The following is a 144,179-nucleotide window of genomic DNA, read 5'->3' as shown; positions in this document are numbered from 1 at the left end:
AAGTCAGTCCCTTAATGCTGAGGATCGTGATCACCATGAACACTTCTGATTAGTCTTTTCTACTCCAGTCTGTCCTCAGCCCGACGAATTGACTCATCAAATTTTAGCCCCGTAGCCACCTTTATTTGATAATTCCATCTATATAGGATTCTACCCCGGCTTCTCCTACATTCAACTCGGCCAGACATAGTATTATATAATATAGCATTGCGAATTAATTCAAATTTACAATGTTACAATACAAAATATTTTTTTTCTATCTGTTTTAGAATATCTCAGTTATTGTAAGGTGTAAGAGTATACCGATGTTTTTCAATATGGAAAACAATTGAATATTTCTTACAAACGTTTACAAAATTCCCGTAAAAAAAAAATGTTTTTGAATTTTGGGATATTTTTTTTAAAATTGAACGTAGTTATTCAGAAAGCAGCCAGTCCACAATTTTGAAAAACAAATTAGATATTGATGTTTTCATGTGCAGAAAGGTCAATTCTATATTCAGTTAAAAAAACTGTATTATTCACCTTCTGAAAATGGTGTCTATCAAGAAAACGGCATTTCTCAATTTGCCGAAAACACCACATCACTAGAAAAATCTTACGGTACTTTAAAAATCATTATTTTTTAATTTTTTTGTTTTTTTTTTACATTATACATAAGAGGTAAAACAGAGTTTAAAAAAATGATAATAAACAAGAGAGTCCCACAAAGGCATGGCCTGTTCGTGGGTATACTAGAAATGTTTATGATTTTTTTTAACTAGTCAAATACCTACATAATTAGGTTCTTGTTTGTAATATTTAAAAAAATGTATTTATTGTTTGTCATTTGTCAAAGCCAAAAACATTCCAACTGTTGAGTAGATTTGATTCCTCACTCTTTTCACAGAGGTGCTATTATCTCAGTTTCACTTTTCAATAGCTGGCTGCTTTCTGCATAACAGTGCGCAGCGTTCAATGAGGAACTTCAGCCCTACGGGGAATTGGATACAAAAAATGTTTTCTTACGCGGGGTAAAAATTAGAGCATTAAATTGTACGGCAAAGTTTCTTGTAAATGTACAGAAAAAATAATAATAAATATTTTGATAAAAATTCACTACTTTAAATGACGTCACTGGTTCATGTGAATCAACCTATAATCTAAGAGCTATGGAAGATTTCCGGTCTGCTTGTCGCTTCTGGACCAATGGGAAGAACTGAATGAGAATAAGCGGAAATGAACCTCTGACGTTACACGCGGAGTTATTTCAGAAATACAAAACTTTGAAAAATCGTAGCGCCGATAATACGATATATAAAAATTAAAAAAAAAAAAATTTGACTTATTTTAACAGACTATTAACAAATAAAAATTTTAAAAAAAACCACTGAACTTCCTCATTGAACATACCGGTAAATTTTCTGTCTTACCTTTCCGTTGAAATTACAGAGGGCCCGATTTTGAGATGGCTAGGAAGAGATAATTCCTTAACATTTTGGCATTGAAGAATCTTAATATTAAGCTCGAAATAATACATACATTATTATGCAACATTTAATACACCTATAAATATATTTTTTAAACGTCTAGAGATGTATAAGTTATTTATTTGAAGAATTCAATTTTTTAAAGTTTTTTTTTAATCTGTCTATTTTTCCGATTTGTAATATTATTAATTTTGTAAAATATAACAACATTATTTTCAAAAAAAATAATATTTTAAAAATACAGTCAGTAAGTGCAGTTTGGAAAAAATGCCCACTGAGCGTGGGCCATTATTTTTTAAATTATTTAATGTGAAATTATAGCACACATACATATACTATATTTATAGAAGCTTACGTAGGAACGAATAAATTAAAGGGATACATACATTATTGCAGTTGATAAGCAAAAAAGAGAAACATTATCGGTAATGCATCCAAAATAAAAACATATTATTGGATTCTATTCACATTTTTAAAAATATTATACAAGAGTAGGTATATACTATGTGACGAGTCTCGTCTTATTAGAACATTATCAAGCTGTATTTAACAATAACAAAAATGGGTTGTATATTTTAACAATAAAAAACATTTGAAAATAAGCATGATTTTATACGTCGTCATAAGAATGGTAGCTAGGTTTATATAGTTTGTGATCACTAATTTTTATTTTTTACCGACCGGTTTCAAAGCAAACAAGCTTCTTTGTCGAGGTTTACGTAACTAATGAATTGATAATGAAATTAGTGGTTAAAAACAAAGTTGTTTCATTTATTTTATTATAATGAATAACCACAAAGTTAGTGCTTCAAATACAAACTTTATATTATATAGTTTGGTTCAAAATATTATTTTATTTCAACAGGAAATGTACTTTATATTTATTTTTGTGTTCATTTGAATATTTCTATGGTTTTAAATAAATAAATGTTATATTATTGTTATCAAAAATATTTTTCACTTTGTGGAATGACATTTTACACTTATATGTTTATACATTTGTATAAACCACTTTAATTTTGAATTACGCTTCGACCGGTTTCAAGGTTACTACCTCATTGTCAGGAATTAAGCCTAAATTACAGTTTGTTTCATGACGATGGGGTAGTAACCTCGAAACCGGTTGAAGTGTAACTCAAAATTAAAGTGGTTTACGTAAATATATAAAAATATAAATGAATATTACTTTACTTATTCTATTTTTTCCACCAATCTTTTTCGAGCATTTATTTGTACAAAACTCAGGAACCAACCCATACCAATATTTTTAATGCGAAGTGTGTTTTTATGTTTACTTTGCAACGGAGCAGCATATCGACGTGATTTGCATAGAGATAGCCGGGGAGTTGACAAATGTCAAAAGCTACTTTTCACCCCGAAAAAATATCACCCTCTCTGGAAAAATCCTAATGGAGAAATTAATTCGTAATGGAAAAATGATTTGAAATTAAAACAGAATAAAAATGCTACGTCTCAGTAGACTAAAGCTAGGGTTTCCTAGGACAGCGGTGCCCGTATCTTAGCGGCCGTAGTGAACGGTCATACGGTGGACAGCCGTCGTAACAGTGACTAGAGAGTGTTTTTATTTTTTAACCATGTTATCGACATCGTTTTCCTAGGAAACCACTCTCTAGTCACCGTTACGACGGCCGTCCACCGCATCACCGTTCACTACGGCCGTTAAAATACGGGCGCCGCTGTCCTAGGAAACCCTAGCTTAACGGATCATCGTTTTTTGTGCAAAGTAATAGTTGGAGGACCGGCAATCGATACAGGCTACATTTTATCCCAAAAAAATATATCATTCTATCGGGAAAATTCTTATAATGGTAAAACTTATTCATAATCTATTTTCTCCTTAACACAGCGCCAGCGTTAAAATAATAATAATAATATAAAATGAAGTGAAATTAATAGTTCTGATTTTAAATATTTTTTATGTACTCGGATTATCGATTAATTTGAAAAAACGTTTATTTCTGTCTTCATTTGTTAAAATATGAAAATGAATTAACTAATGATATAAATAACAAATAAAAGGCAAGTACATATCAAATACGGGTACAAGTCCAAAAAGTCAACAAATTTTTACTACATGCTATTGTTTTTTTATTGTGTCATTAATTTATTCAGTATACTCACTTGTGTAACTTAAAGATTATTCTTTAAGTAAACAATATTCCAGAATGAAAAATATAAATGTGTGTCAACTTACTACAGTAAATCAATGAATAATAATATGACGGTGTTTGCTTCTTGTAATTATTCGCCATTCAATGCCTATTTATAAGGGATGGCGATTAAAAAATTGTTATTTAATGCTAAGCAATTAATATTGCTTAATTTATTAGCACGGAAAAGGTTATTAAAAAAAAAAAAAACTTATACAAAACGGTAAAATTACAGTTTAGTATAAAGACGATTCAGATTTGTGGACATAATATATGAATTATTGACTGAATTAGTCCAGGTAACTAGAAAATTCATATTAAGATGAAGAACTTTGTCCTCGTTGCTAAAATTGAAAAACATCTGATGAAATCAAGGGAATTAATAAGTTGAGATTCTTCAAGCCTTTCGAAATTTAGATTTTTAAGGACACATTTTTCATGTTTTCTCTAAATTACACGGCAAATGCCTTAATTTTTTTTCTATGATAATAAAAACGATTCAGTCTTTTCAGGAACTTTTCATGGAAATTTTCTTCAGCTTCGAATTACCATTTTTCAAAATAAAGAATTGCTGTTTTCTGGATGTTTAGCATACTGTAGCCCCCTTCTTGATGATTACATCAAGGGGGCTACAGTTTCTCAGTTACTATTTCTCCAGAGAATGTCCTCAGGGACATTCTCTGAAATAACAAGAAATAACAAGCTCCCGCTTATAAAGCCGCCTACACGCACAAAAATTATTACACTATGACAACTGATATATTTTATATTATTAATATTAAAAGCTTTAACTTTGTGGTCAAACATTTGAAGAAATGTTATTAAATATTTGCATATAATAACATTTATTGAGGACATTCTCTGAAGAAATAACGCGCTCCCGCTTATAAAGCCGCCCACACGCACAAAAATTATGACAGTACGTCAACTGATATATTTTATATTCTTAATATTTAAAGTATTAACTTTGCGGTCAAACATTTTAATGAATGTTATTAAATGTTTGCATATAATAACATTTTTAAAATGGTAATCGGTAAGTGGTTTTGTACAAATATTTAATAACATTAATTGATTTATTTTAATGTAATAATGTAATGATAAACGGTTATTTCTCAAAAGAGTTGACTAAAAAGGTTTTTTGTAATCAATGTGAACACGGATAAAACTAGAAATAAAAATGAAGTAAGGCTGCCATTTCGTAAGAAAACAAAAACACAGAACTCGTTGATGCACCGAGCTGTTCAGTTATATTATAAGGAAATACCATTAGAAATAAGAAAACCACATTTTTTTATATTATTTAAATACATGCTAAAAAAAAGTGTATAAAAGTAAGCTCTTAAAAAATAATTGTATTCGAGTTGGCTTTAAAAAAGTTTTTTTTAAATGTACGGATATTGTGAGGAAATGTTAATAATTAGTGTGTAGTAATGAGGCATTAGTTAATATTCATACATTATGTTTGTACTATTTTAAGACTAAATTAAAAAAAAAAAAAAATCATCTAGGATTATTAATCATAAAGTTAGCTGCAGTTTGTAGCAAAACTAATCTGCTAAACAAAATGGATTTTTTACCCTTGAAAATAGACGAACTATATATTTGAATTATGCGACTCTTTTAACCTACTCCCCATAAATTATTCTTAATGTCCCCTTTCGTGTGACAAAACATAAGTATTTATTCCATCTGCCAGTCTCTTGTACTATGTAAAACACTCTTTCCTCTATCGTTCTTGCTCAAACAATAATGCTTTTTCTTCATCTATTGATATATTTAACATGCTCCTTAATTTATTTAAAAATAAATTAATACTCATTTTTTCTGGCTGCGATACACTCCCACTTGCCATTTAATGATACTCAAACTTACACACCTGAAAACTTTCTCTCACACAAATACACCTGTACACTTACTCTCATACTAATACACACAAACACCCCTTTTCGTTGTACCACAATTTAATATGTATGATTTTTATTTAGAAACTTCGCTGGTCTGTCTTGAAACCATATCTTTTTTATGCTATTATATCATTGTCAACTGTTTGTTTCTGTATAGTTAATAAATGAAACAATCGTAGGTACTCAGGCCGAGAATTTCCAAATCGATATTAATTTGCACTGTGGTTACTTTTTAATAAATTATCAATCTTTATCATCATCGTTCACCTAACCCAGTACTCGGAAATTGCGGCTCGCGAGACAAATGTTGCTCTTAGGCAACTTGGATGCGGCTCTGCGACGAATGATGTTTTTAAAATTAAATTGAGAAAAAATATATATGTACTGATAATAATTGAATTCTGTATTTATTTATCCATCAACGGTTCATAGAACCTCTTACAACAAAATAATAATTAACAGAAATAATCACAGCAGTGCACAATAATCATGTAGTAAATAGTATGAAATAATAGAATAATTAAAACCAAAAAAAAATAGTGAACATAATACAAAAAACAAAAAAGTAAAAAAGAAACATAACATCTTATATCTAAATGACACAGGTGTATTTTTTTTATTTATTAAAACAAACAAAATTATTTTTATTTTATGTATTCTTTTTTGACCCAGATATGCCCAATGACTTACTGTATATATATATATAATATAATACGTCCGTAAATAAATAAATAATAAATCGTTATATAATTTTTCACAATCAATTTAGTACGTAGTAGTATTTTATATGCCCATTGCAGTGGCGAGCTGTGATTTATTTTATAGGTAATCTACAAAAAAATGATAATTTGTACTTACAAATAAGTACATAAAATGTAAGTAATATAATTATAAATGACTATTTTTTTTATGGTTCTGTGAAAACCAACTCAAACAACAATTATTATTAACCAAACCGATAAACGTAGCTTTACGTAACTTGTAAAAAACTTTATTAAAAAATACCACAATGATATTCAGCAGTAACTGTCAACACAGAGCACTGGCCGATTCTTTTTAAAATAAAATAAAATACCAAAAGCGGTCACTGCAATCGCCAAATTTCCTATGTGATACATAATATGTCAACGGTATCCTATCAAATAAAAATAGTCCTTCGGAAATAATGTTCGAAATACTAGTTTCCAAATAGAGAATCTTCAAATAATATTTGTAATCTGCAAATTGTTTTAGTGCTAAAAAAACGCGACTGGGTTAAAGACGGAAATTATAGTGTACTTTTTTGTATGGAGAAATAAGCTGAGGTAATCGGCTAGTTTCATCATTCACCGAGAACGGGCTGGACGGACTTTATGGATTTTTTTTAGGTAGATATAAACGATAGTGGTAATTTATAATAAATAACAATTATTTAATTTATTTTCCCATAAACATAGTTACTATAAAACATTATTATAGAAAGTAAAATATAATGGTAAGCTGTGCATAATCGCTTACTTAGACAATTCGCCCCTGGCCTATTGTCCTATACGTATTACAGCTTGAAAAACCGTTAATTTAAAAATGATTTGAAAATTTTAAACGTGGTTTTGTTTTATTTGTAGATTTATAATTGAAAAACAAAAATAGATTTCAAAATTTCACCGAGAAACGAATGAACATATATGGCATATCAAATAATGACATTTTCGTTAACAGATATTGGAATTGGGTCAAAATTTAAAAGATAAGAATTGTCTGCATGGTTTAAAAAAATATTTTTTTATCTATGTTTATACTAATTTTAAAGAATACGTTCGACATTTCCATTAATTGAGCAGGTGCAATGAGTAAATGCAAATGCAATAGTTGTGAGTTTGATCAAGTCGACATGCACAAATTTAATATACCTAGGTACCTATCAACAATGCTAAATACATGAGATGTTGCAGTGTTGGTAGGTATATAATTTGCTTGAATAAATAATCTAACCTTGATATTAATTTAGACCGTGTTTTCTTTTGTATTAGATTTTAATAACCGAACATTATCATTTACTTCGGAATATTCGAACAGTACGAATAATTATACTAAAATATAAATAATTCACAAAGCAAGAGTAATTTAATAAAACATTTTAATTTTATTTAAAATTTCGATTTGAATTTAATCGAAAATTATCGATAACGATAAAATGGCGTTATAAAGATTAACGTATTATAAATTAGATAGATTACATTTCAGAGAAACGAATATGAAAGTCTTGACATTTACAGGGCGTATGACCTGTCATTGGCTGGTTTGAGTGACCACTGTGTAAAATTTACCATTCTGCCTTTGTTTAAACAACCACATTTTTTCAATTCTCACATTTGTTGATTTATTAATTTATCTAGCAAAAAAAACAAATGTGTAAAGAAAGAAAATTATAAAAATAATAGCGTGGCTGACAGAGATTCCCCCAGGGGCTGCTATTCCAAACGCTTTTATAGCGTACTATAGCGCGTATTAACGTACTAAATACGCGCTATACCGCGCTGTCAAAGCTATCAGAATAGCAGCCCAGAACAGCTGCTGGTCGAGGTAGGTTTTCTCTATCAAAGTTGATTTATTAAGAAGTTTTATTACACTCTTTTAGCTGAAACTTAAGAAATTAATCACAAATAAAAATACTATGAAAACCGACCAAGTAAAATTTTTGCGATTTCCAGATTTTTTCCGCAAGTTTTAGTGCTGGATGGTATAATTTACTGAAAAAAAATCAAGTCCAATTATATTTTAAAGTATTTATACTAAATTGATAATTGTTAATTGATCAAGTAAGTCTATAAACGTCTGCTACAGGTAATATAGACAAAATCAAAACTCTTGCATGCTAACACAATACATTGCTAATGCTTTGTCTATATAAACCAAAGAAACTTAAAATCAAAGGTGTACTAAATAGCAAAACGATTAGTTTGTCTGTACAACTAAAATCTTGATTTAACAACAATCAAATTGTGGTTTGGTCAATTTTCCTTATATGCGACATATTTATTTGTCAAAGGCAGACGGCGGCGGAGTTTACAAATTTATTTACTCAACATGGCAGCTTATTCTGACAAATTGTTAGAAATAGGTATTTAGTATTGATTTTAATGCATCTATATATACACTTATTTATATGGATTACGAAATTGATTCTGTTTATCACTAATAAAGTTTTTAATACCCAGATTCAATAGTAGACTTACTCATCTTTTTTCACCATCTCTTCAACAATTGAATCTGGGTAAAATAAAATACATTAATAGAGATGCTCGTCATTCGTTATACAATAAAAATTTAAGCTAGATAAATCTTTCCAACGAAACAAAATATTGTTAAAAAAATGACAAAATTGTGATGGAGACGTTACAAGACTAACATTTTAAATTGTTATTTGTTATTTTACTTATTAGTTTACTTTCTTTTTTATCACTCATATTTATTTATTTTATTTATTAGTGTGTACACTGCACAAATGCCTTTTAAAAACATAAACATAAATACATTTAACATAACAGTGTTCTATTACAAAATTATGAAATAGCATAATAACAATATATTTAAACATATTAAACAGTTGTTTTATACGTTGTTCTATATAATAACTTTGGGATTTTATTACTAAACACACTTAGGTAAAAAAATAATAAGAAAAATGTAATAATAATAAAAATAAAGATACCTCGGTATATTCAAAATAGCAAAAATCATAAATCATTGATTTGTTGGTATTGTTGCAGTGTATATCGAATGCCCTAGGTATGATACTAACCGTATATATACATATTATGTATGCGTATGTTTGCATGTATGTGTATTTGTTTATGTTTATGTGTGTACATGTATGTATATATATAATATATCAGTGTGTTTGTATATATATGTATGTATGTATATATGTATTTGTATATTAATATTTATTTTTAAATCTCTTTGCTTTGCTTTATATTTACTTATTTTTTCCTTTTTCTCTTCCTTCCCTGTTTTTCTATTCCACTTTCTTTACCCCTAGCAAACTGTGCGTTTTGTTTTTTTATATTTTCGTTCCTATGTGAAACCTGAAATTGGTCTTGTAATTTGTTGTCTATATGTATTGTTTATTAATATGACTGTTTCATGAAATTAAATAAATAAATAAAGTAAAATGCGTGCTATATTGCTAGATACCCCCCCCCCTTCCCGTTTAACATTGAAAACAGGTTATATAAAAAGTAACATTTAATTTATTTTCGACTTCCGTGCATCCGTAATTTCGGAACTGATAAAACATAAAAATTAGGTCATAAATTGTTATACTAAGTGTGCCAATGAGATTTTTTTATATTTTTATTTATTTATGACAAAATACAAGGTTTTTAAAATTTACATATTACATTTTTTATTTGTACGAAATATTCCCAATCAGCAAAAGTACTGGTATGAGGGGATATTACATATAATAACAAAATAGTTTAAATAAAAATTCGTTAAAATAACATCACATATCATTCGTCACACGGGCTGTAAGAACTGTTTTATTTAGGTGTTTTTTTAAGTACGTACATGTTTTGTATATTTTTTAGATCATTAGAAAGTAAATTGTAAAAATTTATTGCTATATACAAGAAACTGTTTCTTTTTCTATTGGTTAGGTTGTTCGCAAGTCAAATTATTTGATGTTCTTGTATTTTTTTATGTATGTTGTAGTTAAAATTAAATTTAATATTTGTCTTTATATTATTCTTTTTCATCTAAAATATCATTTTTATTTTTTCTGTGTAGATCAATTCCTCTAGATTGAGCATTTTTGTTATCCTAAATAAATCTGTGGTTTTAGTATATTTATTAAAATTAAATGTTAATTTAAGTGCTTTATTCATTGTTCTTCGTATTGATTCTTGCATCTGTTTACTACATTGCGACCATATTATTAATCCATATACAAAGTGTGGAAGTATAAAAGTATTGTATATCAGTATATTAATACGAATAAATTAAAACCGCAATAACGAAGTTCAGTGGTTTATTAGTTAATATTCAACGATTCAATTTAATCAAGAATCGGGTTGTGGTCCCGTGGCTAGTGTCTCGGACTCATGGCTCAAAGGTCCGTGATTCGAATCCCACTCCCACTCTACCCCAACTTGATTCCCATTTTCTAATAGTGAGTTATTTACAACTCGTTGAAAATGGCCCTCAAAATGAAATATTTGCGTAAATCGTAAGAAAGCAAATATTTCTTTTACTTGAAAAAAAAAAAACTAAGCCAAATGTAAGAACAAAAGATTTAAGGATGCTCTGATTAACGTTTTGTAATTTTAAAATGACTCCGAGGTCACTAGTTCTCGTTGGTGAGTTCTGCTGATTAGTGAGTTGGCTTCCTGAAAACCGAAAATCTATCACAATACTCTTTCATCAATTGATTTGGAGGAACTAGCTACGTTGTTCATTTTGATGATTTTTTTCATACATTTTCGAGAAAGTTCGCCGCACAATTAAATCCTCTGATTTTTACCGTGCGTAAGAAAACATTTTATGCATCAAATTTCCCGTAGTACTGAACTTCCTCATTATTCATCATAGTGGTATTAAATATTTCATGAGCCTAGACTATTATTTTATCATTGAGTAAATCAAACAAAGGAAAGTAAATAGCTTCATACGTCTGTTAGCAAAATAAATAATTACTGTCAAGACGAAAAACTGTTAACACTGACGTTGATAATAATGAAACTACCTATATAAAGCAACGTTTGTAGTAAAAAAGCATTCAGACGGATTCGAACCACTTAATCAAACACTCACCTTACCACCACAACTACAAATATGAAGACCATCATTCTACTAACACTCTCGGTAAGTATTTATAAAGAATTATCATAAATCCACAGGTATTAATTACTTAAATAAAATAAACATGTCTTAAATGTATTTATATTTCCAGCTTTTCAAATCAAATTTAATGATCATTATTTACAATTATCTATAAATACACTTTTCTCTGTGTCCAGGCGGATGACGAATAAAGTTCTGTATATGAAATAGAACCGGGACCCTGGTGCTTAATTATTTTTATTGCGTCGGTAATTACCGAATAGTGCGGCTATTGTGATTGAGTTGCTGAACGAGTGTTTTCGACTCGATAGCTTTCAGGTAAAAATCCTGTATAAAGAAATCAAATGGAGATAATTCCGCCTCGTTGTGTACTGGTTGGCGCGTTCCATCACCATTCTTAAGGTCCTGGGTTCGATTCCTAACGGGGTAAACATTTAATATTGTTTAAAAAAGTTGTTGAATTACCAATCTATAAAAAATGCATGCCGTGTACCGTAACATTGATTGAGGAATATTTTTTTAAAAAATCAGAATTTCTTTGAAAATCCTAAAAATATTAATTTGAGTACCCCCTAGAGGAAAAATTTCAGTATTCAAGTACCAATTACAAAAAAAACACATTTCTTTTCTTTTGCTTAGATAAAGAGTAAATGTACGTTGTGCTTTGGAATATATAATAAGAAAAAAAAATCCACTTAGGTAAAGATTGCGTGTGGGAATAGTAATTGTTGAAAGTTAGCACAAACGTATGTACAATATAAATATCACATCTGCCAATAAATATTTTTGAACATAAAACAAAAAGAAACCCATTTTACTATTAATTTAGCTGAGACAACAGGCAAATTTCATTCCATAACCCTCTTTTTCGCTCATTTTTTAATTGTGTGGTTAGATAAACTTGTCATGTCAATCATACAATTAATAAATACATTGAACTCGTATAATCTAGGAGCGAAAAAAATGGTGTGTTTCTGTCGTAATTTGTCTTAATCTTAAGACATCTCTAATAAAAAATATGCTATAATTTTTTTTTTTTTTTTAAAGAAGACGAAGAAGCATAGACAGTGTCTAATATGTTTGCTTATATTTTGATTCAACTTATTTGTATCTTTTTTAGCTTCTTCAGTGTTTTGCAAACAATATTTTTATAATTAATTATATTTTTTAAATTTCTAAATGTTCAACTAAATCGTTTCAAAATTCATTCGTAAATAGAACCTGCCATATGTGTAATCAGAAATTAAATTGTATTGATATTAATAACATATCTTTAACTTCCTTTAAAAGTGAAATTTCCAAAAATAATTCAAGTTATGATGTTGCGCCTTGAATCCGCAGCCTATATTATGCGGGTTATGTGCAGTTCTGTATGTAGGCACATAATAAATGAACACTGTATGGTCAACTATAGTTGTATTATTTATTGTAATGTGCAACTGTGTGACCAATATTCATTTACATTTCTAGGAATATTATAAGTTTTGTATGATTAGTTATTTTATGTTATGTATAATTTTTATGTGACAACATTTACAATAACAATATTATGTGGAAGCCTCTAATTTGACTTCATGATATGTATTTATGGTATAACTGATTCTTATAAATGTATAAATGTCTGTTGGCTTTCCAATGAAATAAAATTTAAAAATATATATAAAAAAAAAAAAAATAATACTAGGCTTTACTTATAATAAACGCCGATTTTCGGCACTGAACTGAGCTAAATTTAGTTTTACAGACGGGTCTCGGCATTTAAGTTTGCCTACGCTCGTAAGGTGTCATATATACCAAATTTAAATAATGATGTATTCATTAGGCGCATTTTTAATTCGTTGAAAAAATTCCCCTTTTAGGCTTTGTTTGATTTTGATTATGTCACAATTAAAATAGCGCTTATGTGATTTCAAATATTCCTATGTTCTTTTTCATATTTTTCGGTTTACTATAAAAATTATTTAGATGTGAAATAATCTATGTTGACTGAAGTCATTACACATATTCTTAAAGTATTAATACATTTGATTGTCAATTTTATATTTGCTTTATTGGAAGATGAAAAATAAATGCCACTGTAAAATAAAATAGAGTGTGTGTAAAAGCTACTGAGTTCACGAATAAAGGTAGAAATTAGTAACTAAAACTAGTTTTGTTGACATGGTTGACAATTAAAACAGGGAAATATCACATACTACGAATACCAATAAAAATACATGAAATGGATAAAGAATAATTAATTGTACTTTCAAAATCAATATAGATATTGTGGAGAAATGTTTTCATGCATAAATGTTAAAAAAATCAATATAAATACCTTGCTAAATAGTTTGGCCTTGGCAGTTGTGACGTCAAACTCGTGACAATATTCTAAACAAGTTTGAATAGGCAGAAACAAATAAACATGAATCGTGACGTATATGGGGCGTAGCCAATGGAATGACCGTTTTTGCGGGAATTAAAAATATTTTTTATGCTACTAATAATCAGCAAAATTTTTTATTTTTACTGGACAGTATTTCATAGACTTTTATTACTTAAAAAATGTAAAAAAAAACGTTATTTTTCGCTATTCTTAACATAGAAAATGCTGTGAAATTTTAAGTATACGGTAGATATCGTAAATCTTACATACAGCTGAGATTTTATGTGTAGATTGGCTTAATATCATATTTTTTATTTTTAAATGTATTCTAACTTATTTAAAAAATAATATATAAGAGAAGGCAGAATGGCGAGTATTATAATGTATGTAAAGGGATCATTTACTTTAATCCACCCAATGGCAGGTCATAAGTAGTGTTAACGTGGCTACCATATTTTTTCTTGTGTCATGATGAATCTATGAATACTTTTAGTATTTTTTATAATATCTCACAATCATCATCTTGTATATTCTAGGTTTTGCTCGTGGTGCAATTGGTCAATTCTAGTGGAATAAACTGCAATGGAAAAGGCTTCATCTGCGCTGATGATTCTCGCTTCCGGATCTGTGTGGACGACGGAGAAGGAAACACACAAACAGCTGACAACCTTATGCAGAAATGTCCTCCAGGCACTTCTTGCAAAAACAACAATAAACTCGAGTGTTCTCCAAATTAAATTAAATTAAAAAAAAACAAGTCATGTTGCCTCGATGATGTCAGAAATTGGCCAAAAAGAGTATTAAAACACAATCAAATTAATTATGGAAATGTATTCCCGTTAAATTAATTTCTTTATCATGATAAATCAGCATTGGCATTGTTATACGTCTAGTCTCAATTGAAAAATATATAAGTTAATTTTCATCTGTATCTTGGTGATATTTTTTATGTTAGTATATATTTATATTATGTTTTGCTTCCAATCAATTGATAAACACCTGTTTAAACCGGTAGGTATGTTATATAATATTTATATATATTATGTATTCCCAATAAATTTTTAGAAATTTTCGTGTGTTATTAAAGTTAATATTATAATTTTAGAGGAGGTAAATAATTCAATTATATGCGGGATAAGATAAATGGTGTATTTTTTAAATGAAAAATGATACTATTCTGAATTTTCTCTACTCCCTAGAGAGTGGTTAATTTGTAGATTTTTTTTGCATGCTACTACACTTTGCTTCATATATGGCCAGACTGATGATTAAACGTCGAACAAATACCAGAAACCAAACATAATTATTGTCATTAAGAACATTATTGCGACCTTAAGTATTAAACATATGATGAAGAACATTTTAAAGAAAGTAATATAGAAGTCTAGGCATCTACAGGTAATCGATTGATATGGTGTTTATTTTGTAGAACTCCATATTTATACTTATAATATTAAAAATCAAACACTGATTTGAGTCTACTGAACACTTTATTTTATTTTTACAAATATAAAAAATATAAAAACAAAAATTTCGTGACAATTGTTTCGCCTTGTTAAGGCATTTTCAAACGAATGTGAAGATTAGATTGATTGAATGTCCTTATATAGTTATATAATTCAAGGTACTTAAGAAGAAATAAAAAATAATCTTATGAACTATAGTATGTACATTAATCATAATTGAGGGAAAAACCAATGGTTAAGGGCAAGGCTAAGTGTTTAATAGGTAATGGGGAGTTTAGGTACTCATGTTTGAATTTCGGAAAAAATATAACAAAGTAAGTATTTATTGACATACATGTTTGTATTGTGAGATAATTAATGAAGCTTTATAGTTTTATACATTGAATAATTGTTGTCAAAAATATATCAGTAATATTAAAATAGGTTGCTGTTCATTTTAATTTTAAAACATGTTTGAAATATTATGAAGAAATTTATATAAACATAAATTTTGTTTAAATTTATTTCAACACAGAGGAAAAACATTTTTGAGAAGGGAATATGGAAGTCCAGGCATGTTATAGCTATATTTCATAAGATGCTATAGTTCATAGGATTATTTTTACTTTCTACTTAAGTACCTTGAATTATATAACTATATAAGTACATTCAATCCATCTAATCTTCACATTCGTTTAAAAATGCCCTAACAAGGCGAAACAATTGTCACAAAATTTTTGTTTTTATTTATTTATTTTATTTTATTTTATTTGGGAAAATAACAGTTCTACATACATATTTTTAGTAAACAAACAGATATAGTGAATAAACTCAGAACTAATAACAGATTTCCACATAGTATACAAAGTTAGTAAAGAAAATATATTACATATCAAATAAATACATACAGTTTATACATATGAAATGTTATTTTCATGTACTCAATAATCGATTTTTTAAATATTTATTTTAAGAACATTAAGTTAATGTAAATTGGGCGGGAAAAGGACAAGAATGCTTAAAGAGAGGATAAGGAGGGGAGGGGAGATGTACATATTTATTATTATAATGTCTACTAAGTTACATAATGCATTTTTAGTGTAAATTTTAAATCTGACAGAGTGATGTTTGTGTAATCTATATTTTTAAATATTGTATTGTACATTGAAAAAGTCCTACGAAAAAAAGCATTTTTAACATACGATGTTCTACTTATTGGTACATGAAACAGGTGGTACCGTCTACAAATCCTGGCTGGCACATGTATTGTTATTAAACCAAGCAGCTCTGTACAGTCAACCATTCCTGTCATAATTTTGTAAAGCAGTAGTTGGTCCGCACACACTCTGCGGTATTGTAGAGAAATGATTCCATGGAAGGTGAAGGCAGTGAGAGTAGATACATAAGAAATACCGGTTTTGTATTTAAGGTACTTTATAAATTTGTTTTGAATATTTTCTATTTTAATTCCAGTCAGTGAAGAATTCACTTCCCTCTCTTCTCAATCCAATGAAGTACATATTATGTACTTCTGGATTACTTTCTTTCAGCACAAAGATGCTAAGGCTACCAGATTTCAGAGAGCTCCTTCGGGCAGCTTTTCTCGTTTGACAACGAGCAAATTTTCCGTGTATGTGGGCACCGCCAAGGAGACTTATGTCCTTAGATGCGGTGTGCGGTATGTGGTGGGTAAGCTCTACTTATATATATGGCATACTGGGGATTCCATATCTGAGAGGCGTATTCCAAATGGCTTCTGACAAATTTATAATATAATGAAATTAGGGCCTTTGGATTATAAAAGTGTTTACTCATTCGAATTATGAAACCTAACATGCTCAATGCTTTGGAGGTAATTTTATTGATATGCGATTCAAAAAGTAGTTTTGAGTCTAAAACAATCCCAAGATCTTTAATTTCGTGCTTTCTCATTAGTACATTATTGTTTAATTTGTAATCAAAATTAAGAATTTTTCTTTTCTTTGTGAATGTAATACAGACACATTTATTTATGTTCAAAAACCGTTTATTTTTTTATATTTGTAAAAATAAAATAAAGTGTTCAGTAGACTCAAATCAGTGTTTGATTTCTAATATTATAAATCTACAGGTAACTTCACAAACATCAACAGATGAAAGAATTGAAAGAATATAGATGTTAAAATTTGGGCAGAATAGTAAATGTTACACAGTGTAAAGTGGCCACTAAAACCAACCAATGACAGGTCATAAGCCCTGTAGATGCCTAGACTTCTATATTACGTGTAGTAGCATGCAAAAAAATCCACAAATTAACCACTCTCTAGGGAGTAGAGAACATTCAGAATAGCATCCCTGATGCAGCTATCAAAAAAGGAACAAAGAAATATGACTATCATATAATGATTCTTTACAAGCAAAGATGAATATTTTATCTCCTTATAATCATCATCATTTCCCTTTCCATAACCAGTGAAGCATAGGGCACTGCGTTTGTAAACTAAATGTACCGAATTTCAATCATCTGTTACATAAAGGCAATGTGATCAGTCCTATGCATCAGGTACCAGTCCAGGAACAATGAAATTGATGGAATGTTGTTCATATTAATAAAATCTGCGACAGATTAAGGTACTGGCTTAAAGTGATTTATGAAATCAAAAGCATATTACCTTTCAAAACGTTAAGTTATTTATAAATAAACCTCGCTTATATCTTACAGAGTGCGTGTCTGGGGTCTCACTTTCCAGAATCATCTGAGTGAAATTTATGATATTCAGGTGAGACTGTTAAAGGGAATTGTATCAGTTAGCGTAATCCGCGAGGCAAAACACTTGGACTAAGGTGTTTATTTTTTTTTTTATTTTTTTTTTTTTTTAAATTCTGTATTGTTTTGCTGGTAAAACAACTTTGTGACTACAAATTGATTGTAGATCACTTTGTTGACTTGGAATATAAAACAAAGAGTATCCCACACTAATAACACCAGATTAAAAATGAAGGGCTCCCTGGTCATTCCCGAATTACAAATAACTTTGGAGAACAAACATTAAATTGCGTTATTCTTAGGTTGTTCAATGTTCTCCCGAAAACTATTATTAACCTAAAGGATCTTCAAATGAAAAAAAAGAACTGAAGAAATATCTTACAAATACTTAATAGTGCCTGTTAAAAAATAAATTTGTTTAGTATAAATAAAATTATGTAAAATAAACCTGTCATAAAAAAATGAATAATATGTCCCACCGAAAAGTCTTTAGACTTGGTGGGTAACATGTATTTTAAAATATAAAATAAACGCTGTTCTGCAGCACTGAATCTGAAATAACCTTTAAAATCAATATTTCACGTTCACCAGGGTGGAATCGACCGGCAGGCAATAGGAATCGAACCCAGGACATCAAGAATGAACAAAGACGCCAACCATAACACAAAAAGACTGATTTATCTCCACTCGATTTCCTTATTCGGGATTGAACCCTGAGATTAGCCATCGAGTCGAAAATACTCGTAAAGAGTTCTGATTATATTTCACACACGGAACTGTATTCTTCATCCGCCGGACACACATTTTGACAACTAAGTTATTTAGATTAGCATATAACAACAGAGATGGAGAACACTGAAAAGGGAATATGGAATTCTATCTTTTTTTTTTTTCTCAAAGCACTCGACATTGACAATCGAATGCGACTCAGCTGTCAAACTTCCTTCGTGTAAAACGCTCATTCATGTTTGAATGGCAATTATTTTTATTGTATTTTATTGAGACCCGTCGGCCTCGTGGTGTAATGATCAGCGCGATTGCCTACCATGCAAGAGGTCTCGGATTCGATTCCCGACATGGTTGATATGAAATATTTATTTAAAAGGATGTTTTCACTCTAGGATATTTCATCGTCCCTGGACTGGTACCTGAAGCGTAAGACTGATCATCTTACCTTCATGTAAAAAAAAAAAGATCCAGATATGCTGCGATTGGTGTACCAATGCAGTGCCCTATGCACCATTAGGTGCGGGAAATGAATGATGATGATGATAACCACCATAAGGACATACTAAATATAAGATAATTAATTTTATTTTATCTCATTTATGCGAAAAGTCATTTCGTAATTTATATGTATTTTTTTTCTTTTGAAGGAATAACCCGCTAAGCCTCAATTTAGAGGGTTGTCAGCAGGTAGGAAAGAGGGGACACGAAGGGAGGTAATGAAGTATACACCACAACACCCAGACCATTTGAGAAATAATCTTTCTAGGATTTTTTGCTTGCAACTTGCGGGAATCGAATCCGCGACGCCTGTTTCACAGTTGGCCGTCTAACCAACTGCGCCACGGCGCCTGTCAAAACCTTTTCCTTAAAAGTTAATTATTTTTATTCATTTTTGTTTTGTACTTAATTTGAAACTTTTTATGAAGTTATAATGTTTTAAAATTGTTAATATTATACATTTTATGTATCTCTACATTATTATACTAAAAAAAATGTTTTTGTTTTATGTTGTAGAATTGATTCTGCACTATTTAATCATTTTAATGGAGTAAAATTTGTTATTATTATTAACTTAAAATTTACAACACTGATAAATGTTATGATGCAGGTGAATAAACAAATGTGCAACAAATATAACATATTTTTAATCACTTATCAAATGAAGTTTCACTAGAGACGTGATTTTAATGTCAAAATACGTATTTGAGAGATAAATCATATAATACGCTTTTGAAATTCATTAAATAATATGAAATATTTCGTGTGACAGCTTGCCCGCCCCATACCGCACACCGCATCTGAGGACATAAGTCTCCTTGGCGGTGCCCACATACACGGAAAATTGCTCGTTGCCGAACGAAAAAGCTGCCCGAAGGAGCTCTGTGTAATCTGGTAGTATTTTGTTTATATTTTTGGAGACAATCCACGGAATTAAAGTTCCGCGTTGAGAGTTGGGATGAATAATATTCTAAAATAATATACGTAGTATTAAACACAGGCGTATTTATAGCTTTCACATGGAGGAGATAGGAACTTAGTGCTACCATCAATGTATTTTGGCCTAAATTGGTTTGATTCTGTAAATAACTAAGAAATAAGAGAACGAACGCAGCAAACTCCGGTGACAACTTTCATCAAGCAACGAATAGCTGGGCTATATGCTGCGGATACCTCCTGCGATTCTTAATCACGCTTGCCTACTCTACAAGCCATCAGGTTCTAGATATCCTGGACGTCCGCTGCTGACCGTTTGTTGGCAGTTTATATTAGAACTACGGGACGCGAACCTGACTTGGGAGGATGCACAGAAGCTGGCAGCCGACAGAGATATCGATATATTCGTCAGCCGACTGTTAGTATGGAACAATAATATCATCGGGTTTCTGGCACAAGTTGGTAACTACATTTTACTTGTTGTGAGATATTGCACCAGACAAGCACAACACTAACACATTAAATAAGCAAAGGCAAACGTAAGACAAACGTAAGTAGAAAAATTACACTAGAGGCAAATTTTAAATCAACCTGAAAAATCACATTACACCTGATGCAAACAGACGAGACGAGACATAACTTGACTAGATTTAATGGGTTTTAAAAAATAATAAATAAATAAAAATATAAAAAAATGCTTTTCCCAAATAAAACTCAATAATACGAAATACTCTTAATGACCTTTTGAATAAAGATTATTTGATGCCATTTATGAAGACATCTTATTTTTTGAAAATTTGTAGTAAAAAACTCGACGATATTATACAAAACAAGAATATAATTGAACATCGAAACATAGCACATTGATATAAATATAAATAGAACAAACAAAGACAGATATTTTATTTACATATAACAACCAAAACAAGTTATTTTAAAATCATCAATCGTTTCCAACTCAAATCCCTCGAAATAAAGAAATAATGACGTTAAATAAATTTTATAAATATTTTGAACGCAAACTTCAGAAATTCAATATTTATTCTGAACAAAGTGTTTAAACAAATGCGTTTATTTGTTTATACTTGTTTTCCAATAAATATTGTGCATGCTATCATAAATCAAAACCTTTCGTTAATTTTCTCACAATGCAGGAGCAGAGTATGAATATTTGGGCAATTAAATTGATAGTTTACGTGTTAAAAGTTTAAGAATTGCGTTTTATAACAGTTTGTTTTCCAAGATCCCGATTATTTTGGAATGAGTAGTATTCCAAGATGTAGAAAACAAATCTATTTTAAAAACAAAACATGATTTAAGTTATTAAACAACTTTAGCTGAAATATAGTAATATTTCTACAAAATTTCTCCTGATGATCGTCCATTTAACCCTTAATGGGCCTAAATTATGGTTTCGTACTTTAAATTATAATAACGTTAAAAATTTTCGATTACTGAAAATGGCTATTTTATTTAGATGTTTATAAAGTTCAGAAGTTTCTGGAGAGATCACATAATCAGAATGAGCAGAGATAGACTGGTGTCCATGGCAGCCAAATAATTGCCTACCGGTCGGCACCCACCTGGAAGACCCTCTAAGCGATGGAAAAATAATTAGGCCTCATCACGTGAGACTGAGTAGTCTTAGTAGAACAGATCATCAGATCTACAAGAAAACAAAGAAGTAGAAGTTTTCCGCGTGAAGAATCCTGGAGAAGAATTTTCGACTCGATAGCTACTTGAGACTATACAGAATACTCCTTAATTATGTTCATATTCCTTAATAAGTCCATAATTCCTAATAGGTCCATATTATCTTAGTCAAGTCCACGGTCAATTTTACGATACATGTCTACAAAAATAGTTGTTTTTGCTACCATAACAACCAGTATGCAAAGAAGTGGAGCATTGTGTAGACTAAGTGATTAAATTACAAGGAAAACATTTATTTACATAAATTGCAAAGAATAAACAACTTCAAGATTAAAGAATGAATAAATATTTATTACAACAATATGAGACGCGTATACCAACGTTGCCCAAGGTTCCAATTATAATGAGACGTAAACATAATTAATTTTCAAAAGCAATTGCCAATAGAGTTAAATATAATTTTATGTATGAAAAATTAATTTGGGTACCCAGACACTCAAACATCGACAGTAAAGAGGTAGCTGATGAATTGGTAAGGCTGGGAGCTGAGACACCCCCAATAGGCCCCGAGCCCTACTGTGGGTTGCCCAAATGTGCTCCTCGTAACGAGTTTAGGTCATGGGCGAGGAAGCAGAGCGTTATGCTCTGGCCAGCACCATGCGAAGGAACTGATAAAAGGGTATTTGCAAAGGTTTGCCTTTGAGCCAATAAAGTTCAGCCGAAATCAAGCTAGGGTTATCACTAGAGCCCTTACAAGGCACTGCAGATTGAACAAATACCTTGCTAGAATGAACCTTTCTGATGTAGGTTTTGCAGTGCAGATGAGAAAACATGTATTTACATTCTATGTGAATGTGATGCCTTACATCATAAAAAAAGCCTCATCCTCGGAAGACTAAGGGTTAAACCTTAGTATGTTAAAGAGCTCACCCCCTACCTAACAGTCCGATCCTTTACGGATCTGGGCTTGGACGGGAATATTAAGCAACATGTAAACTCTCGCCTTCCACACATCAGCCAGGCTCTTTCGTAGCACAACATGAAATTCCTTGGGATAGATCTTTCCGCTTTTCGTAAATTTCGTCGCCATTAACACATTGTGGAATGAAAATGGATTGGCATGCGTTAGCTCGAAGGCGTATATTATGTTGATCGTGTTCTTGAATGTATTATGTACCATTATTTTATTGCCCTTGTTTGTCTTTGGTACATAGATTTTTCTTTCTTTTGTTTAGTTTCTTGTACACATGTTTCTTTATATAAATATTGTAATTGGCTTAGGCCGTATACATAATAAATAAATAAAGGTTATCGGTGCCTAGAAAATATTTAAAAACTATAAATAAATGTATGTGCATATATCGTTGAATATCTACGATTTATTTGTAAAATATCTTAAAGGTATTACAACAGAGATGTAATTATTTTTTTGATGAGAATCAATTAATTAATCAAATACATATCACAATTATTATAGGTCATTTATTACATACAAGCTAAACCCGGCAATGTTTTGATAGATTTGCTAGATTTGAGTACATACTCGTGTCGTCAATTTTCAAATATAGAATTCTTTTTTCAAGTGTCAAATTTTTCTCGATTTTCAAAAATTTTCAAAAATTTATTATATGTCAGTTAATATTATTTTAGTATTACCAAATATCTAGTAAAAAGAAATAAACGGGTAGAAATTATAAATAATTCAAAGAAACAATCTGATTGGGATCCATAAAAAAGCTAATGTTATTTGTAAACATTTGAAAACATTTTTTTTAAGAACAAAAAAAATAGCATCTTTCCATTTTTTTTGTAAATACATTCTCGGCGAATGCAGCCCTGTTGAACGACGAAAAAAACATTTACGCTCCAATCTTTTTTTCTGCTTAGTAAATTAAAGATTTAAAAAAGCATGGCAAAGATCTACACATCGCTGAAAAACGCACGTAAATTAGTCCAGTAGTTATTCAGTCTATTGAGAACGCAGATACAAACATTGCTTTTTATATATAGAATTTACCATAAAGAAAATACTTAGTTTTTTAACGCTGTTCCAATTAAAAAAAGTGACAAGCTCTTTTGCTTGGAAAGGAATTTACACTGAGTTAGTAATACAAGTATTTTTAGTACTAAAAGTATTAAACATTGTCATTTTTTATTAGACGATTGTTCGTTATCTAGTTGCTTTTTACCAGGTGTTCATTTAAATGAATTTATTTCTTTTATCATCTTAACTTCTTCAATAAGTCTACTAACGGAAAAAAAGGATTGAAAATGTTCGACGAAATTTTTTTTAAATGCCTAGATTTTAAAAACAATAAAACGCTTAGTACTTACAGCCAATCTGCCAAACAAAATGGAATTTTTACCCTTGAAAATAGATGCACTGTATCTAAATTATGCTATTTACATAAATTATTAAATAAAAAAGTAAACTCTTTGACCTACTCTCCAAAATTAATCTCAAAATAATCTACAAAAGGGGTTTCGCGTGACAATAAATAAGTATTTGTTCTATCTGCCAGTCTGTAGCACAAACTATGCACAACAATCTTTCCTCTATCGTTCTTGCCATAACTATAATGCTTTTTTTTCATTTATAGATATATTTTACTTGCCCCTTAATTTATTTAATAATAAATTAAGACTCCTTATTTCTGGCTGCGATACGATCCCACTTACTATTTAATGATGCTCACACTTACACACACCTGAACACTTACTCCTACACTAATACACATAAAAACACATCTACACTTACTCTCATACAAATACACATAAACAGACCCTTTTGTTGTAACACAATTGAATAATATGTATTATTCTTATTTAGAAGCTTTGCTGGTCTGTCTTTAAACTGTATTTTTTTAATGTTACTATATCACTGTCGAGTGTTTGTTTCTTTAAAATAAATAAATAAAGTTTATTATTGCGAAATTTTGGTATGTTAATATTATTTGGAAATCGTAAAGATGTGCTTGTGTTAAATTTAGTCTTATTGTTTTCTTTGATCAACGAGATAATCGAATTGTTCATGTAAATACTGTCTACATTAATTAATAAAGTATTTTTAGAAATGTGATATTTTTTTTAGTATTACTTTAAGAATTGTTCTCTGCCCTACTTTAAAAGGGTTCATTATTTTATACGCTTCTCCCCACCCCATAATATCATACTGGAGTAATGAGTGAACAGAAGAATAGTAAATTTTTGATGTTGTCTTTATTACATGTTTCTTAATCTTATGAACATGTTTCTGAATTTTTTTATTTTTCTTTACTAATTCAATAATATGATAATAATAATAATAATAGTAATAATAAAAGTAATAAAAATAATAATAATAATAATAATAACACATTTTATTCCAGTAAAATGGCTAAATAGTGCAGAGCCATTTTTTCCATATAAAACAAAACATATTTAATTTTAATGTAACAATGTAGAGATAATTTACAAAATATATTTAACATAAAAATATTTAAAAAAAAAATTTAAGTAAATACTAAAAATTCTAGTTGTATGGAGAGATAGGAAATAAATATAAATAAAATAATAATCGAATGATTTTTTGCATAAAAGAGACAAAATAAAGTAAATTATCTTATAGTATGTCCTTATGGTGGACTCAGCATTTCCAGCTGTCGCTCGAACAGGGGTGAATGGATCCACCCTGCAGTGGCTTGGAGAAGCGTGTTAGAGCTTTTCAGGCGTTCCCATAGGCTCCAGGCTCTTCTGCGAAGTAGCTATTCCATGTTCTGATCAATTATTACACAAAAGGTATTGAATTTCGTTTTTAGGATTTAACATTGAGCACAAATCATAAAAAAGATTAACAAATAATAAATTGAGATGTTAAGAAAGGAAAAAGATACAAACAATATTTTAACAAATAATTTAAGGCAAAAAGAAATATTTTTCTCTAAACATTTTATAATATAGGTATTATTGATTAGCATCGCGTTTGATTTTAAATTAGTATGATGAGGAGGTTGTAGTAACCTTGAAACCGGTCGACGTGACGTATAACTCGATAGTTAAGTGGTTTACATACATTTATTAGCAAACATGTGTAAAATAATTATGTTTCTATTGATTTTTATAAATAAAGCTAAACAAATGTACGAATGTTGATTTTTTTTATTTAAAAAAAAATTTAATGGCGTGTCACCTTAAATGTGTTTTGCCAGAAAATTATTTTATTGGATTAAAATAAAAAATACTTGTCTCTGATTGTATACGTTAATTGTTGAAACCAATTAGACTAGTAAACATAATCATTATTTCATGTCGACACCTACATATTATGTACGTCTACATATGTAGGGATTAAGGTAAAAAAGGTCAACATCTTTCAAACTATTTCATAAATGTCTAAACTTTTTCATAATGATATTTATTTAAATATTCGTTCTTGGAGTTTTAGCTTACTGGGATTAAATAACTGGGATAACAATTCGCCCTGTATAAGAATATAAAGTATGCACTGAAAGAAATCTTACAAAAAATTGACGTTTTGCATTATTCGCGTGCGACAGATGCGCCTGCAGGGCTTCTGACTGATTAGAAGAAAACTTTTACATCAAATATAGGTAATACTCGTATCTACGAGTATGTGACATATCTTTTATGTGTGAAATTGATAAACTTTATGCTATTTTTAATCGAGAAAACTCTGTAAGATTTATCATTTGTTTAACAAATATTTTATTCGAATTACAGGTGAATGAAAAAATATTATATTTTTTCCAGAAACAATAAAGCATTTAATTGAAGTATAATTTAGACTGTTATTTTTCTAGAGCGTGTTTGGTAAATAAAAACAGATAAATAAGTTACTTTTTATACTTTATCAAGAACTTATCTGTGAGATTCTCGAGTATATATAAGGCTATTTCTGTTAAAGAACTTTACAGTGTTCACCTATTAGAGCTTGTATCATCTTGAATATATAATATTTAAGATGGAGGCCATAAACTATTTTCAAGTCCTGGTAAGAAAAATAATTTATTACACTGATATAATGATTATCAAATAGTTGATTCTTCATAATATCCCTATTCACACCTAACGGTGCATAGGGCACTACGTTGATACACCAAATGCAGCGTATTTTGATCATTTGTTTCATGAAAGTTAGGCGATAACTTTTCGCTTCAGGTTCCAGTCTAATAACAGTGAAATACTGCAGTATAAAACCATATTTCAAAATAATATTTCGTATCGCCAAACGAATGGCGATATGCGAAAAGGCGAATGCGCCACTCCACTACGAGGCTGATTTATTCCCACTCAATTATTTTTCTTTTTTACCTGAGAGTGGTCATCGAGTTGAAATTACTCGTCTAGGATTCTGGTTTAATTTCGCATACAAAATTGTATTTTTTATCCATCTGGTCACAGACATAAATTGCTAATTTGTATATTTTTTAATTTTCACTTAATTTCAACCCCTTGTGTTTTGTCAGTGCAATATTTTCATGATGCTGTTTGGGCTTTTCTGATCTTATAGTTAAAAAAGGCACTCCTAAATTAATAACATTGATAGCGGGGTTTTGCTAGTTAGTTACTCACAGAAAAGTGACAATTGGTCTCAAATATGAGACGCGAGAGAACGTTTTATGTATTTTATTTTATAAAAACTTTAAGGTATTTCATAAAGGTAAATAAAAAAACCGATTAAAAGGGGATGCGCTAACTTTTATTTCTTGTTTTATTGTAGATTTTCTTCGTGGCTTTTGGACACAGTAGTGCGCAAGGCCTGGATTGTAAGGGAAAAAGTTTTGTCTGCCAAGACCAAACCCACTTCTTTATTTGCTATGATAATGGAACTAACATAATAGCGGATACTACTCTCCAAAGTTGTCCGGCGGGAACTATTTGTCTGAATCAAGATAATTTCGAATGCGAGTTTATCGCCACTACTCTGAAACCAGCAACTAAACCGAAAACCACTGCAAAACCAGTAACGAAGCCAAAAACTACTGCGAAGCCAGGAACGAAGCCAAAAACTACGGCAAAGCCTGTGACCAAGCCGAAAACTACGGCAAAGCCTGTAACCAAGCCGAAAACTACATTGAAGCCAGTTACTAAACCAAAAACGACCGTCAAAGTCCCAGACTGTCCCAGAATAAGAAATAGATTCCCCGATGAAAATGATTGCCACGTTTACAACAAATGCGATCGCAGTAAAAAGAATAAGTTTGATTGTGGATTTAACTACGTGTTTAGCCCCAAACTTGGTATGTGTACAACGAAAAAAGATCACTGCTCTTCCGCTTCGTATAAATGCCTTCGAACTGGAAAATTCCAGGACCCAAAGAGTTGCTACACTTACTTTGAATGCAAGAAAGAAGGTAAGAAGTTGGTAGCGACAAAAAATAACTGCGCTCAAATGCAAAGCTTCCACTCCATGTTTGGAAGGTGCTTGCCTGGAAATGGGGGATTTATTGGAAGGCATGGGGGAAGACATGGATAACCACATAGACGACAATAAAACCAAAATTCAAGACACTTCGTTTATAAATTTTTCTGTTTCAAATATATCCATCTATGAAGAAAATGCATTTTTAAAAAAAACATATGGGTAATTATACTGTTATGTGTATGTATTCGGAGCTAAAATAAAATATAGCAACTAATTTTCTCGTTTTCATTTTAAAGGTTAAACCAAGAAATATTTATTAATGCTATTTAAATATTGAATTTTACTGCATATTTACAGAATAATAACATAAATTGAGTTTTTATGCTGACATTTATTGGCGTAACTGCATTTTAATCATAATAATAATACCATGTATTTAGTTTCATGCCACTTTTATTTAAAATTTTCATCAGCGACCGGGTTTTGTCGTGACGTATTAATGGAATGAAACTAAATAATTATGTTTATTAATATAATTAGAATATAAACATGTAAATATTCCAATTATAAACATGCAGAATGTGAATATCTTCATGTATCGATGCATACACAGTGCACAATGGTTACAGAAATGCATTCAATTTAATTTCTCGCGAGTCCAAAGTTTTTTTTAACAATTTGGATCCAAAAGTTCTGTTTTTTTATATTATTTTTTATATTTTTTATTTTACTTCATTTTATTTTATTTTTTATTTGACATACACGGCATAAATTGCCTTTAACATATATTGAACATAAATATGAAAAAAAAAATACATATATAAAAACATAACAAAAAATTACAAAATTGCATAACTATAACAATAGTAACAAGTAGGTAAATACACATAAGCAACCAAAAATATTAACGAAATAAATACATAAATATGAAAAAAACAAAAAAGGAAAAACATTTTCAAATATAAAGAAAAGCTTAAGAATAATATTGCGAGAGAAAAAAAATATCAGACTCGTTTTATAACTATTAAGCCCAGAACCAAATATATCAGCCTTGTCTTCATACTGATTGCCATATCTATAGAGCCTAGGGATAAGCGAGTGCATGTGATAGTTGGTTCTAGAACTTGCAGAACAAAAAGGAGATCTGTGGCGGGTATGTCGACCAGGTACACGGAAACACACCAACTCAATTAATTAATGAATTGGTCACCTTAAAAAGTAATATTAGGTCAGTTAGGATTCTTCTATCAGAAAGTCTTAAAAGATTTGCTGAAGACAACAATTGATTATAATTAAATAAAGCAGCTGGAATATGAAGTTTAAAATTAATATATTTTAGAATTTTTTTCTGGACGCGCTCGAGTGAATCAGAATGTACACGATAATGGGGCGACCAGACTGGAGAAATATATTCTAAACGACTTCTAACCAGGGAGAAATAAAGTGACTTGATTAGTGCGACACTTTCAAATTTATTAGTAACCCTACAAATAAATCCCAACATACTTAGTGCCTCATTTGAAATCTTGTCAATATGTTTGATAAATGTAAGTTTATCATAAAAAATTACGCCAAGATCCCTAATGAAATCAACTCTTTCAATTGTTGCGTGGTTCAACAAATAGTTAAAAATTAAAGGCTTCTTACTTTTTGAAAAGGAAATAACCTGGCATTTATTTATATATATCGAGAAAAAGATTATTTTAATTGTACCACCCGTGAATTCTGTTGAAATTCATCTACAGGATATTGCAACCATCAGTATTATTAACAGTTCTATAAAGTTTAAGGTCGTCAGCAAAAAGTAAATATTTTACATCGCTAAAAATTTCAACAATATCATTTATATAAATTAAAAATAAAATAGGTCCGAAGTGTGATCCTTGGGGTACGCCGCTTGTTGCTAAAAAACTATAGGAGATATGAGAATTTATTTTAACTGCTATTTTTCTATTATATAAGTAACTAATGAACCATTTTAAGAGTTCATCACGTATTCCCAGTTGACCAAGTTTCTGCAACAAGTTAGAGTGGCAAACTTTGTCAAAGGCTTTACTGAAGTCAGTGTATATAGCGTCGACCTGGTGCATCTTATGAAGTGCACTAGCAATAAAATTCTCGTACAAAATGAGATTGGTGACTGTTGAACGACCAGTAATAAACCCATGTTGCTCAGGAGCAATTATTTGTTTTAAAGGTATAATTAAGTTATCAAGTACAAGTTTTTCAAACAACTTAGGGAGGGTAGACTGTAGACGGTAGAATACAAATAGGTCTGTAGTTGGATATTTCATCTTTGCTACCCTAATATACACATTATACAGTAACAAATTAGATAACCTATTATTAACCTTAATTTCACAAGATTTAGTGTTTCAGTAAAAAAATGTATTGAAGATTTTCCATATATAAGGCGCTAAGAGCCAAAGGAACTTAAGCGACATTTAAATAGTTCTTGGCAAAATGGCTTCCGAACGTATGATTTATTTTAATACATAAAATTACTAATACTTCGGTTAACCTTAAGTTTTTTTCTTTACATAAATAAAAAGGAAACAAATTTGTCAACAGACAGGTCATACAAATTTGGTGATAATGTTTCTCTGGCGTTATTTTTTTGTGAAACTTTAATTTACCCATACAGACTTTTTAGTTTATTTAATAAGAATAATAATGACGCTTGAGTTAATGTGGCTTAAAACTTAGGTTTTTTTTAAATAACCTTTTTTGTCGTTTCATCAAAGCGTATATTCTTTCAATTTCTTATCTTTGTTTTTAAGAGCTAAAATCACTCGCAAACGAGTGGAGGCATATAAAAAAATAATACTCGGATTAAATGACGTCAAATATTGCTTAAGCTCTTATGGTTCCCAGCATCTCGTATATCGTGAAATTTTTCAAGCGTGATAAAAAAAATATTTGAAATAAAAAAAGTAAATATTCGTTAGACTGAGATTTTTTGTGTTACAATGAATAAAAAACACTTAAAAAAAAAAATCTATCCGACAGAATTTGTTAAAATATCCTCTGTGACTAGAGATGGGTATTTAATAACAGTAGCAGTAACAGTTATCGTTTAATAAATTAAACATTTTCTTTAAACAATTTCGAGCAGCCATCTGTGGGTTGCGATTCCCCGGGGGTTGGAAAGCTTTGCTTGGGGGTTCGCGGTCACATGCAAAGCGAAAGTAAAAAGCAAGGCTCTTTTACAATTTTTCTATTTGTTTTTTTTTAATATTTAAACAAAGTGTACATAATTATAAATATATCAAAACTATGGCATATATAGAAACAACAAAAAAAAATAAGCATTTGAACCTAAAACTTTAAGTTATATGACAAAATAACAAAAATTTTAAAAAAGGTTTTGAGGGACAGAGGCAATGTATCGTCATACTGCGTGCCCTCGTAATATGCGCCAGAGACAGTAAAACATAGTTACTAAGTAATTACTAAATTGAATTATGAAATGATTAAAGAAATTAATTAAAATTTTAGGTACATGAACATAACTTTGCTTCAACATGTATTATTGAATAACCTATCTGTATTATATTTTTTGACATGTATGTGTAAAATAATTATTATGTATTGATGTGTCAATTTATAAATGGACTGATTTTAGTTTAGAAGAGTCCCGACATAACACGGAATTTTCTAACAAGTTGGGACATAAAAATTAATAATTATGCTATAAAAGTGTGTATTTTATTAAAAAAATAAAAAGGAAAAACCCGATTTTTTAACAAGATCTTGCAATCTGCTATGCGCCTAAGATTGTAAAAATTTCTTAGCTGACAATGATTTAACCGATTTGGACAAGCCTGGAAATTCACCAGATCGTGGTCTATTTGCAAGACGAGACTTAGAAGTGTGAATTGCCCAACCAAAATCAAGTTGTTCATGTTGGTAATTACAGTATGGTTTTTTTTTTTTTTTTTTTTACGCTTCCACTCGTTTGATACAGTATGGTTTCTAAATTCGAAAATTCATAACAATTCCCAATCGTTGGTAGAATATACGCCAAAACTCATTAAAATGGTGCTGCAAGCCAAAAGTGGACATATAAAATATTAAAATAGTAACTCTTCCAAATTTGTAACTGATGCATGAATGCATGAATAAATAATCGAATTTTGAAAGAAAAAAAAGGGTCCACCTTAATTAGCATAAGGGTGAACCTAACGTCTTTTGACGTGTGGGAATCAACAGATAAATAAATATTTCGTCTCTTTCCGCCCCGTCTCACATAAAAAAATATAAAATTCAAGACTTCGGGACTGTTAAAATCCATATTTATTTTCTTAATCTGAAATTTCTATAAAACAATATATAATTATTTTAACTGTTTTATTATTCGAAGGAGTCTGTCAAAGGGTTTAATAAAATATTACAACATGGATGAAGAATATTTTCTAGAAGGATATATAGAAGTCTAGGTATTTACAGGGCACATGACCGGTCATTGGCTGGTTAAGTGGCCACTTTACACACTGTATAACAAAAATTTGGAAAGATTAACAGATAGAAGAATTGATATCATATGGATGTTCATACATAGGCGGAATGGTTAATGTTAAAGCTAAGTATCTTATTCGGAACATCACAAAACATTTGCATTTTTTATTTGAGGTAATTTTTGTGGTATGTATCAAATTAGATACACCATGCAATTAAGGGTTTAACAATTTAGAAACGGGAACTATTAGAGCTTTTACACATTTGACTAAGGATACGTTAGGACATTGTCTGAATCAGAGGACTTCTTACAGTCAAGTTTATGAACCTTAGGATGAAGAATGAGGATGTATGACAAGTTTCAACAAGGAATAATATTTTAAAATTTGTTTTTACAATATGCGGATCTGAAAAGACGACACAAGACCTCCAGTAAGAATCCGGGTAAAAGTAGATGGCTTTCAATGGTCCCTGAACTTACCTTAATGTAAAAAAGTATTGATTGAGATACTCTGTACCACAATGATAATAGTCAGTATATGATTAATGTTTTTTTACAAGGCATATTCAAACGAATGTGAAGATTAGATGGATTGAATGTCCTTATATAGTTATATAATTCAAGGTACTTGAGTAAAAAATTATCTTATGAACTCAAGCATGTACATTAATCATAATTGTGGGAAAAACCAATAGTTAAGCGCAAGGCTATGTGTTTAATAGGTAATGGGGAATTTAGGTATTTATATTTAAATTTCGAAAAAAAATAATTTAAGTATTTATTACATGTAAGTATTAAGATAATTAATAAAGCTGTATAGTTTTATATATTTGGATAATTGTTGTGGAAATTGTATTAATCAGTATTTGATATTTTAAATTATAAGTTTAAATATGAAGTTCTACAAAATAAACACAAAATCAATCAATAATATATTATTTAACAATTTATCGGGACCTACGAGTACGAGTATATGTTTTAATACTTTATTTCAGTATGTATCATTTGATGACAATGGGCAGTCAAAAAAAAAATTACAATCTTAAATTGAAATCGGGTCAGTTCGGAATTCTGTTCAAGTTTTACTCAGAAGGACTTACGCATGACGCATCAAATTGGATGTATAAACATACGATTTAAAACCCCTCTGCGTCGAAAATATAGTACGCTCGAATTGTTCTTATGGTATCTATCCACAGTAATTTGTACGTCACATTGTGCAAATATATATTTTACTGTATTTATTCAAAGTACTCTCGTTTTATTTGAAACTTAATTTTAACTCTAGGTCATATTTTATAAAGTCCTTAAGTATGCAAAGTTTAATGACTCTTATTCTTTGATAAAACAAAGATTTAGTTATCCTTTGATAACCATATCTCCGTATAGGCGCATTCAGCGTATTTTAGTATAAATAAGAAATCATTTTATGTTAAAAGTATCAATTATTAATGTGTCTGCTTAGAAGTACCGACAGGCCAGACCCAAGATGAAATTACTATTCGCATCCGTTTTGGTAAGCAGTAAAAAAAAAGTTATTTTTATTACTTATAATTCATTTTGGATTATATAGCGCCACTTTTGAGATATTCACCTCAAAAGCGTTGAGTAATCTGTAAATATATACCAATATTTTATTATTTTTAATGTGTATTATATGTATACATTCTAGTCCATTTTAGGGACCTCAGTTTAAACAGTTAGATGTTTAGTATTACACAAATATGTTCTCGGGATTCGAAACCTTTTTTTTATACATGTTTTCTTTTTTTACAGGTAGTGGTCTTTGGTTTTGTACACCAAACGTTTTCAGCTCTGCTTGGAACAAATTGTAAAGGAAAAGCCTTTATTTGCGTAAACTCAACTCATTTTGTTGACTGTATCGGCGATGCATTAGGCGGTACTTCTGTTATGTTTGAGATTTATGATGTTTGTCCTCCAGAAACCTTTTGCAATAATGCGAATGATCTTCAATGCACTGCTGTCATTCCTACAACGACACCCAAACCAGTCACTTGTCCAACAACCAAACCGTTTGGAGACCCTTCCAATTGCCATATTTATTACACGTGTATTGGATCCCTTAAGATGAAAAATATTTGCCTACCGTTTATGGTGTTCGATCCTACTTCTGGAGTCTGCACAAAGAACACAGCTGCCTGTGGTTCAGCTTCACAAAGTTGCCTACTCAATGGTAAAGTCGGAGACCCTAAGAACTGTTACTCCTTTTTAGAATGTCAGAAGGTTGGAACTAAATGGACATCAGTCAAGAAATACTGCGATTCCGGGAGCTCTTTCTTTGCTCTTTTAAGAGGCTGTTTAAAAGGAATGGGTGGATGTAATGTATAATTAAGGCATTTTAAAATAAGATTTTTGTAATTATAATATAATGTTGACAACAAATAAAAACAATCAAAATATAATATCATGTTGTACAGAAAAAATGCAAGCAGTATGTTTTTTTAATAAATTATTAAATACAGATTTCTCGTTTTATTCTAACTTTTCTTTAGTGTACAAAAAATATAAAAGTAGTTTAAAATTTGGAATGTCGATTCAAAAACATTAGGCACCTATGTCGTCATAATTCACGCAATTTTTTTTTCGTTGACCGTAGTAGAAAAAATGCAATCAGGAGGAAAATGTGACGCCACAAGCCTAAAAATTTATTGAAGCCGGGATTATAAAAATATGCGTATTTTTTAATTCACTGCGACGTCAAATTAAAACAAAAGTATTTAGTATTTAGATAACTTATTGAATAATATAAAAATAAGATAAATAAAGAAAAGCTCTAAACTTTCTATTTCTCATTTTTTATTGACTAATTAATTGACATTATAACGGCGGTGGACTCTGGTAATCTGGTGTTGATGGCTCTTCTGGACATGAGTGCTGCATTTGATACTGTAGACCATAATATTTTGCTTGAACGTCTGGAGAAAACTTATGGTATCCGTGTGATCAGGCACATATGTGGTTCAGTTCATATTTTAATAAAAGAGAATATGCAGTTGTGTTCCAGGGTAAAAGCTCAACCAACTTTCGGGTGTCTACAGGAGTGCCTCAAGGGTCAGTACTCGGACCACTTCTCTATCTCCTTCACACTAAAGATATAGAGAACATTATCAAAGAATGTGGATTGTGGTCGCACTGCTATGCAGATGATACGCAGATTTATTTTTATTGCAAACCAGGCGAGAGAAGTGTGCTTGTCAATTTAATTGATGGATGCATCAAGAAAATAGGAAACTGGATGGCTGAAAACAGACTAACATTAAACCCATCAAAAACTGAACAACTGTGGGTGGCTTCAGCCAGACGACAGAATTTGATCCAGGATACGGCTCTACCTAATGTAGGGAGCACCGCTTTACCCACCGTTAAACTACTGGGAGTTTTACTCAATTCTGACCTATCTCTTGACGCTCAAATTAGTAGAACGATAAGTTCATGCTTCTACCAGCTGAGACAAATTAAATGCATACGCAAAAATTTGCCGGTTGATGCCACCCGTCAATTAATAAATGCGTTTGTAGTGTCTAGAGTCGATTATTGTAATGGTATCTATGCAGGTCTACCAATGAACAAAATGACTCGCCTACAATCTATATTGAATGCCGCAGTGAGACTTATTTTCGGAATCTCTAAGTTCAGTCATATCACTCCACTACTTCGGAAACTACACTGGCTACGTTTTCCACAGAGGGTTGAATACAAACTCTGTTGGCTTATGTATAAGTCACTGCACAACTCGGCTCCAGAATATCTAAGGGAACTATGCATTCCAGATGAACTAGCTGACAGGCGTCTCACGCTTAGATCAGCTACGTCTACGGCGAGAGGAAAAGTTATTATACCTCTACGCAAACAGCGCACTAAATTTGGTGAACGCGCATTTGCGGTCGCAGGCCCTATGGCATGGAATGCTTTCCCAGCAGAGGTGCGAGGCTGTGAAAGTGAAGTGATGTTTCGGAAAAAACTTAAAACCCACTTGTTCTCTAAATCATTTGAATAAATCCGTAGCACGTGACAACAAAATAAATTATTTTAATTAAATTACAAATTTAAAAGCTTCAATTAAATTAACTTAACAATAGAATCACCATGTAAAGCGCCCTTGAGGTATTTTATTACGAAAATGGCGCTATATACGTTATCCATAATGAATTAATTAATTCATTAATTAATGTGAACGCGAATGGAGTAATACGGGATCTATAACAAAAGATAAATGTACAGATATATTAAGAGATCAATATGTGAAAAATAAATACAAATTTGGAGATATTTTGCAGAGATGGAGAATTTTTTTGAGAAGATATGGAAATGTCGGCAAACATGGCTTTACAATGTATGGTATGGTTTAATACAATTATTAGATTTTACTAGTCATTGTGTGCTTTTCTGTAAAAACATTGTAAAGACAGGTGATGGTTTGTAACAGTTTACTTATTTTAACTATGTTTTTTCTATTTGTTTCTTCAAAAACCTCATTTAAAGGTGTATTTTAAGTAACACATTGTCTTTTCGAGGCCCCCGAACAGACATGATCATATCATATTTTGATTTGAAATTTTTTGTTTCCAAATCACATGTAATCTTACAAAAATGATAAAAAACATCATCAATACATTAAAGAAGGCTGTGTGACATAAAACATAGCATCATTCCATCTCATAAAAGATACAAATACATTAAAGAAAGCTGTGTGACATAAACCATCGCATCATTCCATCTCATAATAGATACGAATACATTAAAGAAAGCTGTGTGACATAAACCATCGCATCATTCCATCTCATAATAGATACGAATACATTAAAGAAGGCTGTGCGACATAAACCATTGCATCATTCCATCTCATAATGATTCCCGAGTACCTGAACCTCCCTTAGGTACTTCTTTTCCTAAATTACCAAAATATCACAATTAGCTTTTAACATTAAACAGAACGAAAACTTTTAGATATACATTTATTGCAACAGAGAGAAAAAACATTTTTGAGAAGAAACAGGGCTATCCAATGGATCATAAGCCCTGTAAATGCCTAGACTTCCATATTCCCTTCTCAAAAATGATTTTTCGCTCTGTTGCAACAAATTTAGATCTTTATAATTTTCTAAGGAGTAAAATCCAGCCTGTTCATAAACATCTGAACACATTCAAAACACTGTTGAAAAAAAAGAAAAAAAAACGCAAGATAAAAAAGTTTAAAGTTCATTATTTTTTTTTAAAACACGTATAAAACGAATTCAAGTTTTTATAAAAAAAATATTATGACAATTACATGCCTTAAAAAGAGAAGTGATTTAATTATTAAGAACTTACGGTACAATAAAAAGAGAAGCACAGCAAAGGAGGAAAAGGATGAGGGATGGGATGAAATGAATTAGCAAGAAATAGCAATTGAATATTCACATTATTAATTTGAAGTTGATTAGGTTTTTTGTACATGAGAGGTATTATACATGAAGCAACTACTTACGAATCAAAGGTTTGCGGTTTGAACTAGCGATGAAAGTAGTCGAATGAAAGTAGTCGACTACATTCAATTACTAAATTCAGTCGAATGAAAGCCCGAATGCAGTAATGTAGTCGAATGAATTAGTAACTGTGCCCAATAAATGAATAAGTCATTTCCAAACTAATGAATTCACTCTAATGCAAATAGACCAATAGGCGTGCGTAAAATTCATTCGAATGCAAATAGACCAATGGACGAGCTTTACGCCGACGACTACTTTCATCGCCAACTAATTTGTAATGACGTAATGGGCGCTGGGATCTGGCAGACGTGTGTGAAGACTGAAATAAAATGCTTTTGTTTTTTGTAGTTATGTCAGCACAGGTAAAATAAAAATGCATGGTAAATAATAAAATGCATTACTCAACAATAAAATAAAGTGACGTCATTGTTTATGGGTCTACTGCTAGCCTATTTGTGTACTAAATTTTGTGATATCAAATCCATCCGATCTGAAATATCAACACAATAACAGCTGATTGTAGTTTTACATGCGTTACCTAAACAATAAATATGAAACAAAAATATTTTAATTTTCATCCTCTGTTTGACGGATAAATATAAGGTTATATCAAGCAATGATAACCACAGACCATAATTATACCCATGTAAATATTTCAAAATACCACAAAGTAAGGATCATGGTTTACATTATTATTGCCATAGTTAAAAAAAAAACAAACTGACGTACCTACCTATGTAGGTTTATAATTTGTTGCTTTTTAAATCTGTAATACGGGTGGTATTTTTTAATTTTCTAACCATATTTCCATTTTCCGATTTGTTTGTTTGAAAATCAGTATAAGTTTGTTTTTAAAAAAATATTTTTGCTGTATTACTTTTTTATTACGGTTACTTACAATAAACACACGACTTTTTTCGTATTCGCGACCCAGCTTTTTAGAAATAAAATCCGTATTAGAACGTGACTTCTGTTTTTCATATAATATTGTTAGTTTTGGTAAAATAAAATTTCTAACATGAGCATACCAACATATATTTTTTACCTTTATTAGAGCCTTCCACCAAAACATGATAACATCGACCAAAAACAAGTTACATTAATTTACAATAAACATAAGAGCAACACAATCAGAGAGGAACAACAACTTATGTTTATTGTAAATTGATGTAACTTGTTTTTGGCCGATGTTATCATGTTTTGGTAGAAGGCCCTAATAAAGGAAAAAAATGTAAATATAAACAATAGACAAAAAATATATATATGCAAGAATAACATAAAATAATAATTGTAATAATAAACATATAACTAAACTAACAATATTTCAACATAAATTGAAATAGGCACCAACAAAAAAAAACCCACCAAAACCTGATAGCGCCCATTCAACAGAAAAAAGAAACTCACAATAAAATATTAAAAGGAAGATAGAACTTAATAACTAGAAAAATTACAACAAAATAATCGAAACAAACATAATCTTATAATGATAAATTTTAACTATTAAAATACAAATTAACGCCTAGGAGTAATAATAAAATTAAAATATTTTACATAAACCTAGAAATGTAAGACTGAAAGTGGTTTTATTATTAAATTACTCTGCACAATTTATGGTCATTATTAAGTTTTTTGTCTTTTGGAAATGTTTACTGGTCTTGCAGTGGTCAAACTGACATTTACAAAACAATGAGACCAGCATGGAATTATTTAATTAACGAATTTCAAAAGTGATAATTTTATTTAACAAACCAAATAACGGATTCAATTAAATTTGAACTGTAAAATATTGTTATGAATATTATAAATATATTTTTGGCAGTGTACGCATTTTGGGAATCATTTTCGATTAAATATCGCGGTAAATAAATATTTTGTTTAAAAAATATATGATTACGTATGTAATTACGATTTGGAAATTAAACGTCATAATTTTCACCTATGAAAAATTGTAATTGACCCGTGACAAAAGACAAATAATAAAAAAAATAACGCTAATAGTAATTAAACCTAGATGTGCTAATGATCTGAATGGCCAAATAATATTATTTATTATTATTAGAATTATTGACATGACATGTATTTTGCCTTTTTTGTAAATAAGATGCAAAAGAGTTCAACTGATGTGTTTTTTATGGTTATGCTTACTGCTGTCTGTAAATTTAAAAATTATTTCACAAAATTTTAAATAAATGCGAAAAAACAAATTTAAGACGATATTTTCAATTTTCTAACGTACGTATTTATTTGTTTAAAAATCTACATTCTTTTTTAATAAAAGAAAAAGTATTGATATTATATTTACACTGGTTATTTACAATAAACACACGATGTTTTTAATATTGCGACTTGCTAGAAATAAAATACATGCTATAATGAGACTTTAGTTTTTCGTAAGTAATATTATTAGTTTTAGATAAATAAAAATTCAGAAACATTTGAAAATATTCTAGAATGTAACTAACTTGAAGTTTTCATATAATCCAGGTAACATTTTTAGCTTGTGTTCATATTGTCATTCCTTTCTATTTGTGTTGTTTTTAATTTTAATTTGTAAATCTATGTAACTTGTTTTTGGCCGATGTTATCACATTTTGGTAGAATGCTCTAATAAAGGAAAAAAATGTACCTTGCATTCCTAAAGCACGGATATTTCTCCCAGAAAACGGAGTTTGTCTATGAATAATTTTTTGTGTCTATTGTCTATGGTATACCGGAAATAAATGATTCATTCGAATGATTCATTCGATTATTTCATTATTTCAATTACTAATCATTCTATTAGTAAATTTAGTCGATTACTTTCATCTGTAGTTTGAACCCCACTCTACTACAACTTGATTTCCATTTTTAATACAGTGTTTTTTACAGCTCGCTAAAAATGGCCATCAAAATGGAAATATTTTGGTAAAACATAAGAAAACAAATATAAAAAATAAAATAAAATAATTTAAATAACGGAATCAACTAACTGTCTTTATGTTCATTTATTTCAAATAAAATTACTGTAAAATTATTTACGTTTTTTATATACGGTGTTTGATTTCTCAACAATATTAATCAAAATTATGAAAATAAATATTCAAATATTTGCAAATATTTTTTTTACTTGAGATTTAGATGATTTTGATGTTAAAACGATTAAATCCTCAATTAAAAGTGCTATTTTCAATGTTATTGACTATATAATGGATTAGTAATATATTTTTTTTTTCCTTAATTTATGATTACATCTTTAAGTAAAAACATTTTTTAATAAAAGAAAAAGTATATTTAATGAGTCTAATCATATACACTAATTGAAAACATTATTATACACGTATATATATTACAACAGAGGTGGAAAACATTTTTGAGAAGGGAATTTGGATGTCAAGGCATATTACAGGGCCTGCTATTATCATTCCCTGTATACAAAAAATACTGATGATTTTTAAAATTATTTTATTCATTTACTCACAAAAAAAATATTTACAAGAAGTTTATTGAAGCACAAGTTTCAACTCCATGGGTCTAGTTTTGTTTTTGAGTTGGGACGAATAATATTGTACAACAATGCTTTCATACAAAACAATAATTTCACAAAAAAAAAATAGCACATTAACATCAAAGAACATACTCGTACAAAGACAAACAATTGATTTTCCAAAAACGGTTAAATGAAATAATTAAAAAATCGTCAAAGAATTTTCAACTCAAATTACTCCGTCCGAGGAAAATTCATTCGTAAACCCTTGAAATAGGTTTTTTCCTTGAGAACTTAATACGCTATACTTCTTGATTAACTTAGACATAATATACTATTGTCAAACTTAGACACAATACACAATATAAATAATATTTACAAACACTCAATTAAACTAGAGAAGGATTTTTGATGATAGTAAAAATGAATGGATTAATCATTAGTTGATAATTTATTTTCTGTACTTAAATCATAAATCCTACTTCACATTTGGTTTCAAGTATGTTTTTTTTATACTACATACATAAGCTATGCATTGGTTAAAAAAAAACATTTACTTTATTTGTTGAATACACTGACCTTACTAGTTAATTACATTCAACTTGGTTTTATAACAATATTCAACATTTTATAATTATATACTTAAGATGTTGTTTTTTTTCACACAATATTTATTTGATGATTTTTAAAAGATTCTTCAATGAAATTATTATGTCTTGCATGTTGCCACAGACGTAAAGGCGCATTTTGAATTTACAGTGTTAAATATGGTTGTTTTGGGGCAAAGGTAATAAGTAGCTATTAAATGTTTTGCTGAGTTCATAGAACACAAAACATATTCTCTACAGTCCGATCTGCGAGGACTTAAAAAGCGACCGACTGTAGGACATATTGGCTTAAGGGTAGAATTAATAGTTGGTTTAAGAGTAGGTTTCATAGTTGGTTTTAGAGTCGGTTTAATAGTTGGTTTTAGAGTCGGTTTAATAGTTGGTTTTTTAGTAGGTTTTACAGTTGGTTTAAAAGTCGGTTTAATAGTTGCTTTGGCAGTAGGTTTAAGAGTTGGTTTAGTTGTTGTTTTAACCATCAGTTTGATTGTTGTCTTTGCTAAGGGCAAGAGAGTTGTAGGTTTTGTTTTACAAATTGCTACAGAAGTGAAAGTACACTTTGCAGTAGCTGCATTGAAAATAGTTGTTGCAGGACAAAGGTAATAAGTTGCTATCAAATTTTTTGCTGAGTTCATAGAACACAAAACATATTCTCTACAGTCCGATCTGCGAGGACTTAAAAAGCGACCAACTGCTGGACATATTGGCTTAAGAGTAGGGTTAATAGTTGGTTTAAGAGTAGGTTTCATAGTTGGTTTTAGAGTCGGTTTAATAGTTGGTTTTAGAGTCAGTTTAATAGTTGCTTTGGCAGTAGGTTTGAGAGTTGGTTTAGTTGTTGTTTTAACCATCGGTTTGATTGTTGTCTTTGCTAAGGGCAAGAGAGTTGTAGGTTTTGTTTTACAAATTGCTACAGAAGTGAAAGTACACTTTGCAGTAGCTGCATTGAAAATTGTTGATCCAGGACAAAGGTAATAAGTGGCTATTAAATGTTTTGCTGAGTTCATAGAACACAAAACATATTCTCTACAGTCCGATCTGCGAGGACTTAAAAAGCGACCAACTGCTGGACATATTGACTTAAGAGTAGGATTAATAGTTGGTTTAAGACTAGGTTTTATAGTTGGTTTAACAGTTGGTTTTGGAGTCGGTTTAATAGTTGTTTTTTTAGTAGGTTTTACAGTTGGTTTAAAAGTCGGTTTAATAGTTGCTTTGGCAGTAGGTTTAAGAGTTGGTTTAGTTGTTGTTTTAACCATCGGTTTGATTGTTGTCTTTGCTAAGGGCAAGAGAGTTGTAAGTTTTGTTTTACAAATTGCTACAGAAGTGAAAGTACACTTTGCAGTAGCTGCATTGAAAATTGTTGATCCAGGACAAAGGTAATAAGTGGCTATTAAATGTTTTGCTGAGTTCATAGAACACAAAACATATTCTCTACAGTCCGATCTGCGAGGACTTAAAAAGCGACCGACTGCTGGACATATTGGCTTAAGAGTAGGATTAATAATTGGTTTAAGAGTAGGTTTTATAGTTGGTTTTACAGTTGGTTTAAAAGTCGGTTTTATAGTTGCTTTGACAGTAGGTTTAAGAGTTGCTTTAGTGGTTGTTTTAACAATTGGTTTGATTGTTGTCTTTGCTGAGGGAAAAAGAGTTGTAAGTTTTGTTTTACAAATTGCTACAGAAGTAAAAGTACACTTTGACGTATCTACATTGAAAATTGTTGTTCGAGGGCATAAAATATACCTCGGTAATAATTGACGTGCTAAATTGATATAACAAAGAACATACTCTCGACAGTCATTCCTTCTCGTACTTAGGAATCTGCCTACAGATTTGCAGATGGAACTTGGGCGAGTGGTTGTAATCCTTTTAGATGTTACTTTATTTGTTGTTACGATTATTTTTGGTGTTGTTAGCTTTTTTGTCGTTATTGTTTTGGGTGTGGTGATATTTTTTTTCACGGTTGTTGGGTTAAATGTCGTTTGAGTATATAATTGGGTAGTATTTTTGAAAATAGTAGAGGAAAAGTTTGCAGTAATTCGTTTTCGAGGTGTTGAAGGTTTCTTAGTTGTTACTATTTTTGAAACAGTTGGTTGAGTTGTTGGTGTTTTAGTAATTGTTCGATTAAGATAAGTATTCAGAGTGGTTTTCAAAGTTTTTTTAGGTAAAGAACGTATAGTAGTAGTACGAGCTGTTTTGCAAGTTGCTATAGACGGGAAACTGCACTTGGAAGTAGCAACATTAAATATTGTTGTACCTGGACATAAATAATATGTGGGTAGTAATTGATGAGCGGAATTCATATAACAAATCACGTATTCTCTACAATCAGTACTTCTAGTACTTAAGGAACGGCCAACAGATTGACAAACGGAATTTAGGATTGGTGAGGTTGTGGTAATTTTTTTAGTTGTACTGATTTTTCGAGTAATAATCTTAGTCAGGGGGGGATTCGTCGTTGTAATAATTTTTGCTGGACTCGTTGGCTTCACGGTTATTCTTACTTTTGGAGTAGTGTCAATTTTTCGAAGAGTGGTTGGGTTCCTTCTAGTGATTGGTTTTGTTACTATTTTGAATGAGGTCGTTGGGTTCTTAGCTGTTACTAATTTTGGAGTAGTGTCAACTTTTTGAGGAATGGTTGGGACCTTCGTGGTGATTGATTTAGGTGTTGTAACTATTTTGACTGGAGTTGTTGTATTCTTAGCGGTAATTACCTTTGGAGTAGTGTCAACCTTTCGAGGAGTCGTTGGATTCTTAGCGGTGATTGGTTTGGGTGTTGAAACTATTTTGACTGGAGTCGTTGTTTTCTTCGTAATGATTGGCTTAGGTGTTGTTACAATTTTGACTGGAGTCGTTAGGTTCTTAGCGGTAATTACTTTTAGAGTAGTGTCTACCTTTCGTGAAGTTGTTGGGTTCTTCGTGATGATTGGTTTAGGTGTTGTTACTATTTTGACTGGAGTCGTTGGGTTCTTTGTGGTTAATAGTTTCGGTGTTGTTACAATTTTGACTGGAGTCGTTGAGGTCTTAGCGGTAATAATTTTTGGAGTAGTGTCAACCTTTCGAGGAGTCGTTGGGTTCTTAGCGGTGATTGGTTTAGGTGTTGTAACTTTTTTGACTGGAGTCGTTGGGTTCTTCGTAATGACTGGCTTAGGCGTTGTTACAATTTTGACTGGAGTCGTTGGGTTCTTAGCGGTAATAACTTTTAGAGTAGTGTATACCTTTCGTGGAGTTGTTGGGTTCTTCGTGATGATTGGTTTAGGTGTTGTTACTATTTTGACTGAAGTCGTTGAGTTCTTCGTGGTGATTGTTTTAGGTGTTGTTACTATTTTGACAGGAGTCGTTGGACTTTTCGTGGTGATTGGTTTAGGTGTTGTTACTATTTTGACAGGAGTCGTTGGGTTCTTTGTGGTGATTAGTTTAGGTGTTGTTATAATTTTGACTGGAGTCGTTGGGTTCTTAGCCGTAATTACTTTTGGAGTAGTGTCTACCTTTCGTGGAGTCGTTGGGTTCTTTGTAATGATTGGTTTAGGTGTTGTTACTATTTTGACAGGAGTCGTTGGGTTCTTTGTGGTGATTGGTTTAGGTGTTGTAACTATTTTGACAGAAGTCGTTAAATTCTTCGTGGTGATTGGTTTAGGTGTTGTAACTATTTTGACAGGAGTCGTTGGGTTCTTCGTGATGATTGGTTTAGGTGTTGTTACTATTTTGACAGGAGTCGTTGGACTTTTCGTGGTGATTGGTTTAGGTGTTGTTACTATTTTGACAGGAGTCGTTGGGTTCTTTGTCGTGATTGGTTTAGGTGTTGTAACTATTTTGACAGGAGTCGTTGGATTCTTCGTGGTGATTAGTTTAGGTGTTGTTACAATTTTGACTGGAGTCGTTGGGTTCTTAGCGGTAATTACTTTTGGAGTAGTGTCTACCTTTCGTGGAGTCGTTGGGTTCTTCGTGATGATTGGTTTAGGTGTTGTTACTATTTTGACAGGAGTCGTTGGACTTTTCGTGGTGATTGGTTTAGGTGTTGTTACTTTTTTGACAGGAGTCGTTGGGTTCTTTGTGGTGATTAGTTTAGGTGTTGTTATAATTTTGACTGGAGTCGTTGGGTTCTTAGCGGTAATTACTTTTGGAGTAGTGTCTACCTTTCGTGGAGTCGTTGGGTATTTTGTTATGATTGGTTTAGGTGTTGTTACTATTTTGACAGGAGTCGTTGGATTCTTCGTGGTGATTGGTTTAGGTGTAGTTACTATTTTGACAGGAGTCGTTGGACTTTTCGTGGTGATTGGTTTAGGTGTTGTTACTATTTTGACAGGAGTCGTTGGATTCTTCGCGGTGATTGGTTTAGGTGTTGTTACTATTTTGACAGGAGTCGTTGGATTCTTTGTGGTGATTGGTTTAGGTGTTGTTACTATTTTGACAGGAGTCGTCGGATTCCTCGCGGTGATTGGTTTAGGTGTTGTTACTATTTTGACAGGAGTCGTTCGATTCTTCGTGGTGATTAGTTTAGGTGTTGTTATCATTTTGACTGGAGTCGTTGGGTTCTTAGCGGTAATTACTTTTGGAGTAGTGTCTACCTTTCGTGGAGTCGTTGGGCTCTTTGTGGTGATTGGTTTAGGTGTTGTAACTATTTTGACAGGAGTCGTTGGGTTCTTCGTGGTGATTGGTTTAGGTGTTGTTATAATTTTGACTGGAGTCGTTGGGTTCTTAGCGGTAATTACTTTTGGAGTAGTGTCTACCTTTCGTGGAGTCGTTGGATTCTTCGTGGTGATTGGTTTAGGTGTTGTTACTATTTTGACAGGAGTCGTTGGGTTCTTCGTGGTGATTGGTTTAGGTGTTGTAACTTTTTTGACAGGAGTCGTTGGATTCTTCGTGGTGATTAGTTTAGGTGTTGTTATAATTTTGACTGGAGTCGTTGGGTTCTTAGCGGTAATTACTTTTACAGTAGTGTCTACCTTTCGTGGAGTCGTTGGGTTCTTTATGGTGATTGGTTTAGGTGTTGTAACTATTTTGACAGGAGTCGTTGGATTCTTCGTGGTGATTGGTTTAGGTGTTGTAACTATTTTGACAGGAGTCGTTGGGTTCTTCGTGGTGATTGGTTTAGGTGTTGTTATAATTTTGACTGGAGTCGTTGGGTTCTTAGCGGTAATTACTTTTGGAGTCGTGTCAACCTTTCGAGGAGTCGTTGGGTTCTTCGTGGTGATTGGTTTAGGTGTTGTTATAATTTTGACTGGAGTCGTTGGGTTCTTTGTGGTGATTGCTTTAGGTGTTGTAACTATTTTGACAGGAGTCGTTGGATTCTTCGTGGTGATTGCTTTAGGTGTTGTTACTATTTTGACAGGAGTCATTGGACTTTTCGTGGTGATTGGTTTAGGTGTTGTTACTATTTTGACAGGAGTCGTTGGATTCTTCGCGGTGATTGGTTTAGGTGTTGTTACTATTTTGACAGGAGTCGTTGGATTCTTCGTGGTGATTGGTTTAGGTGTTGTTACTATTTTGACAGGAGTCGTTGGGTTCTTCGTGGTGATTGGTTTAGGTGTTGTTATAATTTTGACTGGAGTCGTTGGGTTCTTAGCGGTAATTACTTTTGGAGTAGTGTCTACCTTTCGTGGAGTCGTTGGATTCTTCGTGGTGATTGGTTTAGGTGTTGTTACTATTTTGACAGGAGTCGTTGGGTTCTTCGTGGTGATTGGTTTAGGTGTTGTAACTTTTTTGACAGGAGTCGTTGGATTCTTCGTGGTGATTAGTTTAGGTGTTGTTATAATTTTGACTGGAGTCGTTGGGTTCTTAGCGGTAATTACTTTTACAGTAGTGTCTACCTTTCGTGGAGTCGTTGGGTTCTTTATGGTGATTGGTTTAGGTGTTGTAACTATTTTGACAGGAGTCGTTGGATTCTTCGTGGTGATTGGTTTAGGTGTTGTAACTATTTTGACAGGAGTCGTTGGGTTCTTCGTGGTGATTGGTTTAGGTGTTGTTATAATTTTGACTGGAGTCGTTGGGTTCTTAGCGGTAATTACTTTTGGAGTCGTGTCAACCTTTCGAGGAGTCGTTGGGTTCTTCGTGGTGATTGGTTTAGGTGTTGTTATAATTTTGACTGGAGTCGTTGGGTTCTTTGTGGTGATTGCTTTAGGTGTTGTAACTATTTTGACAGGAGTCGTTGGATTCTTCGTGGTGATTGCTTTAGGTGTTGTTACTATTTTGACAGGAGTCGTTGGACTTTTCGTGGTGATTGGTTTAGGTGTTGTTACTATTTTGACAGGAGTCGTTGGATTCTTCGCAGTGATTGGTTTAGGTGTTGTTACTATTTTGACAGGAGTCGTTGGATTCTTCGTGGTGATTGGTTTAGGTGTTGTTACTATTTTGACAGGAGTCGTTGGGTTCTTTGTGGTGATTAGTTTAGGTGTTGTTATAATTTTGACTGGAGTCGTTGGGTTCTTAGCCGTAATTACTTTTGGAGTAGTGTCTACCTTTCGTGGAGTCGTTGGGTTCTTTGTAATGATTGGTTTAGGTGTTGTTACTATTTTGACAGGAGTCGTTGGATTCTTCGTGGTGATTGGTTTAGGTGTTGTTACTATTTTGACAGGAGTCGTTGGGTTCTTTGTGGTGATTGGTTTAGGTGTTGTTATAATTTTGACTGGAGTCGTTGGGTTCTTAGCGGTAATTACTTTTGGAGTAGTGTCTACCTTTCGTGGAGTCGTTGGGTATTTTGTTATGATTGGTTTAGGTGTTGTTACTATTTTGACAGGAGTCGTTGGATTCTTCGTGGTGATTGGTTTAGGTGTAGTTACTATTTTGACAGGAGTCGTTGGACTTTTCGTGGTGATTGGTTTAGGTGTTGTTACTATTTTGACAGGAGTCGTTGGATTCTTCGCGGTGATTGGTTTAGGTGTTGTTACTATTTTGACAGGAGTCGTTGGATTCTTCGTGGTGATTGCTTTAGGTGTTGTTACTATTTTGACAGGAGTCATTGGACTTTTCGTGGTGATTGGTTTAGGTGTTGTTACTATTTTGACAGGAGTCGTTGGATTCTTCGCGGTGATTGGTTTAGGTGTTGTTACTATTTTGACAGGAGTCGTTGGATTCTTCGTGGTGATTGGTTTAGGTGTTGTTACTATTTTGACAGGAGTCGTTGGGTTCTTCGTGGTGATTGGTTTAGGTGTTGTTATAATTTTGACTGGAGTCGTTGGGTTCTTAGCGGTAATTACTTTTGCAGTAGTGTCTACCTTTCGTGGAGTCGTTGGGTTCTTTATGGTGTTTGGTTTAGGTGTTGTTACTATTTTGACAGGAGTCGTTGGATTCTTCGTGGTGATTGGTTTAAGTGTTGTTTCTATTTTGACAGGAGTCGTTGGATTCTTTGTGGTGATTGGTTTAGGTGTTGTAACTTTTTTGACAGGAGTCGTTGGATTCTTCGTGGTGATTAGTTTAGGTGTTGTTATAATTTTGACTGGAGTCGTTGGGTTCTTAGCGGTAATTACTTTTGCAGTAGTGTCTACCTTTCGTGGAGTCGTTGGGTTCTTTATGGTGATTGGTTTAGGTTTTGTAACTATTTTGACAGGAGTCGTTGGATTCTTCGTGGTGATTGGTTTAGGTATTGTAACTATTTTGACAGGAGTCGTTGGGTTCTTCGTGGTGATTGGTTTAGGTGTTGTTACTATTTTGACAGGAGTCGTTGGGTTCTTTGTGGTGATTGGTTTAGGTGTTGTAACTATTTTGACAGAAGTCGTTAAATTCTTCGTGGTGATTGGTTTAGGTGTTGTAACTATTTTGCCAGGAGTCGTTGGATTCTTCGTGGTGATTAGTTTAAGTGTTGTTATAATTTTGACTGGAGTCGTTGGGTTCTTTGTGGTGATTGGTTTAGGTGTTATAACTATTTTGACAGGAGTCGTTGGATTCTTCGTGGTGATTAGTTTAGGTGTTGTTATAATTTTGGCTGGAGTCGTTGGGTTCTTTGTGGTGATTGGTTTAGGTGTTGTTTCTATTTTGACAGGAGTCGTTGGATTCTTCGTGGTGATTAGTTTAGGTGTTGTTATAATTTTGGCTCGAGTCGTTGGGTTCTTTGTGGTGATTGGTTGAGTTGTTGTTACTATTTTGACAGGAGTCGTTGGGTTCTTCGTGGTGATTGGTTTAGGTGTTGTAACTATTTTGACAGGAGTCGTTGGATTCTTTGTGGTGATTGGTTTAGGTGTTGTAACTATTTTGACAGGAGTCGTTGGATTCTTCGTGGTGATTAGTTTAGGTGTTGTTATAATTTTGACTGGAGTCGTTGGGTTCTTAGCGGTAATTACTTTTGGAGTAGTGTCTACCTTTCGTGGAGTCGTTGGGTTCTTTGTGGTGATTGGTTTAGGTGTTGTAACTATTTTGACAGGAGTCGTTGGATTCTTCGTGGTGATTGGTTTAGGTGTTGTTACTATTTTGACAGGAGTCGTTGGACTTTTCGTGGTGATTGGTTTAGGTGTTGTCACTATTTTGACAGGAGTCGTTGGGTTCTTCGTGGTGATTGGTTTAGGCGTTGTTATAATTTTGACTGGAGTCGTTGGGTTCTTAGCGGGAATTACTTTTGGAGTCGTGTCAACCTTTCGAGGAGTCGTTGGGTTCTTCGTGGTGATTGGTTTAGGTGTTGTTATAATTTTGACTGGAGTCGTTGGGTTCTTAGCGGTAATTACTTTTGGAGTCGTGTCAACCTTTCGAGGAGTCGTTGGGTTCTTCGTGGTGATTGGTTTAGGTGTTGTTATAATTTTGACTGGAGTCGTTGGGTTCTTTGTGGTGATCGCTTTAGGTGTTGTAACTATTTTGACAGGAGTCGTTGGATTCTTTGTAGTGATTGGTTTAGGTGTTGTTACTATTTTGACAGGAGTCGTTGGGTTCTTTGTCGTGATTGGTTTAGGTGTTGTTACTATTTTGACAGGAGTCGTTGGACTTTTCGTGGTGATTGGTTTAGGTGTTGTAACTATTTTGACAGGAGTCGTTGGGTTCTTCGTGGTGATTGGTTTAGGTGTTGTTATAATTTTGACTGGAGTCGTTGGGTTCTTAGCGGTAATTACTTTTGGAGTCGTGTCAATCTTTCGAGGAGTCGTTGGGTTCTTCGTGGTGATTGGTTTAGGTGTTGTTATAATTTTGACTCGAGTCGTTGGGTTCTTTGTGGTGATTGGTTTAGGTGTTGTTACTATTTTGACAGGAGTCGTTGGGTTCTTCGTGGTGATTGGTTTAGGTGTTGTTTCTATTTTGACAGGAGTCATTGGATTCTTTGTGGTGATTGGTTTAGGTGTTGTAACTATTTTGACAGGAGTCGTTGGATTCTTCGTGGTGATTAGTTTAGGTGTTGTTATAATTTTGACTGGAGTCGTTGGGTTCTTAGCGGTAATTACTTTTGGAGTAGTGTCTACCTTTTGTGGAGTCGTTGGGTTCTTTGTGGTGATTGGTTTAGGTGTTGTAACTATTTTGACAGGAGTCGTTGGATTCTTCGTGGTGATTGGTTTAGGTGTTGTTACTATTTTGACAGGAGTCGTTGGACTTTTCGTGGTGATTGGTTTAGGTGTTGTAACTATTTTGACACTAGTCGTTGGGTTCTTCGTGGTGATTGGTTTAGGTGTTGTTATAATTTTGACTGGAGTCGTTGGGTTCTTAGCGGTAATTACTTTTGGAGTCGTGTCAACCTTTCGAGGAGTCGTTGGGTTCTTCGTGGTGATTGGTTTAGGTGTTGTTATAATTTTGACTGGAGTCGTTGGGTTCTTCGTGATGATTGGTTTAGGTGTTGTTACTATTTTGACAGGAGTCGTTGGACTTTTCGTGGTGATTGGTTTAGGTGTTGTTACTATTTTGACAGGAGTCGTTGGGTTCTTTGTGGTGATTGGTTTAGGTGTTGTAACTATTTTGACAGGAGTCGTTGGATTCTTCGTGGTGATTAGTTTAGGTGTTGTTACAATTTTGACTGGAGTCGTTGGGTTCTTAGCGGTAATTACTTTTGGAGTAGTGTCTACCTTTCGTGGAGTCGTTGGGTTCTTCGTGATGATTGGTTTAGGTGTTGTTACTATTTTGACAGGAGTCGTTGGACTTTTCGTGGTGATTGGTTTAGGTGTTGTTACTTTTTTGACAGAAGTCGTTGGATTCTTCGTGGTGATTGGTTTAGGTGTTGTTATAATTTTGACTGGAGTCGTTGGGTTCTTAGCGGTAATTACTTTTGGAGTCGTGTCAACCTTTCGAGGAGTCGTTGGGTTCTTCGTGGTGATTGGTTTAGGTGTTGTTATAATTTCGACTGGAGTCGTTGGGTTCTTTGTGGTGATTGCTTTAGGTGTTGTAACTATTTTGACAGGAGTCGTTGGATTCTTTGTGGTGATTGGTTTAGGTGTTGTAACTATTTTGACAGGAGTCGTTGGATTCTTCGTGGTGATTAGTTTAAGTGTTGTTATAATTTTGACTGGAGTCGTTGGGTTCTTTGTGGTGATTGGTTTAGGTGTTGTTACTATTTTGACAGGAGTCGTTGGATTCTTCGTGGTGATTAGTTTAGGTATTGTTATAATTTTGGCTCGAGTCGTTGGGTTCTTTGTGGTGATTGGTTTAGGTGTTGTTACTATTTTGACAGGAGTCGTTGGGTTCTTAGCGGTAATTACTTTTGGAGTCATGTCAACCTTTCGAGGAGTCGTTGGGTTCTTCGTGGTGATTGGTTTAGGTGTTGTTATAATTTTGACAGGAGTCGTTGGGTTCTTTGTGGTGATTGGTTTAGGTGTTGTTACTATTTTGACAGGAGTCGTTGGATTCTTCGTGGTGATTGGTTTAGGTGTTGTTATAATTTTGACTGGAGTCGTTGGGTTCTTAGCGGTAATTACTTTTGGAGTCGTGTCAACCTTTCGAGGAGTCGTTGGGTTCTTCGTGGTGATTGGTTTAGGTGTTGTTATAATTTTGACTGGAGTCGTTGGGTTCTTTGTGGTGATTGCTTTAGGTGTTGTTACTATTTTGACAGGTGTCGTTGGGTTCTTTGTGGTGATTGGTTTAGGTGTTGTTACTATTTTGACAGGAGTCGTTGGATTCTTCGTGGTGATTGGTTTAGGTGTTGTTATAATTTTGACTGGAGTCGTTGGGTTCTTAGCGGTAATTACTTTTGGAGTCGTGTCAACCTTTCGAGGAGTCGTTGGGTTCTTCGTGGTGATTGGTTTAGGTGTCATAAATTTTGGAGTAGTTTCAAAATTCAGAGGTATCGTTGGATTTATCATGGTTAATACTCTTGGCATTATGTTTATCTTTTGAGTGATCGGATTCTTGGTCGTAATTGCTTTCGTTGTTATTGCTATTGACTTTGGAGTTGTTGGCACTTGGGTTGTCGTTACGAAAAAATCACATTGGAATTCTGCACTATTTTTACAAAACATATTCTTATCGCAAGTCTGTTCATCTCCTAGTGTAATCATCTTTGTCCCATCAAATACACAATCATAAAACGTTGTATTTGTTGTGCAGTAGAAAGATTTATCGCCACAGTCAATTTCTTGAGGAGAAGTGTTTTTGATTAAAGATATCTAGAAAGAAAACATTTTTTTTTATTTCTAAATAATTGCACATACCACGAAATAATAGTTAATTTCGATAATCTCTTAAAAGAGTTCTCAATGTTTTTTGATATGTCAATTAATTTTAATAAATCATTTATTTAGTTTTTTGTACATAATGTTATTTGTTTATTGGCGGGCTTATTGCCAAAAGGCAATTTCTTCTAACCAACCAATTGAATAAAAGTTTTATTTTTATAATTCAAGTTAAAACATATTCAATAGAAAATAAAGATAAAAAAGATCAATATATATAAAAATAGAAATACCTGTATTCGTATACCTACTGTTGATTTAAGGTTATTTATATCAATGAGATAAAAGAAACAAGAGGAAAGGAGGAGAGATTAAGGAAGAAAAATGAGATGTTTCTTTAAACGTGATTTAGACATAGATACTGTAGTAACATCTTTGATGGTGGGTGGGAGATGATTCCACAGTCGAGCCACATGGACACTTTATGAGTTAAAGAAGAAAGAGGAATTGTGGATGGGAATTAAGAGAGTGCTCTGAGAATTAGAACGAAGAGGTAAACCATGAACTGATAAGCGTTGAAATTTTTCACGCGGGTATATAGGAGCGTTAGAACTATGAAGTACATTTAACAGAAGTGAGAGGGCGTAATAGTCTCTCCACTGTCTAATTTTGAGCCATTTCAGTTGCCTACGATAATCAGAAATGTGGTCATATTTCCTAAGACCAAAAATGTACCTTATGCATGTATTCTGAAGTCGTTCAAGTTTTTCGAGTTGCTCACAGCTTAAATCAGTCATGGAAACATCAGCGTAATCCAGAATGGGTAGTAGTAATGCTTGTACAAGGGTGCATTTAGTACTAATGGGTAAGAATTGTTGCAACCTTCTAAGTGAGTGTAGACTGAAAAATATTTTGCGGCTTAATTCATTAGTATGAGCTCGCCAGCAAAGATGTTCATCCATTTGTACTCCTAGATCATCTGGTAGGTTAAAACTAGTATCGTCTACAAATATTTCAATATACTTAAAAAATCGTCTACCTAATCAAGTGATCTAAGAGGATGAAATATGAAAATCAAAAGTTTGTAGGCATTGTTAATTGGGGAAAATCTCACTAATAACAATAAGGGTTTTATCTTTTTTTACTTACAAAAATAGCAGTTCAAAGAATAAATGAAATATGGACGTATCAACAGAATTGTGAATGCTACACTGTGAGTAAAGACATCACAACCAGTCAATAACAGATCATAAGTCCCGTAAACTTCCGAATTTCCTTCTCAAATTCTCTATAAATATCATTGAATATAACTTGTTACCATAATTAACAATGGTTTATTCAGCATTGTTTAAAAGTAAATTATACATGAGTTAAAACAGATTGTTAGAAAGAAAAGCGTAGGAATATGAAAAAGAAAAGAAAAAAAAGCAACGTGTTCAAAATATGAAACAATTATTTTTAAATGGATAAAGCATAATTTATTTATTTATTTATTTAATTTTACAATACGCCCAACGGCCATTTACAAAAAATATACAGGTAAGTACAAACATAGTGCGTAAAAATTTAAAAGATAAACAATGCTTTTTTGTATACATTTAGAAACAATAAGAAGCATACTGCCATGCAAAATAAACTTTACATAGTAAAAAAGAAAAAATAAATAAATGGATGTAATAAAAGTAATTTAATTAAAAAGCAAATAATATATAATATATCTATATTTCGTATTTTGAATAAATAAATTTATAGAAAAGTTATAAGAAACAAACTATTTAAAAAATATGTTTAATTTTTATTTGTATCTTCAGTACATGATTTTGTTTTTATATGAATATCGTATCCGTCGGAATTTACTAGAATCATTTGCTAGTAAAAAAATCCGTCTTAAGTAGCGACTTAAAAATGAGTTATTAGGACAAATAATTTACATTATTGAATAAATAGGTTTATTATTTTTTAAATTATCATAATAAACTAAATTAATAAATATGGTTAGACAGGAAATAATTTTTATTTAAATTCTTATTCATGCATTTTCAAACAAACCATGATTATCAGTCTAAAAAATTCAGAAATTGGCTTTGGTTTTAAATATTTCGCAAATGCTTGCGGACGTTAAAGCGGAGCCTAGTCTGTAATAGTATTAAAGACCTTCGGGCCTAAGATAGTAAAGTGATGTTGTGAAAAAGTTATTTAAATGAATTATTCCTATGTAACTTATTGCCTATTCAAAAAAGGATTTTCTCTCTTTTTTTTATCTATTTGTAGTATCCTGATTATTGAAAAATATTTTTTGAACTTACCCCTATAAATACAATTACTAATATTCGTCTAGTATCCATTTTGGATAACGTGTTGAGTTTTAGCTCTCTTAATAGGGAATAATAATATTTGCCTCATGAAAATGGACGTAATCATTTAATTAAAAGCCTTATATTTATAAAGAGATTTATTTAAGATAAGTAAGAAAGTTGTGTTGTATTTGCGACTCATAAATCTTTCAAATCATAATTTGCATTAGATTTTTATTATAATATGGTAGAAATTATACACATGATTTTCAATGCGTAAAGATGGCGGTTACAGTCAATCAGTTGTCCTTACGTGACTTTTTTATCGTTTATCAAAAATATTTTTAACACATATATATGTATGTATGTCTAAACTTAAAAAAAGTACGCCCAGGTGGAATAAAAAATACAGTTCTATGTATTTAACCAAAACCGTGGAAGAGTATTTTCGACTCGATGGCTACTCTCAGGCTAAAAATCCGGAAAATAGAATTTATTTCGCTTTATGGTATATTAATTCTTAAGACATAAGAAAGATACACGTCATTTTTGGCACTAACAGTAAAAATAAATAACTTATATATAAAAAGAAGTATAAAATAATGAAGGAATACATATGCTCAACATGTTTAATTACATGTTTACAAAGATTTGGAGATAATCTAATATAGTAAAAATAATTAAATTAAATCAATTAAATTGAATCAGAGAAGTACAAGGTAGCGCAAAAGTTGTCACCCGATGTTATTTAGCTGTAATTTAATTTTTTAATGAAAAATATTGGTTCTGCTTTTGAATTATGTTTATTTTATGTCTTAATTTTTTTTTCATTAAGTCGATAAAATTATATCAGCCAAGTGGCGTTCCGCCATGACCATGTGAGCCCGATTTATGGTATTTTCCATCACTCTTTCCATAAGAGCATGGTTCTGTTGCGCTTGCCGTCCACAGTAGTCGTTTGGCCGGCGGCGTTTTCGAAAATAGGCTCGATGATACCCTTAGAGTACACACCACATCATGCAGTAACTTTGAGCAGGTATAATGGCTCTTCGTGGGTTAAATGCAATTTTTAAGTGCCCCAAACGTAATACTTCTGCTTATTCACATATCCAGAGAGATGGAAATAGGCCTCGTCGCTCATGATGATTTTCGATAAAACTTTGTCTTCTTTGTGGTCGAGATTTAGGATGACTTGAGCGTAAGTTACACGTGCTTGGTGGTTAACGACTAACAGTTGATGCACTGTTTGTACTTTGTAAGAGAACATCGTCAAGTTTTTTTACCAAAATTCTCTGTAAAGACCGCCGATTGACGCTCAATTGCGTGGAACGTCGTCTGGTCGATACTCCGGGGTCTTCTGCGACATCTTTAGCCACAACCACGATATTTTCAGCAGAATAGCTGTTTCGGGGCCGGCCAGACCTGGCAACATCTCGTGTTGTCCTATACTTTTCTACAAGAGCAGCTAAACGCCATAGTGTTTGCCTAGTTGGTGTCGGATGACCGAGAAATCTGCGCCCAAATTCTCGCTGCGCCAACATCACCGACGAATTATTCCGCAAAAAAATCTAAACAATTTTGCCGCGTTCTTGAGAAGTATAGCGCTTCATTTCTTGTTGACGTGTATTTTGTATCTGTTTACTTTACACATATCAAAGCAGAACTGACATTTTTCATCGTTTGCAAAAAATATGGCATCTTCCGATAGGGTGATGATTTTTGCGCCAACTTGTAAGTGTTTTCGGGCGTTTTTTTGTAGACGAAAGAATCTCACCCTGATCAATAAAGGTTTTATTTCGTTTACTTCACAAAAATCAAAAGGTGGAAAAATATAAGAAATGTGTATCTTCAAAAGCGTTGGTGCGTCAAGTAAACATAAACTAGACAGTGAAGAGATCAAGAGCTCTGTAAATGCCTAAACCGCCACATTACCATCTCAGGTTTTTTTTTCATCTTTAGTCACAGCTATATACAATTTAAAAAAAAGGTTTCATGACTCATGTTCATGTTCATTCACTTGAATGAAAAATATTTATTTTCCTTATTTGTATTACCTTGTTCTTTTTAGTTCAACTGTCACTTTCTGTGTCAGGGTTAAACATTGGCTTATCAGCCTTGGATATTTCAACATCGACGGAGAATTTTCAGAGAGGAAAACATGAATGTAAAGGCATTGTTGATTAAATAAACTGGTCTAAAACGAAATACAAACAAAAAAATATTGAAAGAAATTTCCTAGTTGGTGAAATAGGTATTATTGAGTCGTTATGCTGGACTCGTACGTCATTAGAATCGTATGCGACTTACGTAGTTTGACGAGTTGCAATGTTCTTAAACCACCCATGCGATTAAAGTCAATCGAAAACCGGTCGACTTTAAGTCATTATGATTTTGACAATCCCAAAAAAACAAAAAAAACCCAAAGGAGCAAGTTTGACTAGAAACAATATACCGCGAAGAAAATGTAAGTCGTAATGTAAGTAATATTGTCAGCCTCTTGGTGTAATAGTCAGCGCGTTTGCCTACCATGCAAGAGGTTTTGGGTTCGATTCCCGACATGGTTGATGTAAAATATTTATTTAAAAAATCGTTTTTACGCTAGAATATTTCACAGTCCCTGGACTGGTATCTGAAGCGTAAGACTGATCATCTTACCTTCATGTAACAAAAAATATCAAGATACCCAGCGATTGGTGTACCAATGCAGTGCTTTATGCATCATAAGGTGCGGAAAAGGAATGATGATGACGAAAATGTAAGTTTAAATGTGACTGGAGACCCATAGATAAATCTTTTTCTTCTTCTTTTTCACATCCGCTCCTAAGAGGAGCATGTGGACATCACCAGTTGTCTCCAGGAGACCCTATCGCCAGGCAGCATTTTTGCCTCTTCCCACGTCAATTCAGCGCCCCTTAATTCCGCCGAATAAAGTCTAAAGATCTTCATTGACGGCTTTCCAGGACGGCGTGAGCCCGCAGGTTTAAAGAAGAGGCAACTTTGGTTTAGGTTCTCCTGAGGTATTCGCAGCACGTGTTCAAGCCAGGTCCACCGCCGTATCCTCAAGACGCTCGTTATAGGAGGCTGCTGCGTCCGTTCTCGGACTTCAATGTTGGTTGTAAAATCGAACCACCTTATACCTAATATTCTTCTCAAGCACCTACTCTCAAAACTCAGAAGTTTGGTGTTTTCAGCTTTGGTAAGGTCCCAAGATTCGCACCCATATAGGAGTACTGGCATTATACAAGAGTTGAATAATCGGCATTTTGTTTTGACCGAGTATAGACTTGAGTTCCAGACAACACGCATCATGTTAAAAGTTGCTCCAGCAATTCCTAGACGGATTGCGAGCTCTTTGTGCATGCTTTCATTCTCAGTTATGTGAACTCCCAAGTATTTAAAGCTGTCAACTTTCTCAATCCTCTAGCCATTATTATAAAGAGGTTATCAGGGTCAGTACAGAATTTGTTGCACATAATCTGAGTCTTTTTTGTATTGATATTTAGACCCAGACGAGTTGAATTTTCTTGCAGTGTGTTAACAATTTCCTGAAAATCACCAACATACTTTTCAAAAAGAGCTGCATCATCTGCATACTCCAAGTCGCACAACTTTAGGGGGAGTTCACTTTTATACCTCGATCAGGTGGTATTAATTGGCATAAGGTAAAATCCATCAGTATGATGAATAGTACTGGCCACAAGGTATTCCCACATACCTAGACCAACAGGCTTTTCTTCAGCTAGCCACCTCTGTAGACACTTGTCCACTTGTTACTATTGTTCCTCTGTATATCTTGTAAATATACCACACTAAGTAAAAATAAGAGTTTTACTACAAGACCACCAAGGCCACCCCATAACAAATAGATAAATACTATTTGTTAACGTTTTCACTCAATCGTCTTTGTAATTAAACCGTCGAAGGTTTTTCAAGAATAGCAATTTGACAATGCAATCGAGATGACCATTTGAAAATTGTCGAATGGGTGACATGTCACGTATTTCCAGCATGAGATCCCAGGGCTTTGCTGCAAACCAATCCCCAGGATTGAGATTGTGAAAAAGACTCACCATTCATTAAATATTTCTAAGCCTATAAGTATTAGTATTATACATATTAGTTTTCTAATGTTATTATTTCAACAAATGTTATTTCTAGAAGAAAACGGCCGAATCAACGTCAATTATAATAACATCAAAAGGTTGGCAATTATTCCTAATACATTTAGCGATATTATTAATATGTTTAACACGAGTGATCCACAAATAAAAATATACCTAGAATTTCACTTTTTACTTAAAATTTATGTTACTTAATTTTATTTAGTTTTCTCCTCATATACAAATGTAAAGTCACTGCACAACTCTGCTCCAGAATATCCAAGGGAACTCTGCATTCCAGATGATCCAGTTGATAGACATCTTCGCTTAGATCACCTATATCTACCGCGAGAAGAAAAGTAATTATACCTCTACGCAAACAGCGCACTAAATTCGGCGAGCGCGCATTTGCGGTCGCAGGCCCTACGGCATGGATTGCTCTCCCAGGAGAGGTGCAACACTGTAAAAGTGAAGTGATGTTTCGGAAAAAACTTAAAACCCACTTGTTATCTAAATCATTTAAATAAATCCTTAGCATGTGATGACAAAGTACACACAAGTAGTGCAGTACAAGTAAGTATTTTTTTAAATTACAAATTAAAAAAGGTGACATTAAATTTATTTATTAAAACGAATATGTAAAAAAGAAAAAATAAAAGAATTTGAAATGAATACGTCACTCAGATACCAACATAATATCAAAATTACTAAATTCCATACAAGTCATGGTCAAAATAGCTTTGTCTTCAAAGGTGTAAAAAGTTATAATAATCTTCCTAATGAACTAAAAACTATTAAAAATAATATATCGATGAATAAATTTAAAGTTAATCTAAAGAAATTTTTTGAACTAGTGTAAAAACAACATTAAATTTTAATTAGTATGAACGTATTATTTATTATATTTATTATTGTTTATTATTGTTTTATGTTTATTCTTTATATACCCTATGTTTTTCTTTTTCTTTTCATGTACTCGTATTAAAATTATATAAACTCTAAATAAACAACTAAAACAGTGTAAGTCACTCTCCAAGCACAAGAGTTATACCCGTATGCAGAGACAAACCTTAAGGTGAGGTAAGTACATTATATTGTCTTCACCTTTGTGTTATTCTCTGCATAAGAGATTAGAATGTACTTTCCTCACCTTAAATTTTGTCTCTGCATACGGGTATTAGTCTCTTTTTTTGGAGAGTTACAGTAATAAAATTTACTAGATGTGTAAAAGTAGTTATGTTTAGATTTTACAAAAACTTGTACTTATTATGAAATTTATGAATAAAAAAACAAAAAATAAAAAAAAATATTTTGCTAGCGCCCTTGAAAATTGAGGTAATATTACGAAAATGGCGCTATGTAAATTATCCAAAATCATAATAATTTTGATTTCTACAATTGGATCTGGTTCATTTAATGTATAAAATAGTTATAACAATATTTATGTAAAACAATGCTTCACATTATATTTCAATGTTTATATTCCATTAAATATATATTTTCGCAATGTAAAAGGCACTGCGTGCAGCATATATATAAATAAATAAACATTCAATGTAATTTATTTGATTCACGTGCAATGAAAGTGTCATAACGGAAGCAGAAACGGAAACAGATGTAAAGAGTAAATTTTAGCGGAAACAGGAAACGGATGCGGAAGCGGAAGTGTAAATACTATGATTTTTTTTTTAATGAAATTTTTAGTGGAATTAATGTTCAAAATTAAGTAGCAGTAAGTTATATTTGATTAAAAGTAGTTTGGCCGGTTTTAAGCCCAACAATCTGTTCCGGTGTTCTTCACATGTAAGATCAGCTCCGCTAAATAATTACTCACTGGCGACGTTGCTGCGAGGAGCTGATAAATATTGGCGAACGAATGGTAAAATATTAGTATATTGGTATAAATTTAATTTCCGCCTCATAAGAAGATGCTCATGTAAAGGCAATCGTTTTTCTTTTTTGCACTCCTAAAGCGACTGAGTCTCCAAAAATAAAATTTCATTATCGTTATTTGTAATCGAGTCTTGCTGGTCTTCATTCACACTTAAAATTCTAACATTAGCAATGATAGCAATCATTTATGCAAATAGTTTACATCTGGCTTAACAGCTCTAACGAACGTCAATTTCGCCTCAACTGTTCGCCCTCTTCCAGAATATGCCTCCGTTGTCTGGTCTCCAGTCTATGTCAATCGCATAAATCACATTGAATCAGTCCAACATCGCTTGCTTCGAAAAGTAGCGTGGATGCTTGGACTAGAGAGAGGTAATTATTCTTATGCTGATAAATATAAATAAATAAATATTTCTAGTCTCCAAAAACGTAGAACTAATATTGACTCCATATATATGTTCGGCATACTAAATGTATACTCGATGTTCCATCATTACTGGGACAAGTAAAATTCAATAACTCAACTCGTAGGTTGAGGAACAATGAAGTACTGTTCATCGATCAGCATAGAACAAACTATGGCTTTAATTCTACTAAATAAATAGTCCAGATCTTGTATTGATGTCCCTTATGTTTGTCAATGCTTCATTTCTTTTTTTTAAATGTTTTAAACTATTCTTTTATTGTAATATTTAAACCCTATAAATTGTATAAATGGACAATGTCCGTTAATAGATAAATAAATAAATTTCAACGAAATAGTTCCAAACATGACTTATTTTTGGTTTCATAATTGCACTAACGTTACACACACGACACAAATGAATTACTAAAACAAACAAGAACAGAAAATATTACGAGCTTACACTCAAGTAAAAAAAGTATGTAAACAAACGCATTGCGACAAGTGCCGAAAGCACGCGCCCGGCTCGCTTGTGGTTGGCTGGAACGTCTGGAGCACCCCTCCCGTGCGTAAAGTTCCGTTATAAAAGTTGCGGAAACAGAAACGGATGTAAAAAAACGTGTTGAACTTCCGCAGTTGCGGAAGCAGAAGCAGAGGTCTGTTGCATCACTAATCACGTATACTAATGTAGTAGGTATATATATTTTTGTAAAATAAAAATAAAAATTTTTACCGTTGCAGTAATTTGCGATTTCCACTTCCTATTTCAGTTTATTATAATACCAAGATACTTTATCTGGTTACTTATTTTATTATTGTATATTTTTTTACATATTTTGAATCTTGAAATAGGGCACATACAAACATATTCATATGAGTGCTCTAGTAATAACAATGTAGGTACATATATTTCAACAATGTTTTAGTATGTCCAAATGCTGGCAGACTGGTTGGATTTCCTCCCTAGGGAGTTATTCATATTTAAATTTGTTCTTAAAAATGTTTTCCCTCTCTGTGGCAACAAATTAAAATATGAATAACTCCCGAGGGAATAAATCCAGTCAGTCTGCAAGCATTTGGACATACTTAAAACATTGTTGAATTAACTACCTGATAAAAGTAGAAGCAAATAATTTGAAAATTGTTTTCAGGCGTTGCCTAGTAGGTGAATCGGTTCAGCCGGATGAATCTCACCCACATGATAAAGGTTTCAGCTTTTTTACTTCACAAAAGTCAACATTAAGGGGAAATCCTCAAGCCCACTATCCACCCGCAGCTGTTATTGACGGCGTTACTTCTATTCTTTTGTTTTCTATGTTCATATATTTTGTTTTGTTTATATTTCATTTTAATCCATTAATTTTTGGCCATTGAGATATATTATTAAGATCATGATTTAATTGGTACATTATTGTTTTATAATTTTCTCCCGATATATATATTAAAGCATGTAAGTAAAATCAAAGTGGGGTAAGTGAAAGTAAACATAAAATATAATAGGTTTTACCTTGAAAGCTACATTAAAATTTGGCTAGTCAGGGCGTGATATCTTTGGCTGGTTACCGTGTCGCGATGTTTTGTGTGTGTCTCTAAAACGGTAGGGACTAAAAACTACTTATTGAACGACTTTGACATGGAAGAAAAATAAATTGATTACATTAATCCTTCTGACAGGTTATCAGTGAATAATAAATTATGGACTGACCAAACATAAGATGAAATTATAGTTCGTTTGAGATTATTTAACGACAGTAAAAATATAGCATTATTTAACGACATTGAAAATAAAGCAAATTAGATCGAATGGTTTTTTCATATGTAAGTATCCAAGTACTTCCCAGGTATTATTCAAAAATACATAAGTATATCTAAAACAAATTTACTATAGTAAAAGGGATATGCTAATCTAAATTCAGTTATTCAGATCTAGCGGGCTTTACAGAGAGAAGATATAAAAGTATGCAATTAACAAATCACTATATCTTTTGATCTGGACAGACAAAAGGTAAAATGGTGTGCAATTAATCAGTTCTTAGCGGTACTAGCGAGAGATAGAGCATTAATTCATGCAGGACCAAAGGGACTCTGAGCCAAAAGGTGGGAACCTTCCAGTGGTAAAAAACTAGCCACCAGGAAAGGTAAGATGCAAGGCAAGATGGAGTGTTCCCTTTAATAACACGTTACGTGTAAGATTCTTTAACGAGCGAAAACTCCAAAGAAAATGCAATTTTTAGCGGATCAGAAACTTGATATGATTTGGTGCATGACCGACATCTTCCATCATCTTACCTTCACGTAAAAAAATATATCGAGATACGCTGATATTGGTGTAACGATGCAGTGCCCTATACGTCACCGGGCGCGGGTAAGGGAATGATGATGATAAATTTTGCGAATTAAGTGAAAAGTGTCACGCAATTCTTATGGCAGTTTATTATAAGCTTCAAGACGAGACGCAATGAAAGAATTTATTTAACACGGATACATATTACGTTTGAGTATACATATTTTACTTGTCTGATAAACAATTATTATCTCCACAACCTTTCATTTTCTCTTCATTAAATATTTATTCCATTATCTCGATGGAGCCTTGTGGTTAATGGGTATCTGTTACTAAGTACTCCGAGTCCAGGCGGATAAAAAAATAAGTAATGTGTCTGAAATAGAACAGAATCCTAGACGAGTGTTTTTGACGCGATAGCAACTCGATAAAAGAAATCGAGTTGAGATAAGTCTGGTTTAAAAGGTTGTTGTACACTGCAATGTCTTAAGCGTAAGACTGACCACCTTACATTTATGTAACAGATGATCAAGATACGCTACAATTGGTGTGCCTTACAATTCGTTCATTCGTTCTAAATGACCAAACCATCTCAGAGACCCTTTCTTAATCTTATCAATTATACCTGACTCAGATTTACACTGTTGCCTGAGTTTATCATTCGTAACCCTGTCATACATTAATTTTCCACAGATTCGTCTAAGAGATCGCATTTCAACCGCGTTCACTCGGTTTTCATCCTTTCTCTACCAGTTCCATATTTCACTTCCACACAAAAGTGTTGGGACTATAACTTCGTTGATACAATTTTTTTTTTTAAAAGTTTATTGAATATATTTTCACGGCCATGCATATGGGCCCTCTTTGAATAAACGATTTTTTAATTTACTTTTATTTCTTGTGTTGTGAACGTAACTATTTTCCTGTTTGTAAAAATATTCTGGTCTTGATTTTACAATAAGACAAAGAACAATGATATAAATACCCGTTCAAGTTAATAAATTTAGTCTAATAAAAATTGGCCTGCATGTTGCTAGCATTTAATTATTAGCATTTATCATATACTATTTTTCCAATACATTTTTTTTATTTTAAAAACATTTACATTTTATTTCATTTCATTTATTTATTCAGATATTTAGAACATTACAGAAAAAGACCCAATTCATTCTAAATACAATAATAAATCACAAATTACAGTAGATAATTATGTTATTAAAATAATATAACAAAATGTAAAAAGAAAAATTAAATGTTAGAAAGTGCTTTCCTAAGGGAAGGCCCACTGTCGTGAAATATGTCGACATCCGAGGCGATGCGATTAAGTAGCAAGATTGCCCTACCAACCGGCATAACCATTGGCAGGTTGGTTCTGCATCGCGGTAGGTAAAACAATCGATGCTGTCTTTGTCGAAGATAGTTATCAGGTACGAACAGACCTACATCCATCAGAATTTCTGAGTTATGTATGCGACCACCGATCACCTGGAAAAAGTGAACACCCAAATGAACGTCCCTCCTCCTCCATAATGACTGATAGCCTAGCATTCCCAGTAAAAAGTCAGTTGGGAAGAGCCAAGGATAATATCCACACTCTTTAAGGTACAGATAGCGCAGAAATTTTTTCTGCACTCTCTCCACCATCAAAGAGTATCGAGTCTCATGTGGCGACCAAATAATGGAACTAAACTCCAAACGACTTCTTACCAAGGAATTATACAATGTCCTCAAAATCTGAGTGTTAGAAAAGATCTTGGCATTTCTAAGAACAAAACCAAGCATTTTAAGGGAGTCATTACATAGATTAACTATATGAAGATTAAAAGATAACTGAGCATCAAACAACACCCCGAGATCTCTGGACGTTGAAACCCTTTCAAGTCTTACTCCGTCCATGAGATAACGATAGTATATTGTTTTGGATGCTCTTGTGTATGCCATTACAAAACATTTGGAAACATTGAAGAACAATTTGTTTTGTTTGCTCCATTGAATTATATTTTGAATGTCACACTGAAGTTTAATACAATCAGAAGAAGTCAGTATTTCACAAAAAATTTTTAGGTCGTCAGCAAATAAGAGAAAATTACAAAATTTTATGACTTTACCAATATCATTTATAAAGATTAAAAATAACAATGGTCCCAAATTAGATCCTTGAGGAACCCCTGAAGAGGTATTAAATGTTTCAGATTGATACAGTCCATATGACACATATTGCTTACGATCTGTAAGATAATTTGTGAATAGCTTCAGAAGAATGTCGCTAAAGCCAATCCTCTGAAGTTTCAGAAGCAAAAGTTGGTGATCTACCTTATCAAACGCTTTGGAAAAATCGTTGTACGAACAGTCTACTTGAGCACCTTTGTCGAGTGACTTAGTGACAAAATTCGTAAACACCATCAAATTTGTATTGGTTGAACGCCCAGGCCGAAATCCATGTTGTTCGTTTGATATGAATGGTTCTAATTGGGGATAGACAAAATGATATATCAACCATTCAAATGCCTTTGCAGGAGCAGATAAAATTGCCACCGGCCTATAGTTTTCGATACATGTTTTATTCCCTTTTTTAAACACTGGAGAAATTTTGGAGATCTTCCATAACTCCGGAAAGACACCTGTTTTTAAGGACAGATTGAAAATAACAGTTAGTGGTTTTTTGAAAATGTGTACACAACTCTTCAGCACAGCGGTTGGAACAAAATCGGGACCAAGTGAACAAGTGTTCTTTAAAGAACTAATAGATTTGAAGACATCAGTTTCGCTGAAATAATCTATTGAAATATTTTGCGAGCCTTGAGACGAACTTTGTTTATTTAGATGCACCTCTTTATTCGGAGTAGAACAGTAAACAGATTTAAAATTACTAGCAAAAGCATTCACAATATCCACATTTCGAACGTCTTGACATTTCCAGGTCATGGAGTCCATGATCCCTCCATCCCGGCGCTTAGAGCCAATATATCTCCAAAAGTCACTGGGATTTCGCAAGATATTTGATTCGATATCGGAAATATAAAAGTCAAAGGCTGCATTTCTTTTCTGTTTTACCTCGGTTCGAAGATTACTAAAAAGAGAGTAGTAGTATGGATCACCAGAAGACTTCCACTTTTTGTGGTATCCGTGTTTTTTTCTGATGTCACTGATAATATCACGAGAGAACCACCTCGGATATCTCCTGTTACTCACAGCCGGGTGTTTCCTCGGAAAGCACATATCTAAACAATTGTAAACAGTGTTATAAAAATAATGAACAGCCTCATTAACATCAGTTAAATCTATTATGCCGTCCCAATCAGCATTAAAAAAGGAGTCGTAAAGGGAGCGGAAATCACCTTTAGTAAAATCCCATCCCCTTTCCGATGTTATATGCGTTATGGGAACGGCGGTGCGTGTGTTTAGAGATTTAACTTTGTACTGAAAAAGCAATGCAGGATGATAAGCATCCTCCTTAGTGAGAGGAGACTCGCTTCGAAAAATGGATATCGGAACTGTTGAGAAAATTAAATCTAGCGTTCGTTCCTTATTGTTAAGAATGCCATTGTTAGAGTTACCCCAAAAAATAACACCATATTTAAAAAAAATATTTAAGTTAATGAGTAAAACGACCTTTTCAAACTCAATTTCGAATAACATTTTAATAAATAGGTGTTTTTAATATTAAATTTTTTAGTATGCCCAAATTGTTGTAGATTAATACTGAATATAAAAACCATTTATGGTTTGAAAAAAATTAAGTAGACAAATAAATATGCTTTCCATACCTCTTTAAAAAGAAAATAAATCAGTAATTTTAGTGTCTCTTTATTTCGCGAAAATGCAACTAAATTGTTTTTTTTTTAAAAATATAATACATTTCAAAGTTGTGTTAAATTAAGGACATTTATATACAGTAGAACACATTGACGAAGTTGGATTAAACACCGACGTGCCTTGACAGGTGAACGGCGTTTGCACAAATCCTGATGGATTCTTTATACAAAGAATGTATCTTTTGCATCCTGGAACCGTAGTGTCGGGGAATCTTCCAGCAGCAGTACAAGTGAAACCTTTCTTCGGACAAACTGCACTTATTGAACAAGTGGCTTTGGTTGAATCAAAAATTGTAGTTCCAGGACATTTGTATGATTTCGCCGTGAAGCTTGAGCCAACACTAATGCACAAAATGTATGATGTACAGTCTGTAACTGTTGCGTCAGGAATTCTTCCAGCATTTGTGCATTGCTTCACTGGTGGTGGTAAAGTAGGTTTGATTGTGACTTTTCGGGTAGTGGGCTTAGCAGTAACTTTTCGTGTAGTGGGCTTAGCAGTAACCTTTCGTGTAGTGAGCTTTGGAGTAACTTTTCGTGTAGTGGGCTTAGCAGTAACCTTTTTTGTAGTAGGCCTAGCAGTAATCTTTCGTGTAGTAGGTTTCACCGTTACTTTTCGTGTGGTGGGTTTAACTGTATCTCTTTTCCTTGTTGTTGTATGCAAATTACAAACGAACATAGAAGAAACTATACATCTCATAGTATTTGGATTAAAAACAGTTGATTTTGGACATTGGTAGGGATACGAGATAAGTTGATTTTTTGTGTTTTTAAGGCACAATATATATCCGGCACAAGAAACATCAGTAGGGTTGGGGAATCGCCCTTCACTCTTGCAAAGAGAAGGTTTCGGAGTCGTAGGCTTAAGTGTTGTTGCTACTGCCGGGCACTGAACTGTAGATGCAATAGAACATCTTGAGGTTTGAGTATTGTAGAGTGTTCCCGAAGGACACGAATAACATTTTGATACGAATTTGCCAGCAGCATTTTTGCTACATATTACGTATTCTTTGCAATCTGTGCGACCTGTGTTCAAGAAACGTCCGATATCTTTACAAGCAAAATTGCATACAGGCGCAATAATTGTGGTTGGTTTTTTAGTCGGCTTAATAGTTGGTTTAATGGTTGGTTTTACAGTAGGTTTGATGGTAGGCTTAGCGGTAGGTTTAACAGTAGGTTTGATTGTCGGTTTCACAGTTGGTTTAATAGTTGGTTTAATAGTTGGTTTGATTGTTGGTTTGATTGTTGGTTTTACTGTGGGTTTAATAGTAGGTTTTAATGTTGGTTTAACAGTAGGTTTGATGGTTGGCTTAACTGTAGGTTTTACAGTAGGTTTAATGGTTGGTTTAACAGTTGGTTTGACTGTTGCTTTAATCGTTGGTTTTACGGTTGGTTTGACTGTAGGCTTCACAGTTGGTTTAATTGTTGGTTTTGCAGTTGGTTTAATGGTTGGTTTAATAGTAGGTTTAACAGTTGGTTTAATAGTTGGTTTTACTGTTGGTTTAACAGTCGGTTTTACTGTTGGTTTAACAGTAGGTTTTACTGTTGGTTTAACAGTGGGTTTGATTGTAACCTTAACAGTTGGTTTAATAGTTGGTTTAATAGTTGGTTTAATAGTAGGTTTAACTGTTGGTTTAACAGTAGGTTTTACTGTTGGTTTAACAGTAGGTTTGATTGTAGCCTTAACAGTTGGTTTAACAGTAGGTTTTACTGTTGGTTTAACAGTAGGTTTTACTGTTGGTTTAACAGTGGGTTTGATTGTAGCCTTAACAGTTGGTTTAACAGTTGGTTTAACTGTTGGTTTAACAGTGGGTTTGATTGTAGCCTTAACAGTTGGTTTAACAGTTGGTTTAACTGTTGGTTTAACAGTGGGTTTGATTGTTGGTTTAACAGTTGGTTTTACTGTTGGTTTAACAGTAGGTTTTACTGTTGGTTTAATTGTAGGTTTTACTGTTGGTTTAACAGTTGGTTTGATTGTTGGCTTAACAGTAGGTTTTACTGTTGGTTTTACTGTTGGTTTAATAGTAGGTTTGATTGTAACCTTAACAGTTGGTTTAATAGTTGGTTTTATAGTAGGTTTTACTGTTGGTTTAACAGTGGGTTTGATTGTTGGTTTAACAGTCGGTTTCACTGTTGGTTTGCCAGTAGGTTTTACTGTTGGTTTAACAGTAGGTTTAATTGTAGCCTTAACAGTTGGTTTAACAGTTGGTTTTATAGTTGGCTTAATAGTAGGTTTCACTGTTGGTTTAACAGTGGGTTTGATTGTTGCTTTTACAGTTGGTAAAACAGTAGGTTTTACTGTTGGTTTAACAGTAGCTTTGACTGTTGGTTTAACAGTAGGTTTTACTGTTGGTTTCACAGTAGGTTTGATTGTTGCCTTCACAGTTGGTTTAACAGTAGGTTTAACTGTTGGTTTAACAGTAGGTTTTACTGTTGGTTTAACAGTAGGTTTTACTGTTGGTTTGACAGTAGGTTTGATTGTAACCTTAACAGTTGGTTTGACAGTTGGTTTTAAAGTTGGCTTAACAGTAGGTTTTACTGTTGGTTTTACAGTGGGTTTGATTGTTGGTTTAACAGTCGGTTTCACTGTTGGTTTGACAGTAGGTTTTACTGTTGGTTTAACAGTAGGTTTGATTGTAGCCTTAACAGTTGGTTTAACAGTTGGTTTAACTGTTGGTTTAACAGTGGGTTTGATTGTTGGTTTAACAGTTGGTTTCACTGTTGGTTTAACAGTAGGTTTTACTGTTGGTTTAACAGTAGGTTTTACTGTTGGTTTAATTGTAGGTTTTACTGTTGGTTTAACAGTTGGTTTGATTGTTGTCTTAACTGTTGGTTTCACGGTTGGTTTGACAGTTGGTTTCACTGTTGGTTTAATAGTAGATTTTATGGTTGGTTTAACAGTTGGTTTGACAGTTGGTTTGACAGTTGGTTTTACTGTTGGTTTAACAGTAGGTTTTACTGTTGGTTTAATTGTAGGTTTTACTGTTGGTTTGATTGTTGTCTTAACTGTTGGTTTCACGGTTGGTTTGACAGTTGGTTTCACTGTTGGTTTAATAGTAGGTTTTATGGTTGGTTTAATAGTTGGTTTGACAGTTGGTTTGACAGTTGGTTTTACTGTTGGTTTAACAGTAGGTTTTACTGTCGGTTTAACGGTAGGTTTCACTGTTGGTTTGACAGTAGGTTTTATAGTTGTTTTAACAGTTGGTTTGACTGTTGGTTTTTTTGTTGGTTTTACAGTTGGTTTAACAGTTGTCTTCACTGTAGGTTTTACAGTGGGCGGAATCGTTGAAAAACTTGAACATTGAAAGTCACTATTATTATCACAAACAGTTCCATCCGTACATGGTTGAGTATCATTTGTTATTGTAACCGTTTGATTAAGACCATTATCCACACAGTCTAAGAAGGCCGTTGGTGAGACGCAAATAAAACCTTTGTTTTTGCAGTCAATTTGAAGATGTACATGGTGAAATGAAATTGTCTGAAAAGAAAATTTATTATTGTACTGGATATTGTTATTTTTTAATCTTTTGAAAACAAAATAAATTGTCTTATAAAGTGGTTAATATTCAATAAGACGAATTGATGAGAAATTTTTAATATATGTTCAATTAATTTTCGTCCCTTATTTTGAATTAAACCATCATCTTTTTTAAAAATAAGTTAATATGAAGTCTTACGTGTATTTTCAAACAGAAATACTTAAATATATATTTTAACAGAAAATAATCGCATTAAGAGACAAAAATCATCAGATATAAGAGTTTATGAAATATACATTTTTCAAGCATAGAGAGAATGTGAATATGACACAATGTGTAAAACTATCACTTTTACCAAGCAATGACATAAAATTGTGCTTCAATTGAAATATACATGTTAATAGTAAAAGCGACGATATACTGTATTTTTAAACACATTAATTGATATAAAATTGTAAAGAAAGGGAGATTTTTATTTTTGGCTTTATGCGTTTGTTTTACAGCGCCTTAAGCACCGGTAGAAGCAAATGGAAGCAAAAGGGAAGTGAGTAAAGAATAAAAAATATTCAACGATTTACTTACCACTACAAATAAAATTAAAAATCCTTTAGTATCCATTTAGGATTCTGTGCTATACGCAACTTAACTATAATTTGAAAGATTTATTTAAGAAAATGTGTATTTATAAGGTAGACTGCAGACTTCTGTTTGTTAAAAGATAAGAAATTTCTGTATTAATAACATCAATTTAATAAAATCAGAACTATTTACATAGACAGCAGAGAAATGATATTTATGCGTCTTCTGTATGAGTATTGTTTCTTGTGTTTACGTTTCTAAGGTAAGGTTTGTATAAACTTGCCCAAGGAAATTGTGATACCTGCACCTCAGAGCGTATTCATTATTATTTATATTTACTTACTTGACAATACTAAATTTGACGTCTTCGTGGTTCGTGGTAGATAGATACCTATTTATTAGAATTGTAACGAAAAGTGTATTCGATATTTTGCCGAATACAGAATATTCGGCAAATTTTGAAATATACTCAACTCACTGTACACTTCAATTCAGACGCATCTTCATTTTTCTTATTTTTATATTATTTTATTTATTTATTAAAAGAAAACAACAGCTTTTATAGTTAAAAAAAACAATATTTACAAATAAACCAAAATTCTGGACCAATCGTAGTTTTCTGTATTTTATTTATATATACATATTATAATATTAAATACAATTTTGTGTACACTTTTCCCAGCTTACAAGGGTACATACCCCGTTCCAAGCTAGGCAATTTCATTTTAATAAAAACATAATAGTTATTTGCAAATTAAAAAAAAAAACAGACAATTAAAATTTAAACATATTTACATATATTGCAGGGGCGATTCGTCAAAATAAGTGATTATGCACAGCTTACCATTATATTTGCCTTTGGATAATATTTTTTTATAGTAACCATGTTTATGGGAAAATAAATAAAATAATTGTTATTTATTATAAATCACCGTTCCTATCTTCCTTCTACAAAAATATATCTATGCTGCGCCTAGCCCATTCTCAGTGAACGATGAATATAGCCGATTACCACAGCTTATTCTTCCATACAAAAAAGTACACTGTATTTTTCTTCTTTAACCCAAGTCGGCTTTTTTAGTACTAAAACAAACTTGCTGATTGCAAATATTATTTGAAGATTCTCTATTTGGAAACTAGTATTTCGAACATTTTTTTTGAAGGACTATTTTTCTTTGATGGGATACCGTTGACATATTATGTATCACATAGGACACGTTGCGTTCGCAGTGGCCGTTTTTGGCATTATTCATTTTAAAAGAAATCGGCCAGTGCTCAAGTGTTGATACTTTGACAGTTCTGTCAATGACAGATTATAATGGAAATATCTGCTGAATGTCATTGTGGTATATGTCAATAAACTTTTGTACAAGTTTTCTATGAAAATAGTGTAGAATAAAGCTACGTATATCACGTGGTTCATAATAATTGTTTTTTGAGTTGATTTTCACAGAACCACAGGAAAAATAGTCATTTATTTATTACTTACATGTAGGAATGAATTAATGAACATTTTTTATAGATTACCTATGAAATAAATCACGGCTCGCCACTGATATATTGATACATACACACATACATACACATACACACATATCTATTGCGCATACACATACATACATTAAATATACAAAATTTAATTAATATATGCGAAACTTCATGATGGTCTTTTGTACTTATTTCATAATTTTTTTTTTAACATTTTATTTTCAACACCCAATAGAACCCCAATTACCTGAATCAATTGAGACCGGACCCTATCCATCCCCCAGTCATCGGGTGTTAAGACATTGTCAAAAAAAAATAATTAAAGAGTACAGACACAAATAAAACCTCCACCAAAATAAGATAATAAAAAAGTATAAAAAAGAACGAAGGAAAAAAAAGATAAAGAATAAACATATACATATGAGAAGATATCGGTTTATATGCTTTTAGAAAGGAAAATTGTGAGTAATAGAAAGTGTTGGGTAAATGAATGGTGGGTAATAGAAAATGTAACTAAAACAAGTTAAAAACAAAATAAAATAAAATAAACAAACAACAACAGGGATAAATAAAACTTCAGAGAAAGAAATTTGGAAGTCTGGGCATTTACAGGGCTTATGACCTGTCATTGGCTGGTTTAAGTTGCCACTTTACACACTGCGTTACATTCACCATTTTGCATATATCTGAAAATTCAAATTTCTTCCATCTGTTGATTTGAATGAATTAAAAATCAACGGATGTTAAAAGAGCCCACTTAAACCAGCCAATGACAGGTCATAAGCCTTGTAAATGTGTAGACTTCCATATTTCCTTCTCTAAAGTGTTCTCCATCCCTGTTGTAATTTGTTAATCCTAATGACTCTCTAGGGGGCGAAATCCAGTCTTTTGCCTACAAACGTTTGGACAAACTCATAATATTGGAAAATAAAAAATAAAAAAAAACTTTAAAAAATAAACCAAAAATATGAATTTTCACTTAAATCTAAAAAAAATGTATATGTAATAAAATTAAAAGTACCTATTGAAATTCCGATCTTAAGCTATTAAAGAGAGAGGTAAATATTTATTTAAACAGGTGTTTCTACTATAGAATATTTCATAGGCTCTTCAATGGCATCTGAAGCGTAAGACTGAATATCTTACCTTCATTTAACAAGAAATGATCGAGATGCACTGTTGGTGTACCAATGCAGTACTTTATGCACTATTTGGTTCAGGTAAAGTAATGATAATAAACATTGATATTCCTTTTCTTGCTCCTACCACGTCTAGTGGTGCATATGCTACTGCAATATTTCTTTTAACATGAAGGTAGATGACGTGTCTTACGTATTAGGTGCCTAAGAGGATTGCTATTTGTAAACAAATATATTTTTGAAATTCATTGCAAAAGAGAGAAATTTAAAAAAAAATTAGTAAAGTCGCAATAATGTTCTAATTCAAAAACATCATTTTTGATTTCACGTGCCCGTATTTTTATGACCATTTTTATCAGTGTGGTCAGATATAAATCAAAGTGTCTTCGCATTCATAAAATAAAAATCCCCAAATTTACCACTCTCCAGGGACTGATTCAGAATACCACAACAGGCCGTTCACCTTTTATTCCAATTCTTCTCTTGATTTTATCTTTACATCAATATAGAAAAACATGAGACTTTATAGAAAACTCCAAAATTGATGTAGTTAAGTCCATCAAAGATTTAGAAGTTGTTTTGGATTATAAACTGACATACAAAGAGCATTGATAATACAGTAAATAAATCACTGAAATAACTTGGCTTCATTAACAGAATATCCGCTGATTTGACTAATGTCCGTACAATTAAAACTCTTTATGCTCAACTGTTTGCTCTTTTCTAGAATATGCCTCCGTGGTCTGGTCTCCATTCTATGTCAATTGCATAAATCACATTGAATCAGTCCAACATCGCTTACTTCGAAAAGTGGCGTGGATACTTGGACTAGAGAGATGTAATTATTCTTATGCTGATAAAGAGTCAATGTTAAATATTTCTAGTCTACAAAAACGTAGAACTAATATTAATTCCATATATATTTTCGGCACACTAAATGGTAAAATCGAAGTTCCACCATTTATTACTGGGACAAGTAAAATTCAATATTACGACTCGTAGGTTAAGAAACAGTGAAGTACTGTTCATCGATCAGCTTAGAACAAACTATGGCATTAATTCTCCAATGACCCGTCTTTGTCGTATTGTTAACTCAAGACAAGATCTGGACTTTTTTGGTTTAAGTTTACAGCGATTTAAACAATTACTTAATAAATAGTCCAGATCTTGTCTCGATGTCCCTTATGTTTGTCAATGCTTCTTTTCTGTTTAAAAATGTTTTAAACTATTCTTTTATTGTAATATTTAAACCCTATAAATTGTGTAAATGGACAGTGTCCGTTAATAAATAAATACATTTGAAATCCATTCAAAAGTTGTCATTTTCATAACTCCAGAAATTATATTTATAATAAGTTATGTAAGTTATCCATTATAATATTCCTAGGAATTATCGTTCATAGTTCGACCCAATCTAAAATACGCTTTTCCTTTTTGGTCTCCATTCTACAGGACTCATATTTACCATATCGAGCCTGTCCACCACCGTTTTCTAAGAAAAGTGGCATGGTTGCTCGAATTACAAAGGGATAATTATTCCTAATTTGAAATAGAGCAATCTCTTAATTTGTCTTCATTGAAGAAATGTAGAACTGAGATGGACCTAATGTGCATTTTCAAAATACTGAATGCTATAAGTGATGTCCCATCTATGTTGCAATAATTTTTTTTTCATGTTCCCAACCATGTCACCAGACTTCGAAATCTGCTATTTATTAAATCTTCTAAGAGCAACTTTTGTTATTATGCCCCAATGTCCAGAATGTGTAAATTAGTCAATTTATCACACGACTTGGAATTCTTTGGGATAGATCTTCCGGCTTTTCGTAGTTAAAAACAGTGTGGGATGGCATAGTTTAGCTCGAAGTCTTAAGTCTTTCGTTTTTATGAATATATTGTATACCATTATTATTGTATTGCCCTTGTTTGTCTTTGCCACATAGTTTTATGTTCTTTTTGTTCAGTTTCTTGTATTTATGTTTCTTCATGTAACTGTTGTAATTGGCTTAGGCCGTATGTATAATAAATAAATAAATAAACAGTTCAAGTTCCAACCACAATAAAATTTGTAAAATAAAGTATTTATTGTGCAGTAGTATCTCTCGTATCTTCTTGCATTAAAGGTAGGTTTAGAGATTCCAGCTTTTGCAAAAATGATATCAAGCCTAACGGCTATAACATCAATACCATTAAACTGATGTCTTTAATCAAATTAAGGGATATTTACGAGATACAACAGCCAATTCTTGGTCCATTACCGTGTTTCTTTTAATTAAAAAATATATATTCACCCCGAAACTGAAGGATATTCGTTTATAAATTCATAAAACAATATGGCACATTTTAACCCTCTTACAAGAATGTCAAAACTCTAACAAAATAGAAAAAAATATCCATATTGATATTTATCATGACAAAAGTGAATGATTATAAAAAAATAAGTTAAAAAAATATCATTTTGTTTCTAAAATCAGAAGTCTAATCTTTATTTTTGTGTACGTACATTAATTTTAGTTTCTTTTATAACCATATTACAACAGACATGAATAACATTTTAGAGAAGGTAATATAGAAGTCTAGCCATCTACAGGGCTTATAATCTGTCATTGGCTGGTTTAAGTGGCCACTTTACACACTGTGTAACATTCACCATTTGGGCAGAACATACGTATCCCTTTAATTCATTCATTTGTTGATTTTTGTAAAGTTAATGAGCTGAAACCTTTATTTATGCGGGTGAGAATCATGTAATTAGATTATTTTACCTACATATAGGCAACGCCTGAAAATTTTATTTTTTCAATTTCTATACTTCTTCATAGACCAGATGGATTTATCAACAATAATATATATTTCAAGTATTGCCTTCTATTTTAATATCTATATGTCTAAAACACAATGCCTGGTGATGGTTCAAAACAACAAATCAGATTCGTTCCAAACGTACAACGGTCTAAGGCAAGGTGATGCACTGGCATGCCGGTTGTTTTATATTGCTCTTGAAAAGTCCGTAAAAGATGCAAGAGTAGAAACAATAGGAACTATTTTTAGAAAGACCACCTAGATATAAGCCTATGCAGACGACCTAGACCTAATCTCCAGAACTGTCCCGGGATTAAAAGATGATTTCTTAAAGCTTGAAATGGCTGCAAATGACATGGGTCTTAAAATAAATACACCTAAGACTAAATATATGTTTGCAAGAAAGTCACAAATAAACTATGTACAACAGGCAATTGACGTTGGGTCACACCACATAGACAATGTCAATTTATTTAAATATTTAGGTATTGAAATGACTAATGATAACAATTATAGTACCGAGATTAGAGCACGGCTATCGGCAGCAAACAGATGTTATTATGGCTTGTTTAAACATCTGGGATCCAAATTGCTCACTAGAAAAACTAAGACCATTATTTACAAAACTCTCTTCAAAACGGTCATTAAATATGGTGCCAAATGCTGGGTTATGACCAAAAGAGATGAAAATATGGTATTAGTATTCGAAAGAAAAATATTAAGGAAGATATTTGGTGCTGTCAATCAAAACGGAGTGTGGAGGAGACGGTTTATGAATAAGAAGCATTGTATGGCGAACCCAACATAGCACAATTCATAAAAATAAGAAGATTACAATGGTTGAGCCATGTGCACAGAATAAATGATAACCGTACCCCAAAAAAGATTCTTTATACCACTCCGGAAGGCAGACGAAGCAGAGGCTGACCAAAATTAAGATGGCTGGATAATGTGGAAAGTGACATAAGAGCGATTGGCCTGACAAGCTGGAGAATAGCCGTGGAGTGCAGGGACGAATGGAGACAAATTCTGGAGGAGGCCAGGGCCCACAACGGGCTGTAGCGCCATTGATGATGATTAATATCTATATTACCTTCTCTAAAATGTTCTTCATCTCGGTTGTAATATGTTAATATTAACAGCTCTCCAAGGAGTTGAATCCAGTCCATGTCTACAAAAATTTGGACAAACTCAAAATATTGTTTCTTTTATTACTTTATATATCTTCTTATTTTCTCTTTTCTTTTCTTTAAAAACAATAAGTCTTATCTTTAACTCAATCTTTATTATTACTCAAATCGATTTGATTAAGGTACACACTTATCTTATAAAAATTATGAATGATGTTAGAGTTCTATAATTGAGGATATATATGAAGAATGATACCAATGCTTACTTACAAATTGTATGTATTTTATATATCCTTGTTGAACTTCCGAATAAAACATAAAAATAAAATAAAACAGCTGAAACCAGGTGAAGGTTATCCCTAAAGCCTTTATAGGACATGGTAGTTTGAATAAACATTTTGCAAGAACTTCTAGAATCTATATGAAGGTTAGATTAGGTTAGGTTAGGTAAGGTTAGGTTAGGTTAGGTTAGGTATGCTTCCCCCCTGCGTCTGTCACCTTGTCGTGGTAGGGGGGCTTGTCGTCACTTCGGTGACTACTAAGAACAGACACAACCTGTATGATTATGTCAAATTTACTATCTACAGTTACGGTGCAGGGTGTCGGACGCCCAGTACCGGTGGTCGGGAGTGAGCAAGCGGGCTCCCGGGCATCGTCAGCCAGTGACCGCAGTGCGGAGGGGGTGGCCGACCTGGCCCTCACCGCATTTTCTGCTACAGGAAGCTTTTCGCGGCTGAAAGAGTTGCTTGCGCTACATCGCGCTGAGTTGGAGAAACTCAAAGTCTTTATCCGAGGGAGAACAAATGTTCATCTTCCTGTGAAGGAGGGAATCGTGTCTCTCACCAATTCCCTCCAATTAATTGATGAGCACTTGGAGGATCTTTCCGCGTCTCCCACTTCCATCACGGGAAAGGAAAATGTGGCCTTGAACATCTCGATCCATGGCAAAAAAGCAAAAGTTGCAAAACCGCCAGAACCGGCTCTAAAAAGAGATAAAATGCCCAAGGCAAAGAGTCTTTTTCCATCCCCCGCCATCTCTCCGTTAGAAGTGGAAGAAAGTCGCGAGGAAGAAAAATAAAGGAAAAAAACGCGAAAATACAGGGAATGTCGGCAGACCATGCAAAAGTGAGGCAGTCATTGTCAAGGTGACAGATTCAGCCTCTTATGCGGAAATCTGCCGAAAATTGGCCAAACATCCGAAGATGATCGCTCCTGATGCGCCTCAGGTAAGAGCTGCCAGACGCACCAAGTCAGGAGATCTTCTGCTGGAAGCCAAGAGATCCGTGGCAAACCTTTTAATGATCGTCAAGGAGATTGCTGGGGAAGGTACGATCGTGCGTCGTATGATCCCCACTACAACGGTCTCCATTCGGGACCTTGACGAAGGAGTAACTATCGGGGACGTTATGGACGCCCTGGTGAAACAGGCTGACCCGGACAGGACGGAGCACATCCGGGTTCTGAGTTTGCGACCCTCGTTTGGAGGCACCCAGGTGTGCTGGTGTGTGCTTCCTCATGGACGACACACCACCGAGCTCCTGAATAGAGGTAAGCTCAGGATTGGCCTGGTTGTGTGCCGAGTCCGGGAGCGGGCTAGCCTCACACGATGCTACCGCTGTCTGGAGTACGGGCATATGGCGGCATCGTGCCAGTCCACGGACAGATCTGGAATGTGCCGCAACTGCGGCCAGCCAGGACATAAAGCCGTGGACTGCTGGGGAAGCCCACACTGTTTCCTCTGCGCTGGCAGTGGCCGCAGAGAGAGTGTCAAACACCGGAGTGGAAGCTCCGGATGTAAGACATTCCAAGAGGCGCTCGCATCCGCGAGAAAGAGACCAAAGAAGGACCTTCCTTGACCATCCGATTCCTGCAGATCAACCTGAATGGCTGCAAAGCTGCCCAGGATCTGATGCTGCAGGTGGCACGAGAGCGGCGGGTGGATGTCGTCATTGTGTCGGAGCAGTACCGAAACCTGAAAAGGGGATGGTACCCAGATCCGACCACGAGGGCGGCGATCTACTTGCCCTCAGGCCTACAAATCACAAAGGCTGCGCCAGGTGGTGGAGGAACCGGATGGACCTGGATAGAGGTAGACGGGTACAGGATTTACTCCTGTTACTGCTCCCCGAATACCTCGACACAGTTGTTCGAAGAGCAAATGGAGGGCCTTCGAGATGATGCCCAAAATGCGAGGATCCCGGTCATAGTCGCGGGCGACTTCAATGCGAAAGCGGCGGAGTGGGGATCCGCGATGACAGACCGACGAGGGCAGATTCTCGGCGCTTTAGCGGCCTCTCTGCGTCTTCATACGGCGAATGTTGGAGATGCGCCGACTTTTAGAAGAGGCGCATCCCGGTCAGTCATCGACGTTACCTTCGCCGATGAGACGACAATAGGAAAGATCAAAGGCTGGAAGGTGACAGATGACTATTCGGCGAGCGACCACCGCTATATAGCTTTTCAGCTTATGAATGGTGGAAGCCGCCAGATTGACCCTTCGCCAATCGGATGGAGTGTCAAGCGACTTCGAGCTGACGTCCTATCCGAGGCCATCGCGGAGGAACTTGACCTACGTCCTGAGGACACCGCTGAGGAAGCAGTCACTAAGGTGACTGCAGCTATAATTAGGGGCTGCGACGCCTCTATGCCAAAGCGGGGTGGCGGGCCCCGCGGGAGGCAGGTGTATTGGTGGAACGACACTATAGCTGGCCTCCGGCGGGCGTGTCTCGCCGCCAGTAGGAGGGCGCAAAGACGCCCGGAAGATTCGGAGAGAAGAGTTTTCTTCAAAAATGCAAAAAACGCCTTAAAAAAGGAAATTAAAGAGAGCAAAGAACGGTGCTGGCTGGAACTATGTGAACTGATCGACACGGACCCGTGGGGGCTGCCGTACAAACTTGTGCGGCAGAAACTGCGTGGCCGCGTCTTTGACCCGTTCCTCAGCGAGCCGGAGAACGTGCGAGCCGTGGTAGGGAAACTCTTTCCTGATCATGGCCCGATGAGGAGGGACGCGTTGGATGACTCACTAGAGGAGTCTACCCGACCACCACCTTTCACTCGGGCGGAACTATCCCTGGCTGTCGGGCGATTGAAAAATGGCAAGGCACCAGGACCCGATGGAATTCCAAACGAGGTGGTACGGGTGGTCGCTGAGAACTTCTCCGGTGAGGTGCTCGACGTGTTCAATAAGTGCCTCAATGAGGGCATCTTCGGCGCACCCTGGAAGCGGCAAAGGCTGGTCCTGATTCCCAAGGCCAACAAACCACCGGGCCCGTCTGCATACAGACCTCTCTGCATGCTGGACGGGCTGGGAAAGGTGTTAGAGAGAATGATTCTCGAAAGGTTGCAGCCTTGCCTAGAGACGCGACTGTCGCCGCTTCAGTACGGCTTTAGACCCGGAAGGTCGACGGTCGACGCAGTGGCTAGTGTTGTAAGCAGTGTACAGAGCGGCTTCGAAGGAAGCGTGAAGAGGAGCCGGCATACTGTGCTGGTGGCGCTTGATGTGCGCAACGCTTTCAACTCCGCCCGCTGGGAAGTGATTCTCAGAGCGCTGGAGTTGGATGTCGGGGCACCTGGCTACCTAGTACGACTGATCAGGGACTATTTTAGGGGGCGAACGCTTAGCTACGATGGCCCTGGTCTGGAAGAAGGTGGCCAAACATGGAGCGTCACTGCGGGCGTCCCGCAGGGATCGGTCATTGGCCCTTCTCTGTGGAACGTTATGTATGACGGGCTCCTCAGGATTCATCTCCCTGAGGACACAAAACTGGTCGCATTCGCTGACGACATTGCGGTGACAGTGACCGCAAAGACGGTGGCCGCAATGGAAGTAGCCGGAAATGAGGCGCTGCGAAGGGTAACCCGATGGATGACGCACGCAGGCCTCGAACTCGCCCGGGAGAAGACGGAAGCGGTGTTTTTCACGCGGAAACGTGGAATTGCGCCGCCGAAGTTGTGTGTCGGGGATTTCGAGGTGCCCTACAGGAGGACGCTGAGATATCTTGGCGTTCACCTTGATGGCAAACTACGCTTTACCGAGCACGTTCGCCAAGCGTCGAGCAAAGCAGCCGCTGTCGGCGAACAACTCGCCAGATTGATGCCGAACATCGGGGGACCAAAGTCCACCCGAAGAAAGCTTCTCAGCGAGGTGGTTCACTCTACCCTATTGTATGGCGCGCCTATATGGGCGGACGCAATGAGGGTGGAGAGGACCAGGCTCATGATGGCCAGAGTGCAGCGTCGGATGGCACTGAGGGTATCTATGGGATACCGCACGGTGTCTGAAGACGCGGCACTCATCGTGGCGGGAATAGTCCCCGTGGACCTACTGGCCGCCGAGAGGCAGGCCACGTATGCGGGCATGGAGAAGGAAACCGCACGGGCTACGACGATGACTCGCTGGCAGGAACGGTGGGATTCAGCGGCGAAAGGAAGGTGGACGCGGAGGCTGATATGCGACCCGGGTGTTTGGATGGAAAGGGAGCACGGATGCCTCAGCTTCCACTTGACTCAGCTACTGACGGGGCATGGATGTTTTGGAGCCTTTTTGAAAAGAATAGGCAAGGAAGAAACAGCCATGTGCCACCACTGCAACTCTAGTGAGGACACGGCGGAGCACACAGCATTTGAGTGCACCTCCTGGGACCAACTCAGGAGGGAGCTAAAAGAATCTCTTGGGGGGACCCGTGTCTCCCCGGAAGAGATGGTTCCCTCCATGCTCCAAAACGCGTCCTCTTGGTCTAGCTGGGAGAAGTTCGTGAGATCGGTAATGCTCGCGAAAGAGGAGGCCGAGCGGGAAAGAAGGCGCCTCCGCCCTCGCCCGTTTGAAGTGGGCGCAGGTGGACCTACACTGCCCGGTGACACAGGTGAGATGCCTTAAGCTGTGTATGGTTAGGCTAGGACAGTGATTGGATAGTTAGGTGCTGTACTAGTTAGGAGCACCTGTCACTGACCGGGCTGGGCGGGCCATAGCGCCCGTGACAAATGAGGCGAGGTAAAACCTCGCAGACCGGCAACCCAGCGAAGAATATTCACTCGTGAGATCCGCTGGGTGTATATGCTACTGCGAGAGGGAGGAGTTTTTTAGCCAGTAAAAATCTGGCACTACCTGACAGTACGGGCTGTCAGGTGTCTATGAAGATTTTCTCCTCCTTCGCAAAAAAAAAAAAAAAAAAGGTTAGGTATGCTTAAACACCCATACTCATTATATTTGCAGGTTATGCTATATTTCACAAAAGAAGCCACATTTTCGGAGGATAACTGTTTAAATCTGATGATGTGAGAGCGCCCCCCCTACTTAGTAGCCAGATATTTATTACTGGACTTGGAAGAGGGGCACAGATTAATACTCACATTTATTAATATCAATACACAAAATAAGAAAACACATGTATTTTTAATAATATTGGTGGTATATTTACACAATCTTTATAATTTATTCAGCAATAAAATATTTTGGGTATATTTTAATATTTTTAAGAGGAATGACATTGACACAAATCATTTAGGGCAATTGTAAACAGTCGGAGGTACACAGCGTGATATTATAGGACTGAAAACAGTATTTGTGGGACACAAAAATGAAATTATTATTTCAGCGTCATCGGATATCCTCAAACACAAAATAAAACTTCGGCATCCGCTGATAGCTGGATTTGGATATAAAACACTAACAGGGCAAAGCATTGGATGTGTAGTTGGTTGTAGTGTTGTTGTTAGATTTGCTGGTGTCTTGGTTGTTATAAGTGCAATAGTTGTTGGTGCAATAGTTGGTGGTGCAATAGTTGCAACAGTTGTTTGTGCAATAACTGTTGGTGCAATAGTTGTTTGTGCAATAGTTGTTTGTGCAATAGTCGGTGGTGCGATAGTTGGTGCAATAGTTGGTGGTGCAATGGTTGGTGGTGCAATAGTTTTTGGTGCAACAGTTTTAAGTGCAATGGTTGTTGGTGCAATTTTTGTAGGTACAGTGGTTGTTGGTGATTTCGTTTCAGGATGAAGCGTAGTTGGTGGCATTATAGTCGGCCGTAATGTCATTGGTGGAAGCGTAGTTGGTTTTACGGTCGTTGGCGGACGTGTAGTTGGCAGTTTGGTCTTTGGTGGAATTGTAGTTGGCCGTATAGTTGTTGGTGGATGCGTGATTTGTGGTTTAGTTGTTAATTTAATGGTTGTTGGTCCACGAGTATGTTTAGGTGTTGTTATATGAATACATTTTTTGGTTGTTGGTTTCGGTTTTGGATGAGTGTGATTATTGTGATGGTTTCTATGGCCATGAGGGTTTTCATGATTTTTAGGGACGATAGGTTTAGGTTTGATTTGTGGTGGTGGTGGTGGTTGTGGTTTTGGTTTGGGTTTTGGTAGAGGATTAATAATTTGCCCATGGCTTGGGTTTTTGAAACCTCCAACTTTTCCAGGTTCATGTTTCACCATACTTTTTTTAGTAGTTGCTTTTGGTTTTAGTTTTGGTGAAAGTGTGGGTTTTAGTTTTGGTGTAAGCGTGGGTTTTGGTATCATCAGAGGGGTGGGTTTCGGAACAAATTTAATGTTTCCATTTACTTGGCTCTTGACACTGCCCTTTACAGGTTCAGGATGCGCAATGCTTTTCTTGGTAGTAGGTTTGAGTATCGGTTTCAGATGAGAATTTATATTTTGAATGATGTCATGGCCATTGTTATGTACACTTTTTTCAGGCTCGTTGTGTTGTTCTGCATGGTGGTCCCCTCCTTGGACAATTCTGCCACTTAAAAACTCCAGTCCATTAACAAAAATCTGTAGAAAGAAACGGTCATATCGTTATCAATAAATATAGATATTTTATAATTCAAATTCAACTAAGGTTCACAAATTATGTTTTAGCAAAACAAAAAGGTTTTTAGAGAGAGAGAGCGAGGGAGAAATAAAAAATTGAAAATTCTTTAAAAAAAACGCTTGTTTAGTCGTGGGAAAAATACTGAATGTTACAATTTGTATTATTTAACATTTTAATATAAAAATAAATAATTTAACTAAAACTATTCAATGAAATAATTTTATCGATCGACTCGGCATTCGTTTCGTAACATTTTATGAAAAAATAATTAATTAGAACACGGCTATAGTACCGGGAGAGAACTCTTTCCATTATGACATATTTCAAAATTAAATTTTGAACCTCAATTAAGAAACGTTAATTAAGCTAGCTGCAAGACGATTAGTAATCTAGCTTCAATAGGTAAATATTATCAACTATCAAATATCCAAATTTAGTAAATGAGGTCTAGAATTCCAACCGTCCATGCGCTCAGTAGCTGCAAGACTTGTTGTAAACTAATTTCTATTTTTATAAATTTGTTTTTTATTATTTTTTTTAAATATCACTAAATCTCTAAACTTTATTGTCAAATAAAAAAATTAAAAATGTAAATAGGGGCTAGATTTCTTATTGTCTATGTGCTCTGTAGCTGCAAGACGTGCTGTAATCTAGCTACTGTATATCATAATTGGAGACGAGGAACAAGAATCCCAACCGTCCATGCGCTCTTTAGCTGCAAGACATGGTGGGATATTTATTTATTGTACAGCGCCCTTGAGGTGATTTTCACAAAAACGGCGCTATAGAAATTATCCAAATATACATATACATATACATATAAAAAGAAGTATGAAAATTAAAAAGTATTTTCAGAGGTTGTCTAGTAGGTGAAATAATTCAGCCAGATAAATCTCACCCATATCCAGCTTTTGAAATTCACAAAAATCGGATCTGTTTTAAAGGTCTTGTGGCATCTTTTCAGATCCGCACATTGCAAAAACATTTTTTTTAGCTGTAACAAACAGTAAATCTGTTTTTTTTTTTCATAAACTCCTTTGTTTACAAAAGATTCGCGTTTGTTTATAGAATCTACATTTACTGCTTTCAATGCCCCTATCGCCGTCAGAGCAACCTAATAATAAGCAGTTAATTCGTCAGTCACCCCCAGTCTATTTTTTTCTATTCTGACGGCGAAAGTGTAGGTTAGTTTATTAGCTTGTTAAGAAACCGGAAGAAACAAGCTCGATCGGGAGAACCAGAACCGTTACACCTCTCCACCGGCCAAATAATTCAAACCTATTAAGCCCAAAAGAAAATCATTGTTCATAAATTTGCTTTATTCCTGGCACCACCCTATACAAGATCTAGCATCACCCTATTCAAAATCTCAATAAAAAGAATAAAATAAAAGTCAACAGATAGAAGAGTTAAAGAAATGTGGATGTTTAAACATATACAATATGGGGAATGTAATACAGTGTGTAAAGTGGCCACTCAAACCAGCCGGTCATAAGCCTTGACTTCCATGTTTATATGCATAGACTTCCATATTTATTTCTCAGAAACGTTTTCCCTCTCTGTCACAATAAATTTAGATCTATATAATATAGTAAAAGTAACACTAATATCTATTATTTATTTGACACTTCATATACATTGTAAACGGTGAAGTTCAGTGTAGGTTGAAAAAAAATTCTCATCTCGAGATGATATGAAATAATGTTAATTTTACCAAATAATATCCGCAGATAGGACTCGATTTAAGATGTCTTCGGTTGGTGTATTTTTACTCCGGGTTGCCTGAGTGGATGATTTCCCATAAGATTATTTGTCGACATTTCAATTCAGTAAATGACCGTCTGCTTTATTGCATTTGTAAATTTGTGTCTCATGATCTTGAAGAAAACTTTAAAATGCTGACATCGACTTTTCTAGATATTTACGAATAAACTTCGTAATAATTAGTGATCCATTCGAATCATGGAGTAAATATACTACATTGTAAAATCCTTATCATCGGACAAAGTAGATAAAAGATGGAGTAAATAAAATAAAATAAGGTGAAAACGGTAGAGAATAAAGGTAGGTAAAGAAAGAAGGGAACCTGTATAAAATACAATCTCATTAGAATGTGATATCTCTTTCTACAAGAATTTCGGTAATAAATTTAAAACAAATAGGCTAACGTCACGTTGAACGTTCCCTTATTTGAAGGACTACATTTTTGACATGTGCGGTCGCCTCTCTTCTAGTCTTTGGGCGGTAAATGGACCGTTCGTCTCGAGTTTTCAAATGGAAAGAAATCTACTTCTAATGCACGGATATCGTCTGGATGAGTTACTACCGCGGCCGTCAGATGGCGCTAAATCAGGGAATTTAGAATTATAATCCAGTACTAAAATGCTTTCAAAACGGGGTACGTTGGACTTGTTTTTTACAACGTTACAACATATACAATAGAAGGGCGGGCATATTGCCTTAAGGCAATTTCTTCCTATCTACCCAAACCGTTCAGTTCGATAAAATTATAAATACATGGACATATTGAATCTTACAATTTTATACAAAAATTAAAAGCAAAGATTAACAAAAATAAATATATGTCAAAAAAAATTTAACACTACACTATGAAGAGAGGAGAGGGGATGGGAAGGAAAGAAGAAGGATAAAGGAACAATTTAAATATTTAGATAGTGACGTTTCAATCTTGACTTAAATGTGAATAAAGAAGGGGCGTCTCTAACATTAGTGGAAAGATTATTCTACAATCGAGCGGCTACTACTGTGTGTTTTCATTGGAATAATTCAACGATAGTTCATAAAACAATGCGTAGACCATATTACATATGCTCTTTACGTAAAATAACTTATTCATTTCTGTTTAGAATCTGTCTTTAATTATATTTGACATAAATATCACAATTAACTTACTGTAATGAGAAAAAGTAGATGGAGCTTCATGACAGTATTTTATTTACATTCCTTGGTAGTGAAGACTTGCGTTGGTAACTTGTATTAACTGATGTTATTTTATTCACACTATTTATAAAGCTTATATTGCGACTTTTGAGGGAGTAAAACTTAATGATTTATGCGAAGAGTTATATTTTAATGCATTCAATAAACAAAAAGACAGTGCGTTCTATAAATAATATAAATAGTTATATCTTATAATAATTGATAAGAAATAATATTTATAAGATAAGGAATAATATGTAACTATGAAGATTTTCACGTACCCTCTTTATAAAATAACTTAATGAAAACAAAACTTTGTCTAGTAATTAATAACGTTAATTCAATTTCATCTACTGATACTTAAATATTTTAGTGAATACAAATATTTTTGCAGATGAAATTGAAAGACCTCATAAAATATGTTATACTTGTAGATGATAAAAATAACAGAAGACGTATTTTACTCAGAATTTTAATCTTAATTTCCTTTCTAGGAATAAATATAAAATATTTAATGCCATAGTGGCGTTTATTCGTAAACAAGTAAGTAAATATCATATTATTTATTATTGATTTATTTCACGGTTTTTACAGAGTACACAGGTTATCTATTTCAGATCCTGGCGTGCGAGGAATTTCTTGTGTTTGGACTGGATCTTTTTTGTTTCATGTGTTTTTTTATTGAATGATGCTTAAACAATAATCAATACGAATAATACTAAAAATTTAAGCATAAAAATAAATTTAAAAATAAACCAATAACATTTAAATAATGAAATATAAAAACAAATAATTATAATAATAAAAGTGTGAAACAAATGTAAATTACAAAATATAAAAAGATAACGAGATATAATTAATATTAAAACTGTCAAAATGTTTCGTTAAATAAATAAATCACAGGATATCAAAAGTTCGACTTTTAATCCACCTGCTAACCACCTTTTTATATCTTTCGCATTGTAACAGAGACGTAGACGTCTCTACGTCAAGGTCCAACATGTTAAAAACCTAGGGCTTAAGAAATTCATCTGAAAAAAGCCAGTATTGCTTTGAGGTACCTAAATGTTTCTTTTACATTGTGTTTTGATATTTTGTAGGATTCTCTTATTTATTAAAAAACAGAAATTAGTTAGAACCGCCCTGACATAAAGCTGTCTGACATTATAGAAATAAAATATGAATGATACTTAAATCCACGAATTTGGAATAACTATTCCCAATACCAGTTTAAATAGATTTGATAATCATCTTTTGAAAAACATTATAAGACGTCCTTATTGACATTCATTACGTTCATAGGGTTGAATTGTCAATAACAAACAAAAGAAGAACCGCAACAATAATGTATTTAAACTCATTAAAATAACATTATACGATTTCTTGTTTTACCCTATAATACTTTGTAAATAGGTCCTTCAGTTTAAAATAAATTGATTTAATTAGTCACACATCACTGTTTTGTATTAATGCATATAATTTTATTATGAAAATACCAATCTCAAAGTGATCTAAGAAATTAAACCGATCACCAGTTATTCCAAATTTGTGGATATAAAATAAATAAATTCTTGAGGTGCCTTGTCAGGTCCCTCTGACGTTGGCGATCACTACAGCGAAAGCATATCGGTCCTGCGCTACTCCGCAGCCAGGACAACTGCTTATTGAATGTATTCGCCATAGTGATTCCTGGGAAAAGATGACCAGAGTGGTTTCCCGTTGCCTTCTCTGGTGGTTTTTTCTATCGGGGTTACGTTCCCTTAGCTGGTCGGTTCTGGTTAGGAGGCGCCAGAAACTCGCCTTTCACCCTCTCGTTATCTGCCGTGATCACACCGTTGAATGTGTGATGAATGAATGTGATCCCATTGTCCGGGATTCGCGACGTGGACGCTAACGAGTAGGACTTGTCAGTAGTATTGCCGGAGGAATGCAACTGGGCGTTTGCAGCATGTTATAAAATCACACCCTCCAGCAAGATGTGACTCACTGTGTTCCTACTGACAGTTTGAACCTCTATAAGTATCACTCGTCTTTTATTTCTAAAATAAATGACAATTTTCAAGAAGAATTCTAACAAGGATTTTCACCAACAAACTAGTATGTTTTGAACGTTTATTTATAGATTCCACTAAACATGTATTTATGGTTATTAGTGAATTTTTATAGGTGTAAGTATAATCATGGTTATTATAGTGGAAATCTTGACTATGTTCTAAAAAATAAAGAACTTCAATCTTAAAAGAAAGGTCTTTCAGGTATGTTTTCTCTATGTGGTAACCACTTATGGCCTAGAAACAATGACATTAACTGCCAATACTATAATACACTAACTTAAATGCACACAATCTATGGAACGGCAAATGCTAGCCATGAGTTCGATCAGAAATGAAGAAGTCAGACGCCGGACTAAAGTTGTCTATAATTATATAGATATATCTATTAAGACTGTATTGGTAAATAGCAATGGTCAGGTCATAAGTGACCGCCTGAAGTTTCAGATTCGGTTTCGGGCAGTTAAACAAGTTTCGGCCGTGGTTTCGGTTTTGGCCATAAACTGGCTGAATGAATCTCACCCACGTAATAAAGGTTTCAGCTCTTTTGCTTCACAAAAGTCAACAGATGGAAGAGTTAGGGCAATGTGGATGTTTAAACGTAGGCAGAATGGTAAATGTTACACAGTGTGTAAGGTGGCCGCTTAAACCAGCCAATGATAGGTCATAAGCCCTGTAAATGCCTAGACTTTCATATTTAAATCTAAATAACTCCCAAGGAAGGAAATCCTGCCTGTCCACAAACATTTGGACACACCCAAAACATTGTTGTTCGTTACAAGTTATACATATAACATAACAACGAACCAAAAAACGCTAAAAATAAACATATTTACACATTGAGTTTATGTCTTTTGTTTCATTGTTTATTTTATTTAACCTTTGTTTAACTAAATCGTATGGTTTACCAATAAAAACGTCTAGTTTTGAGCGCTGTGAAGAAACTTTTAACTTATTTAAATAAGTTTCAGTTTCGGTCGAAACTAGTACAGATTTCAAAATTTTATTTATAAAATTACTTTTGTTATCCACAATTAAATTTCGAGGAATCTGGAATCAAGGAAAAAAAAAGAAATACATAAAAACGTTTTATGAGTAGTTGTTTACTTATTAAATCATTTATACAGCGCTCATAAGTGTATGTTGAAATAAATGGTTTAATTTATTTTTTAATGTTTCATGTGTATTTTTATAAATAGTTTCCCGAGTTTTATAACTCGATAAATTAAAAAGTTTCTTCTTTGCTCAATTCAGGCCGCCATCTTGTTGAAAACCAGAGAAAAATGGGCGAAAAATGACAACAACGGCAGTTCGTTGCGTACTTGCAATTAGAGCTAACAACTGAGCCAGCGTGTGAACACTCGTATCTTTAATATAGACGCGTAGTCCTGATCATTTCGCCTTAATGTATAGAACAAATAATCGAGATACGACCTGATTGAAGTACCAATACAATGTCCTATGCACCATCAAATACGGATAAGAGAAGGATGATAATCGTTGTTGAAAAATATATTGAAATTGTTATGAATATATATTATTTTTATTCGTTTAGACATAACGTTTAGATATAATAACTGTTTATTTCTGAAAGGTTTTTCTCACTCTTAAATTTCGTTCTGATTTTAATTTTAATTATTTGTATTTTATCATAACATAATACCAACATCAAATCCAAGGAGACAGCTTATTGTGTCCAGGAACCAGGAACGACCCATGCCTGTGAACTAACCCCGACTCACTAGAAAAACCATGTTGAGCCGAGGTAATCATAATACATTCATAAATATACATGTACGCGTGCATATGCATATATCTACATGTATTGATATTTTGTTTATTTATTTTATTTTTCATGATGGTCTTGTGCTGTATATAATTATCGTTTTCCTATATTTTTTAAGTATGTTATTTGTCCCGACTCTACACATTGAGGATCGACCTATGCCTTTGAACTTGCGATCTAAGGTTAGCGGGTTCGGGTACCATGCTTGATCTCCCGGACCTTTCATTGTCCCTTAACTGACAAGCGTAAGACTGATCACGTTACCTTCCAGACGATCCACATGGGCTGCATTGGGTGTACCAATAAATTGAAGAAACGCAATTCACCTTTATTCCTTTCTTTCAATAATATCACACACTACGAAAACCGTTTATAACATTTGAAATGGATTTAGAAAAATTAATCGTATTTTCGAAATTAATATGAGTATTGTCGAGAAACGTTTTCATACTAAAAATATTTCTTTACAAAAACGTGACATGATTGGCCTTGACAATTGTGTCGTCAAGATTCGTGGCGATTTTCCATTTAATGAACGATCACAAACAACGCTGAAAATTTAACCGAATCGTGACGTATTAGGGGCGTGGCCAGCGCAATGAACCGTTTTCGCGGGAATTTAAAAATATTTTTTATGCTACTAATAAGTACAATTTTTTATGCACTCTTTGTTTCATAGGCTCTTATTAATTTAAAATTGTAAAAAATCTGATATTTCCATATTGCTGACATATTTATTGCTTCGGCATAAAAAAATTACCACATTGCAGATACTTTGTGCAAAATTTTGGCACATTGGAGATATTGATCGCAAATTTTCAATGAATAAAAAATGGAAAACAACAAATCGATTGTTTTTTTCAAATTATATTTTAAATTGATTAGGAACCAATGAAATAGAAATCCCTACATATATATATATTTTTAAACTTAATATTCTCATGAAAAATTTATCGTCATAAATCAATAAACACATTCATTTTAAATTGTAAAATTGTGGACTTAGAGTTTTTGTTTATAATATGTTCAATGTACACATGTGGCAAAGGCTAATACTTTACAAATCCATAGTGAGGATCATTCTTCTTTCGCCGGCATTTTCTTGAGCTTTTTGCTTAGCACTTTGAGCTTAATTTTTTCTTTTCGTGTGCAATTCATATTCTGTTGTTCCGATACTTAAAACCAACGAATAAATTGCATTGATCCTTTTTTGGTCTATATAGTGAATTTTTTGTTTTGTTTTAATATATTTAAAAAAAGATTTCTTTTGAAAACGGTGACTTTCCTCTGCGAGTACCATTATTTAAAAAAAATCTAAACATAATGGTGCGAAACAATGACCCAACATTTTTTTATGAAGCTCTACAATATGACTCGGTATTAAAGGTAAAATATCAAGCCATTGTTTTACACCACCGGTTTTATTATTTTATTATAAGCAGATGTTACTTCATTACAGGTATTTTCCAAGTTTGGGTGATATTTTTGGCTTTACAATTTCCTTTGTCCAGTGCTCATGAGTATCTTCCCTTATACCTAGTGTATTTAGGAAAAAACCGGGACAAACTTTTCAATTTTCTTCGTCATCATCTGGAAGATAATTATTATGCCATATCTTTTTTTTTAGACGTGGATGAAGTGGTCCCTTTTTTCTAAATTTTTTATATGTACAAGACTTTTCACATACGTTTTTTTTCTCTTTCCTACTTAAAGCCCAAAACGACCAAAATATTTTTTGCCATGGTAGAGTCAAGTTGAATAACTATAGAATTATAGGAATTTTAGAAATCATAAACAAACTATTACTTAATTTTAAGAACACACAAAAATATTGACTCTGCGACAGCACTGTCATTAAGTTTGCTCGTAATAGAATATCTTCAATTTGCTTATTATGTGCACAAAAATATCTCCAATGTGCTAATTATGTGCACAAAAATATCTCTAATGTGACGGTATATTATATTGGAGAAAATATTCACTTTCGTATTTGGCTGCACTTTGGAGGTTTTTTATTTCAATTTTAACCAAAGAAAAAAAAACCAATTGGATATTTTAGTCAGTGGTAGAGAAAACAATTATCGATTTATTTGACCTCAGAAAAGTAATTTGGCAAAATAGACACATGGGAGGTACCAAATGTGCAACGACGATATGCAAGGTAAATCTATCGAATACAATAATTGAAAAAAAATATGCATAAAAAATTATACCAAGGATAACTTGTGATGTCATCCGTTTAAGGTAAATTTGTATCAGTCTTTATTTAACGTATAAATGGAATAGATAATTATTTTTATAGAGCTAGTGTTTCTCTGTTTATTCTTAAATTTGTGCCAAAAATATACGTCTTCATTTTGTTAATTTAATTTAATTTATTGATTTATTTCAAATTTTCAACAATAATAAAAAATATAAATAATGTAACCTCACTTGGGTTACCTGTGCCGAGGACAGTTGATAATATTTTTGTTTTTTTTTTACATGTAAGAATATACAAAGAAGACTTAATATTCAGTCTTTGATTTTTGGTTGAAGCATAAAAAAAACCTCATTAGTTCTTTGGTCGACTAATCTCGAAGAAAACCGTATCCTTGATCGTAAGCAGTATGACTCTAAATAAGTCAGTAATCCTTTTTTACTAGTGGTTGTAAGGCAGTATTTTGTGTAGGATGGAATCATTAATACCTCGCAGTAAGGAACATTTTGATTCATAAAAGACAAGTGTGATCAAATCACATAATAATATTAGGATTGAATCTCCCCTTAGAACTGTCCAGAAAGGACGAATTCGCCGCGATTCTCTCGTGCGTAATACGTAATCGCGAGTCCAGAGTCTGGCGAAGTGCACGCGTTTTACGCGCGTATTTTGAATTCACGCGATGCTTGTGGACGCGATGTATTAGCGCCAAGTTTTTCGCCAACGCGCGAAACGTTTCGCGGCGAATTCGCCCCTCTTGGACAAGGTCTTAAAGGCATCTAGCACGTTTCTTGAGAAGAACAGAAAGAAATATTACAATCAATGTTTTGTACGAGATTGTCTGTTTCCTTTGTCATTTAGTGAAGATCAAATTCAGCAACATTAAATTCATTTATCATTAAATGTTAAAATAAATACAATTATTGATTAGCCAAAAAAAGTATATCTACTACGAATGGCGCCATTCCAAAGAGACATTTAGGAATACCTTTATTAAAAACGCTAATACTTAACTACCCTCAGGGCAAGTATAAATTTTAGGTAATACACACCTAGACATTTGTGGATAAAAAACGGAAATAGAAGGGCATTTAAATCTTGAATTTAGAACTAGAGTATTGGATAATCTCAAACACAAAATATATCCTTTGCAATTTTTAAGGTCTGGATTAGGATGTAAACCACTAGCAGGGCAAATAAGTAATGGTGGTTTTGTAATAAGTGGTTTGATAGTAGGTGGTTTTATTAAAAACCGTTTCGTAGTCAGTGGTTTTGTGGTAAACGGTTTTGTAGTATATAGTTTTGAAGTAAGTCGTTTCGTAGAGAGTTTTTTTGTTATAACAGCTTTGGAGGTAAATTGTTTTGAGATAGTTTTCTTTGATGTTGGTGATTCTGTTGCCCCTTGTTTTGTTGTAAGTGATTTTATTGTGACGGGATTTGTAGTAAGTTGTATTGTAACCGGTCGTTTTGTAGTAAATGGCTTTAAAGGCGGCCAACTTGTCGTAGCTGGATTTGTAGAAAAGTGTTTCCTTACTGGTAAAATTGTAAAAGATCGTTTTGTCGTATTATGTATTTCAGTTGTAAGTATGATTAGTCGGTTTGTTGTTGCAATGATTGTTTTAGTAGTTGGTGATTTGGGAATTAAAGAAAAAATGATCGGGTATTTAGACGAAGGCATGTGTAATGTTTGAGAAAAGGTAGTTTGTGAGTTCGAAATTTTTGGTTTAGTTGTATTAGTGTCGGTAATTGTTGATTTAGTTTTTGTTGCTTGTAAAACGGTAGTTGGTGGCTTATTCATCAGGAGTGTTGCTGTTTTTTGCATAGTAGGTGGCATCTGAGATGCATGGAGTTTTGTAGTTGTAGTAAACGTTGTTGTTAGATTGACAGCTGATTGAATTGTTGTTGGAAAAAGTATAGTGTGTGGTTTAGTTATCAAAGGATGAGTCTTTGAGGGGATAGTGGTTTGTAAATTTAAAATGCGTGTTTTAGTTGTTGGTGGTTCGGCTAGTGGCTTAGACGTCAGCAGTTTTGCTGTTGCTGGAAAGGTAGTTGGCATCATAGAAATCGAGAGTTTTGTAGATAGGGTAAGCATTGTTGTTAAATTGACAGTCGGTTCTATTGTTGTTGGAAGAATAATAGTTTGTTTAGTTGTCGAAAAATTAGCTGACGATGGGATAACGATAGGTAAATTAGTTTTGGGTGATTCAGTTCTTGGTGGATCGGTTAGTGGCATAGTCGTCGGGGATTTTGCTGTTATTGGGAAACTGGATGGCTTCTTAGATATCAGAACGTTTGTAGGTGAAGTGAACGTTGTTGTTAAATTGACATTTGGTTCTTTTGTTCCTGAAAAAATAATAGTTAGTGGCTTAGTTGTCGAAGAATTAATTGTCGGTGAGATAGTGATCGTTACATTAGTTTCGGGTGGTTTAGTTGTTGGTGGTTTGGTTGATGGCATAGTCGTCATGAGTTTTACTGTTGTTGAGAAGGTAATTGGCATCTTAGAAGTCAGGACTCTTGTAGGTAGAGAAATCGCTGTTGTTGGATTTAAAACTGGATATTTTGGTGTCGGGAAAATAATAGTTGTCAAAGGGTTAGTTGTTAGTGGAATAACGATAGGTAAAATAGTCATGCGTGGTTTTGTTATTGGTGGAATGATAGTTGGTGGTTTGCTTACCGGGAGTTTGGCTGTTGCGGGGAGGGTAATTGTTATTTTAGACGTCTTAAATTTTGTTATTGGAATGATTGTAGTTGATACTGATGTTACATTTTTAGCTGGTTGCAAAGTTGAAAAAATGATAGTTATTGCTTTAGTTGTCAAGGAATTTGTTTTCAGTGGAAGTGTTATAGGTGCATTAGACGTATGTAAATTAGTACGTTTATGCGGTATTGTTGTTGACTGAATGGTAGCTCGTGTATTTGTCAATAAAGGTCCTGTTGTCGGAAAGATGGTTGGTATTTTAATGGTATCAAGTTTTACTGTTGGAAAAAAACTAGTTAATTTTACAGTTGATTGAATTTTTCGAATAATAGTAGTGCGTGGTTTAGTTGGCAAATAAATAATAGTTGGTTTAAGAGTCGTCGACAGATTAGTTGTAAGTGATTTATTTTTTGGAAAATAAGTGACTGGCAATTCAGTAATTGATAGATTAGCTGGCGATTGTTTAATTATTAGAAAGGAGGTGGTTTTCAATAACGGAATTTGCGATTTTTTTGTTAAAAGACGAGTAGTTGATTGTTTGGTCGTATTTGGTATTGTTGTTGACGAAACTGTAGTCTGTGGTTTCGTTCTAGAGAAACTTATAGTTGTAAGATTAATATCCAGTGATTTTGATGTTGGTTTTAGAGTTGTAGAGTGTTTAATAGTCAATCGTTGTGTCGTTGGAGATAGCGTGGTTGTTATTTTAGAGGTCGGGGTTTTTGTACGCGATGTGATAACAATACATTTTTTTGTTGTTGGATTTGGCGTTGTTGTCTGGGTCGTTTTGGTTTCCGGTTTTGATTTGCGCTTGGGCTTATGAATATTTGGATTATGTTCATCAGATGCATATTCAAGATTTTCCTCAATATTGTATCCTGGACGTTGTTCGTCAGACTCCTGAAGATATTTTTCATTTTGTCCATATCCAGTGCGTTGTTCATCAGATCCGTACTCATGAGATTTTTCACTTAGTCTATTTCTAGGATACTGATCATTTTGTTCATATTCAGGATATGTTCCCTCCATAAGTTTTGGAAATTGTTCATTAGACTCAGATTCAGAATACTTTTCCTTCTCTCCATATTTAGGAAGTCGTTTCTTAAATTCAAATCCATCTTGTTTTTTGGAAAGCCTATATCCATTATTTTGGTTTACGTAATGATCATTACGTTCCTTGCTAGTTTTTCCAAGTGAGAAATTCAGTCCACCTAAAAATAACTGGAAGAAAGTAATAATTTAAATATAACTTTTTTTAAATTTACAATAATTTAAATAGTAAAATAACAAAAGTGATAGCCAATAAAAACATACTGTTTAGTTAATCGCAAGGATTCATAATAAAGGGTTTAAAAACTTATTGATTACATGATGGTAAAATACTCAGTGTCATAATAAATTTTATATTTTATTCGATTATTTTTTTGAAAATTATTTTTTTTTTATTAAAAAAAAAATATATATATATTTTAACTATGAGAAATTTTAGTGATACGGAATATTGGATACGAAATATGTTTTCTTACATTCGGTAAGAATTAGAGCATTTAATTGTACTTAGAATTTTCTTGAAAATGTATGAAAAAAATAACAAAAATGAACTACCCTGAATAACGTCATAAGTTCTTCCGAATCCACCAATGATAATGTTGTGATAGATTTCCGGTTTACGGGAAAACAACCCACCAATCAGCAAAACTCACCGAAGAGAACTTGTGACGTCATAAGCGAAGTGATTTCAACTTTAAAAAATCATAGCGCTGATAATTCTATCCATAAAAATATGAAAAATATACTTTTAGCTTAGTTAGGTAGTCTATTAAAAAATGAAAAAAACTACTGAACTCATTTAATGATATGTGAATAATAAAACAAATTTATTTAACCTAAAAAGGCATAAACAAAATTAAAACAACCTACATATATATTAGATATACCAACATTGCAAATTTATGACGTACGCAAAAAAGCTATATCAACACACACATTTATATATTTTACTGATCATTATTAAACAATAACATGCAGTTGTAGCAGGCTCTTACATGGGCACAATTCTGGCCCTGTTTAAAATTCTCAACTCACTCTTTGATGCGCCTGAACTACTGACTTCAATAAAATTAAATATCCCAACTAGAAACCACAGACAAAACTTACTTTTTCATACCGATAACCATAGAACCAACAATGGTTTTTATTCCCCTTTGCCCAGAATTCTTAGGTCTGCCAGCAAACGTACCAGTCTTGATTTCTTAAATAACAAGTTGTCTTCTTTCACAAAATCAATTAATCAAATTGAATTATAAACACCTCTCTCCCGCTTTCACTCCCACCTAGTATACTATGTACCATTGTGTCCTTCTACTTTTAAAAAAAATATTTTTATATTTATACATATGTCCTTAAGAGTGCCCATTGGGCGTATATATAAATAAATAAATAATCAATGCCCATTCCAGTTTACATTCTTACAGAACACTGCATTTCTTTTTTAGAAAATACATGAAATCAAATAATAATGTTCATTGTAACCGAATGAATTAAGCCAAAACGGTACGTTATATTATGTTTGACATTATAATTATTACTCTACAGATCATAAATAATATGTATAACCTAAAAGGATTTTTTTTACACGCAGTAATAGTAATAGGTAATCGATATATTTAGTACCGACGGTTATTCAAATTACGAATGTTTATTTTTATTTTTATGCTATTTGAGGATGAATATTCATTACGTAAATTTACAATACAGCTCTTTTTTTTTTTTTTTTTTTATTATATTGAAAACATATTATACATAATTATATACAATATTCCCAAGGAGTTTTTTAAAAAAAAACTCATTTAGGGACATACAGATAATAATTTTTTTAGAGACGTTTTTAAATTTTAAACTATAATATTATTTAACAAAAGCAGAAAAATTAAAATTATGATATACTACAAATTAAAAAGGGTATGAAAAATACTTGAAAATAACAGAATAAACAGAATACTAGGCATGGAAATAAATTCAAAATAATGTTTACATTATGCAATCTGGGAAAGAAAATTGAAAAATACTTAATTAAATACTTAATTTTGATTTGATACTTAATTAAATTTTCTTGTTTCTATGTGAAATAGATTGACGATTGTTTGACGTGGATATTTTGATGACAGGTCTACTGTTTGAAGCATATTATGTAGGTACATTTGATTAGTTAGTTACTAAAACTCGGATCAATTAATTATCTCTCAATCACACCCACAAAATAACGCAATAGCTTACCATAATGATGAACAGACTTTGAAATTTCATGGTATTTTTTAGGAAGATTCTCAACTTTTACCTGAGAACCAGAACCGAACAATAATTCTCGTAATTCTGTCACTTCTATTTATAATGACAGCTTTTAAGATAACTTTATTTACGCACCAGTAATCTAATGGACAAACTCTACATGATTTATATGAAATTACACATTTTTAATGAGATCAGTCATATACTTTCTTGTATTAATTAAATGTTCTGTCCTTAAATGTTGTTGTGAGCCTCGTGGTGTAACGGTCAGCGCGTTTCCCTACGGTGCAAGAGGTCTCGAGTTCGATTCCCGACGTGGTTGATATGAAATATTTATTTAAAAGGGTGTACACTAGAATATTTCTTAGTCCCTGGATTGGTACCTGAAACTGATCATCTTACCTTCATGTAACAAAAATGATCAAGATACGCTGCAATTGGTGTACCGATGCAGTTCTTTATTTATTTATTTATTAATTTACACGCCCTACGGGCTTTTACATATATTAGAAATAACATTCAAGTGCAGCGGTGAAACATAAGTATGTAAATTTAGTTAAAATTAAAGATAACATAAGAAAAGCTAAAAGATACAATAATAAGTAAAAATCAGGAAGTGTACCAACATAGGTATAGGGTACATAGAAAAATATTAAATAAATTTACATATGAAAACATACTCACATACATATACATACATATAAGTTTATACATTATTATAGAGATACATGAGAAAAAAAAGTAAATAAAGAACAATATTAAGAAATTTTATACAAATTAATTTATAACCTTTTGAATACTTAACCTATATTTATATAAAGACAGACGAAATATATCAACTTCACCATACTCGTTACCTAGCCGGTGTAGTCTAGGTATTGGTGAATTGTAATAATAATTGTGACTGCCAGGAGATTAAAAAAATAACGTTAGCTGCCGAGTATTTCGAACAGGTACTTTTAAGCTGATAACACTCGTTAATTCCGGGACGTCCAATACGCCATTCGCTATTTTATATAAATTTAATAAATCATTTATAATTCTTCTTTTACAAAGAGTTGACATATTTAGTGTACATAATAAATTATCGTAATCAATATTTTCAGTGGGTATATTAAGTTTTTGCACCATTAGGTGCGGAAAGGGAATGATGATGAATTAAATGAACATAGACGTGCATTCTACTATGTGCCTACAAACATGTCCGACAGTAAAGAAGTCTAATGATATAAAGTACCTTGGTATTATCCTAGATAGTAATATGAAATGAAAATTACAAATAAATACTATGGTAAAAAGAGTTAGAAAGCTTTTAAAATTACTTGTTAGATTGAAAGGGAGCTTACAAGATAAATTTACGTCCTCTTTTGAAACGTTGCGCAAAAAACCACCGTTAAAATTATAGAAAAAAGGCCTAGAACTTACCATTCAAATTTCATTTTTAAAGAATTAGATAATATACCCAGAATTGATGACATTTTAAAAACAGCATTTATAATACGAACTTTGCAAGAAAAAAAACCGATTAATTTACAAAATTCTCAAAACTCAAGATTTCTAAATAATTTAATTTGACTGAAATGCAATACAACTGCAGTATTTCATCATATTCATAAGTTGGGAGGAAAAACTTTAGTAATCTTACTGAATTCTTAAAATCAATAGCAAATATTAAAATCTGAATTTTTAAAAAAAACATGATACCCACCCTATCCTGAACTCCATGCAGTGGAAAATTGTGTATTTTTTAGAATATAATATCTAATTTTAAGGAATCTGCTTTAGATAGTAAAAATAAAAAGTAAATAATATAATTTGAATCGTGGTCCCGTGGCTAGTGTCTCTGACTCACGGATCAAAGGTCCGTGGTTCGGATCCCACTCTACCCCAACTTGATCCCCATTTTCTAATAGTGAGTTATTTACAACTCGTTGAAAATGGCCTTCAAAATGAAATATCAGGGTAGATTATTTGAACGCAAATATTCCTTTTCTAGTAAAATATATATTTATATGTAATACAAACTCCCTCTCTAAACACGAGTTTTCCCTTTATTAATTTTATTTGACTCCTCGATGATTTTCCGAATGTTTGAGTTTACTTTTAACCATATTGATGTGCCATATATATGTTTTTTTCAAATTATTTTATATGTTTCTGATCCTATATTTGTGGTGATATACTGACGTGTCTGTGTCAACTAATTGCTCGTCCCATCTCAACACAGAACTTTTAGTCCTATGGAGTTGGGACTTATGTCTCAAATAATGTGCAATAAACTAACGTATGTAAATAAATAATTAACCATGTATGTACACAACATTTGCAAACTTCTTTAATTTGCTCATTTTTTTTTCAACAAATAAAAATAAAAATAAACTTTTATAAATATCGTTTGTGTGAGGTGCGTGAAGGTACATGAATATTAACATTTGCTCAATTATTATTTGCTAGCGAATAAATCAATTGAAGACATGAGTGAATGAATTTTACGAAATTTTTTTTTACGTAGATGAAAATTTTATGCACAGCCCTTCCATATAAAACCAACTACACCACAAAAAATAGCAGAAAACCTATTTCGAGAGCGAACGAAGGTGTTATACTGTCAATATTCGTACTGGTGTTCAAAACTTGAAACCCAGATATCTCTGCTTTTTGTTTTTGTCACATAACACCTTTATCCACTCATGTCTTCAATTATATATATATTTTTTTTATTTTTTTTATTTATTTCTTAAGTTAGCTTATATTAAAACTAAACAATCAGAGGAATAATACCCCATTTATGTATGATAAATTAAATGTTTTACCAGTTAAGGGTATTTTATGGAGCAAAATTATTATCCAACAGATGTTCAGCTCGATATATAAAAATAAATTAGAACACAGCTATCTAACAAGATTTACATCTGTTGATGGCCTAGTAGTACCAAAATTTAAAAATAAATACGGACAACGTACGTTGGATTATATTGTTCCAAAAGTATTTAATTTGTTGCCACTTGACATGAAAACATGTCATAGTAAAAATAAAATTAAGTTTCTATTACGTAAGTGGTTAGTAGATAAAACATTCCTATATTGATTTATTATTTATGTAATATTTATGTAATACATTATTTAAATTTTTTAATATTTTTTACTTATTATTATTTTTTTACATATATACATTTTTTTTAAAAATAAATCATTTATCCCTCATTAATTACATTTTTGTTATTTTCTTGGGTTAACCTTTTCTTTTCTTTTATTACTTTCTTACTTTCTTATTTCATTTACATTTTTTAGATCTTAATTTTAATATGTACTTTTAATTTTCTTACTATTTTTTTTTTCTTCCTGTAGATATGAATTGAAATTCTCGATTTACTTTACCTTGTTTAATTTATTTTTTTATCTTGTTTTGATTACATTTATGAGCACACACTATTTATATATGTGTCTATTATTTTATTTTTTTTCTTATATTTAAAATATATTTAAGTAAATTACTATTCTTTAATTTTAATTGTATTATTTTACTCTATTTTCTTACTTAAAAAAAAAAAAAATCTTTAAACTATTTTTATGTTTATTATTTTATACGTATACAGCATTATGTCTGTACTCTTCTTATTTGATTATTAATTAAAACTAATGTCTGAGCACCCGATGACAAACTATTATTGAATGGTTTATCGGGACAAAATATATCTTAATACTTTGTTTTCTTTATAATGTATTAATATTGTAATAATATGTATATTTTATTGAATAAAGACTCTAAAAAAAAAATTAAAAAAAATATATAAACTATTATGTACATTTACATCATCTATATATATTTACATTTCCTTACAGTAACTTATACATTTATTTTTAAATTCTTTCAGACACTTTTCATTCTTCATACATTCAGGCATCTCATCATACATTTTTAAACCCTTATATATCAAACAATTTTGCGACTCAGCTCTTTTCAATAATGGTAGTCTTATTTTATCCTTTTGTCTAGTAGCATATTCATGACAATTTTTGTTTAAGACAACTTTATCCTTAAAATATTTTGGTAATTTATCGTGAAAAAATTTATGTATAAATATCAACATATTAAATTTAAGTCTCCTTCTTAAAGATAACCATTTTAGTTCATCTCTCATTTTTTTTACATTGCTATATTTATTTTTCTTAAGAACTATTCTCATCGCTTTATTTTGTAAAATTTCTAGTTTATTTAAATTTCCTTCGTTTGCTAAAAATAATATTGTTGAGCAGTAATCTATATGTGGAAGAATGATTGTTTTGTATGCGAGCTCATACTAATGAATTAAGCCGCAAAATATTTTTCAGTCTACACTCACTTAGAAGGTTGCAAAAATTCTTACCCATTAGTACTAAATGCACTCTTGTACAAGCATTACTACTACCCATTCTAGATTACGCTGATGTTTCCATGACTGATTTAAGCTGTGAGCAACTCGATAAACTTGAACGACTTCAGAATACATGCATAAGGTACATTTTTGGTCTTAGGAAATATGACCACATTTCTGATTATCGTAGGCAACTGAAATGGCTCAAAATTAGACAGCGGAGAGACTATCACTCCCTCTCACTTCTGTTCAATGTACTTCATAGTCCTAACGCTCCTATATACCTGTGTGAAAAATTTCAACGCTTATCAGTTCATGGTTTACCTCTTCGTTCTCATTCTCAAGGCACTCTCTTAATACCCATACACAATTCCTCTTTCTTCTCTAACTCATATAGTGTCCATGCGGCTCGACTGTGGAATCATCTCCCATCCACCATCAAAGATGTTACTACATTATCTCTGTTTAAATCACGTCTGAAGAAACATCTCCTTTCTCTTCCTTAATCTCTCCTCCTTTCCTTTTTCCTCTTTCCTCTTTCCTCTTTCCTCTTTTTTCCTTTTTCCCATTGAGTAATAGTTTCGATTTAAGGTAATTTATAAACAAATACGTTTATTTATATTTTTATATATATTTAAATTTTTAATCTTTTTTTTCTATTGAATATGTACTGTAACTTGAATTATAAAAATTAAACTTTTATTTTATTGGTTGGTTGGAAGAAATTGCCATTTGGCAATAAGCCCGCCAATGTACAAATAATCATTATGTACAAAAAGTTAAATAAATAAAAATAAAAAAAAATTGTTTTGTAAATTAGTTCTGCAGTATCTTTATTTAATTTATTTCTCAATCTACTAAGGAAAAATATTTTTTTTGATGTTTTTTTAATAACGTGTTCAAAATTTGCATTTAATGTCAATTTTGAATCAAGTATTATCCCCAAATATTTCATTTCATTAACCTTTTCTATGGTTTCATTATCAATAAGTACATTCATCCTTGGGTTTGGCTTTTATTGAAATAAAATACGAGTGATTTTTCTTCTTCTTCTTTCAATAGATCTTGCAATTTACTCAGACAGGGTATCAATCTTGGTACTGTGATGAAGACCTCCAATTTCTATCCATCTCTTTAGTGGTCGACAAACCTCCCGTCTCGTGTATCGTGATCTAAAGAATCTTTGCTGTGTCTTTTTTTAACGTGGTCTCTTCAAAATCGTATTTTCTGCCTACTCCATCAAACAATGTCCTCTATATTGCAGGTTCTGCCGATCTCTTTTTTTAGGAATCCTATCACTAGGGATCCTACCTACGATGGCGGTAATATTTTAATTTCTGATGTTCTAAGGAGATGTTTCGTTCATACAGTGATTGCTCTTACTTCGATTCCATGCGTCATTATGAGTTGGATGCATCTTTTGTATATTCTGACTTTGATTTCCACTAGCTTATGCTTATTGCCCAGTGTTCCTCAGGCCTCTGGAGTTAACTCCTCTTTTATTGGACTGTTTTTTTTACTAGATCTCCACACCCAGGTACTTAAATTTCATGACCTGTTCTGTCTTCGTCTATAAGCAGTTTGCATCTAACAGGGTGTCTTAGAGAGTGATACTTACTAGTGGTGGTATTCTGAATCTTCTGAATATTCTCTAGCCCCTAGAGACGGAATAATATGAAGATTTATATTTTTTAAAACGACGACACTTTGCTTCATATAATGGCCGCACTGATGATGAAACGTCCAATGGTGTATAAAACTGCTTCAAAAACGGAAATGAAACTAATAAGATTTGGTCAATTCAACCAAATTAAGTGATTTGGGTAATGCCTAAGGTCACAATAATGTTCTGACTGAAAATCATCATGTTTGATTTCACCTGCTCATATTTTTTGACATTTAATTATCGGTATGGCTATATATTAAGCAAAAATTAGTCGCATGGAAAAAATAAATATCCCCAAATCAACCACTCTCTAGGGATAGAGAAGATTCATAATTGCACCCCAGCGCTGCTATTCCGACCGCTCTCGCGCCCGTACAAAACACTTTTATGTATGTAAACACGCGAGATAAAGCTTTTTCTACGGCCGTTCTCGCGTCGAGAATAGCAGCCCAGGTATATGTATAAGTTTTTGCCGGTTTTTGTGGTAAAGAAAGCACGTAATTTTCAAGGGAAATTATTTTTTTGTTTATTTAAAATATTGGCCATCGGTTTCTACACACTTCACCTATCTTTCACGTATGTTACTATTTACAAGAAAGTGAGTTTTTTTATTTATTTTGCTTTTCCGATCCCTCATTGATTAATCATATAAAGTGCACCAGAATAAACACGTTGTTTATAAAAGAAGAGCCACTGCAATGCATTTATATTTGGTTAAATAACTTTATGTAATTTGTATAAAGTAAATGTAGAAGCATGGAATATTTTTATAATAGTGATACCAGTCTTTAACTTGATTGGTTTAAATAAAAAAATATAATTTATTTTTATTTCAGCTAATCAAATTGCCTAGCAAAAAGTTAGCAGGCGCACGATGTACAAAAGCTAAATTACGAGTATTTATTGCTTTTAAAATTATTGTTTAAATAATTATCATACTCGCTTCGTAAATTTTAACGTTGTTGAATATAAGATGCATAGAAAAATTAAGTCGCGCTAAATTATTATTAATTAACAGATATTTCAATGAAAATGAAGAACCTCTTTGAGAAGTGAATTTACAGGACTTATGACGTGTCATTGATTGGTTTAAGTTATCACTTAACATTTAACATACTATGTTAAGTTTACTATTCTTCCCATGCTTGAACGTACATTTGTTTTAAAGAGATCCTCAAACTATTTTTACATTATTTTTTTTAGAAAAATGACACGTATCTCAACATGGTGATATTATATAAAGAATCCAGTCTAGGCATTACAAGAGTAATGAATTCTACCATTATTTGAACTTCTATGGACGCTAAACAGATATGTCTCGTCAATTCTTGTAACGACTACAATAGAAACTTAATTTCATATAGGCATCGACTACCACCATCTGTTGGTTTCGTAAGTTATTAAAACTAACTTGTAATGTTTTTTTAGAAATGCTTTTGGATTAATTTTTTTAAGATGTAACCCGTCAAATAAAACTTAAAAAGTCACAAGTTAAGAACGTTACTTAGGTGCTTTCAAGAGAAAATAAAAAGAAAATTTAAATATTTATCTTTTTCGGTAAAATCCATTGACGGATAAATACCGTTTTTGTTTACGTTTGGTATATATCGAAATATTGTCGATTAAGACTGGTCTAAAAATGAATAGGTGCCTTTCAAAAAGTCAATCATTTCAAGTGTTTCATGGTAAGCAATATGAAAAAATCTCTCTTGTACTGTGAAAAGATTTGAAACAATATGTAAAAAATAATCAACAGATGTCGGTAGTGTTTTTCAAAAACTAGAATGTGAATGTTTCTATTAAGGGGATATAGGTTAAAAAAATGAATTAATATGGTATTCTACGTTCAGATACCATAAAAATCTATTTATTTTTTTAGATGGATACAGGGGATAAATTAAGCAGGGTGTATCCATACATCTATCAGCTTTTTTTATTTTGTCGATACCTAGTTAATATTATTTGTAGATTCTACAATTTTATATTCTGAATAGTACAATAAATACAGATTGTATGAGGATACAAAAACAATTTATTTATAAACACATTTTTACATTGCATTAAATGGGGTTAGTAAGTAATTAATACTGAATCTTTAATTTTACGTAATGCTAAAATAAAATGTTATTTCTTAATTTTGAACAGCTTGAAAAAACTTTACTTATTGATCAAAGCATTATTTATGTAAAACAGAATACAAATACGTAATAATAAATTACATAGTAAAATAGGAACACTCCTTAAAAAGACGTATTATCGAATATTTCAAAAATATTTTAACGTTTAAGTTTGAAATATTGCAATAAATTAAATATTACTTGTGAAATGCACACAGCTAAAATTTCCGAACTTCAAGTTTATAACTTTAAATTTATGAAAGGCATTTTTATTTTATTTTTGAGGACATACGTAATTGAAATCGCATTTCGATGATTCGGGATTGAAATACGATGACCCGGGACATTTATATTTGTATTGTATAAACGAATTACTAATGCGTGTGCATAGAATGAAACCTTTGCAGTTTTCCACTGAAACATCGGGATATCGTCCTAAAACTGGACATACGAAAGGTGTTGTTACAGTCGTGGATGTCACCGTAGTAGATTCAGTTGGTGTACTCGTAATAGTTGTTGTACTGGAAGCTGACATGGATGTCGAAGAGTTTTTATTACTAAATGGACATTCATATTTAGAAGAACACAGTTTAAGTTTGGGATCAAAAGCGGTACCAATAGGACAACCAAACTTTATTTTCATCAACCCATTTACGGCTGATTGATGACACAAAATATAACCTTTGCAATCATCTACAGAGTCATCGGGATATCTTCCGGACGAAGTACATACGAAAGAATTATTTAGAGAGGTATCATTAATATACGGACAGTCAAAAATATCCGGAGAAGTACAAATTGATGTTTCGGGATTAAATAAACTAACATCTGGACAATCCAAAAAAATTTTTTCATAATGCCCATCTGATAAATGGGTACAAAATACAAAAGTTTTACAATCGTTTCTAGTTGGATGAGGGAAATGGCCTTCTGCAACACAATTAAACGGGGCCCGATGAATAGAATCTACGTAATTTACCACATTTTGAGGCAGAGATGGAGATGGACTATAATTTGTAGGACACGTATATGCATGCAACGGAACGCATTTGGATTTAGTCGGATCAAACACTGATAGCGTTGGACACGTAATTGAGTACTGTTTGAATTCAACCCCGATTTTAACACAAAGAACGTAGCCACTGCAATCTCTCTTATACGGATCGGGAAACCGTCCAACTGCACTGCAATAAAATGGCGTATATGTGGAGCTCGAAACGACGGAATCGGTCGTGAATTGTGATGCAAAGGTTTCATTTTGTACGCATTTATAATTTGATGAAAGAACACATTTAGATAGTGAAGGATCGAAAACAGTAGAGGATGTGCAATTGAAATAATGTGGCATTAAAGAACCATTACTACGAGTAGTGCATAGAATATAACTTTTACAATACGGTACTTGAGTATTCGGAAACCGGCCAACTGTTTTGCATATAAAAGCTTGATCTAATAAATAAACCCCGGTTAATGTAGCTGAAGTAGAGGACAACGTTGAATATGATTCTGTACTTGCTGTAGATCCCGAATCTGAAGATGATGATATCGTCTCATAGGGATCACTTATTTCGACAGTTTGATTGAACATAAATCCTAAGCCAACTGAAGTATGGTCGAAAGAAGGAATATTGGAAATTGTGGAACCATTGTAATCTGTCATCGGATGTATCGATTGTAGAGTAGTTGAGAAGTTTTCCACACTTTCGACTTCAAGTGATAATGGGTCTTCTGTGGAAAATCTAAAATGAATCTCTTCTGTTGTGGGTTTTATATCGTCAATTTCCTGTATCTGGATAAATGTTAAGGATTTCATATCACTGTAATATCGAAAGGTAACAAAAAATAATCAAAGAAATGGTTTGTAATATAATGGTTAATAATAAATAGGATGTTAAGTAAAATTTACATCAAATACGATTAGTGTTAAATGTATAAAATACGCACGTACCTACCTACCTATATTTTATTAAATACGAATGAAATATTGTATTACCTACTGAATGCTATTGTCACATTTTCATTATGCTATTGTCACATAAAAGGCCTTTAAAACGTGCAGAATGCTAAATTAAGCATACAATTTTCATCCATGTTTCAAATATACATTTTAAGGTTAAGGATAGGAAAAGGATTAATCAATTGGATGATTTTGTACATGCAAGCCCAAGTTTATTTAAAATTACGAATACTTAAGTTATTGTATTTCCTGTATCTGTAAAAAATTATTATTACATTTTTAATGATCGTGATTAGTTTTAAACAAGATACCTTCCTATGCGTTGTAGTTTTACTCAAGTTATGTTATCAATCTTTAATTTATCATCTCTTTATGTTGTATCCTAAGCTGGTATTACGGAAATTCATGTCTTCTTGGATGACGATTTTAAATAATTTTCCAATGAGCAAGATCAAAGTTTTTTAAAATTTTAAATACGTTAATAGACTATCAAACAAAGCCAAAAAAAATTATTTTTATTTTTGTGTATCATATTATCATTGCAACGAATTTTTTAAGATTATTTTTTTTATTATTCCGTGCGTGACATTCATTATTCATGAATTCATTCACATTCTTTATTCCATTATAAGTTGTCCTGATTGGTGGGTTAACTCTCTGGAAACCAGAAATCTATCACAAAACTCTATCATTGGTCGATTTAGAAGAACTTGTGACGTCATTCCAAGTAGTTCGTTTTTATAATTTTTTTCATACATTTTAGAGAAACTTCGCAGTACAATTCAATGCTTTAATTTTTACCGCGTGTAATAAAACGTTTTTCATGCCCGATTTCCCTTAGCACTGAAGTTCCTCATTTTAGTATTATTTTTTTTATGTAGAAGGCATTTTATTGATTGGTTTGATTTGCAACTATTAAGGATACATCTGTTAATTCAGAAGTCAGTGATGATTTAGGATAGGAACCCATGAATCTTGCAGGAAAATAATTTCTTTGTGATGTGTCTTCGTTTTGTGTTGTTGAAGTCATTGATTGTATATTGTGTCGATTTGAAAAATAATCTAATAAAGTCGGTGAATAAGTTGAAGGACTTTCTTCAGTTATTGGGATATTAAAGTTTTCTGTCGTAACCTTCAGCTTTAAGAAAGGATATTCATGGGATGATCGATAAGATGATGTATAAGTTTCGTTCGATAGGAGTTCGTTTTTGTCTGTATTCGTACCTAATAGTGATGTCTCTCCTAATGAAATTGAAGATTCATCAGTCGTTGTTGGGAAATGGGTATTTAATGTATCTCGAAAGGTAAAGGATGTGTTTAAAAATGTTGGTTTTTCTGATATAGTTTTAGTTGATTCGTTCCACATTAAGTCCGATGTATTTGTATCTAATTCAGGAAAAAATACTATGTTATTTTGTTCGCCACTTGTTTCAAATAATATTTCACTGATCGATTCAAAGGTATCGTAAACAATTAACTTAGTGAAATTCGTCGATGAAGATTGTGTAGTATCATCTTGAATAGTTTTTGTCGATTGATGATTAATTGATGTTAAATAATCTGATTTCAAATGATGCGTTGAATCTTTTGGGGTTGAATAAGTGGTTATTTTATTGATTTCAGTTGATGGTATTGAATAAAATGAAGTGTTTGTCGTTAATAAAATATCATACTGTGATACATTCTGAATGGTTTTAGTAGATGCGGTTATTGATGATGTCGAAACAATTGATGGACTCTCTGTGTAGAATAGAATTTTGGCCTGAGATGAAATATCTGTGCTCTCAGCAGAAGATTTTGTTGTTATAATAGAATCAGTGGTTGATGGTTTAGATGTATATTTGAAATGAGGGTTAGATGTTGTGAAATTTGATGAAATTGCCGAACTTGTGGGAATAAAATTAATGAGCGTGTGAGATTTTAATTTATCTGGAAGAAAATGAGAAGTTAATGAGTCATAAACATCAGTTGAAGTGTTGTATGCAATCTTATTTGACGGTAATGTAGCGTAAAATGTATTTTGAGTAGTATTTGGTAGAGCATATATTGAGCTGTCACTTGTATCTGATGAATCAATTATTGAAGATAAACGCGTTGTCGGTATTTTTGTGTCAGGCGTTAATATCTGAACTGCGGGCGCATAAGTTTCATTTATATAAGAAAAATGTAATTTTGATGTTGGTGGAACAATTGTTGACGAACTCGTTTCTGAGAAAGATGCATTAATAATCATCGTATGAGTGGTTACAGGAATCTCGAAGGCGTTTGAGGTTTCAAAACTTGCATTTAAAAATATTTTTTCGTCAATGGTCGTGTCACTTATTGCAGACTGGGTGGATGATAAAGTATTAGTAGTTGGTAAAAAATCTCTTATTGGAAATGTTTTTTTTTTAGGTGATAGTATATTGATAATCGGCGTGGGAAACATATTTGGTTGTTGAGTAAATGGCAAAGGGATCAAATCATTTTTAAATGTTGCGAGATTTGAATTTGTGGCTAGATGGCGATCAATCTTATCTGATGTTGTCTTTGAGAAAAAAGACTGTGCTTCTGAAAATCGAGAATGTACTGTAGATGAAGTTGAGTAGAATGAAATAAGGAAAGAAGATAGATTTGATGTTAAAAAAACAGGTTCTGTAGAGAATAGAGTCATATTTCTTGAGTCAGGTACTGAATCAGGAATAGTTGTACTTCTAGGAGAAGTAGCTACAGTTTGAGAGATTGGTGTTGGATTATCAAATGTCGAAAATGTGTTATTCGATGTAAGTAACCCGAGAGACATTTGTAGTGCGTTCTGTGGTGAAATAGAATATGATATTGAAGATAAATCTGTCGTCGAAGAAGATGATTCAATAAAAGGTAAATCATCGATTGAAGGAGATGTTCTTTCAAATTTATAAGGTGACATAGAAATAAGTGAATTTGAGTGCGGGTATTTAGAAGACGATAGAATATCACCTGAAGAGAAAGACCAATCTGAAAGTGGAATGAGTGTGGTTGTTTCTGATGATACAGATAAATTTAGGTTGGATACGTTATGTGATCTAAGAGGCATAGGTTCATTAAGAGTTAAATTTGTCGATGGTTTGATATTTGTTGACGCCAAATACGAGCTCGTTATCTGAGGTAAAACAGTTGACATGTTATACAGAAAGCTCGACCGTGGAATGTGTGAAGGAAAAGATTTAACAGTTGATGAAAAATTTGTTAGACTACCTGTGGTCAGATTGGGAAGGGTAACGGATTTTTGAAAAAATGGCGGCGCACTAGACAACCCAGTCAGTGACCAAACAGTTGATGGAGAGAGATTGTCAGCAGATAAATCTGTGGAAGCGCTTAAAATACCGTTTGTTGTTGGCGATACAAATTCTGTTGTCAAATGAATAGGCGTTAACTTGATGAATGTTGAAGATGAGGGCGTGTTTGTCGATGACGGTTCAGTTGAAGAAGAGATGTGATCATTAGAGAAACGTGTAGATTCAATAGGCATATCGTGTGTTGTCGACGAAGTAAATTCTGTTACTGAAGGAACCGACGTTGATCGGACCAATGTCGATGATGAAGGCAAGTATGAAGATGATGTTATAGTTGAAGTTAAGTAGTCATCAGTCGACAAATATGTGGAGTAGCTGGAAATACCGTCTTTTGCAGATGTTGGAAATTCTGTTGTCAAATGAAAAGACGTTGATTTGATCAATGTCGATGATGCGGACGTGTATATCGATGGCGGTTCGGTTAAATTGTGATCTGTAGGCATATGTGTAGATTTGCTAGAAACATCATCACTTGTGGACGTTATGAATTCTGTTGTCAAAGGAGTCAACGATGAGTGCAGGTATGCAGATGATTTTGAAAAAGTAGTAGGATGGTCGTTAGTAGATAAATGTGAGGAGTTGATAAAAATACCGTCCGATGTAGAAATGGGAAATTCTGAAGTCAAAGGTGTAGACGTTGATTGAACCAATGTCAATGATGAAGGCGAATATGTAGATGAAGCCTCAGCCGTAATTAAAAGGTAATCAGTTGACGAATGTGAAAAGTTGCAAAAAATACCGTCGGTTTTGGAAGTTGAAAATTCTGTTGTCAAATGAATAGACGTTGAATTGATCAATGTCGAAGATGGTGACGTTTCTAAAGATGATGGATCAGTTAAAATGAACATCTGATCAGAAGATAAATGTGTGGATTCGATAAACAAATTATCTGTTGTCGAGGAAGTAAATTCCGTTATTGAAGGCATTGACGTTGATCGGGCCAATGTCGGTGATAAGGACATGAATATTGATAACGGTTCAGTTGAAGAATAAAAGTGATCCGTAGAGAAGCGTGTAGATTCACTTGGCATATCGTCTGTTGTCAATGGTGTCGACGTTGATCGAACCAATAACGATGAGGGTGAGTATGTAGATGAAGGTACAGCTAAAATTGAGTGGTCGTCAGTAGAAAAATGCGTGGAGAAGTTGGAATTGCCGTATGTAGTGGAAGCAGGAGATTTTGTTGTCAAAGAAGTGGACATTGATTGGATCAATGTCGATAAAGAGTGCGGGTATGAAGATGATGTAACAGTTGAAGTAAGGTGGTCGTCAGAAGACAAATGTGTGGAGTTGCTGAAAGATGATAGTTCAGTTGAAGTGAATATGTGATCAGGAGATAAATGATTGAATTCTCTAGACATACTGTCTGTGGTCAAAGGTGTTGACGTTAAACGGACCAATGTCGATGATGAGGACGTGTATGTTGATGGTGGTTCAGTTGAAGAATGTGTGTGATCAGAAGTTGATTGTGTAGATTCGCTAGACATATCATCTCTAATCGAAAATAAAAATTCTATTGGTGAAGGAGTTAACATTGATCGGATTAATGTCGATGATGAGTGCGTGGATGTCGATGATATAACAATTGAATTTGGGTGGTCGTCAGAAGACAAATATGTGGAGTTGCTAGATATATAGTCTGTTGTGGAAGTTGAAACTTCTGTTGTCGAAGGTATCGATGTTGATCGAACCAATGCCGTTGATGAGAGTGAGTATGGAGATGAAGCTACAAATGAAGTTGAGTGGTAATCAGAAGGCAAATGTGTGGAGAAGGCGGAAACACCGTCTGTTGTAAATGTTGAAAATACTATTGGTGAAGAAGTCGGTGTCGATGATGAGTGCATGTATCTAGATAATGGAACAGTGGAATTTGTATGGTCGTCAGTAAACAAATGTGTAGAGTTGCTAGAAATACCATCTTTTGTGGAAGTTGGAAACTCTGTTGTTGAATGAATGAACTTTGACTTCATTAATGTCGATGATAATAAAGGAGATGTCGATAACGGTTCTGATAAAGGAGAGATATACTCAAAAGATATTGTAGACTCACTAGGCATTTCGTCTGTTGTCGATGAAGTAAATTTTGTTATTGAAGGAGTTGACTTTGAACCATTGAATTGAACCAACGTCGATGATAAGGACGTGTATATTGATGATGGATCTGTTGATAAATATATGTGATCAGTAAGTAAACGTGTGGATTCGGTAGACATATTATGTCTTGTTGTCGTAACAAATTCCGTTGTCGAAGGAGTCAATGTTGATCGAACCAAGGTCGATGATGAAGGAGAGTATGTAAATGATAGTTCAGTTGATGAATTTATGTGATAAGAAGGTGAATGTGTGGAATCAGTAGACATATCATGTCTTGTCGTTGAAATGAATTCAGTTGTCGAAGGAGTCGACGTTGATCGAACAAATGTCGATGATGAGTTCGAGTATGTAGATGATGTTACATTTGAAGATGGGTGATGATCGTCAGTAGACAAATGTGTGAAGTTAATTGAAATACCGTCTGATGTAGAAGTTGAAAATTCCGTTGTCGAAGGAGTCAATGTTGATTGAACCAATGTCGATGATGAGGGCAAGTATGAAGATGATGGTTCAGTTGATGAAGTCATATGATCAGTAAGGGAATGTGTGGAATCGGTAGACATATCATATCTTGTCGTCGGTACGAATTCAGTTGTCAAAGGAGTCGACGTTAATCGGATCAATGTCGATGGTAAGGGCGAGTACGAAAATGATGTTAAAGTAGAAGATGGGTGATCGTCGGTGGACAAATGTGTGAAGTTAATTGAAAAACCGTCTGATGTAGAAGTTGAAAATTCCGTTGAAGGAGGAGTCGACGTTGATTGAACCAATGTCGATGATGAGGGCGAGTATGTAGATGATAGTTCAGTTGATGAATTCATGTGATCAGTAGGTAGATGTTTGGATTTTGTAGACATATCATGTCTTGTCGTCGTAACGAATTCAGTTGTCAAAGGAGTCGACGTTGATCGAAGCAATATCAATGATAAGGGCGAGTATGTAGACGATGTCTCAGTTGAGAAATTCATGTGATCAGTAGGTGAATGTGTGGATTCGGTAGACATATCATGTCTTGTCGTCAAAACGAATTTAGTTGTCGCAGGAGTGAATGTTGATCGAACCAATGTCGATGATGAGTTCGAGTATGTAGATGATGTTAAAGTAGAAGATGGCTTATCGTCAGTGGACCAATGTGTGAAGTTAATTGAAATACCGTCTGATGTAGAAGTTGAAAATTCCGTTGTAGGAGTCGACGTTGATTGAACCAATGTCGATGATGAGGGCAAGTATGTAGATGATCGTTCAGTTGAAGATGGGGGATCGTCGGTAGACAAATGTGTGGCTTTGCTTAAAATAAAATTTGATGTGGAAGTTGAAAATTCTGTTGTCGAAGGAGTGAATGTTGATGGAACCAAGGTTGATGATGAGGGTGAGTATGTAGATGATGTTAAAGTAGAAGATGAGTGATCGTCAGTAGACAAATGTGTGAAGTTAATTGAAATACCGTCTGATGTAAAAGTTGAAAATTCCGTTGAAGAAGGAGTCGACGTTAATTGAACCAATGTCGATGATGAGGGCAAGTATGTAGATGATCGTTCAGTTGAAGATGGGGGATCGTCGGTAGACAAATGTGTGGCTTTGCTTAAAATAAAATTTGATGTGGAAGTTGAAAATTCTGTTGTCGAAGGAGTGAATGTTGATGGAACCAAGGTTGATGATGAGGGTGAGTATGTAGATGATGTTAAAGTAGAAGATGGGTGATCGTCAGTAGACAAATGTGTGAAGTTAATTGAAATACCGTCTGATGTAAAAGTTGAAAATTCCGTTGAAGGAGGAGTCGACGTTGATTGAACCAATGTCGATGATGAGGGCAAGTATGTAGATGATGGTTCAGTTGAAGATGGGTGATCGTCGGTAGACAAATGTGTGGCTTTGCTTAAAATAAAGTTTGATGTGGAAGTTGAAAATTCTGTTGTCGAAGGAGTGAATGTTGATCGAACCAAGGTTGATGATGAGGGTGAGTATGTAGATGATGTTAAAGTAGAAGATGGGTGATCGTCAGTAGACAAATGTGTGAAGTTAATTGAAATACCGTCTGATGTAGAAGTTGAAAATTCCGTTGAAGGAGGAGTCGACGTTGATCGAACCAATGTCGATGATGAGTTCGAGTATGTAGATGATGTTACAAGTGAAGATGGGTGATCGTCGGTGGACAAATGTGTGGCTTTGCTTAAAATAAAGTTTGATGTGGAAGTTGAAAATTCTGTTGTCGAAAATTCTGTTGTCGAAGGAGTGAATGTTGATCGAACCAAGGTTGATGATGAAGGTGAGTATGTAGATGATGTTAAAGTAGAAGATGGGTGATCGTCAGTAGACAAATGTGTGAAGTTAATTGAAATACCGTCTGATGTAGAAGTTGAAAATTCCGTTGAAGGAGGAGTCGACGTTGATTGAACCAATGTCGATGATAAGGGCGAGTATGTAGATGATGGTTCAGTTGATGAATTCATATGATCAGTAGGTGAATGTGTGGAATCGGTAGACATATCATGTCTTGTCGTCGTTACGAATTCAGTAGTTGAAGGAGTCGACGTTGATTGAACCAATGTCGATGATGAAGGTGAGTATGTAGATGATGGTTCAGTTGATGAAGTCATGTGATCAGTAGGTGAATGTGTGGAATCGGTAGACATATCATATCTTGTCGTCGTTACGAATTCAGTTGTCGAAGGAGTCGACGTTGATCGAACCAATGTCGATGATGAAGGTGAGTATGTAGACGATGGTTCAGTTGATGAAGTCATGTGATCAGTAGGTGAATGTGTGGAATCGGTAGCCATATCATGTCTTGTCGTCGTTACGAACTCAGTTGTCGAAGGAGTCGACATTGATCGAACCAATGTCGATGATGAAGGCGAGTATGTAGATGATGTAACAGATGAAGATGGTTGATCGTCAGTCGACAAATGTGTGGGTTTGCTTGAAATACCGTTTGAGGTGGAAGTTGAAAATTCTGTTGTCGAAGGAGTGAATGTTGATCGAACCAAGGTTGATGATGAGGGTGAGTATGTAGATGATGTTAAAGTAGAAGATGGGTGATCGTCAGTAGACAAATGTGTGAAGTTAATTGAAATACCGTCTGATGTAGAAGTTGAAAATTCCGTTGAAGGAGGAGTCGACGTTGATTGAACCAATGTCGATGATAAGGGCGAGTATGTAGATGATGGTTCAGTTGATGAATTCATATGATCAGAAGGTGAATGTGTGGAATCGGTAGACATATCATGTCTTGTCGTCGTTACGAATTCAGTAGTTGAAGGAGTCGACGTTGATTGAACCAATGTCGATGATGAAGGTGAGTATGTAGATGATGGTTCAGTTGATGAAGTCATGTGATCAGTAGGTGAATGTGTGGAATCGGTAGACATATCATATCTTGTCGTCGTTACGAATTCAGTTGTCGAAGGAGTCGACGTTGATCGAACCAATGTCGATGATGAAGGTGAGTATGTAGACGATGGTTCAGTTGATGAAGTCATGTGATCAGTAGGTGAATGTGTGGAATCGGTTGACATATCATATCTTGTCGTCGTTACGAATTCAGTTGTCGAAGGAGTCGACGTTGATTGAACCAATGTCGATGATGAAGGTGAGTATGTAGATGATGGTTCAGTTGATGAAGTCATGTGATCAGTAGGTGAATGTGTGGAATCGGTAGCCATATCATGTCTTGTCGTCGTTACGAACTCAGTTGTCGAAGGAGTCGACATTGATCGAACCAATGTCGATGATGAAGGCGAGTATGTAGATGATGTTACAGTTGAAGATGGGTGATCGTCAGTTGACAAATGTGTGAAGTTAATGGAAATACCGTCTGATGTAGAAATTGAAAATTCCGTTGAAGGAGGAGTCGACGTTGATTGAACCAATGTCGATGATGAGTTCGAGTTTGTAGATGATGTTACAAGTGAAGATGGGTGATCGTCGGTGGACAAATGTGTGGCTTTGCTTAAAATACCGTTTGATGTGGAAGTTGATAATTCTGTTGTCGAAGGAGTGAATGTTGATCGAACCAAGGTTGATGATGAAGGCGAGTATGTGAATGATGATAAAGTAGAAGATGGCTGATCGTCAGTGGACAAATGTGTGAAGTTAATTGAAATACCGTCTGATGTAGAAGTTGAAAATTCCGTTGAAGGAGGAGTCGACGTTGATCGAACCAATGTCGATGATGAGTTCGAGTATGTAGATGATGTTACAAGTGAAGATGGGTGATCGTCGGTGGACAAATGTGTGGCTTTGCTTAAAATACCGTTTGATGTGGAAGTTGAAAATTCTTTTGTCAAAGGAGTGAATGTTGATCGAACCAAGGTTGATGACAAGGGTGAGTATGTAGATGGTGTTAAAGTAGAAGATGGGTGATCTTCGGTGGACGAATGTGTGAAGTTAATTGAAATACCGTCTGATGTAGAAGTTGAAAATTCCGTTGAAGGAGGAGTCGACGTTGATTGAACCAATGTCGATGATAAGGGCGAGTATGTAGATGATGGTTCAGTTGATGAATTCATATGATCAGTAGGTGAATGTGTGGAATCGGTAGACATATCATATCTTGTCGTCGTAACGAATTCAGTTGTCGAAGGAGTCGACGTTGATTGAACCAATGTCGATGATGAAGGTGAGTATGTAGATGATGGTTCAGTTGATGAAGTCATGTGATCAGTAGGTGAATGTGTGGAATCGGTAGCCATATCATGTCTTGTCGTCGTTACGAACTCAGTTGTCGAAGGAGTCGACATTGATCGAACCAATGTCGATGATGAAGGCGAGTATGTAGATGATGTAACAGATGAAGATGGTTGATCGTCAGTCGACAAATGTGTGGGTTTGCTTGAAATACCGTTTGAGGTGGAAGTTGAAAATTCTGTTGTCGAAGGAGTCAATGTTGATTGAACCAAGGTCGATGATGAGAGCGAGTTTGTTGATGATGTTACAGTTGAAGATGGGTGATCGTCAGTTGACAAATGTGTGAAGTTAATGGAAATACCGTCTGATGTAGAAATTAAAAATTCCGTTGAAGGAGGAGTCAACGTTGATTGAACCAATGTCGAGGATAAGGGCGTGTATGTAGATGATGGTTCAGTTGATGAATTCATATGATCAGTAGGTGAATGTGTGGAATCGGTAGACATATCATGTCTTGTCGTCGTTACGAATTCAGTAGTCGAAGGAGTCGACGTTGATTGAACCAATGTCGATGATGAAGGCGAGTATGTAGATGATGGTTCAGTTGATGAATTCATATGATCAGTAGGTGAATGTGTGGAATCGGTAGACATATCATGTCTTGTCGTCGTTACGAATTCAGTAGTCGAAGGAGTCGACGTTGATTTAACCAATGTCGATGATGAAGGTGAGTATGTAGATGATGTTTCAGTTGATGAAGTCATGTGATCAGTAGGTGAATGTGTGGAATCGGTAGACATATCATGTCTTGTCGTCGTTACGAATTCAGTAGTCGAAGGAGTCGACGTTGATTGAACCAATGTCGATGATGAAGGTGAGTATGTAGATGATGGTTCAGTTGATGAAGTCATGTGATCAGTAGGTGAATGTGTGGAATCGGTAGACATATCATATCTTGTCGTCGTTACGAATTCAGTTGTCGAAGGAGTCGACGTTGATTGAACCAATGTCGGTGATGAAGGTGAGTATGTAGATGATGGTTCAGTTGATGAAGTCATGTGATCAGTAGGTGAATGTGTGGAATCGGTTGACATATCATATCTTGTCGTCGTTACGAATTCAGTTGTCGAAGGAGTCGACGTTGATTGAACCAATGTCGATGATGAAGGTGAGTATGTAGATGATGGTTCAGTTGATGAAGTCATGTGATCAGTAGGTGAATGTGTGGAATCGGTTGACATATCATATCTTGTCGTCGTTACGAATTCAGTTGTCGAAGGAATCGACATTGATCGAACCAATGTCGATGATGAAGGCGAGTATGTAGATGATGTAACAGATGAAGATGGTTGATCGTCAGTCGACAAATGTGTGGGTTTGCTTGAAATACCGTTTGAGGTGGAAGTTGAAAATTCTGTTGTCGAAGGAGTCAATGTTAATTGAACCAAGGTCGATGATGAGAGCGAATTTGTTGATGATGTAACAGTTGAAGATGGGTGATCGTCAGTTGACAAATGTGTGAAGTTAATGGAAATACCGTCTGATGTAGAAGTTGAAAATTCCGTTGTAGGAGTGGACGTTGATTGAACCAATGTCGATGATGAGGGCAAGTATGTAGATGATGGTTCAGTTGAAGATGGGTGATCGTCAGTAGACAAATTTGTCAGGTTAATTGAAATACCGTCTGATGTAGAAGTTGAAAATTCCGATGTAGGTGTCAACGTTGATTGAACCAATGTCGATGATGAGGGCAAGTATGTAGTTGATGGTTCAGTTGATGAATTCATGTGATCAGTAGGTGAATGTGTGGAATTGGTAGACATATCATGTCTTGTCGTCGTTACGAACTCAGTTGTTGAAGGAGTCGACGTTGATTGAACCAATGTCGATGATGAGGGCGAGTATGTAGATGATGGTTCAGTTGATGAATTCATGTGATCATTAGGTGAATGTGTGGAATCGGTTGACATATTATATCTTGTCGTCGTTACGAATTCAGTAGTCGAAGGAGTCGACGTTGATTGAACCAATGTCGATGATGAAGGCGAGTATGTAGATGATGGTTCAGTTGATGAATTCATATGATCAGTAGGTGAATGTGTGGAATCGGTAGACATATGTCTTGTCGTCGTTACGAATTCAGTAGTCGAAGGAGTCGACGTTGATTTAACCAATGTCGATGATGAAGGTGAGTATGTAGATGATGTTTCAGTTGATGAAGTCATGTGATCAGTAGGTGAATGTGTGGAATCGGTAGACATATCATGTCTTGTCGTCGTTACGAATTCAGTAGTCGAAGGAGTCGACGTTGATTGAACCAATGTCGATGATGAAGGTGAGTATGTAGATGATGGTTCAGTTGATGAATTCATATGATCAGTAGGTGAATGTGTGGAATCGGTAGACATATCATGTCTTGTCGTCGTTACGAATTCAGTAGTCGAAGGAGTCGACGTTGATTTAACCAATGTCGATGATGAAGGTGAGTATGTAGATGATGTTTCAGTTGATGAAGTCATGTGATCAGTAGGTGAATGTGTGGAATCGGTAGACATATCATGTCTTGTCGTCGTTACGAATTCAGTAGTCGAAGGAGTCGACGTTGATTGAACCAATGTCGATGATGAAGGTGAGTATGTAGATGATGGTTCAGTTGATGAATTCATGTGATCATTAGGTGAATGTGTGGAATCGGTTGACATATTATATCTTGTCGTCGTTACGAATTCAGTAGTCGAAGGAGTCGACGTTGATTGAACCAATGTCGATGATGAAGGCGAGTATGTAGATGATGGTTCAGTTGATGAATTCATATGATCAGTAGGTGAATGTGTGGAATCGGTAGACATATGTCTTGTCGTCGTTACGAATTCAGTAGTCGAAGGAGTCGACGTTGATTTAACCAATGTCGATGATGAAGGTGAGTATGTAGATGATGTTTCAGTTGATGAAGTCATGTGATCAGTAGGTGAATGTGTGGAATCGGTAGACATATCATGTCTTGTCGTCGTTACGAATTCAGTAGTCGAAGGAGTCGACGTTGATTGAACCAATGTCGATGATGAAGGTGAGTATGTAGATGATGGTTCAGTTGATGAATTCATATGATCAGTAGGTGAATGTGTGGAATCGGTAGACATATCATGTCTTGTCGTCGTTACGAATTCAGTAGTCGAAGGAGTCGACGTTGATTTAACCAATGTCGATGATGAAGGTGAGTATGTAGATGATGTTTCAGTTGATGAAGTCATGTGATCAGTAGGTGAATGTGTGGAATCGGTAGACATATCATGTCTTGTCGTCGTTACGAATTCAGTAGTCGAAGGAGTCGACGTTGATTGAACCAATGTCGATGATGAAGGTGAGTATGTAGATGATGGTTCAGTTGATGAATTCATGTGATCATTAGGTGAATGTGTGGAATCGGTTGACATATTATATCTTGTCGTCGTTACGAATTCAGTAGTCGAAGGAGTCGACGTTGATTGAACCAATGTCGATGATGAAGGCGAGTATGTAGATGATGGTTCAGTTGATGAATTCATATGATCAGTAGGTGAATGTGTGGAATCGGTAGACATATGTCTTGTCGTCGTTACGAATTCAGTAGTCGAAGGAGTCGACGTTGATTTAACCAATGTCGATGATGAAGGTGAGTATGTAGATGATGTTTCAGTTGATGAAGTCATGTGATCAGTAGGTGAATGTGTGGAATCGGTAGACATATCATGTCTTGTCGTCGTTACGAATTCAGTAGTCGAAGGAGTCGACGTTGATTGAACCAATGTCGATGATGAAGGTGAGTATGTAGATGATGGTTCAGTTGATGAATTCATATGATCAGTAGGTGAATGTGTGGAATCGGTAGACATATCATGTCTTGTCGTCGTTACGAATTCAGTAGTCGAAGGAGTCGACGTTGATTTAACCAATGTCGATGATGAAGGTGAGTATGTAGATGATGTTTCAGTTGATGAAGTCATGTGATCAGTAGGTGAATGTGTGGAATCGGTAGACATATCATGTCTTGTCGTCGTTACGAATTCAGTAGTCGAAGGAGTCGACGTTGATTGAACCAATGTCGATGATGAAGGTGAGTATGTAGATGATGGTTCAGTTGATGAAGTCATGTGATCAGTAGGTGAATGTGTGGAATCGGTAGACATATTATATCTTGTCGTCGTTACGAACTCAGTTGTTGAAGGAGTCGACGTTGATTGAACCAATGTCGATGATGAGGGCGAGTATGTAGATGATGGTTCAGTTGATGAATTCATGTGATCATTAGGTGAATGTGTGGAATCGGTTGACATATTATATCTTGTCGTCGTTACGAATTCAGTTCTCGAAGGAGTCGACGTTGATCGGATCAATGTCGATGATGAGAGCGAGTATGTAGATGATGTTACAGTTGCAGATGGGTGATCGTTAGTAGACAAATGTGTCAAGTTAATTGAAATACCGTCTGATGTGGAAGTTGAAAATTCCGTTGTCGAAGGAGTCGACGTATATCGTATCAATATCGATGATGATGGCGAGTATGTAGACGGTGGTTCAGTTGATGAATATATGTGACCAGTAGGTGAAAATGCGCTTGACATATCTTGTGTCGACGTTATAAATTTAGTTGTCGAAGGAGTCGAAGTTGATCGTTCCAAGGTTGGTGATGAAGGCGAGTATGTGGATGATGTCACAGTTGAAGAAGGGTGATCATTAGTTGTCGGTTCAGTTAAAGAAAACATGTAATCAGTAGATGATTTCGTGAACTCGCTAGATATATAATTTGTTTTCGACGTTGTTAATTCTGTTGATTGTATCAATGATGAGGGTGTGTATGTGGATGATGGTAAAGTTAAAGTAGAGTGGTTATTAAGAGACAATTGTGTGGAATATCTTAAAATACTATCTGTTGTGGAAAATGGAACTTCATTCATTAAATGAGTGGACGTTGATTCAAACAATTTCGATGTTGAGGGCGTGTATGTTGATGATGGTTCAGTTGAAAAAGAAATATATAAATGTTTAGATGTTGTTGCTATAAGGGTGTTCTGTTCGGCATTACGTTCTGCTGTTGACTTTTTGCTAGTCAATTGTGATAAGTCAAGATCTACGGAAAACGAAAGAGCATCAGTGGAGGAAATTACGTTAGAAGATGTTGTTTGATATGTTTCTTCTGGTGTACGACCTAATATTGGCAATATTGATTCCGTTTTGTATTTTGTCTTATCACTTGAAAGTTCACCGATTGTCCAATTAGTTTGCGTTAGTTCTGATGTTGTCAATTGTGTTGTTGAGGATACACATTCCGTTTCTGTCGAACCGTTGTCTTTTGATGAAATTATTGCTTCGTTTAGTGAAAACGTGGTTTTTCCCTGCATTTCTGCAGCAGATGAAACATCTGTTGGGCTATTTGTTGTAATAGCACCATCGCTTGTAGAATTTTCTCCTGCTGTAAAACCACTTCCATCATTCGTTATTGTGGTAGAGGCAGCAGTAGTGCTACCCTCAGTAGTTGCTATAGTAGGATCGCTTGTAGAAGTTTCCCCTACTTGTGTGAAAGCAGCAACAGTTGTTGTGCTTTCCTGTGGAGATGAAGAAGTTGCTACAGTCGTTGTACTGATGTCTGTAGTTGATGTTGTTACATCACTACCTACAATAGTTGATGTCTCCGTACCACGTGAAGAAACAGTCGTTATTGTGGAAGCGGCAGTAGTAGTACTACCCTCAGTAGTTGCTGAAGTAGCATCGCTTGTAGAACTTTCTCTTGTTGTAGAATGACTCGCATCATTCGTTGAACTGATATCAGTTGTTGATGTTTCCGCAACGCTTGAAGAAATAGTTGTTTCTGTGGTAGCAACTGTAGTTGTACTACCCTCAGTAGTTGCTGTAGTAGGATCGCTTGTAGAAGTTTCCCCTACTTGTGTGAAAGCAGCAACAGTTGTTGTGCTTTCCTGTGGAGATGAAGAAGTTGCTACAGTCGTTGTACTGATGTCTGTAGTTGATGTTGTTACATCACTACCTACACTAGTTGATGTCTCCGTACCACTTGAAGAAACAGTCGTTATTGTGGAAGCGGCAGTAGTAGTACTACCCTCAGTAGTTGCTGAAGTAGCATCGCTTGTAGAACTTTGTCTTGTTGTAGAATGACTCGCATCATTCGTTGAACTGATATCAGTTGTTGATGTTTCTGAAACGCTTGAAGTAACAGTTGTTTCTATCGTAGCAGCAGTAGTTGTACTTCTCTCAGTAGTTGTTGTCGTAGGATCACTTGTAGTTATTTTTCCTCTCAGTGTGGAAGTAGCAACAGTTGTTGTACTATCCTGTGGAGATGAAAAAGTAGCTACAGTTGTTGTAGTGATGTCTGTGGTTGATGTTGTTACATCAGTACTTGCAATTGTTGATGTTTCCGTACCACTCGAAGAAACAATCGTTATTGTGGTAGAGGCAGCAGTAGTGCTACCCTCAGTAGTTGCTATAGTAGGATCGCTTGTAGAAGTTTCCCCTACTTGTGTGAAAGCAGCAACAGTTGTTGTGCTTTCCTGTGGAGATGAAGAAGTTGCTACAGTCGTTGTTCTGATGTCTGTAGTTGATGTTGTTACATCACTACCTACAATAGTTGATGTCTCCGTACCACGTGAAGAAACAGTCGTTATTGTGGAAGCGGCAGTAGTAGTACTACCCTCAGTAGTTGCTGAAGTAGCATCGCTTGTAGAACTTTCTCTTGTTGTAGAATGACTCGCATCATTGGTTGAACTGATATCAGTTGTTGGTGTTTCCGCAACGCTTGAAGAAATAGTTGTTTCTGTGGTAGCAACTGTAGTTGTACTACCCTCAGTAGTAGCTGTAGTAGGATCGCTTGTAGAAGTTTCCCCTACTTGTGTGAAAGCAGCAACAGTTGTTGTGCTTTCCTGTGGAGATGAAGAAGTTGCTACAGTCGTTGTACTGATGTCTGTAGTTGATGTTGTTACATCACTACCTACACTAGTTGATGTCTCCGTACCACTTGAAGAAACAGTCGTTATTGTGGAAGCGGCAGTAGTAGTACTACCCTCAGTAGTTGCTGAAGTAGCATCGCTTGTAGAACTTTGTCTTGTTGTAGAATGACTCGCATCATTCGTTGAACTGATATCAGTTGTTGATGTTTCTGAAACGCTTGAAGTAACAGTTGTTTCTATCGTAGCAGCAGTAGTTGTACTTCTCTCAGTAGTTGTTGTCGTAGGATCACTTGTAGTTATTTTTCCTCTCAGTGTGGAAGTAGCAACAGTTGTTGTACTATCCTGTGGAGATGAAAAAGTAGCTACAGTTGTTGTAGTGATGTCTGTGGTTGATGTTGTTACATCAGTACTTGCAATTGTTGATGTTTCCGTACCACTCGAAGAAACAGTCGTTATTGTGGTAGAGGCAGCAGTAGTGCTACCCTCAGTAGTTGTTATAGTAGGATCGCTTGTAGAAGTTTCCCCTACTTGTGTGAAAGCAGCAACAGTTGTTGTGCTTTCCTGTGGAGATGAAGAAGTTGCTACAGTCGTTGTACTGATGTCTGTAGTTGATGTTGTTACATCACTACCTACAATAGTTGATGTCTCCGTACCACGTGAAGAAACAGTCGTTATTGTGGAAGCGGCAGTAGTAGTACTACCCTCAGTAGTTGCTGAAGTAGCATCGCTTGTAGAACTTTGTCTTGTTGTAGAATGACTCGCATCATTCGTTGAACTGATATCAGTTGTTGATGTTTCCGCAACGCTTGAAGAAATAGTTGTTTCTGTGGTAGCAACTGTAGTTGTACTACCCTCAGTAGTTGCTGTAGTAGGATCGCTTGTAGAAGTTTCCCCTACTTGTGTGAAAGCAGCAACAGTTGTTGTGCTTTCCTGTGGAGATGAAGAAGTTGGTACAGTCGTTGTACTGATGTCTGTAGTTGATGTTGTTACATCACTACCTACACTAGTTGATGTCTCCGTACCACTTGAAGAAACAGTCGTTATTGTGGAAGCGGCAGTAGTAGTACTACCCTCAGTAGTTGCTGAAGTAGCATCGCTTGTAGAACTTTCTCTTGTTGTAGAATGACTCGCATCATTCGTTGAACTGATATCAGTTGTTGATGTTTCCGCAACGCTTGAAGAAATAGTTGTTTCTGTGGTAGCAACTGTAGTTGTACTACCCTCAGTAGTTGCTGTAGTAGGATCGCTTGTAGAAGTTTCCCCTACTTGTGTGAAAGCAGCAACAGTTGTTGTGCTTTCCTGTGGAGATGAAGAAGTTGCTACAGTCGTTGTACTGATGTCTGTAGTTGATGTTGTTACATCACTACCTACAATAGTTGATGTCTCCGTACCACGTGAAGAAACAGTCGTTATTGTGGAAGCGGCAGTAGTAGTACTACCCTCAGTAGTTGCTGAAGTAGCATCGCTTGTAGAACTTTGTCTTGTTGTAGAATGACTCGCATCATTCGTTGAACTGATATCAGTTGTTGATGTTTCCGCAACGCTTGAAGAAATAGTTGTTTCTGTGGTAGCAACTGTAGTTGTACTACCCTCAGTAGTTGCTGTAGTAGGATCGCTTGTAGAAGTTTCCCCTACTTGTGTGAAAGCAGCAACAGTTGTTGTGCTTTCCTGTGGAGATGAAGAAGTTGGTACAGTCGTTGTACTGATGTCTGTAGTTGATGTTGTTACATCACTACCTACACTAGTTGATGTCTCCGTACCACTTGAAGAAACAGTCGTTATTGTGGAAGCGGCAGTAGTAGTACTACCCTCAGTAGTTGCTGAAGTAGCATCGCTTGTAGAACTTTCTCTTGTTGTAGAATGACTCGCATCATTCGTTGAACTGATATCAGTTGTTGATGTTTCCGCAACGCTTGAAGAAATAGTTGTTTCTGTGGTAGCAACTGTAGTTGTACTACCCTCAGTAGTTGCTGTAGTAGGATCGCTTGTAGAAGTTTCCCCTACTTGTGTGAAAGCAGCAACAGTTGTTGTGCTTTCCTGTGGAGATGAAAAAGTTGGTACAGTCGTTGTACTGATGTCTGTAGTTGATGTTGTTACATCACTACCTACACTAGTTGATGTCTCCGTACCACTTGAAGAAACAGTCGTTATTGTGGAAGCGGCAGTAGTAGTACTACCCTCAGTAGTTGCTGAAGTAGCATCGCTTGTAGAACTTTCTCTTGTTGTAGAATGACTCGCATCATTCGTTGAACTGATATCAGTTGTTGATGTTTCCGCAACGCTTGAAGAAATAGTTGTTTCTGTGGTAGCAACTGTAGTTGTACTACCCTCAGTAGTTGCTGTAGTAGGATCGCTTGTAGAAGTTTCCCCTACTTGTGTGAAAGCAGCAACAGTTGTTGTGCTTTCCTGTGGAGATGAAGAACTTGCTACAGTCGTTGTACTGATGTCTGTAGTTGATGTTGTTACATCACTACCTACAATAGTTGATGTCTCCGTACCACTTGAAGAAACAGTCGTTATTGTGGAAGCGGCAGTAGTAGTACTACCCTCAGTAGTTGCTGAAGTAGCATCGCTTGTAGAACTTTGTCTTGTTGTAGAATGACTCGCATCATTCGTTGAACTGATATCAGTTGTTGATGTTTCTGAAACGCTTGAAGTAACAGTTGTTTCTATCGTAGCAGCAGTAGTTGTACTTCTCTCAGTAGTTGTTGTCGTAGGATCACTTGTAGTTATTTTTCCTCTCAGTGTGGAAGTAGCAACAGTTGTTGTACTATCCTGTGGAGATGAAAAAGTAGCTACAGTTGTTGTAGTGATGTCTGTGGTTGATGTTGTTACATCAGTACTTGCAATTGTTGATGTTTCCGTACCACTCGAAGAAACATTCGTTATTGTGGTAGAGGCAGCAGTAGTGCTACCCTCAGTAGTTGCTATAGTAGGATCGCTTGTAGAAGTTTCCCCTACTTGTGTGAAAGCAGCAACAGTTGTTGTGCTTTCCTGTGGAGATGAAGAAGTTGCTACAGTCGTTGTACTGATGTCTGTAGTTGATGTTGTTACATCACTACCTACACTAGTTGATGTCTCCGTACCACTTGAAGAAACAGTCGTTATTGTGGAAGCGGCAGTAGTAGTACTACCCTCAGTAGTTGCTGAAGAAGCATCGCTTGTAGAACTTTGTCTTGTTGTAGAATGACTCGCATCATTCGTTGAACTGATATCAGTTGTTGATGTTTCTGAAAAGCTTGAAGTAACAGTTGTTCTATCGTAGCAGCAGTAGTTGTACTTCTCTCAGTAGTTGTTGTCGTAGGATCACTTGTAGTTATTTTTCCTCTCAGTGTGGAAGTAGCAACTGTTGTTGTACTATCCTGTGGAGATGAAAAAGTAGCTACAGTTGTTGTAGTGATGTCTGTGGTTGATGTTGTTACATCAGTACTTGCAATTGTTGATGTTTCCGTACCACTCGAAGAAACAATCGTTATTGTGGTAGAGGCAGCAGTAGTGCTACCCTCAGTAGTTGCTATAGTAGGATCGCTTGTAGAAGTTTCCCCTACTTGTGTGAAAGCAGCAACAGTTGTTGTGCTTTCCTGTGGAGATGAAGAAGTTGCTACAGTCGTTGTTCTGATGTCTGTAGTTGATGTTGTTACATCACTACCTACAATAGTTGATGTCTCCGTACCACGTGAAGAAACAGTCGTTATTGTGGAAGCGGCAGTAGTAGTACTACCCTCAGTAGTTTCTGAAGTAGCATCGCTTGTAGAACTTCCTCCTGTAGTAGAACGACTCGCATCATTCGTTGAACTGATATCAGTTGTTGGTGTTTCCGCAACGCTTGAAGAAATAGTTGTTTCTGTGGTAGCAACTGTAGTTGTACTACCCTCCTTAGTTGCTGAAGTAGCATCGCTTGTAGAACTTTCTCTTGTTGTAGAATGACTCGCATCATTCGTTGAACTGATATCAGTTGTTGATGTTTCCGCAACGCTTGAAGAAATAGTTGTTTCTGTGGTAGCAACCGTAGTTGTACTACCCTCAGTAGTTGCTGTAGTAGGATCGCTTGTAGAAGTTTCCCCTACTTGTGTGAAAGCAGCAACAGTTGTTGTGCTTTCCTGTGGAGACGAAGAAGTTGCTATAGTCGTTGTACTGATGTCTGTGGTTGATGTCTCCGTACCACTTGAAGTAATAATCGTTATTGTCGTAGCGGCAGTAGTAGTACTACCCTCAGTAGTTGCTGAAGTTACATCGCTTGTTGAACTTTCTCCTGTCGTAGAGTGACTAGCATCATTCGTTGAACTGATATATGCAGTTGGTGAAGTTGCATCACTAGTTAAACTGCTTTCAGTAGTTGATGTCTCCGTAACGCTTGAAGTAACAGTTGTGTCTATCTTAGCAACAATAGTTGTACTACTCTCAGTAGGTGCTGTAGTAGCATCGGTCGTAGTACTTTCTTCTTCTGTCACCGTAGTAGAAACAGTCATTGTACTATCCTGTGGAGTTGATGATGAAGCGACGTTTGTTTTACTGTCGTCCGTAGCTGATATCGTTACATCGTTCATAGTATTTTTTAATAAAGTTGATGAAATACTATATCCAGTTGTACTACTTTCACTAGTTAGTGTTGTAGAAATAGTAGTTGAACTACCTTCCGTTTCTAAAGTCGTGATAACTTTGGTTGTACTTCCCTCAGTAGTTGACGTTGTAACATCGCCTGTAGTATTATCATCTTTAAGTGTCGATGTAACAACATTTGCTCTTGATGTTTCTCTTGTAGTACTTTCCGTTGTTGTTTTTTGTTCTGTAATTTAAGTACATAATTCTCTAGTGGTCAATTGTATTGTTAACGTATTTTTAAATTAACTTATGTTTTCACGGTTGTTAGTTGTTGTTTTATATTTTTCGTGAAGTCTCATTAACGAGTTGGAAGTCTTTAAATGTGTTTATTATTTTGTGATCGTAAAAATATAATTTATGTTTATTTTCTTCTAATTTTTAACAAAAAAGTGTTTTTCTATTTTACCCTTCTTTAGGAAATTATATCTTGGTTATTTAGTATGTGTTTTGAGGTCTTGTTGTGTTTTTATGGTCGGTGTATTTTGCTTTCAAAAATAATTTGTAAATTATTATTTATATCACTACAGAGATGAGTAGAATTTTGTTTCAAGATTATGGATATTCGAGCGTTTACAGGGCTTATGACCTGTCATAGGTTGGGTTCAAGTGGCCACTTTTATGTAGGTTCTACAACATTCCCCATTCCGCTTATTAGCGAATATCCATATCGGTGACATTTTTTGGTTTTTGTATATATGTCATGAAACAAGGAAAGCTTTCGCTAGCGCGTTTGGAGCGCCATCTATGTAAACGCTCGAATATCCATAATCTTGAAACAAAAATTCTACCATCTCTGTAGTGATATAAATAATAATATAACCTACTCCCCCTTGGGATAAAACCCAGAATTGTGTGTGTATAAATATGTAAAATATATATACACATACCAAAAATAATACTGTGTAATTTGTAAATGTTTAGATTATTTTGAAATGAACTTTCTATGAAGAGTATGAATTGCTCAATAGCGTAAAAATTCATAATAAAAATAATTAATGTAAATAGGTATTGGCAAATAATTTTTTGTATTTGTTTTCATAGTTATACGTAGAAAACGATTGCATAATGATTAAAGGATACATATTCTAATGTCCACGTATTTAAATCTTTTGCGTCGATATAAGTCGTTGATGTTGCTTTATTGTTTGAAGTCGTTGCATTGGTGGCTGTTCTATTTTTCATGGTTATTGTAATGTCATCACTTTGTACACGAATTTGTGGGTTTGATTTTATGCTAAAACTTATAATATCTTCTGTACGTGTCGAAGCGTTATTTTTTCTACTTTTATCTTTAGTCAATATTGTACGATCAGTTGTTTTAATAATCTCTGTAGATGATGTTGTATTATTTTTTGCATTACCAACTATTTTAGTTGACGTTGAAGCTGGATAACTTTTTTCTGTAGTTGATATTGTGGTTGTTATAGCAGTAGTGTTAATTTCTAATTTTGAAAATGTAGATCCTTTGTTTTTACTACTGTCTGCAACAAATAAAGTACTATTTACTATTCTGCCATCTGTTGTTGTGTAATTTATATTTCTTTCAATATTTAGTTTCGTCATATTGCTTGCAGAACTATTCCTGTTGGTGTTTACCTCTTTAATTATATTATACAAATCTCTAGTGGTCGATTGTGTTGCTTCATTATTTAAAACAGTTGTTAAACTAGGCAAATAAGCTTTTGAATTAAATTCAGTAATTGAAGTAGAGATAAAATAATTTGGAGAATAATAATTTTCTTCTACTGTGGGCAAGAATGATGATTTATCTGATGTTGAAAATGTTGAGTCAGTATTTGTTTCTGCTTTTGCAGAAATTCTTATTGTTGGGCGATTTTGAATTCCCATTTCAAAATACGTCACATATTCTTCTGTTGTAGGGGTAGTTTTATTTTTTAAATGAATGATTTGTGACTTATTTTCTGTAGACGAAGAGAATTCATCTATTGAGGATGAACTGATACTATCTAATTTTATTCCGATTGATGATAAATATGTAAATGCATCTGTTGTCTTGTCTGTAGAAGTAGAGGAAAACAAATCCGATGTCCGTGTTTCTAAATAATTTGTATTGATCTGAGTTTTCAATATTGTTTCGATATTACCAGTTATACTATCTGTAAATAATTTCGAAACGTCACTTGTATCTATTAAAATTGAAGTCAAGGTATCATTATTACTAGAAGCTTCATTATTTGTACTAATTTTTGAAATTAATACTACATTACTTAAAGCAACTTTTTCGGTAGATGGTTTAGTAGTAATACTTTTCGCAGTTGCTGATAAAGTAAAATTATTTGTTTTAGTATCTTCTATGGTTGATTCAACGTTTTTATTTGTACTACTATTTGAATTCAAAATGGTTTCAATGTTTGTAGTACCAATATTTGTATTTAACATAAATGTTATAGATGAGTCTATAGGAGTATTACCTTCTATTTTTGACGTAGCAGCTATGCTTGTAATATTTTTGGTAGTTGTGGTGGCTGCCCCACTTATCGTGAAACTATCTATCATTGAAGTTGTAACGTAATCTATATTTGAAGTAATTTCATCGGTTGTAGCACTATATTCTGCATTAGTTGTATTTATTTTTAAAGTTGATATTTTTCCTGTACTTATAGCACCACCCAGTAAAGTTAAAGGGGTAGCTTTCTCAGTAATATACGTAGCAGCATACTTTGTTATTCTATACCCGAAAGTTGATATTGTGGCATCGTTTACTGTAGTTGATGATGGAACATCCGTTGTTGAAGTATCCCCTGAGGTCGACAATTGATCATTTGTAGCACTTCTATCTGTATTTGTAGTTACACCTTCTGTGATTGAATGAATTAAATCAGTGGTCATTAGTTCAGTTTTTATATAAATAACCTAAGTAGTGGTGAACATAAATTTTTTGGTTGTATTTGTGAATGTTTCTGTTATTAAACTTGTGTTGTGTACTGATGTTGTCGTGGAATCCATTATTAAATGAGTTTGTGGTGACACCGTTGTATTTATGTCATTTGTTTATTTTATGGTATCAGTCGTAGTGTACAGTGTTATGAACTCAGAAGGTATTGGATGTTGGATAATCGTGAGTTGTGCATAAGACAAATGTAAAAATTTTGTTTTCTGTTACAGGCAAATATGTTATTGTATCTGTTATCATACCTGGAGATGATGATTGTAACATTGTTGAGGATACAAAATCTGTTGTTGGAATCATAGTAGAAACGTCCTCTAAAAATTCATTTTCTGTTGTTTCGATTGTTGTTCTACCTTCCGTAGTTGTTATTTCGTTCAAATCGGATGAAGTTAGTTCCGTTGTTAAGGCATTTAAGGTAGTTTTAGTATCTTTCCTTGTTGAAGTAATTAAGGCAGTTGTCGTATCTTGTGCTGGTGAGGTTGTTGAGGCAGTTGTTGTACCTTCTGTTGTCGAGGTAGTTATGGCAGTTGTCGTACTTTCCGTTGGTGAAGTTGTCAAGACAGTTATTTTTCCTTCTGTTGTTGAGGTAGTCAAGGTTGTTGTCGCATCTTCTGTTATTGAAGTTGTCAACTCAGATGTTGTAAATTGTGTTGTTGATGTAATCGCATCTGTTGTTGAACCTTCCACCGTAAATGTTACTTTATCTAATTCGGGAGTTGTAGTGCTCCATGTTGGTAAATCAGTTGTAGTGGTACCTTCCGTTGTTGATGCAGTCAAGGCAGTTGTAGTGCCTTCCGTTGAAGAGGTAGTTATAGCAGTTGTTGTACTTTCCGTAGGTGAGGTTGACAAGGCAGTTGTCGTATCTTCCGTTGTTGAGGTAGTCAAGATTGTTGTGGCATCTTCTGTTATTGAAGTTGTCAACTCAGATGTTGTCAATTGTTTTGTTGATGTAGTCGCATCTGTTGTTGAATCTTCCACCGTAGATGTTACTTTATCTAATGCGAGGGTTGTAGTGCTCCATGTTGGTAAATCAGTAGTAGTGGTACCTTCCGTTGTTGAGGTAGTCAAGGTAGTTGTAGTGCCTTCCTTTGTCGAGGTAGTTATGGCAGTTGTACTTTCCGTAGGTAAGATTGACAAGGCAGATGTCGTATCTTCCGTTGTTGAGGAAGTCGAGGCGGTCATTGTACCTTCTGTTGTTGAAGTTGTTAACTCAGATGTTGTAAATTGTTTTGTTGATGTAGTCGCATCTGTTGTTGAACCTTCCACCGTAGAGGTTACTTTATCTAATGCGAGAGTTGTAGTGCTCCATGTTGGTAAATCAGCTGTAGTGGTACCTTCCGTTGTTGAGGTAATTATGGCAGTTGTACTTTCCATAGGTAAGATTGACAAGGCAGATGTCGTATCTTCCGTTGTTGAGGAAGTCGAGGCGGTCATTGTACCTTCTGTTGTTGAAGTTGTTAACTCAGATGTTGTAAATTGTGTTGTTGATGTAGTCGCATCTGTTGTTGAACCTTCCACCGTAGAGGTTACTTTATCTAATGCGAGAGTTATAGTGCTCCATGTTGGTAAATCAGTTGTAGTGGTACCTTCCGTTGTTGAGGTAGTCAAGGCAGTTGTAGTGCCTTCCGTTGTAGAGGTAGTTATGGCAGTTGTACTTTCCGTAAGTGAGGTTAACAAGGCAGTTGTCGTACTTTCTGTTGGTGAGGTTGTCGAGGCGGTCATTGTATCTTCTGTTGTTGAGGTAGTCAAGGTTGTTGTCGCATCTTCTGTTATTAAAGTTGTCAACTCAGATGTTGTAAATTGTGTTGTTGATGTAGTCGCATCTGTTGTTGAACCTTCCACCGTAGAGGTTATTTTATCTAATGCGGGGGTTGTAGTGCTCCATGTTGGTAAATCAATTTCAGTGGTACCTTCCGTTGTTGAGGCAGTCAATGCAATTGTAGTGCCTTCCGTTGTAGAGGTAGTTATGGCAGTTGTACTTTCCGTAAGTGAGGTTAACAAGGCAGTTGTCGTACTTTCTGTTGGTGAGGTTGTCGAGGCGGTCATTGTATCTTCTGTTGTTGAGGTAGTCAAGGTTGTTGTCGCATCTTCTGTTATTAAAGTTGTCAACTCAGATGTTGTAAATTGTGTTGTTGATGTAGTCGCATCTGTTGTTGAATCTTCCACCGTAGAGGTTACTTTATCTAATGCGAGAGTTATAGTGCTCCATGTTGGTAAATCAGTTGTAGTGGTACCTTCCGTTGTTGAAGCACTCAAGGCAGTTGTAGTGCTTTCCGTTGTAGAGGTAGTTATGGCAGTTGTTGTACTTTCCGTAGGTGAGGTTGACAAGGCAGTTGTCGTATCTTCCGTTGTTGAGGTAGTCAAGGTTGTTGTAGCATCTTCTGTTATTGAAGTTGTCAACTCAGATGTCGTAAATTGTGTTGTTGATGTGGTCGCATCTGTTGTTGAACTATCTTTCAATGTGGAGATTACCGTATATATTGTAGTTGAACTGGTTTTCCGTGGCGTTAGTAAAGTAGTAGTTGTACCTTCCGTTGTCGATGTAACTGAATCGGTAGTTGATTCAAGTTCTACGGTTGACGATGGCAAATTAGGCGTAGTTAGTTGAGTTGTAGATGTCGTTCTGTCTGTTGTCGATAATGATGAACTACCATCTGTGGTTGATGTAGTTATCGTAGTTGATTGGCTTTCCGTTGTCGATGTTGTCAAATCGGTAGAAAATATATCAGTTGTGGTGGATGTTAAATCGGTTGTTTTGCTTTCCGTCGTAGGTGTTGTCGAGTCGGTTGTTGACGTTGTCAAATCAGTTGTAGTTTGGTCCGTCGTTGTGGTTTTTATATCCTTTGTCGTTAAATCTGTGGTCGATGTTGTAAATGCGGTTGTCGTTTTGCCTTCAGTCGTAGATGTTATTAAGTCAGTTGTTGACGTTGTCAAATCACTTGTCGTTTCGTCCGCTGTAGTAGTTTTTATATCCTTTGTTGTTAAATCTGTGGTAGATGTTGAAACAGCGGTTGTGGTTTTGCCTTCAGTCGTTGAAGTAGTAAACTCGTTGATATTAATTGTGGACGTTTGAACTTCTGTCGTTTTTAACGTGGATGTAGTTAATTCTGAAGTCATTATATTAGTTGTGGGCTTGTTTGTGGTAGTCAAAGGACCCTCAACCGTTGTCGATGTTATTTCTGTTGCATTTGAATAGGGGCATACGTACTTTTTACTGCAAAATTGTAATATTGGATCGAATCTTGTTCCGACAGGGCAACTCATGGTAATTTTGGAAAAAATATTTTCTTTGGAAGATTGAGCGCAAATAAAGTATCTTGAACATTCTGAATCATATTCATTATCTGCAAACTTTCCTACCGCTGTGCAATTATTCTCATCCGTAATCGTATTATTTCTCCTCAGACTTAAATCCTCACCAAGTATAATCAAGAGATCATGTACGTTCTCATTTTCAAGAAAGCGTTCCCCTTCTAGTCTTGACAAACCCTCCCTGCTTTGTCTGAAGTCTTCGCAAGAGTATGAACCTCCATGTTCACACCTCGTGGTAATTGGATTGAAAATCGCGGTTCCAGGACAAGTAAAATTGAGCTTCAACTTGTCTCCTGATGTAGATTCCGTACACAAAATATAACTTGTGCAATCCTCAACTGCCATGTCCAGAAATCTCCCATTTTCCTTGCATTCGAATGTCTCGAGTGACGTCACGGAAGAAGATAAAAATATCTGTAAAAGAAACACAGTGATATCAAAACACAACTAAGGAGAACAATTTTTAGAAACAGTTTTTTAAATGTTTTTATTATTTTATTTATTTAGTTAGAGCCACAGGAAAAAAGTACAGATTCATGTTCAAAAGTTAGACATGATCAAGTTTGCTGACGACATCGCATTGATTGCCGAAAATACTGATAATGTATTAATTATTTACATTTTTGCTTAAAAATATTATTGATAATATAATTTTGTATTATATTTCTTTCACTAGTATACAATTTTATATTGTTTAAAACTAATATTATGTATCTTTTTTGGGTGATACCGTGTATGTTGGATTTGATCCGACGTTTCGGCTACCATTGCAGGAGCCATCTTCAGGGAAAAGATCTTCTGTTTTCCCTGAAGATGGCTCCTGCAATGGTAGCCGAAACGTCGGATCAAATCCAACATACACGGTATCACCCAAAAAAGATACATAATATTGATAACAGTGACCGTGAAAACCTTCGCACCTGTTTAAAACTACTATCGATATTGTTACTTTAATATTTATTATAAAGTACTGTAACTATGTTTTTATTAATTTTTATAAAATGCAAGGTTTTGTTTAGAATTATTAATGGTATTAAAATATGTATTATTGTATTTTGCGTTAAATTATAATTTATTTTTTTATTTATCATGAAAATTTATTTGTATTTTTCTACTAATAATTGTATATTTTTACTATTTTATAAGTATTATTTGACATTGTTTTTTAGAATATCTGATAAACAAGTTTTGTATTAAATATGATTTTTATTTTATACATTTTAGCTCATCACAGGTTTTTACCTAAAGAGCTGAAATATGTTCAACCCAATGTAACTGAATATTTGTATTTAAATAAATACTATACCTCAGAGACAGACGGATGCAAATTCAAAAAAGTGTATTGATACATTGGTTCTTTCATTATTAGACTTACATTTCTTAAAAATCAATGGACACGATCATAAACTGGATACGAAAATCGAAATGCTATTTCATCAAATTCAGGATTTGCATCCGTTTGCCTCTGAGGTACAGAATAAATCAATTAAAATAAATAAATTGAACAACTGTGTCTATTTTGTTTTTTTAAAGGAATAACCAGCTAAGCCTCTATGTTGAGGCTTGTCAGCAGGAGGGATAGAGGGGATATGGAAGGAGGTAACGAAAAATACACTACAACACCCAGACCAATTGAGAAAAAAATCTTTCTTGGATTTTTTTCTTACAACTGGCGGGAATCGAACCCGTGACGCCAGTTTCACAGTTGGCCGTCTAACCAACTGCGCCACGGCGCCTGTCGTAAGCTTTTTTGGACTGATATTATTTAACATTAAATTTAATATTTACTGTCTTTTTATTTGGTGAAATTATATTTATCAACATATGATAATTTTAATAATTTTAGTTTAATGTACCTATGTACTCAATGTAAGTTCCAGTATCATAAATGCCTATCGCCTTCTCATTTTTTGTCAACCTTTTTCTAACTTTTTAAATTATATTTGCACACGTTGATTTATTTTTTTGTCTAATGTGTTAACGTGTTCATTGTATGAATCCGCCATGTTATAATATGTTTTTTTTTTTCATTTTCATTATATTTGTGTTTATTTCTACGCACTACGTATTTTTTGTAAGGTAAACGGCACTGCAATAAATAAATATGAATAAATCAATTAATAAATTAAGTTTAATGGATGTTCATATTTACAAAAAAAAAAAAACTGTGTTTAAAGACAACAAAAATACTAACAAGTGAAAAGACGAATTAAATAAAAATTATTAATATTTGAAAATATCGGGAAAAAGTACAATTTAAATTTGATTGAAAAATTAGACAAGCAAAAAAAGACTAGCTGTAATATTTTTTTAAGAATGTTTGGATTTTCATGATTGATTCCATTATTTAATTTAACACTGGAGTTCAAACTGTCAGTCAGTAGGGCCGCAATCACATCTTGCTGGAGGGTGTGATTCTATAAAATACTGCGAACGCCCCGTTGCATTCCACCGGCAACACTACTGACTAGTCCAACTCGTTAGCGTCCACGTCGCGAACCCCGGGCAATGGGATCACACTCATAACGATGTGATCACAGCAGAACCAGCTAAGGGAAGATAACCCCGACAGAAAAATCCACCAGGGAAGGCGCAACGGGAAACCACTCTGGTCATCTATTTCCAGGAATCACTATGACGAGTACATTTAATGAGCAGTTGTAATATAAAAGTAGCGCAGGACCAAAATGCTTTCGCCGTAGTGATCGCCAACGTCGGGGGACCTGACATGGCACCGCCAGAAGAAGAAGAATTTAACACTAAGAAAAAAGGAATCAAGCTTATGTAGAGCAAGGCTTTATGTTTGATACTCTAACCTGTGGGTCCGCTACACTACTGGGGCACGGGATGGATGTGTAATGTAAAAATGTTATTATTATGAAAAATTATCGTAAGGCAGTACCAAATCGTACACGATCTAAAAATTTATGTTAAGGCTGGTCTGGTAAAACGCACGCAAAATGAAGAAATCATACTATTTTGCCATTTTAAAACAAATATATTTTTAAAATCTTGTTATAATAAAAAAATAAAAAATATAAATTTCATATAAACAATAATTTTAAAAGGTATATCTGTTAAAAATATACTCAAAAGTTTTATGTAACTAAAATATAATTACTTTTAGACGGGCAAATTACGCCATTTCAAATTTAGACTAAACTTAGGTATCTGGGATCTCAATAAAGACTAAGTATTAATCTAGAAATTTAAAAAATAATTTAAAGATAGTAAATTGAACATGAAAGTGGCTGCAGCAAAATCTTATTTTTTTAATTTTGAAATAAAGTACAAGCATTTGAAATCATATACGTTTTTTTGACATTTTCTTTTATTTATTCGTAAAATTATGCCTTCGGTAATACTTAAAAAAAAATATTTAGTGAAATATTTTAGTTAAAACCTTTTTTTATAGAATTCAATTATCCTCTTTTTTAAAAAGAAGATAATCCTGGTTGTAATATTCAAAAACAAAAAAAAGTTTAGTCTAAATTTGAAATGGCGTAATCTGCCGGTCTAAAAGTAATTACATTTTAGTTACATAAAACTTTTGAGTATATTTTTTTACAGAAATAGCTTTTAAAATTATTGTTTTTATGTAATTTATGTTTTTTTATTTTTTTATTATTGCGTGATTAAAAAAATACATTCATTTTAAAATGGCAAAATCGTATGATTTCCTCATTTTGCGAGCGTTTTACCAGACTACATCCTTAAACTACGTAAACATATCCAAATTTTCAACGATGATGTTGGTTTTAAAATGGAAAATATCCAATAAAAATAAACATCGTATAATGTTAATTGAAAACGCACAAAACCACATTTAAAAATAAATGAAATAGAACTTAAGCACTTTACACTTTCATAAAATCACTAAATTAATTTATTGGTCCATCTTCACAAGTTTTACATATCGGTATTTGTATCTGTCAAAGATCATAAATATAAATGATTCATTTTATGTACATCGTTCACAAGTCACAACACATGCCAAAAATTATGTTTGATCAATTACGAAAAACGGTTGGGAAAATGACGGAGGTAGATTGATGACAAAAGACGACCCACAGAGCTCAAACGTCATGTCTTACCAGAGAGAGGAGAGTCACGAAACTTATCATAATCCAGCTGTTGGGGTAGTGTGGCTAATGTCCGGGCACAGCCGTGTCACGAACCTGCCACTCGGAATAAATGTCATTATCTAGAAATTCACAATAATAGCGTCCGTTTTCGCGAAACTTTGATTGTTCTACGCGGGTCTGGCTGCGCTTCCTTTCTCGGGAAGGCGAGAGTCTTGTCTCGCGGCCTGCCTAAGTGTTCGGGTAAATAATAACCAATAACGGAACATGTGTTATGCAGCCTGTTTACACTTGATTAACGTTGGGGCTCTCCACCTCTCCAGTTCACAATTGCCCGTACATACTTCAGCTCGGATGCACTGATCGTCACTCAATTACGACAGATCAACGGTATTTTAATCCGGCAAAAGTGTTTTTCAACACCACAGATCATTCTAGTATTCTTACGAAATACACCTTTTTAAAAATTATTGTTACAAATAATATGCAAACTGATTAATAGTCGCACCTTTGCAATGAATTTTAGTAATAAAATAGTTAGGCACTTACTCATATTTTTATTGTATCAACTTTGTGGTAAAAAAATATGAATAATGTTGGTATTTAAAAAAAATAAATGTACAAACTTTTTATTAATATTCAAAGCATTTACTTTGTGGTCAAACATTTTACTAAATGTTATTAAATATTTGTAAATAACCGCTTACCGACTTTTCATGTCTACCGGTTTCGAGACGTACCCGTCTCTTCGTCAGGACACCAATCAAACCAACATGCAAAACACACTATACACCTTCACAAAATAGCATAGTACAAAAATATAAAACCAGAGACGGGTACGTCTCGAAACCGGTAGACATAGAAAAGTCGGTAAGTGGTTATATACAAATATTTAATAACATTTAGTATAAACTTTTTCATTGTCTTTATAATATCATGTCCGCTCTCTGGTTGGAGCATATGGTGTTCACAAGAGCCTCCAGGACGTTGTCAGCATTTTTCCAGGTTGGGTTTGCATCCTATAGTTCTATTGTGAACTGCGAACGAACAGATAAAAATAAAATAAATGCTTGCATATTAATTTTGCGTGCGTGTTTTAAAGAAACGAGCTAGAAAGTAAGTAGTTCCTTAACTTATTGAAAACTAACTATGTATATAACTGTTTCTTATTTAGACATCCATGAATTTTGAATGAAGTTCAGCCCTATGTATTCTTACGCGCGGTAAAAATGAGGACATTATATTGTACGACGAAGTTTCTTGAAAATGTATGGAATTTATAAATAAAAAACAAACGACTTTGCATGACGTCATTAGTTCTTCCGAATCAACCAATTATAAGAAAGTTGTAATAGATTTTCGGTTCACGGTCGATCAACTGATCAATCAGAAAAACTCATTGATAAGAATGGGA

At 34.0% G+C, this 144,179-nt stretch overlaps 7 protein-coding genes and 7 long non-coding RNA genes across 16 annotated transcripts in view; 7 read left to right on the top strand and 7 right to left on the bottom strand.

Moving 5' to 3' along the window:
- Window positions 1-697, top strand: part of LOC148275999 (uncharacterized) — a 2,385-nt gene extending 1,688 nt beyond the window's left edge. Inside the window, exon 2 of the long non-coding RNA XR_015823883.1 lies at window positions 1-697. This exon is cut by the window's left edge and continues 484 nt beyond it. This is a non-coding gene — a long non-coding RNA (uncharacterized LOC148275999).
- A 10,536-nt stretch (window positions 698-11,233) lies between these two features.
- Window positions 11,234-14,805, top strand: LOC148275998 (uncharacterized). Its single transcript, XR_015823884.1, has 2 exons — window positions 11,234-11,391; window positions 14,272-14,805. It is a non-coding gene; the product is annotated as an uncharacterized LOC148275998 (long non-coding RNA).
- Window positions 14,806-25,504: 10,699 nt separating this feature from the next.
- Window positions 25,505-28,380, top strand: LOC148275997 (uncharacterized). 3 transcript variants are annotated; one of them, XR_015823887.1, is made up of 3 exons: window positions 25,505-25,519; window positions 26,542-26,732; window positions 27,462-28,380. It is a non-coding gene; the product is annotated as an uncharacterized LOC148275997 (long non-coding RNA). The 3 variants fall into 3 exon arrangements; XR_015823888.1 differs by lacking the exon at window positions 25,505-25,519 and adding an exon at window positions 26,402-26,416; XR_015823886.1 differs by lacking the exon at window positions 25,505-25,519 and adding an exon at window positions 26,447-26,461.
- Window positions 28,381-31,153: 2,773 nt separating this feature from the next.
- On the top strand, window positions 31,154-35,049 carry LOC148275996 (uncharacterized). The gene is made up of 2 exons (XR_015823889.1): window positions 31,154-34,081; window positions 34,342-35,049. It is a non-coding gene; the product is annotated as an uncharacterized LOC148275996 (long non-coding RNA).
- LOC148275995 (uncharacterized) lies at window positions 34,341-39,218 on the bottom strand. Its single transcript, XR_015823890.1, has 2 exons — window positions 38,054-39,218; window positions 34,341-36,783 (listed from the first exon to the last, which is right to left on the bottom strand). It is a non-coding gene; the product is annotated as an uncharacterized LOC148275995 (long non-coding RNA).
- A 2,263-nt stretch (window positions 39,219-41,481) lies between these two features.
- Window positions 41,482-53,317, bottom strand: LOC148275994 (uncharacterized). The gene has a single exon (XM_088234932.1). The coding sequence runs from the start codon at window positions 53,315-53,317 to the stop codon at window positions 42,230-42,232; it is 11,088 nt and encodes a 3,695-aa protein (XP_088091058.1). The 3' UTR covers window positions 41,482-42,229.
- Window positions 53,318-62,899: 9,582 nt separating this feature from the next.
- Window positions 62,900-70,994, top strand: LOC148275993 (uncharacterized). The gene is made up of 2 exons (XR_015823882.1): window positions 62,900-63,006; window positions 63,468-70,994. It is a non-coding gene; the product is annotated as an uncharacterized LOC148275993 (long non-coding RNA).
- Window positions 68,392-72,630, bottom strand: LOC148275992 (uncharacterized). The gene is made up of 2 exons (XM_088234925.1): window positions 72,477-72,630; window positions 68,392-71,893 (listed from the first exon to the last, which is right to left on the bottom strand). The coding sequence occupies exons 1-2, from the start codon at window positions 72,510-72,512 to the stop codon at window positions 68,477-68,479; spliced, it is 3,453 nt and encodes a 1,150-aa protein (XP_088091051.1). The 5' UTR covers window positions 72,513-72,630; the 3' UTR covers window positions 68,392-68,476.
- Window positions 72,631-79,183: 6,553 nt separating this feature from the next.
- LOC148275991 (uncharacterized) lies at window positions 79,184-84,983 on the top strand. The gene is made up of 2 exons (XR_015823885.1): window positions 79,184-79,504; window positions 84,210-84,983. It is a non-coding gene; the product is annotated as an uncharacterized LOC148275991 (long non-coding RNA).
- LOC148275990 (uncharacterized) lies at window positions 84,422-88,904 on the bottom strand. Its single transcript, XM_088234928.1, has 2 exons — window positions 88,748-88,904; window positions 84,422-85,794 (listed from the first exon to the last, which is right to left on the bottom strand). Exons 1-2 carry the CDS (start codon window positions 88,775-88,777, stop codon window positions 84,529-84,531), a joined length of 1,296 nt encoding a protein of 431 aa, XP_088091054.1. The 5' UTR covers window positions 88,778-88,904; the 3' UTR covers window positions 84,422-84,528.
- A 4,554-nt stretch (window positions 88,905-93,458) lies between these two features.
- Window positions 93,459-100,921, bottom strand: LOC148275989 (uncharacterized). Its single transcript, XM_088234927.1, has 2 exons — window positions 100,783-100,921; window positions 93,459-98,727 (listed from the first exon to the last, which is right to left on the bottom strand). The coding sequence occupies exons 1-2, from the start codon at window positions 100,810-100,812 to the stop codon at window positions 95,821-95,823; spliced, it is 2,937 nt and encodes a 978-aa protein (XP_088091053.1). The 5' UTR covers window positions 100,813-100,921; the 3' UTR covers window positions 93,459-95,820.
- A 7,908-nt stretch (window positions 100,922-108,829) lies between these two features.
- LOC148275988 (uncharacterized) lies at window positions 108,830-115,690 on the bottom strand. Its single transcript, XM_088234931.1, has 3 exons — window positions 115,601-115,690; window positions 111,815-114,886; window positions 108,830-110,721 (listed from the first exon to the last, which is right to left on the bottom strand). Exons 1-3 carry the CDS (start codon window positions 115,688-115,690, stop codon window positions 109,207-109,209), a joined length of 4,677 nt encoding a protein of 1,558 aa, XP_088091057.1. The 3' UTR covers window positions 108,830-109,206.
- A 1,636-nt stretch (window positions 115,691-117,326) lies between these two features.
- Window positions 117,327-131,792, bottom strand: LOC148275987 (uncharacterized). The gene is made up of 8 exons (XM_088234930.1): window positions 131,580-131,792; window positions 131,289-131,439; window positions 130,820-131,004; window positions 127,568-129,526; window positions 126,473-127,243; window positions 118,330-118,466; window positions 117,451-117,584; window positions 117,327-117,409 (listed from the first exon to the last, which is right to left on the bottom strand). The coding sequence occupies exons 1-8, from the start codon at window positions 131,790-131,792 to the stop codon at window positions 117,327-117,329; spliced, it is 3,633 nt and encodes a 1,210-aa protein (XP_088091056.1).
- Window positions 131,793-135,622: 3,830 nt separating this feature from the next.
- On the top strand, window positions 135,623-138,908 carry LOC148275986 (uncharacterized). The gene is made up of 2 exons (XM_088234926.1): window positions 135,623-136,986; window positions 137,054-138,908. Exons 1-2 carry the CDS (start codon window positions 135,892-135,894, stop codon window positions 137,114-137,116), a joined length of 1,158 nt encoding a protein of 385 aa, XP_088091052.1. The 5' UTR covers window positions 135,623-135,891; the 3' UTR covers window positions 137,117-138,908.
- Window positions 138,909-144,179: the final 5,271 nt, after the last annotated feature.

This window comes from Micrasema longulum, unplaced genomic scaffold, assembly GCF_059751315.1.
Source record: "Micrasema longulum isolate JH-2025_06_02 unplaced genomic scaffold, ASM5975131v1 h1tg001302l, whole genome shotgun sequence".
NCBI lineage: Eukaryota > Metazoa > Arthropoda > Insecta > Trichoptera > Brachycentridae > Micrasema > Micrasema longulum.
Note: the sequence above shows the minus strand (reverse complement) of the source record. Positions and strands in the feature narration are given on the sequence as shown.

Excerpts from the sequence above, each read along its gene's own strand:
- LOC148275994 (XM_088234932.1), bottom strand. The coding sequence starts at position 53,317 with ATGATAAATCCAACGATACCTCTGAATTTTGAAACTACTCCAAAATTT.
- LOC148275992 (XM_088234925.1), bottom strand. The coding sequence starts at position 72,512 with ATGGATACTAAAGGATTTTTAATTTTATTTGTAGTG. Across the intron at positions 71,894-72,476 it reads TTTTAATTTTATTTGTAGTG|ACAATTTCATTTCACCATGT; the intron begins GTAAGTAAATCG and ends TTTTCTTTTCAG.
- LOC148275990 (XM_088234928.1), bottom strand. The coding sequence starts at position 88,777 with ATGAAGCTCCATCTACTTTTTCTCATTACA. Across the intron at positions 85,795-88,747 it reads ATCTACTTTTTCTCATTACA|ATTTTTGTTAATGGACTGGA; the intron begins GTAAGTTAATTG and ends TTCTTTCTACAG.
- LOC148275989 (XM_088234927.1), bottom strand. The coding sequence starts at position 100,812 with ATGAAATTTCAAAGTCTGTTCATCATTATG. Across the intron at positions 98,728-100,782 it reads AAAGTCTGTTCATCATTATG|TTATTTTTAGGTGGACTGAA; the intron begins GTAAGCTATTGC and ends ACTTTCTTCCAG.
- LOC148275988 (XM_088234931.1), bottom strand. The coding sequence starts at position 115,690 with ATGTCTAGCGAATCTACACAATCAACTTCTGATCACACACATTCTTCA. Across the intron at positions 114,887-115,600 it reads CGTCCTCATCATCGACATTG|GCTTCATCTACATATTCGCC; the intron begins GTCCGTTTAACG and ends ATTACGGCTGAG. Across the intron at positions 110,722-111,814 it reads TGACTTCTGAATTAACAGAT|ATACAGGAAATTGACGATAT; the intron begins GTATCCTTAATA and ends ACATTTATCCAG.
- LOC148275987 (XM_088234930.1), bottom strand. The coding sequence starts at position 131,792 with ATGCGAGTCATTCTACAACAAGAGAAAGTTCTACAAGCGATGCTACTT. Across the intron at positions 131,440-131,579 it reads TACTTCAGAAACTACTGAGG|GAAAGCACAACAACTGTTGC; the intron begins GTAGTACTACTA and ends TCATCTCCACAG. Across the intron at positions 129,527-130,819 it reads CTGTTGCTGCTTTCACACAA|GAAAGCACAACAACTGTTGC; the intron begins GTAGGGGAAACT and ends TCATCTCCACAG.
- LOC148275986 (XM_088234926.1), top strand. The coding sequence starts at position 135,892 with ATGGCAGTTGTCGTACTTTCCGTTGGTGAAGTTGTCAAGACAGTTATT. Across the intron at positions 136,987-137,053 it reads TTGAGGTAGTCAAGGCAGTT|TTGTCGTACTTTCTGTTGGT; the intron begins GTAGTGCCTTCC and ends TTAACAAGGCAG.